Source organism: Salvelinus namaycush, unplaced genomic scaffold (assembly GCF_016432855.1).
Source record: "Salvelinus namaycush isolate Seneca unplaced genomic scaffold, SaNama_1.0 Scaffold42, whole genome shotgun sequence".
In the NCBI taxonomy this organism is placed as follows: domain Eukaryota; kingdom Metazoa; phylum Chordata; class Actinopteri; order Salmoniformes; family Salmonidae; genus Salvelinus; species Salvelinus namaycush.
This window is the reverse complement of record NW_024061109.1, coordinates 463,375-607,553: the sequence shown is the minus strand read 5'-3', so window position 1 is coordinate 607,553 and position 144,179 is coordinate 463,375. Positions and strand designations below refer to the sequence as shown.

Sequence of the window (144,179 nt, the reverse complement as noted above, 5' to 3'; positions counted from 1 at the left end):
CCAATCCCAAACGTGGTGTGTGTGTGTGTGTGTGTGTGTGTGTGTGTGTGTGTGTGTGTGTGTGTGTGTGTGTGTGTGTGTGTGTGTGTGTGTGTGTGTGTGTGTGTGTGTGTGTGTGTGTGTGTGTGTGTGTGTGTGCCCAGCAATGTAACTGAAGCCATTAGCCATTTGTTTAACGGGCAATCTGCATTACCAACCCCAACGACCCTCAGCAGAGAGGGGGTGGGGGGGGAGAGGAGGGGAGAAGGTAGAGGGAGAATAAAAGAGGAAGGGAAGGAGGAGAGGTTGTTAACAAGGAAAGAGAAGCAGCCAGCTTACCTTGGGACAGAAGGCTACCCATAATGAGTCTGTTTGTTTATCTAAGGTTAGGTGACGATTTGACATTGTAAAAAGGTCTGCTGTTGTCCTTGAGACTGATTATACTATATAACTTGTCAAGGTTTTAACAATAACAAGCCTTGTAGTTGGGAGAATAGAGTGAAGGACAATAACATACTATGTAGACTCACAAGGTCATAAGGGATCTGTACTGGGATCTGTACTGGGATCTGTTCTGGGATCTGTACTGGGATCTGTACTGGGATCTGTACTGGGATCTGTTCTGGGATCTGTACTGGGATCTGTACTGGGATCTGTTCTGGGATCTGTACTGGGATCTGTACTGGGATCTGTACTGAAATCTGTACTGAGATCTGTTCTGGGAGCTGGTGAGTGCATAAGGGCATTATCTAATGTGACGTGAGCTACAGCCACAGATCACAGCAACACCAAAGCAAGCAGGTAACTCTGGGTCATGTAACTCTGCAGGTTCCTGGGATCATTTTACCTTTCCTTTCTCTATCATTGGGATTTAGTGAATAGCCTCACAAAGTGCCAATGTACTCTATTATTATTATACTTTTATTTCAACAAGGAACACAGACTGAGACCAAGGTCTCTTTTACAGCTGGGCCCTGCGTATACATGTTTACACATACAGTAAAGGTACAATGATTAAGAAACTACACAAGAAAAACAAAACCATCACAGATAACACAAAAAAATACAGTAGCAGATTATTACTGTTACAACATGAGCGAGAAAGAGAGAGACAGGGAGAGAGAGAATACCAGAACCCACTGGATTCTCCAATTACCTTGAATGAACTACAGGACAAAATAAAAACCCTCCAACCCAAAAAGGCCTGTGGTGTTGATGGTATCCTCAATGAAATTATAAAATATACAGACAACAAATTCCAACTGGCTATACTTAAACTCTTTAACATCATCCTTAGCTCTGGCATCTTCCCCAATATTTGGAACCAAGGACTGATCAAAGGCGGAGACAAATTTGACCCCAATAACTACCGTGGGATATGTGTCAACAGCAACCTTGGGAAAATCCTCTGCATTATCATTAACAGCAGACTTGTACATTTCCTCAGTGAAAACAATGTACTGATCAAATGTCAAATTGGCTTTTTACCAAATTATCGTACGTCAGACCATGTATTCACCCTGCACACCCTAATTGACTAACAAACAAACCAAAACGAAGGCAAAGTCTTCTCATGCTTTGTTGATTTCAAAAAAGCCTTCGACTCAATTTGGCATGAGGGTCTGCTATACAAATTGATGGAAAGTGGTGTTGGGGGAAAAAACATACGACATTATAAAATCCATGTACACAAACAACAAGTGTGCGGTTAAAATAGGCAAAAAACACACACATTTCTTCCCACAGGGCCGTGGGGTGAAACAGGGATGCAGCTTAAGCCCCACCCTCTTCAACATACATATCAACAAATTGGCGAGGGCACTAGAACAGTCTGCAGCACCTCCCTCTCACCCTACTAGAATCTGAAGTCAAATGTCTACTGTTTGCTAATGATCTGGTGCTTCTGTCACCAACCAAGGAGGGTCTACAGCAGCACCTAGATCTTCTGCACAGATTCTGACAGACCTGGGCCCTGACAGTAAATCTCAGTAAGACCAAAATAATGGTGTTCCAAAAAAGGTACAGTCGCCAGGACCACAAATACAAATTCCATCTAGACACCGTTTCCCTTGAACACACAAAAAACTATACATACCTTGGCCTAAACATCAGCGCCACAGGTAACTTCCACAAAGCTGTGAACGATCTGAGAGACAAGGCAAGAAGGGCATTCTATGCTATCAAAAGGAACATAAAATTCGACATCCCAATTAGGATCTTGCTAAAAATACTTGAATCAGTTTTAGAACCCATTGCCCTTTATGGTTGTGAGGTCTGGGGTCCGCTCACCAACCAAGAATTCACAAGATGGGACAAACACCAAATTGAGACTCTGCATGCAGAATTCTGCTAAAATATCCTCCGTGTACAACATAAAACACCAAATAATGCAACCAGAGCAGAATTAGGCCGACACCCGCTAATGATCAAAATCCAGAAAAGAGCCGTTAAATTCTACAACCACTTAAAGGAAACGATTCCCAAACCTTCCATAACAAAGCCATCACCTACAGAGAGATGGACCTGGAGAAGAGTCCCCTAAGCAAGCTGGTCCTGGGGCTCTGTTCACAAACCCAAACAGACCCCACAGAGCCCCAGGACAGCAACACAATTAAACCCAACCAAATCATGAGAAAACAAAAAGTTAATTACTTGACACATTGGAAAGAATTAACAAAAAAACTGCGCGTACACAGTGGCAGAAGACCTGACCACTGTGACTGACCCAAACTTAAGGAAAGCTTTGACTATGTACAGACTCAGTGAGCATAGCCTTGCTACTGAGAAAGGCCGCCGAGGTGGAAACTGAGCTGCACTTCCTAACCACCTGCCAAATGTATGACCATATTAGAGATACATATTTCCCTCAGATTTCACAGATCCACAAAGATTTCAAAAACAAATCCAGTTCTGATACACTCCCATATCTACTGGGTGAAATACCACAGTGTGCCATCACAGCAGCAAGATTTGTGAACTGTCTCCACAAGAAAAGGGCAACCAGTGAAGAACATTGTAAATACAACCCATATTTATGTTTATTTATTTTCCCTTTTGTACTTTAACAATTTGCACATCGTTACAACACTGTATATATACTACATGATATGACATTTGTAATGTCTTTGTCCTTTTGGATCTTCTGTGAGTGTCATGTTTACTGTTAATTTTTATTGTTAATATCACTTTCGTATATTATCTACCTCACTTGCTTTGGCAATGTTAACATATGTTTCCCATGCCAATAAAGCCCCTTGAATTGAACTGAATTGAAACTGAATAGAGAGAGAGAGAGAGAGAGAGAGAGAGAGAGAGAGAGAGAGAGAGAGAGAGAGAGAGAGAGAGAGAGAGAGAGAGAGAGAGAGAGAGAGAGAGAGAGAGAGAGAAAGAGAGAGAGAGAGAGAGAAAGAAAGAGAGAGAGAGAGAGAGAGAGAGAGAGAGAGAGAGAGAGAGAGAGAGAGAGAGAGAGAGAGAAAGAGAGAGAGAGAGAGAGAGAGAGAGAGAGAGAGAGAGAGAGAGAGAGAGAGAGAAAGAGAGAGAGGATAGGGGTAGCAACAGACAAAGGGTATAATAACTTAGCTGTACTGTAAATTGGTCCATAACAATCCAACGCACATCCAGTAAGTCAATTATGATCTTGCATATCAATTGGTGCACATTCACCCCATCTTCAGCAGAGGGTGGAAGGCACTGATTGCCTACTGCGTGTAAGTGTGTGCATGTATGTGCACGAGTGTGTGTATGTTCGTGTGTGTGTAGGTTCGTGTGAGTTTATGTTTGTGTGTGTTTAAGACCACAGACTTCCATTAGGTCGGTAACTAAAGTAGTGTGGTATGTGAGGGAAGGAATCCCTGTATAAAATTATAGCAAATTAGTTTAACCCTTTCAGAAAATTAAATCTCTAGTTTAAATCTCTCTCTACACCTCCATCCCATCCTCACTCTCTCCCTCTCTACCCCCCCCTCTCTCTCTCCCTCTCTCTCCCTCCCTCTCTATCTCTCTCCCCCCTCTCTCCCTCTCTCTCTCTCTCTCCCATATTTCTAACTCTCTGTCCCTCTCTATTTCTACACACCTTTCGCTCTCTCTCACTCTCTCTCTCTCTCTCTCTCTCTCTTTCTTTCCCTCTATATCTCTCCCTCTCTATCACCCCCCTCTCTCTCTATCTCTCTCCCCCTGTCTCTCTCACTCTCTATCTCCCCCCTCTCTCTCGCTCCCTCTCTATCATCCTCTCTCTCCCTCTCTATCTCTCCCCTCTCTCTCGCTCTCTCTCTCGCTCTTTCCCTTCATTTCTCTCCCTCTCTCTCTCTCCTTCACTCTTTCTCCCTCACTCTCTCTCCCTCACTCTCCCGCCCTCACTTTCCTGCCCTCACTCTCCCTCTCTATCTCTTTCCCCCTTCTCTCTCTCCCTCCCTCTCTATCTCTCTCCCCCCCTCTCTCTTCCTTTCTATCTCTCTTTTCCTCTCGCTCCCTCCCTCTCCCTCTCTCTCTTTATAGAACACTAATTAAAGGAGAGATATTGGATACGGCCTGTGCATTCTCTAATTCTAGAGAAGCAGAGGAGGGGGGGTGAGTGGGACACAGAACAAAACCACTGGACCGGAACAGAGAGAGGCCTCGTTACTTCAGAAAAAATGAATGAAACGGGAAGGTGGGGATGAGATGAAGAAGACAGCCTGATAGGAGCGTCTAGAAGCGCTCCCTCATCTCAGACAATTTTCCGAATCCCAACAAAGCTAATGTTTTACCACAAGACTGCCTGCACCGCTCAGAACACACATCAGTCCTAACACACACACAGGTGCACGGATACACGCACGCACGCACGCACGCACGCACGCACGCACGCACGCACACACACACACACACACACACACACACATACACACACACACACACACACACACACACACACACACACACACACACACACACACACACACACACACACACCAGTGTTGATTTATTGTGAATTGAGCTCCCTATACCCCCAGTCCCTTCCCCTCGCTCTGGTTTCTCTCTCAATTCAATTCAAGAGGCTTTATTGGCATGGGAAACATACGTTTACATTGCCAAAGCAAGTGAAATAGATAATAAACTAAAGTAAAATAAACAATACAAAAATAACACTAAAGACATTTCAAACTGCATATTATGTCTATATACAGTGTTGTAACGATATTACAGTACAAAAGGGAAAATAAATAAACATAAATATGGGCTTGGGTGACATTTGTTTAGTGGGAGTGGGGATGGTGTCTCACATGGAGAAGCCGTCCCTGTCTCTCTGCCATGGGATCAGATGTCTGCCGAGCTGAATGTGACGGTGGAGGATGTTCTACTCGCTGTGGGAGAACAGCTTGGCCATGAAAATCTTTCAACCGCTTCGCTAATGAATAAAGCAGTGGTTGTGCTTCTGAAAGATGAATGCCTTGTCAACCGGCTGGTTGAGACAGGTGTTACTCTCGACCTCCACCCTGAGTCCAGACTCAACCCCAACCATCAGAATTGCAAGGTTCCGTCTCCCGTACTTTGAAGGTTAATGTTCCCAAGGTTGCCGTGGTGGTGAGCTCAGGGGCGGGCGTGATAGTGACTGAGCTCCCGGCAGTGGTTACCGAGGGCAGTGGCTTTGAGGCTGTTACGCCTGTCTCACAGACAATGGAGAATGATGTGCCCAGTGTAATTACAGACACGCAGGGTGATGTGCCCAGTGAAATTATAGACACTCAGGGTGATATTGGGGAGGGGTTGGGGGCAGTGGAGGGGATCCGTCGGGCTCTGGTTTCCGTGGAGCTGCTCAATGAGGACTGAGGAATGGCAGAAGAGATTGACAAGCTGTCAGATATCCCCATAAATGAAGATGTAGCATCTCAGTCCCAGTCCGGTTCACTCGTACATATTACAGCAGGTTGACCATTTTTTGCAGGATTCATTTGGTAAGAAGATTGACATACAGGATGTTTTTCCTGATGTAGAGAAGTTTATCAGGACAGTCAGTCATATTAAGACATCAGTGGGTTTTGGATAAAGTCAGTCAGAGGGGTGTGGCGTCTGAATGGCCATGCTGCAGGTGTAAGGAAAGGAAAAGTCCAGCAAAAAGATAGAAAGTGGTAGAAAAGAAAACTTAACAAAGAATGATGGGTCTGATCGTGATGGGTCTGATCGTGATGGGTCTGATCGTGATGGGTCTGATCGTGATGGGTGTGATCGTGATGGGTCTGATCGTGATGAGTCTGATCGTGATGGGTCTGATCGTGATGGGTCTGATCATGATGGGTCTGATCGTGATGGGTCTGATTGTGATGGGTCTGATCGTGATGGGTCTGATCGTGATGGGTCTGATCGTGATGGGTCTGATCGTGATGGGTCTGATCGTGATGGGTCTGATCGTGATGAGTCTGATCGTGATGGGTCTGTTCGTGATGGGTCTGATCGTGATGGGTCTGATTGTGATGGGTCTGATCGTGATGGGTCTGATCGTGATGGGTCTGATCGTGATGGGTCTGATCGTGATGGGTCTGATCATGATGGGTCTGATCGTGATGGGTCTGATTGTGATGGGTCTAAATGTGATGGGTCTGATCGTGATGGGTCTGATCGTGATGGGTCTGATCGTGATGGTCTAATCGTGATGGGTCTGATCGTGATGGGTCTTATCGTGATGGGTCTGATCGTGATGGGTCTGATTGTGATGGGTCTGATCGTGATGGGTCTGATCGTGATGGGTCTGATTGTGATGGGTCTGATTGTGATGGGTCTTATCGTGATGGGTCTGATTGTGATGGGTCTTATCGTGATGGGTCTGATCGTGATGGGTCTGATCGGGATGGGTCTGATTGTGATGGGTCTTATCGTGATGGGTCTGATCGTGATGGGTCTGATCGTGATGGGTCTGATTGTGATGGGTCTTATCGTGATGGGTCTGATCATTGTAATTTCGTTCCCTTGTCTGTTATCTCTGTTGGTTTTCTTGCTTTCCTTTTTGTACCTTTTCATGGAGGCTTGAAGAGTGGGCTCTTTAAACATAACTGGGGGAAGAGACAGGAATAGGAGGGCTGTAGTGTATGAGTTTAGTAAGAGACAGAAGTAGGAGGGCTGTAGTGTATGAGTTTAGTAAGAGACAGGAATAGGAGGGCTGTAGTGTATGAGTTTAGTAAGAGACAGGAGTAGGAGGGCTGTAGTGTATGAGTTTAGTAAGAGACAGAAGTAGGAGGGCTGTAGTGTATGAGTTTAGTAAGAGACAGGAATAGGAGGGCTGTAGTGTATGAATTTAGTAAGAGACAGAAGTAGTAGGGCTGTAGTGTATGAGTTTAGTAAGAGACAGAAGTAGGAGGACTGTAGGTTATGAGTTTAGTACGAGACAGAAGTAGGAGGACTGTAGTGTATGAGTTTAGTAAGAGACAAAAGTAGGAGGACTGTAGTGTATGAGTTTAGTAAGATACAGAAGTGGGAGGACTGTAGTGTATGAGTTTAGTAAGAGACAGAAGTGGAAGGACTGTAGTGTATGAGTTTAGTAAGAGACAGAAGTGGGAGGACTGTATTGTATGAGTTTAGGAAGAGACAGAAGTGGGAGGACTGTAGTGTATGAGTTTAGTAAGAGACAGAAGTAGGAGGACTGTAGTGTATGAGTTTAGTAAGAGACAGAAGTAGGAGGACTGTAGTGTATGAGTTTAGTAAGAGACAGAAGTAGGAGGACTGTAGTGTATGAGTTTAGTAAGAGACAGAAGTAGGAGGACTGTAGTGTATGAGTTTAGTAAGAGACAGAAGTGGGAGGACTGTATTGTATGAGTTTAGTAAGAGACAGAAGTGGGAGGACTGTAGTGTATGAGTTTAGTAAGAGACAGAAGTAGGAGGACTGTAGTGTATGAGTTTAGTAGACCTGTGTTCTTACGGGAGACCCACAGTGATAGTGGTAATGAGGTAGTGTGTGGCATGGAGTGGGAGTATTTCCTCAGTCATGGGTCTAGTATAAGTACAGGTGTAGCAGTTCTGTTCTCATCAAACAAATATGTTGAAACAGTACAGAGAGGCTGCTGCCTATATACAGAGACTTGAAATCATTGGCCACTTTAATTGATGGAACACTAGTCACTGCTGCTCGTCCATATATTTATATATTCTTCATTCCTTTCCTTTACATAGATTTGTGTGTATTGGGTATGTGTTGTGAAATTGTTAGATTTTACTTGTTAGATATTGGTGCACTGTCGGAACTAGAAGCACAAGCATTTCGCTACACCCGCAATAACATCTTCTAAACACGTGAATGTGACAAATACAATTTGATTTGATTTGAGTATGTGTAACCGATGTGAAATGGCTAGCTAGGCAGCGGTGGTGCGCGCTAGCAGCCTTTCAGTCGGTGACGTCACTTGCTCTGAAACCTTGAAGTAGTGGTTCCCCTTGCTCTGCAAGGGCCGCGGCCTTTGTGGAGCGATGGGTAAAGAAGCTTCGTGGGTGTCAGTTGTTGATGTGTGCAGAGGGTCCCTGGTTTGCGCCCGGGTCTGGGCGAGGGGACGGACTAAAGTTAAACTGTTACATTGATGCTGTTGACCCGGATCACTGGTTGCTGCGGAAAAGGAGGAGGTCGAAAGGGGGGTGAGTGTAACGGATGTGAAATGGCTAGCTAGGTAGCGGTGGTGCGCGCTAGCAGCCTTTCAGTCGGTGACGTCACTTGCTCTGAAACCTTGAAGTAGTGGTTCCCCTTGCTCTGCAAGGGCCGCAGCCTTTGTGGAGCGATGGGTAAAGAAGCTTCGTGGGTGTCAGTTGTTGATGTGTGCAGAGGGTCCCTGGTTTGCGCCCGGGTCGGGGCGAGGGGACGGACTAAAGTTAAACTGTTACATTGATGCTGTTGACCCGGATCACTGGTTGCTGCGGAAAAGGAGGAGGTAGAAAGGGGGGTGAGTGTAACGGATGTGAAATGGCTAGCTAGGTAGCGGTGGTGCGCGCCAGCAGCCTTTCAGTCGGTGACGTCACTTGCTCTGAAACCTTGAAGTAGTGGTTCCCCTTGCTCTGCAAGGGCTGCGGCCTTTGTGGAGCGATGGGTAACGGTGCTTCTTGGGTGCCAGTTGTTGATGTGTGCAGAGGGTCCCTGGTTCGCGTCGGGGCGAGGGGACGGACTAAAGTTAAACTGTTACATATGGATTAGGAGATGTGTGGAGGGACAGACATCAAGGAGGGAGGACCTATACACGGGAAAAGGTAGTGGAGGGGAGGATTAGAGTAGCAAGGCTAGATAGGATCCATGTCAGTAAGGGGATCTGTAACAGGGTTCTGGGCTCCTAGTGGTTTATCAGGATCTATGTCAGTAAGGGGATCTGTAACAGGGTTCTGGGCTCCTAGTGGTTTATCAGGATCCATGTCAGTAAGGAGATCTGTAACAGGGTTCTGGGCTCCTAGTGGTTTATCAGGATCTATGTCAGTAAGGGGATCTGTAACAGGGTTCTGGGCTCCTAGTGGTTTATCAGGATCTATGTCAGTAAGGGGATCTGTAACAGGGTTCTGGGCTCCTAGTGGTTTATCAGGATCTATGTCAGTAAGGAGATCTGTAACAGGGTTCTGGGCTCCTAGTGGTTTATCAGGATCTATGTCAGTAAGGGGATCTGTAACAGGGTTCTGGGCTCCTAGTGGTTTATCAGGATCTATGTCAGTAAGGGGATCTGTAACAGGGTTCTGGGCTCCTAGTGGTTTATCAGGATCTATGTCAGTAAGGGGATCTGTAACAGGGTTCTGGGCTCCTAGTGGTTTATCAGGATCTATGTCAGTAAGGGGATCTGTAACAGGGTTCTGGGCCCCTAGTGGTTTATCAGGATCTATGTCAGTAAGGGGATCTGTAACAGGGTTCTGGGCTCCTAGTGGTTTATCAGGATCTATGTCAGTAAGGGGATCTGTAACAGGGTTCTGGGCTCCTAGTGGTTTATCAGGATCTATGTCAGTAAGGAGATCTGTAACAGGGTTCTGGGCTCCTAGTGGTTTATCAGGATCTATGTCAGTAAGGGGATCTGTAACAGGGTTCTGGGCTCCTAGTGGTTTATCAGGATCTATGTCAGTAAGGGGATCTGTAACAGGGTTCTGGGCTCCTAGTGGTTTATCAGGATCTATGTCAGTAAGGAGAGCTGTAACATGGTTCTGGGCTCCCGGATCTGGCCTAGTGGTTTTTCCGACCATGTGCTAACAGTTGAGTGTAGCTTGGCAGTTGTACCTCACCAGAGGTCTTACTGGCACTTTATTTCTAAATTATTGCATGATGCCTCATTTTGTGAGGGGTTTGGTGTCTTTTAGGAGAGTTGGAAAGCGAGGAAAGCTGAGTTTGAGAACCTAAAATAATGGTGGGGAAAACACAAGTAAGGTTGTTTTGCCAGCAGTACTCTGCCCATGGGACAGCCAAGATAAGGTCTACTATTCAGAAGTTGGAGTAGTATATTAGAGGCATTGAGGATAGCCATTTTAGGCAGCAGGATTTAGGGCTAGAGAGTTGAGGGCTAAGCAGATGCAGTGAGGGTCTTTTCTACAGGATCAAGTAAATTGTGTGCTATTAGAGCACGGATGAATACCCTGACAGAAGTGGATGCTCTGAGTGTGTTCTTCTTCAACCTGGAGAGGAAGTCGGCACAGCAGAAGCAGATGTTCCATCTGTGGTGTCCTTCAGGGTCTGACTTTGGATCCAGCAGAGATGAGGAGGATGACTATGAACTTCTACGCACACCACTACGGTGACAGCAACACTGATCCACAGTGTGCTCAGGAGATTCTACAGAGGTTGCCTAAGCTCGGGTCTGAGCAGAGTGCTGGACTGGAGGGAGAACTAACAGTGGCTCTGCAGCAGCTCTCCCCAGGCTATGCGCCGGGGGTCAATGAACTGACAGCTGAGTTTTATATTGGTTTCTGGGGTGTACTGGCGAAGGACTTCTTAGAGGTCTTTTGGGAGTCCTTTGAGAGTTCTGAACTACCAGTCAGCTGCCAGCGGACAGTGCTGTCACTACTGCCGAAAAACTGGAGGCCAGTATCGTTGCTCTGCTTGTATTACAAATACAATAATGGACAACTTGTTTCTTTTGAGAGATGTGAAAGACATCACTAGGATGTATGATCAGGATCTAGGACTCATTTCGATAGATCAAGAAAAGGCTTTTGATAGAGTGTGTCATGCCTATCTGTTTCAGACCATGGAAGCGTTTGGCCTGGGTAGTGAGTTTAGATCATGGGTCAATTTATTGCATTGTTGGGCCTCTGTTATGGTAAAAGTGGGGGGTGGGCTGAGCCGGCCAGTCCCAGTAAGGAGAGGGATTAGGCAGGGGTGTCCACTCTCAGGTCAGCTCTACTGTTTAGCCATATAATCACTGCTGTGTAAGCTGATGGAGATGCTGCAGGGGTAGTAGGCTGAGGGAGAGGCTGCAGGGGTAGTAGGCTGAGGGAAAGGCTGCAGGGGTTGTAGGCTGAGGGAGAGGCTGAGGGAGAGGCTGCAGGGATAGTAGGCTGAGGGAGAGGCTGCAGGGGTAGTAGGCTGAGGGAGAAGCTGAGGGAGAGGCTGCAGGGATAGTAGGCTGAGGGAGAGGCTGCAGGGTTGTAGGTTGAGGGAGAGGCTGCAGGGTTGTAGGTTGAGGGAGAGGCTGCAGGGTTGTAGGTTGAGGGAGAGGCTGCAGGGGTAGTAGGATGAGGGAGAGGCTGCAGGAGTTGTAGGCTGAGGGAGAGGCTGCAGGGGTAGTAGGCTGAGGGATATGCTGAGGGAGAGGCTGCAGGAGTTGTAGGCTGAGGGAGAGGCTGCAGGGGTAGTAGGCTGAGGGAGAGGCTGCAGGGGTTGTAGGCTGAGGGAGAGGCTGCAGGGGTAGTAGGCTGAGTGAGAGGCTGAATGGGGTTGTAGGCTGAGGGAGAGGCTGCAGGGAGAGGCTGCAGGAGTTGTAGGCTGAGGGAGAGGCTGCAGGGGTTGTAGGCTGAGGGAGAGGCTGAGGGAGAGCCTGCAGGAGTTGTAGGCTGAGGGAGAGGCTGCAGGGGTTTTAGGCTGAGGGAGAGGCTGAGGGAGAGGCTGCAGGAGTTGTCAGTTCAGGGGTAGTAGGTGGGGAGACGGTTTCATTGTCAGCTTACGCTGATGATGTAACAGTGTTTGTTAGAGTGGAGGGAAATGTAGAAGAGGTTAGCAGGGCTTTAGTGTTGTTTGAGGGGGCGGCATCAGCTAAGGTGAACTAGGAGAAGAGTGAGGGTCTGATTATGGGGAGATGGGTCAGAGCAGGATCTCGTAGTCTTCCTGGGGGGTTACAGTGGGTCAGAGCAGGATCTCCTAGTCTTCCTGGGGGGTTACAGTGGGTCAGAACAGGGTCTCCTAGTCTTCCTGGGGGGTTACAGTGGGTCAGAGCAGGATCTCCTAGTCTTCCTGGGGGGTTACAGTGGGTCAGAGCAGGATCTCCTAGTCTTCCTGGGGGGCTACAGTGGGGCAGAGGATCTCCTAGTCTTCCTGGGGGGCTACAGTGAGTCAGAGAAGGATCGCCTAGTCTTCCTGTGGGCTACAGTGGGGCAGAGCAGGATCTTCTAGTCTTCCTGGGGGGTTACAGGGGGTCAGAGCAGGATCTCCTAGTCTTCCTGGGGGGATACAGTGGGTCAGAGCAGGATCTCCTAGTCTTCCTGGGGGGTTACAGTGGGTCAGAGCAGGATCTCCAAGTCTTCCTGGGGGACTACAGTGGGTCAGAGCAGGATCTCCTAGTCTTCCTGGGGGGCTACAGTGGGTCAGAGCAGGATCTCCAAGTCTTCCTGGGGGTCTACAGTGGGTCAGAGCAGGATCTCCTAGTCTTCCTGGGGGGCTACAGTGGGGTAGAGTAGGATCTCCTAGTCTTCCTGGGGGGCTACAGTGGGGTAGAGTAGGATCTCCTAGTCTTCCTGGGGGTCTACAGTGGGTCAGAGCAGGATCTCCTAGTCTTCCTGGGGGGCTACAGTGGGGTAGAGTAGGATCTCCTAGTCTTCCTGGGGGGCTACAGTGGGGTAGAGTAGGATCTCCTAGTCTTCCTGGGGGGCTACAGTGGGGTAGAGTAGGATCTCCTAGTCTTCCTGGGGGGCTACAGTGGGTCAGAGTAGGGATGAAGTTCTTAGGGGTGTTCTTGGGGACCTCCGAGTTTCAGGAGAATAACTGGGAGAGGCTGGTGGATAAAATATGCGTTTAAGTTGTCTAAATGGCGGAGGTTGTTGCCACTGATGTCGTTCAGGGGAAAAATCCTGGTCGCTAACAACTTGGCCGCTTCAATTCTCTGGCACAGGCTGATGGTGTTGGATACACCACAGAGTTTCGTCAAGCAACTACGGAGGTGACTGGTGGATTTATTTTGGTCTGGTCAACACTGGACACGTGCAGCAGTGTTACACCTCCCTTTCCATGGGGGGCCAAGGGCTGGTGGACATTGGGTCCAGAGTGACAGCTTTCCATTTACAAGGAGCACAGAGACTTCTGTACCAGTAGGGGGTGTGCTGGAGAGACAATGCTTGGGCTGTTCTGAGGAGATCAGGGGACCTTGGGAATGATAGGCACTTGTTCCTGTTGGATATGTCAGCCATTACTCTGTTCTACCACACTGTGATTTGAATGTGGGAAAAAACGATCTGTTCACAGAGACGTTTCATAGCCAGGAGCATGGATAATAGAAGAGCCGCTGTTTCACAATCCACTCATCCAGACCAGATTGCTGACCTCTGACATTTTGCGGGCCATTCTTGCGAGAGCGGGGTTCACTAACTTGGATGACCTGCAAGAAGAGTCAGGGTGGAAATCTGGCAGTGACATGGAAGAGTTTTCCTCCATAAAGTCAACCAGGCTGCTATAGCAGGTGGTGGAGGGATCTGAGCTGCACTACCGGGCTCATTCAGAGAGCTGCTGGGGACTAGGCAGAGACTGGACAGTCAAACTACGAATGACACTGACATACTTCCTTTCACCATTGCTGCCGCTGCAGGGGAATACCAGGAAGGTGAGGGAATTATATTATTGTTCAAGACTCCTGAGCTGGGGCCTTTTCCACAGTCAATAAAAAGACTCTGTATGCAGTGGCTGTGAAGGTGGCTCAGAAGGACCAGCTGCGTGGGCAGAGGGCAACGGGGTGGCCGGGGAGTTTGGGACCGGGCTCTTCTCTGAGAGGATGTTGGCGCTCCCTGTATAAGCCTCCCATAGAGAAGCGTATTGCTGGTCTCCATGGAGGATTATTCATGGGGCTATCGCGACCAATAGATATGTGTCGCCTGTTGATCCATCAGTGGGGAGGGGGTGTCTTTTCTGAGGGGAGGAGGAAACAGTGCAGCATTTGTCTTTTTCTTGTGCCAGGTTGGTAGGAGTGTTTTCTGTCCTAGGAGAGTGGTGCACAGGCCTAAGGTTGGGGTTGACTAATAACCTACATGTTGGAAGGCCTCGGGATACTGTAGCCAATAGGCATCGGGATTGCCTGGTAAACTACATGGTGGGGCAGGCAAAAATGTAAATATGTAAGACGAGGAAACACGAAACGAGGGGGGCGGATGTAGGGACCCCAGAGCTGTGTTGCTGGGGCTGGTGCAGGCTCGGCTAAAACTATATGGGGGTTAGCGGGACTTTGTAGGGGTATATATATATATAAAGTATTCTCTCTCTTCATCCCGCTCACTCTCTCTCTTTAGTCTGGAACCAGAAACTGCCCCAGCTGTTCTCCCTGTCCCCGTCCCACTCTCTCTCTTGCTTTCTTCCTCCATCTAATCTGGAACCAGATACTGTCCCAGCCGTATTCCCTATCCCCGTCCCACTCTCTCTCTTGCTTTCTTCCTCCATCTAATCTGGAACCAGATACTGTCCCAGCCGTTCTCACTGTCCCTGTCCCTATCAATTCAATTCAATTCAATTCAAGGGGCTTTATTGGCATGGGAAACATGTGTTAACATTGCCAAAGCAAGTGAGGTAGACAATACACAAAAGTGAAACAAACAATACAAATTAACAGTAAACATTACACATACAGAAGTTTCAAAACAATAAAGACATTACAAATGTCATATTATATATATACAGTGTTGTAACAATGTACAAATGGTTAAAGCACACAAGTTAAAATAAATAAGCATAAATATGGGTTGTATTTACAATGGTAAATGGCTATCTCTCTCTATCTCTCTCTCTCCCTCTCTTTCTCGATCTTTGCTCTTCCTCTAGTCTGGAATCAGATACTGCCACAGCTGTTCTCCCTGTCCCCACCTCTCTCTCTCTCTCTAGTCTGGAACCAGATACTGCCCCAGCTGTTCTCCCTGTCCCCCCCCCCCTCTCTCTCACTCCCTCCCTCCCTCCAGTCATTTCATTGCCATATGAGAAGCCATCATCCACCAGCTCATGCCCAGAAAATACAGCTTTAGGGTGAGACTGTGTGTGTGTGTGCGTGCGTGCGTGCGTGCGTGCGTGCGTGCGTGCGTGCGTGCGTGCGTGCGTGCGTGCGTGCGTGCGTGCGTGCGTGTGTTTAGCAAAGAGCGAATTTACACTCAATCAAGATATTTTGTTTTATTTTACTATTTTTACATTGTAGAATAATAGTGAAGACATAAAAACTATGAAATAACAAATATGGAATCATGTAGTAACCAAAAAAGTGTTAAACAAATCAATATATATTTTAGATTCTTCAAAGTAGCCACCCTTTGCCTTGATGACAGCTTTGCACACTCTTGGCATTCTCTCAACCAGCTTCACCTGGAATGATTTTCCAACAGTCTTGAAGGAGTTCCCACATATGATGTGGAGGCCAGGTCATCTGATACAGTACTCCATCACTCTCCTTCTTGGTCAAATAGCCCTTACACAGCCTGGAGGTGTGTTAGGTCATTGTTCTGTAAAACAAATGATAGTCTCACCAAGCGCAAACCAGATGGGATGGAGTATCGCTGCAGAATGCTGTGGTAGCCATGCTGGTTAAGTGCACCTTGAATTCCAAATAAATCACTGACAGTGTCACCAGCAAAGCACCACCACACCATCACACCTCCATGCTTCACGTTGGGAACCACACATGCAGAGATCATCCGTTTATCTACTCTGCGTCTCACAAAGACACGGCGGTTGGAACCAAAAATCTCAAATTTGGACTAATCAGACTTAAGGACATATTTACACCGGTCTCATGTCCATTGCTCGTGTTTCTTGGACCAATCAAGTCTCTTATTCTTATTGGTGTCCTTTAGTAGTGGTTTATTTTCAGCAATTTGACCATGAAGGCCTGATTCACACAGTCTCCTCTGAACAGTTGATGTTGAGATGTGTCTGTTTCTTGAACTCTGTGAAGCATTTATTTGGGCAGCAATCAGAGGTTGGTAACTCTAATGAACTTATCCTCTGTAGCAGAGGTAATTCAGGGTCTTCATTTCCTGTGGCAGTCCTCATGAGAGCCAGTTTCATCACAGCGCTTGATGGGTTTTGCAACTGCACTTAAAGAAACGTTCAAAGTTCTTGAAACTTTACGGCTTGACTGAACATCATGTCTTTAAGTAAAGATGGACTGTCTTTGTGGATGGATTTCTCTTTGTTTATTTGAGCTGTTCTTGCCATAATATGGATTTGGTATTTTACCAAATAGGGCTATCTTCTGTATACCACCCTTACCTTGTCACAACACAACTGACTGGCTCAAACGCATTAAGAAGGAAAGAAATTCTACAAATTAACTTTTAACAAGGCACACCTGTAATTGAAATGCATTCTAGCTGACTACCTCATGAAGCTGGTTGAGAGAATTCCAAGAGTGTTTAAAGCTGTCATCAAGGCAAAGGGTGGCTACTTTGAAGAATCTCAAATATAAAATACATTTTGATTTGTTTAACACTTTTTTGGTTACTAATTGATCCCATATGGGTTATTTCATAGTTTTGCTGTCTTCACTAATATTCTACAATATAGAAAATAGTAAAAATAAATAAAAACCCTTGAATGAGTAGGTGTGTCCAAACTTTTGACTGGTACTCTGTCTGTCTGTCTGTCTGTCTGTCTGTCTGTCTGTCTGTCTGTCTGTCTGTCTGTCTGTCTGTCTGTCTGTCTGTCTGTCTGTCTGTCTGTCTGTCTGTCTGTCTGTCTGTCTGTCTGTCTGTCTGTCTGTCTGTCTGTCTGTCTGTCTGTCTGTCTGTCTGTCTGTCTGTCTGTCTGTGTGTGTGCGTGTGTGTGTTTGCATGTGTGTCTGTAAGTAAGAGGATGAGCCAGACGGACTGGATAACCAGTCTAAACACAGATAAGACACCCTGCTGAGAGAGTGGAAAGGAGGGATGGAGAGGGGGAAGAAATGTTACAGATGCTGTCAAAAAATACACAAGCATGCAGACACACACACGAACACACGCACAAATGGCTGTGTCTGTGTCAGAGGGCTGATGCCAGAGAGATGGAGAGGGAATCTGTGACATCTGTGACAGAAACTGTGGCATTTGGTCACTAACACTAAAGACATTTAACACATCCATACATATACAGACAGGAGACAGCAATACACACACACACACACACACACACACACACACACACACACACACACACACACACACACACACACACACACACACACACACACACACACACACACACACACACACACACACACACACACACACACACACACACACACACCCTTGCAGTCTCCTGTATCACCCTCTAAAGCCACCAAATGGCCAGCCTCCTGCTGGCAACGTCAACAAAAGGGAGAAAACAACAAAGAAAGTGTTTGTCTTAGCAAAGCTAACACTAGCTCACCCTTTGAACCCTTTGGCTCTGCCAAACACACACACACAATACAGTTGAAGTCGGAGGTTTACATACACTTAGGTTGGAGTCATTAAAACTCGTTTTTCAATCACTCCACACATTTCTTGTTAAAACAAACTATAGTTTTGGCAAGTCGGTAGGACATCTACTTTGTGCATGAAACAAGTAATTTTTCCAACAATTGTTTACAGACAGATTATTTCACTTATAATTCACTGTATCACAATTCCAGTGGGTCAGAAGTTTACATACACTAAGTTGACTGTGCCTTAAACTCTACTTCATCACCCTCCCGGATCCGGGATCCTCCTCATCAAAAAAGCTGACTAGCATAGCCTAGCCTAACGGGACAGGGATATCATATAATATAATTTTCATGAAATCACAAGTCCAATACAGCAAATGAAAGATAAACATCTTGTGAATCCAGCCATCATTTCCGATTTTTAAAATGTTTTACAGCGAAAACACATTATGTATTTCTATTAGCTAACCACAATAGCCAAACACACAACCGCATATTTTCACCATGTTTCCACCGCATAGGTAGCTTTCACAAAACCGACAAAATAGAGATAAAATTAGTCACTAACCAAGAAACAACTTCATCAGATGACAGTCTTATAACATGTTATACAATACATTTATGTTTTGTTCGAAAATGTGCATATTTGAGGTATAAATCATAGTTTTACATTGCAGCCACCATCAAAAATAGCACCAAAGCAGCCAGAATAATTACAGAGAGCAACGTGAAATACCTAAATACTCATCATAAAACATTTATGAAAAATACATGGTGTACAGCAAATGAAATATAAACATCTTGTGAATCCAGCCAATATTTCCGATTTTTTAAGTGTTTTACAGCGAAAACACAATATAGAATTATATTAGCTTACCACAATAGCCAAACACACAAACGCATTTATTCACCGCAAAGGTAGCTTTCGCAAAAAACAGCAATAGATATAAAATTAATCACTAACCTTTGGACAACTTCATCAGATGACAGTCTTATAACATCATGTTATACAATACATTTATGTTTTGTTCGAAAATGTGCATATTTAGAGCTGCAAATCGTAGTTATACATTGTGAATACGTAGCAACATTTCCCCAGAATGTCCGGAGTTATTTTGGACACTCACCTAATCTGACCAAAGAACTCATCATAAACTTTACATAAAAATACTTGTTGTATGGCAAATAAAAGATACACTGGTTGTTAATGCAACCGCTGTGTTAGATTTAAAAAAATAACTTTACCACAACATACAGCTTGGGTTATTGTGAGACAGCGCTCACCAACACGACGGAGAATAGACATCAACATATTACACAGAAATACGAAATAACATCATAAATGTTGTCTTACTTTTGCTGAGCTTCCATCAGAATGTTGTACAAGGAGTCCTATTTCCAGAATAAATCGTTGTTTGGTTTTAGAATGTCCATTTCTTCTGTCGAATTCGCGCCACAATGCTAGCCAAGGTTGCTAACATTCCCATCCTCTCTTGGCGCAAAGAACGGAAAACTCCAAAAGTCCCAATAAACGTTGAATAAACTGATACAACTCGGTTGAAAAAACCTACTTTATGATGTTATTATCATATGTATCAAATAAAATCAGAGCCGGAGATATTCGCCGTGTATACCGAACGCTTTTCAGAAGACAATGTCGAGGTCCCTCGCGCGCCGTCGAAGACAAAGAAAATACCGGACCTGTCACTCCAAAAGCTCTTGTTCGGCCTCAGATCAAGCTAGACACCCCATTCCACCTTCCACTGCCTGTTGACATCTAGTGGAAGGTGTATGAAGTGCATGCATATCGATAAATAAAAGCCAGTTGAATAGGCAGGCCCTGAAACAGAGCCTCGTTTTCAGATTTTTCACTTCCTGTATGGAAGTTTGCTGCCAAATGAGTTCTGTTTTACTCACAGATATAATTCAAACAGTTTTAGAAACTTGAGAGTGTTTTCTATCCAATAGTAATAATAATATGCATATTGTATGATCTAGAACAGAGTACGAGGCCGTTTCATTTGGGCACGATTTTTTCCAAAGTGAAAACAGCGCCCCCGTATTGACAAGAAGTTTCAAACAGCTTGGAAAATTCCAGGAAGTTATATCATGGCTTTAGAAGCTTCTGATAGGCTAATTGACATCCTTTGAGTCAATTGGACGTGTATCTGTGGATGTATTTCAAGGCCTACCTTCAAACTCATTGCCTCTGCTGGACATCATGGGAAAATCAAAAGAAATCCGCCAAGACCTCAGGAAACAAATTGTAGACCTGGTTCATCCAAACGCCTGAAGGTACCACGTTCATCTGTACAAACAATAGTACGCAAGTATAAACACCATGGGAACACGCAGCCGTCATACCGCTCAGGAAGGAGACGCGTTCTGTCTCCTAGAGATTAACATATTTGGTGTGAAAAGCGCAAATCAATCCCAGAACAACAGCAAAGGACCCTGTGAAGATGCTGGAGGAAACAGGTACAACATTATCTATATCCACAGTAAAACGAGTCCTATATCGACATAACCTGAAACGCTGCTCAGCAAGGAAGAAGCCACTGCTCCAAAACCGCCATAAAAAAGCCAGACTACGGTTTGCAACTGCACATGGGGACAAAGATCGTACTTTTTGGAGAAATATGCTCTGGTCTGATGAAACAAAAGTGTAACTGTTTGGCCATAATGACCATCGTTATGTTTGGAAGAAAAATGGGGAGGCTTGCAAGCCGAAAAACACCATCCCAAACGTGAAGCACGGGAGTGGAAGCATCATGTTGTGGGGTGCTTTGCTGCAGGAGGGACTGGTGCACTTCACAAAATAGATGGCATCAAGAGGAAGTGAAAATTATGTGGATATATTGAAGCAACATCTCAAGACATCAGTCGGGAAGTTAAAGCTTGGTTGCAAATGTCTTCCAAATGGACAATGACCCCAAGCATACTTCCAAAGTTGCGTGTGCGAGCAAGGAGGCCTACAAACCTGACTCAGTTACACCAGCTCTGTCAGGAGGAATGGGCCAAAATTCAAACAACTTATTGTGGGAAGCTTGTGGAAGGCTACCCGAAATGTTTGACCCAAGTTAAACAATTTAAAGGCAATGCTACCAAATACTAATTGAGTGTATGTAAACTTCTGACCCACTGGGAATGTGATGAAAGAAATAAAAGCTGAAATAAATCATTCTCTCTACTATTATTCTGACATTTCACATTCTTAAAATAAAGTGGTGATCCTAACTGACCAAAGACAGGGAATTTTTACTCTGATTAAATGTCAGGAATTGTGAAAATGTGAGTTTAAATGTATTTGGCTAAGGTGTATGTAAACTTCCGACTTCAACTGTACCCTCCCTCACACACACATATATACACACACACACCCCTGTTCTGTGGATGACAGGATTAGTGTGCGTTACATGGTTGAGTGGGCAGATGATTGTGTGATATGATCTGCCCTGTGGAGAGTGTGTTAAAGACATGAGAAGCCTTGAGGAAAGGGTCACGCCTTTAGCTCCATTCTGGATACCGAACAACAGTGTCTCACACAGACAGTACCGTAGCTCTATTTTAACAAAACCAACACAATGGTAAATCTAAGTGCAGGCGGGAGCGCTATAGATTCAGGGGTGTGTCAGAAATATTTGACTATTTTCACTACCACAATTATTGACGCACTTGCTGGCGTTGGCACGAAAGAGCTGGGTTTTGATGAATAAACAAGTTGTGGGTGTGCTCCATCAGAACGTGCTCCATGGCCAAATATGTAGTTGATTTAGGTTGTGTATTTACTGTCTGTTGTGTTGCCTTGGAGTCAACTCCAATTCCAATGTTAGTCCGTTTTAGTTTGTTAAATTGCTTACAGAAACAAAATAACAAAATGTAGACCTATCCCATCTTTGATAAATAGGTTAACTTGAACCTATCTGCAGTCTACATTGTTCTAAGTAATTGCATGTCTTCAATAGCATTCACACTGATATAGAGGCTAGGCCTACTGTAAATTACATTATGGCTGAACAAGCACATGCCAAACATTATCAATGAGCAAGATTACATTTATTATTGATAAGTCCTAAAAAGAGAATGAATAATTAAATTCAAATTTCAAATTCTAAACAAGACAAAAAACAAAAAACACAAAAAAACTTGTTTTAAATAGGCTATGACACTTACAAGCACCATCATTTCTTCCGGTGGGCATTTAATATTAAAACAACGCAGACTAGCCATGTATGTAAGACCATCCATTAAGTCATGTGGGCCTGCCTACAATGCACAGGCAAAAAGGGAACGTCAGCTCACTGTTTTACTCCTCTCAAACTTTATATTTTAATAAAGCTTTGGTGATTAAGTAGTCTCAGGAGCCAAACCCGTTATCGACAGACTTGACTTCTTCGCGATTGTATTGGGCAGACAAAAAAATGCCTTAATTGAGAGGAGGGGAGGCTATGCTTGGTTTTTAATCAAATAAAATAAAATAGGAAAAACATTCGTTTTTTTTATGTTTCTAAAGTAAACAGGCACCAAAAGCACATTAGCCTATTCTTGTTCCATGTCATATGGGCAGTGTGCGTCACGGCTGGATAGGCTGCGTTGCTGCCGTCAAAATTCATGACATTACCAACTGTGTTTCCACTAAAACCAGTTTTTGGTTGGTCTTAAATATCACAATCAGCGCTGCCTGAAATTAGCACTTTGGATCATATTTTTCCGGCCACACCTTAAAATATTTCCGCCCGCCCATCTGAGTAGCAACCGAGATGATATAAAACAGGTTATTTTTTAATTTTCTTTCTTGAACCTTTATTTTACTAGGAAAGTCAGTTAAGAACAAATTCTTATTTACAATGACGGCCTACCAAAAGGTAAAAGGCCTCCTGCAGGGACGGGGGCTGGGATTAAAAATAAATGTAATAAAAATATAGGACAAATCACACATCACGACAAGAAAGACAACACAACACTACATAAAGAGAGACCTAAGACAACAACATAGCATGGCAGAAGCACATGACAACACAGCATGGTAGCAACACAACATGACAACAACATGGTAGCAACACAACACGGCAGCAGAACAACATGGTAGCAGCACAAAACAGGGTACAAACATTATTGGGCACAGACAACAGCACAAAGGTCAAGAAGGTAGAGACAACAATACATCACGCAAAGCAGCCACAACTGTCAGTAAGAGTGTCCACGATTGAGTCTTTGAATGAAGAGATTGAGATTAAAACTGTCCAGTTTGAGTGTTTGTTGCAGCTCGTTCCAGTCGCTAGCAGCAGCGAACTGAAAAGACGAGGGACCCGGGGATGTGTGTGCTTTGGGGACCTTTAACAGAATGTGACTGGCAGAACAGGTGTTGTATGTGGTGGATGAGTGCTGTAGTAGATATCTCAGATAGGGGGGAGTGAGGCCTAAGAGGGTTTTATAAATAAGCAACAACCAGTGGGTCTTGCGACGGGTATACAGAGATGACCAGTTTACAGAAGAGTATAGAGTGCAGTGATGTGTCTTATAAGGAGCATTGGTGGCAAATCTGATGGCCGAATGGTAAAGAACATCTAGGCTCTCGAGAGCACCCTTACCTGCTGATCTATAAATTACAACTCCATAATCTAGCATGGGTAGGACGGTCATATGAATCAGGGTTAGTTTGGCAGCTGGGGTGAAAGAGGAGCGATTACGATAGAGGAAATCAAGTCTAGATTTAACTTTAGCCTGCAGCTTTGATATGTGCTGAGAGAAGGACAGTGTACCGTCTAGCCATACTCCCAAGTACTTGTATGAGGTGACTACCTCAAGCTCTAAACCCTCAGAGGTAGTAATCACACCCGTGGGAAGAGGGCATTCTTCTTACCAAACCACATGACCTTTGTTTTGGAGGTGAGCTATATTGTTGATGTAAATTGAGAAAAGCGTGGGGCCTAGGATCGAGCCTTGGGGTACACCCTCGGTGACATGCAGTGGCTGAGACAGCAGATGTTCTGACTTTATACACTGCACTCTTTGAGAGAGGTAGTTAGCAAACCAGGCCAAAGACCCCTCAGAGACACCAATACTCCTTATCCGGCCCACAAGAATGGAATGGTCTACCGTATCAAAAGCTTTGGCCAAGTCATAACAATAGCAGCACAACATTGCTTAGAATCAAGGGCAATGGGGACATCATTGAAGACCTTAAAGGTTGCAGTGACACATCCATAACCTGAGCGGAAACCAGATTGCATACCAGAGAGAATACTATAGACATCAAGAAAGCCAGTCAGTTGATTATTGACAAGTTTTTCCAACACATTTGATAAACAGGGCAAAATAGAAATAGGCCTATAACAGTTAGGATTATAAGTGATATAAGATGGCGCAGAAGAGGATGGCTGACATTTTACATGCTCCTAACCAACTGTGCTATTTTGTTCGTTTTTTTGCGTTGTTTGTAACTTATTTTTTAACTTAATTGGTACATAATGTTGCTTCTACCGTCTCTTATGACCGAAAATAACTTCTGGACATCAGAACAGCGATTACTCACTTTGAACTGGAAGAAGCATTTTCCATACCTTGATTGGTAAAAATCTGGATTGGTAATATTCCCATTGCTTTAGGCATTGGTCAGGTGGTACAGGCCGGTGCTGATGGAGGACGATAACACCCCGCAACAGTCAACGAAGAGCTATTTGAAAGTTTAATGCTTAAAACCAGCAAATCAAATTGTTTGGGGACAGACTTGGTAGAGACAACCGAGCACTGAAGGTGATCCTTGGTAAAGATTGCCACTCCCTCACCTTTGGTTATAGCCAGAAAGGTTAACATCAGTATTTAAAACACTCTTTCTTAACCACGTCTCGGTGATGACCAACACATCTGGATTGGAGCTGTGAACCCACACTTTCAATTGATCCATTTTAGGTAATAAGCTTCTAGTGTTAATGTGCATAAAAACCCAGGCTTTTACAAGAGCAGAAATCAGTGAAGCAGATATCAGAACACAAGTCAGAATTGTCCGCATTTGTAATGTTGCGCCTACGAGACGTGACAATACAATCAGATGTCTTTGGAGATTCAACCAGACATCTCACCAACCTGATAACTTCAACTCTCCTATAAGACGTGACAATACAATCAGATGTCTTTGGACGTGACGATACGGCCAGATGTCTTTGGAGATTCAACCAGACATCTCACCAACCTGATAACTTCAACTCTCCTATAAGACGTGACAATACAATCAGATGTCTTTGGAAATTCAACCAGACATCTCACCAACCTGATAACTTCAACTCTCCTATAAGACGTGACGATACGGCCAGATGTCTTTGGAGATTCAACCATCTCTCAGGGCGGATATCAAATAAATACACAAAAGGAAGACAACAGTGTTTAATTCTAATTCAGACATGGTAACTAGGTGAGCCTTCTGTGAGCTAATCAGTGACACGGATCAATGAAGTGACACCCAGAGACAACCAAGAGACACTGTGGATCCTGAGTCTGCAGGACTAGAGTTGCCAACCCCTGGTTTGGCAAAGCCTTCATATACCAAGACTACCCAAACTCATTAAAGATACAGTTGCACACACACACACACACACACACACACACACACACACACACACACACACACACACACACACACACACACACACACACACACACACACACACACAGTAATGCCATCGTGCAGGGTAGGCAGTGCAAAACTAATGATGCTTAAGTAAACTTCAGATTAATTATAGATAGGACAATATGTCTCTGTGCTGCAGCCTACCTCTACCTGCAGCCATGTTAATGAGGTGCTAACCTGCTCCAGCAGAGAAAGGGAGAGACTGACCTGACACTGCACTGGCCTGAAGGGAAGAAGGATCACTGACTAACTGATTATTCCTCTAATTACTCATTTAGCTAGTGGCTAGTATGATACTGTCCTACAGACAGTATAGTGAAGAGAGAAAAATCACAATCTCAATGTCTAATGTCGGCTAGAATTAAATCAAACCAAATGAAGAGTGCTAGATATGCTACCTATTTCAATGAATCCCAAAGAAACCTAAAGTTATAATCAAGTAATGATGTATTAGGATAGGCTATATGCTACCATTGGCTGTAAAATTAAGCAGAAAATATGCTGCCAAATTATTAACCAAAACTTTAGGAATGGAACAAATTCATTTATCCACTACGCATCCATTCCGTTTGAGGACCACTGTGAACAGTTCAACCGCTGCGAAATCCCCTCTGCTTTCCTTTCAGAACCACAATGAAACCCGCCCTATGGACAAGGGTCATGCGCTTCTCACGAAGACGGATGGACGGACATGGAGTATCTTGAGTGGGCTGTGGGCTAACGAATCAATTACTCAAACCATTAACATGTGCTTTCTCTATGTGCTCAATAGAGAAATGCCACATCTCCTAAATACGATTCTGGATATGCTATTCCGGAACACCATGACAGCGATATGAAGTTCACCCATGAAAACCCAATAGGACACAGTCAAGCTCCTTATGAAAGAGAACTTAATGGACTGAGAGTACTGACACAAACCTCACCAAGCGGACATACCGTGACCAACTACTGATATACCAGGTCAAACTTCCTAGAAATGTTAACATGAGAAATCAGAACATTGCTCTGAGGGGAACTGTGAAAGACAATGTACTACGTTATTTCTCCTATATGGATTTTGACCTTTACGCAAAATTGACAAAGAACTGAGGATATCTCACAAGTCCCCCAGTTTATTGACATCGTAATGCATCCACCCTAATAAGCTGAGCAAACATGCTGTTATTGATGTTGAAAATATACCCCCCACAACCGATCTGTGGAAAAAAAGAAGCCCCTATTGATTTAACCTAACGCTTAATACAAATATACACAGCCAATTACACATATCCTTATCTCTGTTTTAGAAAAGGTAGACCAATGATTTAAATGAGTAGTTTCATGAATGAAACAGCGCTCTTACCGTCCACAGCCATAGTCGGTCTCAGTGTGTATCTCTCCGTGGTTGCCTCAGTAATTGTCTCCCATTGCTTCTGTATCTGTCTGGCTAGCAGAGAGTATGCGCGTGAGACCGCACGATTTGGCAGTAGGCTACTGCGCGTGTTTGTGTGTGTGTAGCTGTGTGTGAGGACCGGTGAAGACTACACGGACAGATAGTCAGAGCACACCGTCTCATCCGACCGTTTGTTTTCGGTAGTCCGCTGCCAACCGACTCCGTTGTTCTTAACTCCTCACCTTTTTTGTACATGACTGCGCCGAGAAACAAAAGGTCACCATTGAACACGCGCGAGTGCGCTGACATTGCGCACGCGCCCACTCTAGGCAATGAGATGGTTTATGCAGGCTACAAGATGAAGCCTTAGATATAATAATACATTCTGTAAAAATGAAACGTCCATTCAAATAGAAGAGAAAAGATGTATCCATTGGGGTAAAGCCTAGAGTAGGCTAGACCATAATATTACACAACAGTATTTTATTCAACCCCCATATTCCTTTCTTGTGTAATCTTCCTCAATGGCTGCAATTACCAAGATAGCAATAGATAAAACAGTTAAATAGCCTATGCTATTGGGAGTTCATTTAAAAAAAATCTATATCTAACGAGACAAGTCAGTTAAGAACAAATTCTTATTTTACAATGATGGCTTACCCCTGCCGTACCTTAACCCGGACGACGCTGGGCCAATTGTGCGCCACCCTATGGGACATTTGGTTAGATTCAAGAATAATCAAATGAATTGGACAAAGATAATTCATTCCAGGCATTGTGTTGTTACAGTAAATAGATTTGTCTGATCACAGAGGATGTCTGGACCTAGTTGTTCATCAACAAGATCCGTGTCTCCTGAACGAAAGAATCGGGATGAGAGGAGAGAAAAACATGAGTTGAGAACGCCGGATGTCAAAGTAAGACCTGAAGCCCTCAGCTTGACTTCTGCAGCTGCATTGACATTGGGGGACCTGCATTTCAACTACTTATCTAAATATAATAATAATACCAACAACAATAATATAATAATAACAATATATGCCATTTAATATTGGCATATATTAATATATGCCAAACACCATGTGCACCAGAAAACCACTATCTCTGTCTCTGCATGACTAGAACACCACTGGCCTGTCACGCCCTGACCTTAGAGAGTTTTTTATGTCTCTATTTTGGTTTTGGTCAGGGTGTGATTTGGGTGGGCATTCTATGTTCATTTTTCTATGTGTTGTATTTCTTTGTTTTGGCCGGGTATGGTTCTCAATCAGGGACAGCTGTCTATTGTTGTCTCTGATTGGGAACCATACTTAGGTAGCATTTTCCCACCTGTGTTTTGTGGGTAGTTCTTTTCTGTTTAGTGTTCTGCACCTGACAGGACTGTTTCGGTTTCATTTATTCACTTTGTTATTTTGTTCTAGTGTTCAGTTTAATAAAATCATGAACACTTACCACGCTGCGCTTTGGTCCGATTTTTCATCAGACGACGACGACCGTTACATGGCCATCATCTCTGTTGGATGAAAAACAACAGGATACACTGCACTACAAAGGCCAAAGAAAGAAGAGAAAGAAAGAAGAGAAAGAAAGTGGAGAAAGTGTCTGTTTTATTGTAATCTGTCAACTCAGTGTGCTAATTGAGGGTGTGGGTTTTCAGATGTAAGATGCCAGCTATGGAGCGTTAGTGGTTTTTGTTGTACAGCACAGAGATCTAAGTTTTAAAGACTTCAAGGAATGTGAGTGCCTGTAGAAGATAATCTCCTGGGTGAAGACAAACAACACAGGACAAAGTACTGGTTCTCCCATCAAGGCTTCATCACAATATATATGCATAGAGTCGGTTCACGCACCGGTGCGTCAATCTAAGTAACATAATAAATAAATCCCAATTGAAATCAGTACTTTTAAGCTAGACATATCTTCCTCTTTTTTTGCATTGGATGTGTCTCCATCCACCGCATCCTCTGATGTCGTACATCCGCATCTGCGGTGAAAGGTGGAAGAGCTAGATAGGTGTTTGTCAGACCATGAGATACCGCAGAAAATGGGTCTTTTCACGAAAACGTCTGTAGAGTCCGAATGGTTTGACCTACAAACTATTGACCACTCTATCAAAATGTGAGACTGTCACAAACACAATGGTATTCTCTGTTTTGCTCTAAGACCCTCACAAGTGTCACAGGACTAGTCTGGAGGTTATAAAAAATTAATGGAAGTATGAAGGTACTGTTGTGCCTACCCAAAAAGGGGTAAGTATGTGTTACTCATTCCAGGGTTTTTCTTTATTTTTTACTATTTTGTACATTGCAGAATAATAGTGAAGACATAATAAAATATATTAAAAACACATGAAATCATGCAGTAACAAAAAAGGTGTTAAACAAATGAAAATATATTTTATATTTGAGATTCTTCAAAGTAGCCACCCTTTGCCTTGATGACAGCTTTGCACACTCTTGGAATTCTCTCAACCAGCTTCATGAGGTAGTTAGCTAGAATGCATTTCAATTACAGGTGTGCCTTGTTAAAAGTTAATTTGTGGAATTTACAGACACATTTACATTTACATTTAAGTCATTTAGCAGACGCTCTTATCCAGAGCGACTTACAAGTACATACATTCATACTTTTTTGTACTGTGCAGAGGACACAGAGGAGACTGCGTGAATCAGGCCTTTATGGTTGACTTTCTGCAAAGAAACCATTACTAAAGAACACCAATAATAAGAAGAGACTTGCTTGGTTCAAGAAACACAAGCAATGGACATTAGACTGGTAATCTGTCCTATGGTCTGATGAGTCCAAATTTGAGATTTTTGGTTCCAACTGCTGTGTCTTTGAGTAGATGAATGAGTAGATGAATGGATGATTGCCGCATGTGTGGTTCCCACCATGAAGCATGGAGGAGGAGGTGTGATGGTGTGTGGGTGCTTTGCTGACGACACAGTCAGTGATTTATTTAAAATTCAAGGCTGCATCAGATGACGTGGCCTCCACAATCACCCGACCTCAACCCAATTGAGATGGTTTGGGATGAGTTGGACTGCAGAGTGAAGGAAAAGCAGTCAACAAGTGCTCAGCATATGTGGGAACTCCTTCAAGCCTGTTGGAAAAGCATTCATGAAGCTGGTTGAGAGAATGCCAAGAGTGTGCAAAGTTTCCATCAAGGCAAAGGGTGGCTACTTTGAAGAATCTCAAATATGAAATATATTTTGATTTGATTAACACTTTTTTGGTTATAGGACAAACACTTCAAAACCTTGTTTCTTATGTCACGAACCGGCTCTTAGCCCATAATCAAAAGGGAGGCAAGGCAGAGATAAAGGAAAAACAAAACATTTGATATATTAATTAAAGTAAACTGTATACAATTAACAATCGTGTGTGTAGTCAGTAATCAGTAGTGTAAGTGAGTGGTTGTGTGCATAGATTGTGATGATGAGGGGTGTTGAGAGGTGCCAAAACAAACAAGCCACAAAATGCCACAACCAAAAACAACAGTGTGTCTACATGGAGAGAGTCTCCTCAATATATGGGGGAAAGGTGTATTTATCCTCGGGACACACCCAAGCCCAGGTGTGTCCCATTTGGCTGACAACCCTCTCGGCTCCACTAACATCCTATTAAGAAAAACAAAAGCAAAGAGAAAGAATTTGGCAGACAGAGTGGGAGGGTCGTTTTTGCCATCACTCATGCACTGGACTCGTGTGAACAAGAACACACATGAACGAACATGCATTACTGTAACGTGCACACACACACACACACACAGACACACGCACGCACGCACGCACGCACGCACGCACGCACGCACGCACGCACACACACACACACACACACACACACACACACACACGCACGCACGCACACACGCACAACGCACGCACGCACACACACACGCACATACACACACAGAGGACCTGTTTCAAGAGGTGACAGCTAGTTTGGACATCCTGTCCTGTAAAGAGTTCAACCAATCTATCTTTAACTGTCCAGTAAATAATGAATCAGATGGAACATAATGTGCTGAGATCATCAGTGTCTGGTCCAAACTGTTATCCCAGTGTGTCTCTCCACAAGATGGTGAACTGCATCCTGTAACTAGTTTAGTTTCCAGACCGGTAGCTTGGCAGGCAGGGCTATCCTGTGAGCTAACTAACAGACGACAGATTAAACTTTCATCATGTCATGTTCTGTCATATGGCCGGCCATCGTCACGCCAACACATCTCTGCTCCGTTACCCTGACAACGTCAAACCCTACCAAGGGAGAGAGTGGGGATCACCCGCGGCGAGGCCAAGCATAGTGAGGTCATTGATTAGACAGTTGTGTCTCTCTGCCAACGATGGTGGCAAGTAGCCTGGTCCCTGTTCTTTTTGTGCTTTAGCCAATTCCTCTGTTGTGCTTTTTTTCATACATATCTGGCGACCAGGCTAAGTGGAACGGTGAATTAGAGGAGAGGAGAGAGAGGAGATACTTGTCTTGCCTGATCTCAGATTCAGGAAAGACTGTGTTTTCCTTAATTCCACACACAGAGCCCAAACCCTCTCCTTAAAGAGTTGTGTTCTCAGTCTCTATGTATTCAGGAAGTGCAGCGGAAGATGACAGAACACATTTGAGAGATATATTCCTATACCCCACACTCTCCTAGTGTGTGTGTGTGTGTGTGTGTGTGTGTGTGTGTGTGTGTGTGTGTGTGTGTGTGTGTGTGTGTGTGTGTGTGTGTGTGTGTGTGTGTGTGTGTGTGTGTGTGTGTGTGTGTGTGTGTACGTGTGTACGTGTGTACGTGTGTACGTGTGTACGTGTGTACGTGCGTGTGTGTCATTCACATTCCACTCACACCCCGGTCCTAAGCCTTACTCTTATGCAAATTCTTAGGCTTAACAGGCGGCAAATTCGCTCTTTGCTCCACACACGCACACACACACACACACACACACACACACACACACACACACACACACACACACACACACACACACACACACACACACACACACACACACACACACACACACACACTATCTCTCTGTATCTGTCATGATTCATTTCAGTGGACAAAGCCGAGTTGTGCTCCCCCTATAGCGAAAGCTCCTCTCCTTCACGGTAAAGGCCTGTCTAGCCATGGAGAGAGAAGCAGGCATTCTGACAACACTACCTCTGATTCCGCCGATAACATGAAGAGTGATGCAATATTTCAGACATAGTGTAGCAGGAATACCACATATCTCTCTCTGTAAGGTCTCAGTGATAATAAACAGTAACTCGTGCAGCAGAACAGAACAGTTCAAACACCACATAAAGACTACAATAGATACGCACATACAGTGCATTCGCAAAGTATTCAAACCCCTTGACTTTTTCCACATTTTGTTACATTACAACCTTATTCTAAAATAGTTTTTTCCCTCATCAATCTACGCACAATACCCCCTAATGACAAAGCAAACACCGGATTTGAGAAATTTTTGCAAGAAAAGGAATATTAAAAAACGGAAATATCACATTTACATAAGCATTCTGATCAGTACTTTGATAAAGCACCTTTGGCAGAGATTACAGAAGTATTCTTGGATGGGGAGTGTCGCTGCAGAGCTATTTTCAGGCCTCTCCAGAGATGTTTGATCGGGTTCAAGTCCGGGCTCTGGCTGGGCTACTACAGGACATTCAGAGACTTGTCCCGAAGCCACTCCTGCATTGTCTTGGCTGTGTGCTTAGGGTTGTTGTGCTGTTGGAAGGTAAACCCCTTTCGCCCCAGTCTGAGGTCCTGAGCACTCTGGAGCAGGTTTTCATCAAGGATCTCTCTGTACTTTGCTTCGTTCATCTTTCCCTTGATCCTGACTAGTCTCCCAGTCCCTGCCGCTGAAAAACATCTCCACAGCATGATGCTGCCACCACCATGCTTCACCGTAGGGATGGTGCCAGGTTTCATCCAGTCGTGACACTTGGCATTCAGGCCAGAGAGTTCAATCTTGGTTTCATCAAACCAGAGAATCTTGTTTCTCATGGTCTGAGAGTCTTTAGGTATCTTTTGGCAAACTCCAAGTGGGCTGTCATGTGCCTTTTACTGAGGAGTGGCTTCCGTCTGGCCCCTCTACCATAAAGTCCTGATTGGTGGAGTGCTGCAGAGATGGTTGTCCTTCTGGAAGGTTCTCCCATCTCCATAGAGGAATTCTGGAGCTCTGTCAGAGTGACCATCGGGTTCTTGGTCACCTCCCTGACCAAGGCCCTTGTCCCCCGATTTCTCAGTTTGGCCCGGGCGGCCAGCACTAGGAAGAGTCTTGGTGGTTCCTAACTTCTTCCATTTAAGAATGATGAAGGCCACTGTGTTCTTGGGGACCTTCAAAGCTGCAGACATTTTTTGGTACCCTTCCCTAGATCTGTGCCTTGACACAATTCTTTCTCGCAGCTCTACGGACAATTCCTTTGACCCCACGGCTTGGATGTTGCTCTGATATGCACTGTCAACTGTGTGCCTTTGCAAATCATGTCCAATCAATTGAATTTACCACAGGTGGACTTCAATCAAGTTGTAGAAACATCTCAAGGATGATCAATGGAAACAGGATGCACCTGAACTCAATTTTGAGTCTCATAGCAAACGGTCTCAATGCTTATGTAAATAAAGTATTTATGTTTCTTATTTTAAATATATGTGCAAAAATGTAGAAAAATCTGTTTTCGCTTTGTTGTTATGGGGTATTGTGTGTAGATTGATGAGTATTTATTTTTATTTAATCAATTTAGGGAATAAGGCTGTAACATAACAAAAATGGAAAAAGTCCAGGGGCCTTAATACTTTGCAAATGCACTGTCTACTCTAAAATACAATTTCATTGGATAATTCTGTTTCGTTGTTTTCATTCAAATACTTTAATCTGTCTGTTTTCATGTTAATCTTATGGACAGCAGAGATAGCCATCCCATTCTCACATTCTGGTCTCTGTGATTTATTTCTGTTAAATGGCTGCAATCCCGGTAACGGTATCGATATGACAACAGCCAGTGAAAGTGCAGGGCGCCAAATTCAAACAACAGAAATCTCATAATTAAAATTCCTCAAACATACATGTGTCTTATACCATTTTAAAGGTAATCTTGTTGTTAATCCCACCAACGTGTCCGATTTCAAATAGGCTTTTCAGCAAAATCACCACAAACGATTATGTTAGGTCACCACCAACTCAAAGAAAAATTCAGCCATTTTTCCAGTCAAAGAGAGGAGCCACAAATAGCACAAATAGAGATAAAATTAATCACTAACCTTTGATGATCTTCATCAGATGACACTCATAGGACTTCATATTACACAATACATATATGTCTTGTTCGATTAAGTTCATATTTATATCCATAAACCTCCGTTTACATTGGCGCCATGTTCAGAAATGCCTCCAAAATATCCGGAGAAATTGCAGAGAGCCACGTCAAATAACAGAAATACTCATCAGAAACTTTGATGAAAGATACATGTTTTACATAGAATTAAAGATACACTTGTTCTTAATGCAACCGCTGTGTCAGATTTCAAAAAGCTTTACGGCAAAACACAATATTCAATCATCTGAAAACCGCGTTCAGCCACTAAAGCAAGCCATACAGTTACCCGCCCAAATTGTGCAGTCAACAAAACTCATAAAAAGCATTATAAATCTTCACTTACCTTTGCTGATCTTCGTCGGAATATACTCCCAGGACTCCCACTTCCACAAGAAATGTTCGTTGTTTTCGGTAATGTCCATCATCTATGTCCATAATAGCTATTTTTGTCACGTGTTTGGTATACAAATCCAACGTCAGGAAAGCGCGTTCACTAAAACCTGACGAAATGTCCAAAAGTTCTGTAACAGTCCGTAGAAACATGTCGATGTATTGAATCAATCTTTAGAATGTTGTTAACATACATCTTGAATAACGTTCCAACCGGAAAATTACATTGACTTCAGTTGAGCGATGGAACGGACGTCCCTCTCACGTGAACGCACGTGGTCAAAGCATGGTCACCTCATGGCAGTGCTTACTCATTCCTGTCTCCTTCGGCCCCCCTTCACATTAGAGTCATCAGACATAGTTCTATTGACTGTTGACATCTCGTGGAAGCCGTAGGAAGTGAAAACTAATCCATATCTCGCTGTAATTTCAATGGGAGCTTGGTTGAAAATCTACCAGCCTCAGAAATAATCCAAACAGGAAGTGGAACTTCTCAGGTTTTTGCCTGCCATATGAGTTCTGTTATACTCACAGACATAATTCAAACAGTTTTAGAAACTTCAGAGTGTTTTCTATCCAATACTAATAATAATATGCATATATTAGCAACTATGACTGAGGAGCAGGCCGTTTACTTTGGGCACCTCTGTGCACCTTTCATCCAAGCTACTCAATACTGTCCCCTGCAGCCATAAGAAGTTTTAAGTCCTCCAAGTCTCCATTCTCCCCGTGACATCTAACAAAGATACGGCTGTAAATCAAATTCTACACATCTACAGTATAATTGAAACTGGGATGGGGGTACTAATCAGAGAGAGAGAGGGAGAGAGAAAATGAGAGCGCGCGAGAGAGAGAGAGAGAGAGAGAGGGGGAGGGAGGGAGGGAGGGAGGGAGGGAGGGAGGGAGGGAGGGAGATGGCAGACAACTGCAGTGTCTTATTCATCCCTCTTTTAAAGTAGGAAATTATCTATTTCATTGTGTCCCGTTCCTCCCCAGGGATGAAGTCTGCTTGCTCAGTACAGAAGGATGACAGTTCTATCTTTCTATCTCTTTCACTCTCTCAGAATCTCTCCATCTTGCCAACTCTCACATCCTCTCATTCTCCCTCTCATTCTCCCTCCCTCTCATTCTCCCTCCCTCTCGCTCTTTTTCCTCCTCTCTCTCTTCCTCCTTCTCTCTCCCGTCTGTCCAGTTAGAGCCAGTGTTGTGCCGTACCTGTCACAATTCATCAGAAGCAGGAAGTATTCTCCTCTTCACTCTCCACTTCTCCCCACTGAGGAAATTAAAAATACAGACTCCATCTCAGCCAGATCCATCCCGTCAAAATAATTCTGGCCAGCACTGGGCTCCTGCAGACTGCTCAGTACAAGAGAACCACTTCCAGTCAATAAACTCTTATCTGCTTGGTTCTCTCCCTGAATAAAAAGCAGAGGAGGAAAAATAAACTTAATCTTGGAAGTAAATTAGCTTTGAAACTTAGAATCCATAATATAACCTTTATATAACCTTATGTAAGTGTTACAAAGTCCAATGGTTGAATATACTGAGGAGAGGCTGTGTAAATTATTACACATCTTACATTCCACCTCAAGTTAACAGTAAAGTATGTTCAGTGTCATGATGTAGGAAAGTCATATTTGTCCAAACAGTCAAGGTGACCTAGTACCCACAGAGACACAAAGAGAAAAAGAGAGAGTCGGACAGAGAGAAGGAGAGAGAGAGAGACGGACAGAGAGAAGGAGAGAGAGAGACGGACAGAGAGAAGGAGAGAGAGAGAGGGACAGAGAGAAGGAGAGAGAGAGACGGACAGAGAGAAGGAGAGAGAGAGAGACGGACAGAGAGAAGGAGAGAGAGAGACAGACAGAGAGAAGGAGAGAGAGAGACGGACAGAGAGAAGGAGAGAGAGAGACAGACAGAGAGAAGGAGAGAGAGAGACGGACAGAGAGAAGGAGAGAGAGAGACAGACAGAGAGAAGGAGAGAGAGAGACGGACAGAGAGAAGGAGAGAGAGAGACGGACAGAGAGAAGGAGAGAGAGAGAGAGACGGACAGAGAGAAGGAGAGAGAGAGAGACGGACAGAGAGAAGGAGAGGGAGACGGACAGAGAGAAGGAGAGAGAGACGGACAGAGAGAAGGAGAGAGAGAGAGATGGACAGAGAGAAGGAGAGAGAGAGACGGACAGAGAGAAGGAGAGAGAGAGATGGACAGAGAGAAGGAGAGAGAGAGAGAAAGAGACGTGCTTGGAGTAAAGTCCTAGTGTAGGCAGGCACTGCAATTAGCAATATGAATGATGTTCAATATTGACCCTTTTATATCCCTGTCATGTAAGATAACATATTGGCATTGAAAACAGAAGATCGATTACCCCTTTCTCCTCTGTCGTGTTTCAATGTCATACAGACAAATTATTAGTGTGTCCTTACTGAAAGCTTTGTTATCGCACCAAGCTCAGTGGATCAATGAAGCTGACTTTCCCTGGCTATTTGTTACCTTAGAAGACTCTCCCTGACTATCCTAATTAGGAAGATGCTAACAGAAGAGAGAAGTGTTATGTCTTCCAAGGACACTGCTCATTGTTTCAGAATTACACTCGCTAATCATTGCTAAATAAATCATTTATCCTCACAGGACTCCCTTTATGTGTGTGTTTGCGTGTGTGTGTGAGAGAGTGTGTGTGTGCACGTGTGCGTGTGAGCGTGCATGTGTGCATGAGTGCGTGTGTCTGTAATCTTTACGGAAAGGCACGCACAGAGACCACGTTGAACTGAGAGACCATAATTGAGTTTAGCATGTGTGGATAAAATAAAAAAATGATGATGTCCATGGCCTATTTTGAGACTTTTTCTTTCCTTGCACTGTTACGTCACTAACTTCAATCATTTATTTGTACATGAAATGAAATTGACTAAATGAGTTCACAATAAGTTTCACGCTGAAGCATGAAAACACACATGGAGGAAAGTATTAACTCTGTAAATGTCTCTACAGTACATCCTGTACCAATATGTGTATACAGTATGTTTGTGAATTCTTGTGTTTGAGTACAGATGTAGGATCTTAATTTGATCACCTTGTTTCAGGAGAACTTTCCCTCAATGCAGGACCTTTCTTACTTTTAGTGTATTTGAGGTTTAAAAATGCGTCTGAAGTTTGTAATATCCACTTTGAAATGTCAGACTTGATTTTCCCTGATGAAAAATGTATCAACCCCTACAAAAATGACAATTAATTATACTCCACATTATAATTCATATTTCCTGTTGCTGCAGGATAATTAAGACCCGATAACTGTATGTGGGTGTGCATTCATGTATGTACTTGTGAGGGTGCGTGCGTGTATGTGTGTGTTTGTGTGATCCATCAATGGGTCTGATTTGTGTGACCCATTTGTAATGCGGAACATTGCATTGACCGTTTCTCTCTCTCATGCCCTCTGCTTGTGTATAGACTATAGAGTGTACCGACAGCACTCTCAATCAATAAATCTTAAATTGAATACGTGATTGGTTTGGGACTGAGTGGCCATCTTTGTTCTTAACCTTCCACAGTGAGTCCCACTCACCACATTCACCCAACAACAGACACAGTGTGCATCTCAAATGAAGCGAACCCTATTCCCTATCTAGTGCCCTACGTCTCAGCAGGGCCCTATGTAGCTGGAGCCCAAGACACTCCATACCCACCTGGTAATAGGTTTTTACATTGTGATCTTCTCTGACCTTGTGAAAAAGTGTCTAGTGCGGGTTTGATTGAATTGCACTCCTCAGTCCATTGTGACAGTAGAGAGTGCAGATTGTGTGGTGAACCAGAGGACTGTGGGACTTTTCATTCCTTAACATACTGTATGTGTTGCTTGATAAATAGGTCAAAGGCACTCATGCACTGGACTCGTGAGAACAAGAACACACATGAACGAACATGCATTACTGTAACATGCAGACACACACACACTAACACACACATACATACACTATAACGCTGTCCATTGTTATCATTCTTCATTTTTCTACACTATCATTTCCTACTATGTTTTCTAATAAGTAAGTAATCGGAAACGTCAGACAGATACTCCTGAAAGTTATAGCAGGATTTGTTGTCATCTGAAATAAGTACAAATCAACATAATGCCTCATGAAGATTACCTAGAAGATGACACTCCTCCTCGAGTGTGTTTACATATACTCTCTGTGTTCTGACGCTCAAGTCATTCCAGGTTAAAGGTTTACATAATCTATGAGACTACAAACTACTGTCTCTCTCTCTCTCTCTCTCTCTCTCTCTCTCTCTCTCTCTCTCTCTCTCTCTCTCTCTCTCTCTCTCTCTTTCTCTTTCTCTCTCTCTCTCTCTCTCTCTCTCTCTCCCTCTCTCTCTGTGTCGCCCTCTCTCTCTCTCTCTCTGCCTCTCTCTCTCTCTTTCTCTGTCTCTCTGTCTCTCTCTCTCTATCTATCTCCCTCATTCTTTATCTTTTCTTCTCTCAAGGCAGTTTTGCTGCATTCAGAGGAAACGTTGCCAACTGTTCCACGGCATTAGCAACACATCAAATCAAATCAAATGTTATTTGTCACATGCGCCGAATACAATGAGTGTAGACTTTACCGTGAAATGCTTGCTTTACGAGCCCTTCCCAACGATGCAGAGTTCAAAATGAATAATAAAAATAAACATTTTAACACAAGAGGAATAAAATACACAAGAATGGAGCTATATACAGGGAGTACCAGTACCAGATCAATGTGGAGCTATATACAGAGAGTACCAGTACCAGATCAATGTGGAACTATATTACAGATATGTACATAAAGGCAGGGCAAGGTGAATAGTCATCTGGATAGATAATAATAGTAGTAAAAAACAAAAAAACAGTATAGAAGCAGCATGTGTGTGTGTGTGTGTGTGTGTGTGTGTGTGTGTGTGTGTGTGTGTGTGTGTGTGTGTGTGTGTGTGTGTGTGTGTGTGTGTGTGTGTGTGTGTGTGTGTGTGTGTGTGTGTGTGTGTGTGTGTGTGTACGTAAGTGTATGTGGGCGTGTGTCGGTTTGCGTGTCTGTGTGAAAAAAGGGTTCCGAAAGGGTTCTTCGGTTGTCCCATTGGAGAACTCTTTTTGGTTACCGGTAGAACCATTTTTGTTCCAGGTAGAACTCTTTTGGGTTCCATGTAGAACCCTCAGTGGAAATGGTTTTACATAGAACTCAAAGGGTTTTACCTGGAACCAAAAAGGGTTCTTCAAAAGGTTCTCCATTGGTGACAGCAGAAGAACCGTTTAAGAATGTAGTGTATGTGAATGTGTGTGGGTTTTGTATGAGAGTATCAGTGTAGTGCATGTGAGTGAGCGTGTATATGGTATGCATACATAGTCTTGTGAGTGTGTATAGAGTTAGTGCAAGATAGTCTGTGGAACCATTGAATTATTTAACTATTTTGCGGTCTTATGACTATTTAGCAGTCTTATGGCTTGGGGATGAAGCTGTCTCAGAGCCTGATAGTCCGAGAGCCAATGCTCTGGTACCGTTTGCCAGATGGTAGCAGAGTGAACAGTCTATGGCTTGGTCGGCTGGAGTCCTTGGCAATTTTTTGTGCATTCCTCTGACACTAACTGATATAGAGGTCCTGGATGGCAGGGAGCTCGGGCCCCAGTAATGTACTGGTCTGTCCGCGCTACCCTCTGTAACGGTTTGCATTTTGCCATACCAAGCGGTGATGCAGCCAGCCAAGATGCTTTCAATGGTACAGCTGTAGAACTTTTTGAGGATCCAAGGGCCCATGTCAAATCTTTTCAGCCTCCTGAGGGGTAAGAGGCTCTGTTGTGCCCTCTTCACGACTGTGCGGGTGTGTGTGGACCATGTTAAGCCCTTAGTGATGTAGACGCCAAGGCACTTGAAATTCTCGACCCGCTCAACTACAGCTCTGTCAATGTGGATGGGGGCGTGCTCTCCCCTCTTTCTCCTGTAGTCCATGATCAGCTCCTTGATCTTACTGAAGTTGAGAGAGAGGTTGTTGTCCTGGCGCCACACTGGTAAGTCTCTGACCCCCTCCTTTTGTTTTTATATTGCTGCTACTCACTGTTTATTAACTATGCATAGTCACTTTACAAATGACCTGGACTAACCGGTGCCCCCGCACATTGACTTGGTACCGGTACCCCCTGTATACAGCCTTCACATTGACTTGGTACCGGTACCCCCTGTATGTAGCCTCCACATTGACTTGGTACCTGTACCCCCTGGCTACAAGCTCCACATTGACTCGGTACCGGTACCCCCTCTATATAGACTCCACATTGACTCGGTACCGGTACCCCCTCTATATAGACTCCACATTGACTCAGTTCCGGTACCCCCTGTATACAGCCTCCACATTGACTCAGTACCGGTACCCCCTGTATACAGCCTCCACATTGACTCCGTACCGGTACCCCCTGTATATAGCCTCCATATTGACTCTATACCGGTACCCCCTGTATATAGCCTCCACATTGACTCGGTACCGGTAACCTCTGTATATAGACTCCACATTGACTCGGTACCGGTACCCCCTCTATATAGACTCCACATTGACTTGGTACCGGTACCCCCTCTATATAGACTCCACGTTGACTCGGTACCAGTACCCTCTGTATATAGCCTCCACATTGACTCGGTACCAGTACCCCCTGTATATAGCCTCCACATTGACTCGGTACCGGTACCCCCTGTATACAGCCTCCACATTGACTCGGTACCAGTCCCCTCTGTATATAGCCTCCACATTGACTTGGTACCGGTACCCCCTGTATATAGCCTCCAAATTGACTCGGTACCGGTACACCCTGTATATAGCCTCCACATTGACTCGGTACCGGTACCCCCTGTATATAACCTCCACATTGACTCTGTACCGGTACCCCCTGTATATAGCCTCCACATTGACTCTGTACCGGTACCCCCTGTATATAGACTCCACATTGACTCTGTACCGGTACCCCCTGTATATAGACTCCACATTGACTCTTTACCGGTACCCCCTGTATATAGCCTCCACATTGACTCGGTACCAGTCCCCTCTGTATATAGCCTCCACATTGACTTGGTACCGGTACCCCCTGTATATAGCCTCCAAATTGACTCGGTACCGGTACCCTCTGTATATAGACTCCACATTGACTCGGTACCGGTATCCCCTCTATATAGACTCCACATTGACTCGGTACCGGTACCCCCTCTATATAGACTTCACATTGACTCAGTACCGGTACCCTCTGTATATAGCCTCCACATTGACTCGGTACCGGTACACCCTGTATATAGACTCCACATTGACTCGGTACCGGTACCCCCTGTATATAGCCTCCAAATTCACTCGGTACCGGTACACCCTGTATATAGACTCCACATTGACTCGGTACCGGTACCCCCTGTATATAACCTCCACATTGACTCTGTACCGGTACCCCCTGTATATAGCCTCCACATTGACTCGGTACCGGTACCCCCTGTATAAAGCCTCCACATTGACTTAGTACCGGTACCCCCTGTATACAGCCTCCACATTGACTCGGTACCGGTCCCCTCTGTATATAGCCTCCACATTGACTCAGTACCGGTACCCCCTGTATATAGCCTCCATATTGACTCGGTACCGGTCCCCTCTGTATATAGCCTCCACATTGACTCTGTACCGATACCACCTGTATAGAGCCTCCACATTGACTCTGTACCGGTACCCCCTGTATATAGCCTCCACATTGACTCTGTACAGGTACACCCTGTATGTAGCCTCCACATTGACTCTGTACCGGTACCCCCTGTATATAGCCTCCACATTGACTCTTTACCGGTACCCCCTCTATATAGACTCCACATTGACTCGGTACCGGTACCCCCTCTATATAGCCTCCACATTGACTCTGTACCGGAACCCCCTGTATATAGACTCCACATTGACTCTGCACCGGTACTTCCTGTATATAGATTCCACATTGACTCTGTACCGGTACCCCCTGTATATAGCCTCCACATTGACTCTGTACCGGTACCCCCTGTATATAGACTCCACATTGACTCTGTACCAGGACCCCTGTATATAGCCTCCACATTGACTCTGTACCGGTACCCCCTGTATATAGCCTCCACATTGACTCTGTACCGTAACACCCTGTATATAGCCTCCACATTGACTCTGTACCGTAACACCCTGTATATAGCCTCCACATTGACTCTGTACCGTAACACCCTGTATATAGCCTCCACATTGACTCGGTACCAGTACCCCCTGTATATAGCCTCCACATTGACTCTGTACCGTAACACCCTGTATATAGCCTCCACATTGACTCTGTACCAGTAACCCCTGTATATAGCCTCCACATTGACTCAGTACCAGTACCCCCTGTATATAGCCTCCACATTGACTCTGTACCGTAACACCCTGTATATAGCCTCCACATTGACTCTGTACCGGTACCCCCTGTATATAGCCTCCACATTGACTCTGTACCGTAACACCCTGTATATAGCCTCCACATTGACTCTGTACCAGTACCCCCTGTATATAGCCTCCACATTGACTCAGTACCAGTACCCCCTGTATATAGCCTCCACATTGACTCTGTACCGTAACACCCTGTATATAGCTTCCACATTGACTCTGTACCGGTACCCCCTGTATATAGCCTCCACATTGACTCTGTACCGTAACACCCTGTATATAGCCTCCACATTGACTCGGTACCAGTACCCCCTGTATATAGCCTCCACATTGACTCGTACCAGTACCCCCTGTATATAGCCTCCACATTGACTCTGTACCGGTACCACCTGTATATAGCCTCCACATTGACTCGGTACCGGTACCCCCTCTATATAGCCTCCACATTGACTCTGTACCGGTACCCCCTGTATATAGCCTCCACATTGACTCTGTACCGATACCCCCTGTATAAAGCCTCCACATTGACTTAGTACCGGTACCCCCTGTATATAGCCTCCACATTGACTCGGTACCGGTCCCCTCTGTATATAGCCTCCACATTGACTCAGTACCGGTACCCCCTGTATATAGCCTCCATATTGACTCTGTACCGGTACCCTCTGTATATAGACTCCACATTGACTCGGTACCGGTACCCCCTCTATATAGACTCCACATTGACTCGATACCGGTACCCTCTGTATATAGCCTCCACATTGACTCGGTACCGGTACCCCCTGTATATAGCCTCCACATTGACTCTGTACCGGTACCCCCTGTATATAGCCTCCACATTGACTCGGTACCGGTACCCCCTGTATATAGCCTCCACATTGACTCGGTACCGGTACCCCCTGTATACAGCCTCCACATTGATTCGGTACCGGTCCCTTCTGTACATAGCCTCCACATTGACTCTTTACCGGTACCCCCTGTATATAGCCTCCACATTGACTCGGTACCGGTACCCCCTGTATACAGCCTCCACATTGATTCGGTACCGGTCCCTTCTGTACATAGCCTCCACATTGACTCTTTACCGGTACCCCCTGTATATAGCCTCCACATTGACTCGGTACCGGTACCCCCTGTATATAGCCTCCAAATTGACTCGGTACCGGTACCCTCTGTATATAGCCTCCACATTGACTCGGTACCGGTACCCCCTCTATATAGACTCCACATTGACTCGGTACCGGTACCCCCTCTATATAGCCTCCACATTGACTCTGTACCGGTACTTCCTGTATATAGCCTCCACATTGACTCTGTACCGGTAAACCCAGTATATAGCCTCCACATTTACTCGGTACCGGTACCCCCTGTATATAGCCTCCACATTGACTCGGTACCGGTACCCTCTGTATATAGACTCCACATTGACTCTGTACCGGTACCTCCTGTATATAGACTCCACATTGACTCGGTACCGGTACCTCCTGTATATAGCCTTGTTATTTATTGTGTTACTTTCTGATTGATTAGATTATAATTTTTTAAACTTTATTTTATTTAGTAAATATTTTATTAACTCTATTTCTTGAACTGCATTGTTGGTTAAGGACTTGTAAGTAAGCATTTCACCGTATTCGGCGCAAGTGACAAATAACATTTTATTTTATTTTATTATATTTGTAGGCTGTCTCATCGCTGTGGTGATCAGGCCGACCACCGTTGTGTCTTCAGCAAACTTGATGATGGTGTTGGAGTCCTGCGTGGCCACGCAGTTGTGGGTGAAGAGGGAGTACAGTCAGGGACTAACCCCTTTGGGGCCCCTGTGTTGATGGTCAGCAAGCAGGTGTTGTTGCTTACCCTCACTACCTGGGGCCGGCCCGCCAGGAAGTCGCAGAGGGAGGTGTTCAGTCCTAGGGTCCCCAGCTTGGTGATGAGCTTGGAGGAGACTATTATGTTGAACGCTGAGCTGTAGTCTATGAACAGCATTCTCACATAGTTATCTCCCCTCCTGTCCAGGTGGGAGAGGGCAGTGTGAAGTGCAATTGAGATTACAGCATCTGTGGATCTGTTGGGATAGTATGTGAATTGGAGTGGGTCCAGAATGTCTGGGATGATGGTGTTGATGTGCGTCATGACCAGCCTTTCACTTCATAATTACAGGTGTGAATGCTACAGGGCAATAGTCATTTAGGCAGGTTGCCTTGGAGCTCTTGGGAACCGGGACAATGGTGGTCAGTTTGAAACATGTTGGGATTACAGACTGGGACAAGGAGAGATTGAAGATGTCCGTGAGGACACATGCCAGCTGGTCTGCACATATATTGAGAACGCATCCTGCTATTCCATCTGGCCAGGTGGCCTTGCGACTGTTAAACTGTGTGAGTGTTAAGACTGTGTGATCACTGAGATCACACAGTCATCTGGAACAAAGGGGCTTTCACGCAAGACTCAGTGTTGTATTCCTCGAAGCAAGCATAAAAGGCATTTAGTTCGTTTGGAAGATATGCATCACTGGGCATTTTATGGCTAGGTTTCCCTCTGTAATCCATTATCGTCTGCAAGCCCTGCCACATGCGACGAGCGTCAGAGCCGGTGTAATAGGATTCCACCTTTCTCCTACACTGAGTGTACAAAACATTAGGAACACCTGCTCTTTCCATGACATAGACTGACCAGGTGAATCCAGGTGAACTCTATGATCCCTTATTGATGTCACTTGTTAAATCCACTTCAATCGGTGTAGATTAAGGGGAGGAGATGGTTAAAGAAGGATTTTTAAGCCTTGAGACAATTGAGAAATGGATTGTGTATGTGTGTCATTCAGAGGGTGAACGGGCAAGACAAAAGATTTAAGTGCCTTTGAACGGGTATGGTAGTAGGTACCAGGCGCACCGGTTTGTGTCAAGAATTGCACCGCTGCTGGGTTTTTCACGCTCAACAGTTTCCTGTGTGTATCAAGAATGGTTCACCACCCAAACATTGTAGTCAACATGAGCCAGCATCCCTTTTGAACGCTTTCGACACCTTGAAGAGTCCGTGCCCTGGCAAATTGAGGCTGTTCTGAGGGCAAAAGGGGGTGCAACTCAATATTAGGAAGGTGTTCCTAATGTTTTGTCCACTCAGTGTATATTGTCATTTTGCGTGTTTGATGTCTTGTCAGAGGTCGTACGGGCTTTCTTTCGTCCATGTCACTGTCCTGTTCCTTGTAAGCGGTAGCTTTACCATTTAGCCCAGTGTGAATATTGCCTGTAATCCATCAAAGTGAGACAACATCCATTATCTCTGCTGGCTACCAGGACCCCCGCCATGCTAGACTCTCTGTGTGTGTGTGTGTGTGTGACAGACATGGTGTTCTCGTTTTCTCCTCCATGCATGTTTGTGTCTGTGCGTGTCAGCAGAGAGATGTAGCTTGTTTACCACAAATATCCTACAACACGAATAGAGAAGACAAGGTGATGCAAGTTCCAAAAATACCTTTTATTGCGACTCACTGCTCATCCACTGATTTCATCTGGCATTGAGTCATATCTGCATCTGCCAAGGCTGACCTCAAACAAAGGTGACTGAATGCATTCAGAACAGTAACCAGGGGATTAGATGTGGACATGGGTTTGACACGCAGGGTTTTCTTGATCATTAACCTCAATCAGCATTACTGACGGGTGGTTTCCCTCTAATGACAGGGACCTGGATCGCTGGATCACAGACAGACAGACAGACAGCAGTTAAACATATTCAGTTAGACAATCTATCATAATTTTGTATGAAGAATATACTATCAACTCAATATCAACTATCTCCGTACACCTCGGCAATGGTTAACTGAGGCTCTCAGCTCCTGGCTCCCGGCTTTCAGTAATGGGGCTCCCGAGTGGCGCAGTGGTCTAAGGCACTGCATCTCAGTGCTAGAAGTGTACTACGGACACCCTGGTACGAATCCAGGCTGTATCACAACCGACCATGATTGTGAGTCCCATAGAGCGGTGCACAATTGGCCTGGATTTGGCCGGTGTAGGCAGTAAGTAAGAATTTGCTCTTAACTGACTTTTCTATTTAAAACAAAGGTTAAATACAAAATGAAACCAGGTCTGTGAAGTTTTGCGGCTCTTTGGATCTATGAAATGGTTCTGGGCTGTTGAAGCCATACATCCTCTAATGCAGCTGACAGCGAATTTTCATCACAGAATCTTCTCCCAGAAGTGAAATAATGTCTGCCCTGGAGGCAAATTAAATGAAGAGAAATGAACATGCTGAGGCCTTGGCTGTAGATGGCTAAAGTTAAAGGTGATGGAATCAAATTGATGCATAGGCGGAGGTACTTCATCACAAGACAGACAGCACAGAAACGTCATATTAGGTTGTAATTACATTTATCGCAGTGAGCCTGTCCTGTGATTGACAATAGACCGCCCAAGAAGGCTTTAGTGTCCATGTTAGACTGGTTTGATATATATTAGATAGTGCATCTCTGTCAAAATGTATGCCAATTAATTTTAAAACACTGTTTAAAATGTGTCGGCCAATCAGCTGTGTTTTTAAATTGGTTCTCTCAAGAAATAGGACAGTGTCGACTTTCATTATGTCAATAATGGTGAAATGCAGACTCAAAATGACCTGGCTGTCAAACCAGATAGGCTGAGGTAGCCTAATGAGCTTCTGTTGATGAGGGCTAGCAGATTCACTCAACTATGTGCTGATCAAATACATGACCCGAAACCAATGCATATTTATTCCCTGTAGTTACAGGTAGACTTAATAAACCATTTAGACTCCAAATTCCAGTTGCCATGTCTGGGATGTGTGCAATGGGCCTAAAGTAGGCTATTCTCCTAGCCTGCACATTTTCCTGTAGTCTGCTGCACTCTGCTGGTAGAGCATGGCAGTAGTAGTTGTGGAGCGCCACAGAGGGCGCTGCTGCAGACCAATGTCATGATTGTAAAAGGAAGTGCGTATGTTATTGTTTCAAAAGTTCCAGTCTGCCGGAAGCTCATACGAAGAAGATTATTCCGGAAGTGAACCCGTTCTTATTATACCTTAGTGAGTGAACCGCGTTGTCTGTATAACTAGCCACGATGGCTAGCAGAGATGGAAACTATAATAACAGAAATCAAAATGATGGTAGAGGCTCTAGGGGCGGTGGACAGAATTTCGGTAGAGGCTCCGGTGGCCGCGGGCAGAATGATGGTAGAGGCTTTGGGGGTGGCGGGCAGAATTCTGGTAGAGGCTCTGGAGGTGGCCGGGGTGGCGGGCGTAATGCCGATCCCCCGCCAATGCCCATGTCCTCCCCGCTCATGGGCAAGAAGAAAAAGCCCTTCCTTGGGATGGCCGCGCCGCTAGGCTATGTGCCTGGACTCGGCAGAGGGTAAGCAGGCATGGTGTTAGTTAGCTTAGCCACATAGCTAGCTAGCTACAGTAACTAAGCCACCTTAAATCTTGAATTTGGCTGGCAATCAAGTACTTGTACCTAAATCTTGCTAATAGTGTTAAGATGCAATACGTCTAAAATTCCTTCTTTCTTGTTATTAAGTAACGTTAGTAACTACTATGTTTGGCTCGCAATCTACCTATGTAAACCCTCCAGAACCAGACTGAAACAAAAACTACAGAGGCTGTGGTCTCCAGAAGCAGGTTTGAAGATAGCCAGCAGATCTGACCAGCTTGCTTACAACTGCACTAGGGTCTGACAGACTTCCAGTGTAGATTAAGATACCGCTGAGCCAACCCGAGATATGGCTCGGAAAATGTATCTCGATACAGGGATGAGAAATGAGTTATACTCCGAATTGAATCTCTCCATCTAACTCTACCTCTTCTCTCTCCAGAGCCACAGGTTTCACCACCCGGTCTGATATCGGTCCCGCTCGAGATGCCAACGACCCGGTAGATGACCGCCATGCTCCCCCGGGGCAGAGGACGGTGGGGGACAAGATGAAGAAGAACCAGGAAGATGACGAAGAGGATCTGAATGACACCAACTATGATGAGGTGCTTGTTTATACATGACACCCAAGAACAAGTTCAGGCAAAGCTCAGCTCTCAACGTATTGTAACATCTGCCTCTGCCCACTTTGTCTCAGTTTAACGGCTATGCTGGCAGTCTGTTCTCCAGTGGACCCTATGAGAAAGACGACGAAGAGGCAGATGCTATCTACGCAGCTCTGGACAAGAGGATGGACGAACGACGCAAGGAGAGAAGGTGAGAGAAGAGACTTCCATGTGTTTATTAGTGTGGGTTACTGCTCCTGAGGGTGTGTGTGTTACTGCACTGTTGTGTTAACCCAGTCTGTCCTGTGTGGTCCCCAGGGAGCTGAGGGAGAAGGATGAGATAGAGAAGTACCGTATGGAGCGCCCCAAGATCCAGCAGCAGTTCTCTGACCTCAAGGTTGGTCACTGTGTTCCCATGGCAACAGAGTCAACTCTCCTGTACTGTCTCTGAGCAGTCCTACCTTTAAATCTGCCAAAGACACAATTTCCATCTCTTAATGGATAATGACATTGAAAGCAATACATCTATTCTACATTCTCTCTCCCTTTCTCTCTCTCTGGCTCTCGGTCTCTGTGTGTAGAGGAAGCTGTCAGGAATGTCAGATGAGGAGTGGCTGAGTATCCCGGAGGTTGGCGATGCCAGGAACAAGCGCCAGAGGAACCCGCGCTATGAGAAACTCACCCCTGTACCAGACAGCTTCTTCTCCAAACACCTGACCACAGGAGACAAGCACACCACCGTGGACCCACTGCAGGGGGTTAGTAACGTTACATGCACAGAAGCAGACACACACTCAAGCATACTCACCAACTTCTAAGGGTCATGCATCGCCGTACTCTCATACCACGCTCTCTCTGTTTTGTCACATGTTGCAGTTTCATTATGTGCCTGTAGGAGTCAACTTCTGCTGAAACATTCTCCAAATCCTACCTAGGGCTGTTGGGGAGACTGTATTACCGCCACACCGGCAGTCACGAGTCATGACCGCAGTAAAATTCCATGTGACTGTCGAGTCACAGTAATCTCCTCTTATGCACTCTGGACATGCTTCGGTAGTACCCAACTTGCTAACGATCATTGGGTCCTGATGGCCTGGTTCTCAGGGCTCTATTGTCCCTCCATCAGGTCCCGATGGCCTGGTACTCAGGGCTCTATTGTCCCTCCATCAGGTCCTAATGGCCTGGTACTCAGGGCTCTATTGTCCCTCCATCAGGTCCTAATGGCCTGGTACTCAGGGCTCTATTGTCCCTCCATCAGGTCCTAATGGCCTGGTACTCAGGGCTCTATTGTCCCTCCATCAGGTCCTAATGGCCTGGTACTCAGGGCTCTTGTCCCTCTAACCACTCTGACATCAATGTAAATGCTTTCTACGGTGATGATTAATTCAAAACACCCATACTATTAGAGCTTATGCATGGTCTTATGAGTCCAAGCCCCCCCTCCCCCCCCCAAAAAAACTACATTAAAATGATCGTGCCCTTATACAATACATATTATGCATGACAAAAAACATCAAACAAAACTGATTTAAGATGTCTTTGGTACATAGTTGGTCTGGCCTTTGAGTGTGGACTGTATTATTATGCATACTGGATCGACTGGTTACCTTATGCTCCAAAATGTCTATCCATGAGTCTGGGAGAGAACGTATAGCCCTAGGCGATACTGCTGGTTCATTGATTGTGCAGGGCGGCTTACAGTTAGCCTACAATTAGTAAATTTGTATTTGGTTTTGAATAGCCTAGTAATAGGGCTTTTTTTTCATAATTCAATTGTGACATTACTTTAAGCTATACAGAATATCTCACCACCATGCATTTCCATCTCCCCTCTCCTTTATTCCTTTCTCAAGCGCGCAGACGGGCTGTCAACAGTTTAGTGAAATTTGTTTAGTTGTGAAAACATGTTACTATCGATGTTCCCGAACAGATTCCACTTGGTTTTCCAAATTAAGCACTTGCTATCTGCAGGATCAAGGTTGAAGGGCCCATGGCATACAGAGTTTGGGCGGAAAATCCCGTCGGGCAGCAAGAGCATGCTCCTCAAACAGTGGTTGATGCGTGGAGTGAAATAAATGGAGTGAAAATTATGTTTATTTCTAAGCACGTGCTCTGCTATAAAACCGAAGTAGCCTACAAAACTGACTGGCGGAAAAGCACGCGGCCTACATTCACTATTCCAGTGCATACAGATGACATGTCTTTTGTCCCCTGTCCATTTGATAATGGGACATTCTAAATCGAAACAAATTTTACATATTAGTAAAGACATGATTATAATTGAGAATTGTCTGATGGGTGAAAATATGATCACTTGATGAGAGAACAGCTGTGCAGCCTGAGGCAAGGAAGAGAGCAAATCTTTTTTTGCTACTTTCTCAAATCATCAATAGCCTATAGTCCCACCATGCAGCCCATATCTGTTCTGATTTCTAACACATTCTAAGGTTTGTATCATTCACAACTAAGGTTGACAAATAACAAAATCTAGCATATAGGACCTGTTTCAAATGATCACTTTTACACTTACTATAAAATAATGGCACAGGATTTATAAGCATATCTTGCCAGCTAAATGAACAAGCCTACAGCCTATGGCATGGAGTATAGCCATATAACTAACATACAGTAGGCCAACTCATATTCTGTTCTTCTGAAATACATTTTCTTCATATCATGTTTCTTTAGACCTGACTAAAATAAAGAATGGATTTATTGTGAGGGTGTATATTCAGGGTTGGGTAGGTTACTTTCTAAATGTAATCCGTAACAGTTAGTAGTTGTCTAAAATTGTAATCTGTGAAGTAACTTTTGGATTACCCAAACTCAGTAATGTAATCTGATTACATTCGTTTACCTTGAGATTACTTTCCCTTAAGAGGCATTAGAAGAAGTCAAAAATGTATGTTACCAATTGAACGTCATCTATTGCAGGATAAATCAATGTTAAAGTTTACATATCTGGCCATATATGGATGTTACATTTTACTTTATGGGTTGTTTATGTAGGCTTCTTCTAACCCATCGCTTTCTACTACATATAATAATACTATTAAATTGTATCTTTTACATTAAAAACCAAAGTCTATCAGAATTCCATATTTCCAAGTCCTATTCTTGAAGATCAAGGGGTATAACATTTATTGGACTGACTGGCAGTATAGATTAGCCAAATTGTTTTACCTGCGCATGACCCCAAAACTAAGGATTTATTAGCCAGCCCTACTCTGTTGTTTATGATTTTGTTGTCATGGAGGACGGATTGGGCTCATTGATTCGAGTTGAAAAATAAATCCTGCGCTCATGGAATGGCATGCTTTGAGCACTACTGAAAAGTGCTATTTACATGTGGAAAAGAAATGCAATATGCTGCATTTGTTATAGGCCTATTGTTTACCTTTTTGTTGGACACTGATATCTTGATAATATGCCGCTGTTTAAAGGGCAAATCCTATGCTCGCTTCGAGCCAAGCAACACTAAAGCATGCACAAGAGCACCAGCTGTTCTGGATGACTGTGTGATAACACTCTAGGTAGCCGATGTCAACAAAACCTTTAAAGAGGTCAACATTCACAAAGCCGCTGGGCCAGATGGATTAACAGGACGTGTACTCAAAGTATGCGTGGAGGTAACCTGTCTAAATGATTACCGCCCAGTGGCACTCAAGTTGGTAGACATGAAGTGCTTTGAAATGCTGGTCATGGCTCACATCAACAGCATCCTCCCAGACACCCTAGACCCACTCCAATTCCCATACCGCCCCAACAGATCCTCAGATGACGCAATCTCAATCGCTCTCCACACTGCCCTTTCTCACCTGGACAAAAGGAACACCTATGTGAGAATGCTGTTCATTGACTACAGCTCAGCGTTCAACACCATAGTGCCCACAAAGCTCATCACTAAGCTAAGGACTCTGGGACTAAACACCACCCTCTGCAACTGGATCCTGGACTTCCTGATGGGCTGCCCCCAGGTGTTAAGTGTAGGAAACAACACGTCTGCCACGCTGATCCTTAACACTGGGTTCCCTCAGGGGTGTGTACTTAGTCCCCTCCTGTATTCCCTGTTTACCCACGACTGTGTGGCCAAACACGACTCCAACACCATCATTAAGTTTGCTGATGACACAGCAGTGGTAGGCCTGATCACCGACAACGATGAGACGGCCTATAGGGAGGAGGTCAGAGAACTGGCAGTGTGGTGCCAGGACCACAACCTCCCTCAATGTGAGAAAGATAAAGGAGCTGATCGTGGACTACAGGAAAATGTGGGCCGAACAGTAGGACCTGAGCCCTAGGACCATGCCTCAGGACTACCTGGCCTGATGACTCCTTGCTGTCCACCTGGTCGTGCTGCTGCTCCAGTTTCAACTGTTCTGCCTGCGGCTATGGAACCCTGACCTGTTCAGCGGATGTGCTACCTGTCCCAGACCTGCTGTTTTCAACTCTCTAGAGACAGCAGGAGCGGTAGAGATACTCTGAATGATCGGCTATGAAAAGCCAACTGACATTTACTCCTGAGGTGCTGACCTGTTGCACCCTCGACAACCACTGTGATTATTATTATTTGACCCTACTGGTCATCTATGAAGATTGGAACATCTTGGCCATGTTCTGTTATAGTCTCTGGCCACCCCTCATAGCCTGGTTCCTCTCTAGGTTTCTTCCTAGGTTCTAGCCTTTCTAGGGAGTTTTTCCAAGCCACCGTGCTTCTACACCTGCATTGCTTGCTGTATGGGGTCTTAGGCTGGGTTTCTGTACAGCACTTTGTGACATCAGTTGATGTAAGAAGGGCTTTATAAATACATTTGATTGATTGATTAACATCGACAGGGCTGTAGTGGAGTGGGTCGAGAGTTTCAAGTTCCTTGATGTCCACATCGCCAACTATCTATCATGGTCCAAACATACCAAGACAGTTGTGAAGAGGGCACAACAAAACCTTTTCCCCCTCAGGAGACTGAAAAGATTTGGCATGGGTCCCCAGATCCTCAAAAGGTTCTACAGCTGCACCATTGAAAGCATCCTGACGGGTTGCATCACCGCCTGGTATGGCAACTGTTCGGCATCTGACCGTAAGGCACTACAGAGGGTAGTGTGAACGGCCCAGTAGATCACTGGGGCCAAGCTTCCTGCCATCCAGGACCTATATAATGGGCGGTGTCAGAGGGAAGCCCATAAAATTGTCAGAGACTCCAGTCACCCAAGTTATAGACTGTTTTCTCTGTACCGGAGTGCCAATTTCTAGGACCAAAAGGCTCCTCAACAGCGTCAATTAATAAAATCGCCACCGGGCAATTTACATTGTCCCCCCACCCTATTGTACACTGCTGCTACTCTCTGTTTATTATCTATGCATAGTCACTTCACCCCCCCCCCCCCCCCCCCCTACATTTACAAATTACCTCAACTAACCTGTACCCCCGCACGCTGACTCGGTACCGGTGCCCCCTGTATATAGCCTCGGTATTGTGTTACTTTTTATTATTACTTTTTATTTTAGTCTACTTGGTAAATATTTTCTTAACTCTTCTTGAACTGCGCTGTTGATTCTTGAACTGCGCTGTTGGTTAAGGGCTTGTAAGTAAGTATTTCACTGTAAAGTCTACATGTGACAAATAAAGTTTGATTTGAAATCCACAGATGAAACAATAACAAAATGTTGCCCCGCCTCTGTTTTGGTAAACAGCTGAGGGATGGCCCTGTAAAAATGTAACCACTCTCAGATTAATAGACAGCTATGGATGCAAGGACTGACCATCCATGATATCAAAATGATAGTTTTAACCATGTTATGAGGCTATACAGTGTTTGTTTATTTCCAATGTTTGCAAACATTGGAGTAAAACACGCTTCTCTTTTGGGTTCTCATGGAGTGTGACAATTGAACTAAGCCCATGAGACATTTATAAGTTATTTTCTTCAGCAATCAATGGATAAGTCCCAAAATTGATATAGCAACTACAGATTGACCCTTTTAAGTCTATCAAAAGTGTGCAAGTTTGAGTATGTGTCCATTAGGCTTATGGACTTTTTATCAGCATGAATTAGATTTGAGCAATAAAAGCCCCACGCTTATTCCATAGGCTGGGATCTGCACTATGCAGCTCTTGCAAAAGGGCATTTTTCACTGGCTGTCCACTGGTTTCAAAAACAATGGTTGATAGGCAGCTTAAATTTCTTGAATTCAACCATTATTGAGTTCGAAAACACATTTAGATTTGTGAACGTTCATCCACAACAACCACAATCCGTGAGGTGCAAATAGTTGAATGAGAGAGCAGCAGTGTGAATCACAGAGGCTTTCGACTCTTATCACTGCATTCTTATCGGCAGACTCAACAGCCTTGGTTTCTCAAATGACTGCCTCGCCTGGTTCACCAACGACTTCTCAGATAGAGTTCAGTGTATCAAATCGGAGGGCCTGTTGTCCGGACCTCTGGCAGTCTCTATGGGGGTGCCGCAGGGTTCAATCCTCGGGCCGACTCTCTTCTCTGTATATATCAATGATGTTGCTCTTGCTGCTGGTGATTCTCTGATCCACCTCTACGCAGACGACACCATTCTGTATACATCTGGCCCTTCTTTGGACACTGTGTTAACAAACTTCCAGACGAGCTTCAATGCCATACAACACTCCTTCCGTGGCCTCCAACTGCTCTTAAATGCTAGTAAAACTAAATGCATGCTTTTCAACCGATCGCTGCCTGCACCTGCCCGATTAGCATCACTACTCTGGACGGTTCTGACTTAGAATATGTGGACAACTATAAATACCTAGGTGTCTGGTTAGACTGCAAACTCTCCTTCCAGACTCACATTAAGCATCTCCAAACCAAAATTAAATCTAGAATCAGCTTCCTATTTCGCAACAAAGCCTCTTTCACTCATGCTGCTAAACATACCCTCGTAAAACTGATTATCCTGCCGATCCTTGACTTCGGCGATGTCATTTACAAAATAGCCTCCAACACTCTACTCAGCAAATTAGATGTAGTCTATCACAGTGCCATTCGTTTTGACCCCAAAGCCCCATATATTACCCACCACTGTGACCTGTATGCTCTCGTTGGCTGGCCCTCGCTTCATATTTGTCTCCAAACCCACTGGCTCCAGGTCATCTATAAGTCTTTGCTAGGTAATGCCCGCTTTATCTCAGCTCACTGGTCACCATAGCAACACCCACACGTAGCACGCGTTCCAGCAGGTTTATTTCACTGGTCATCCCAAAGCCAACTTCTCCTTTGGCCGCCTTTCCTTCCAGTTCTCTGCTGCCAATGACTGGAACGAATTGCAAAAATCGCTGGAGACTTATCTCCCTCACTAACTTTAAGTATCAACTGTCAGAGCAGCTTACTGATCACTGCACCTGTACATAGCCCATCTGTAAATTCCCACCCAACTACCTCATCCCCATATTGTTATTTATTTTTACTCTTTTGCACCCCAGTATCTCTACTTGCACATCTATCACTCCAGTGTTAATGCTAAATTGTAATTATTTCGCCACTATGGCCATTTTATTGCCATACCTCCCTAATCTTACTACATTTGCATACACTGTATATACATTTTTCTATTGTGTTATTGACTACGTTTGTTAATCCCATGTGTAACTCTGTTGTTGTTTGTGTCGCACTGCTTTGCTTTATCTTGGCCAGGTCGCAGTTGTAAATGAGAACTTATTCTCAACTGGCCTACCTGGTTAAATAAAGGTGGAAAAAAATAATCTGTGCGCTATATGGCTATCAATAATAAGTGATATCCATATGTAACAGTATAACTTTAGACCGTCCCCTCGCCCCGACACGGGCGCGAACCAGGAACCCTCTGCACACATCAACAACAGTCACCCACGAAGCGTCGTTACCCATCGCTCCACAAAAGCCGCGGCCCTTGCAGAGCAAGGGGAAACACTACTTCTAGGTTTCAGAGCAAGTGACGTAACTGATTGAAACGCTATTAGCGTGTACCCGCTAACTAGCTAGCCATTTCACATCCGTTACACGTATCACCGTAGACTACACCACTGCTGTCATCCTTACCTCCAAGCATTTATTCAAGTTGTATAATCTTTGGATGCCGATAGCAGTCGCACCATTGGAAGACATAGCTTGGATTGTAGCCTACAAAAGCCTATTCCTGCTCTTTTCCCATGATCCATAAAACAGATTTGGTGTGTCATCATAGTGGTCACTGACTTGTGGTCAGACTCGCTCAGGTGGAACAAATTTAAACTTGATCCTTTTTTCAATGCTGATTTGAATGTCATTGAGAAAAAATCTTTGACACTTCTGTTTTCCCCCACACACTTCCTTTCTGAATTTAAAAGTAATCCTCAAAATAATCATCTGTTTTTTCTAAAGTATCTGTAATCTGATTACAATATGTTTTTTGCTGGTAAAGTAACAGATTACAGTTACCGTTTTTTGTGATCCCTTACTTGTAACCCAGTGTATATTAAATTGAATTATTAGACTATTTTACATGTAGAGGTTCCAAAGGTGCGCATCAGAGGCTTGTATGCGTAGAGGCCTGGAGATGCGAAACTTGTTTGTTAATTAACGGTCAATTACCTTGAGACCGGCAGTCTTCTGCATGACAATAACCAGCTGACAAAATATCATGACTGCCACAGCCCTAATCCTACCCATGCCAAAAAGTATTTCTAGGCTACTGGTTCTCATCCAGACACTTATTTGTTGTGTTGGTTCTGTCTCCAGTTGAACCTCCCTGGTGGTCTGGAAAGCCCGTACCCTGGGGGGATGACCCCTGGCCTGATGACCCCCGGGACAGGAGAGCTGGACATGAGGAAAATCGGCCAGGCCAGGAACACACTGATGGACATGAGGCTCAGCCAGGTAATGCACAACTTTAGTCCTACTGACTTAAAAGCTTGTGTTGACTGTTATTCCCCAACCTACAGTGTGCTCCAAAAGTATTAGGACATTTATTGTAATACTTTTCTTTTTGTCTCTGTACTCCAGCACTTTGGATTTGAAATGATACAATGATTATGAGGTTAAAGTGCAGACTGCCGTCTTTCATTTGAGGGTGTTTTCATCTATATCAGGTTTCAGGTAGCCGAGTGGTTAAGAGCGTTGGGCCAGTAACCGAAAGGTCGCTGGTTCGAATACCTGAAGACTAGGTGAAAAATCTGTCTTTGCCCTTGAGGAAGGCTCTTAACTCTAATTGCTCCTGTAAGTCTTTCTGGATTAGAGCGTCTGGTAAATGACTAAAATGTTCATGTAAAATATCATGTGAACATAGTACAAAAGTATTGGGTCAAATTCAAATATGTAGTAAACGTTTTTGGTAGTATTTGGTGCCATTTTCCTAGCACGCAATGATTACAAGATTGGATGCATTTGCTGTTTGTTTTGGTTGTGTTTGAGATGATTTTGTGCCTAATAGAAATCAATGGTAAATAATGTATCATACCCCACCAAAAATTCTACCCTCCCATGTTATTGTAATGACGAGAGGTTAACATGTTTTGGGGGTATGATATCAAATTCTACCCCCCCATGTTATTGTAATGGTGAGAGGTTAACATGTTTTGGGGGTATGATATCAAATTCTACCCTCCCATGTTATTGTAATGGTGAGAGGTTAACATGTTTTGGGGGTATGATATCAAATTCTACCCTCCCATGTTATTGTAATGGTGAGAGGTTAACATGTTTTGGGGGTATCATATAAAATGCTACCCTCCCATGTTATTGTAATGGTGAGAGGTTAACATGTTTTGGGGGTATGATATGAAATTCTACCCTCCCATGTTATTGTAATGGTGAGAGGTTAACATGTTTTGGGGGTATGATATCAAATTCTACCCCCCCATGTTATTGTAATGGTGAGAGGTTAACATGTTTTGGGGGTATGATATCAAATTCTACCCTCCCATGTTATTATAATGGTGAGAGGTTAACATGTTTTGGGGGTATCATATAAAATGCTACCCTCCCATGTTATTGTAATGGTGAGAGGTTAACATGTTTTGGGGGTATGATATGAAATTCTACCCTCCCATGTTATTGTAATGGTGAGAGGTTAACATGTTTTGGGGGTATGATATCAAATTCTACCCCCCCATGTTATTGTAATGGTGAGAGGTTAACATGTTTTGGGGGTATGATATCAAATTCTACCCTCCCATGTTATTATAATGGTGAGAGGTTAACATGTTTTGGGGGTATGATATCAAATTCTACCCTCCCATGTTATTGTAATGGTGAGAGGTTAACATGTTTTGGGGGTATGATATCAAATTCTACCCTCCCATGTTATTGTAATGGTGAGAGGTTAACATGTTTTGGGGGTATGATATCAAATTCTACCCTCCCATGTTATTGTAATGGTGAGAGATTAACATGTTTTGGGGGTATGATATCAAATTCTACCCTCCCATGTTATTGTAATGGTGAGAGATTAACATGTTTTGGGGGTATGATATCAAATTCTACCCTCCCATGTTATTGTAATGGTGAGAGATTAACATGTTTTGGGGGTATGATATTTGTGCATCTAACATTCTCACTGATCATTATTCATGATTCATTCAGGACTATCTGTAATCATGGTAGCATCCACATTAATGTAGAAGAGTTAAGAAACATATTATATTCTTATTTACAATAAGTGACTCTAAAATGTCACAATACATTATTTGCTATACATTTCTATTGGACACAATTATCTGAAACGCAAACAGCAAATGCATACAACAAATGTGTAGAGCCACAAGCTTGATGTAGTCATTGTGTGCTAGGAATATGGGACCAAATACAAAAATGTTGACTTCTTTAATACACATATCAGGGAATTTGTTGACTTCTTTAATACAGGTGAATTTGTCAGAATACTTTTGATCCCCCAAAATCGGGGGGGCTATTTATTTATTAATTTTACCTTTATTTACCTAGGCAAGTCAGTTAAGAACAAATTCTTATTTACAATCACCGCCTCGGAACAGTGGGTTAACTGCCTTGTTCAGGTGCAGAATGACAGATTTTTATCTTGTCAGCTCGGGGATTCGATCTAGCAACCTTTCGGTTACTGGCCCAACACTCTAACCACTAGGCTACCTGCCACCCCATGTACATAAAGTGCTGTAATTTCTAAACGGTTCACCCGATATGGATGAAAATACCCTGAAATTAAAGCTGACAGTCTGCACTAACCTCATACTAATTGTATCATTTCGAATCTAATGTGCTGGAGTACATAGCCAAAACAACAAAAAATGTGTCTCTGTCCCAATTTAGTTTTGAGCTCACTGTATATTTTATGGAAGGGACTGGTCAGGTGGTATCGAAAGTCTCCAGTAAGCATGTGATCCCCAGTATAACTTCCTGTTTTGTATATCTGTTCCGATCTCCATCTCTCTCTTGTCAGGTGTCTGACTCTGTGAGTGGACAGACGGTGGTGGACCCTAAAGGTTATCTCACTGACCTAAACTCTATGATCCCCACTCATGGAGGAGACATCAGGTGAGTGGCCCAGAGAATAAACTTAGCTACGAACACACATTTGTTGCTGATCTATATCTCTGTCTGTGTTGTTGACTGTCTTCTTGTGAATGTGCAGTGACATTAAGAAGGCCCGTCTGCTGCTGAAGTCAGTGAGGGAGACCAACCCCCACCACCCCCCCGCCTGGATTGCTTCGGCCAGGCTAGAGGAGGTGACAGGGAAACTACAGGTGGCCCGGAACCTCATCATGAAGGGCACTGAGATGTGTCCCAAGGTAACATACTTTACAGTTTGTGTATCTTTTCAAAGTGCACTTCTTGCTTCCCATGATGCTTATCTGTATATTTGTGTGTTCACTTTTTAGGTTTTAAATGCGGCATTCAATTTCTCCACCAGTCAGTGTCTGTGCTGGCCTGGTTAGATTTCCAGACATTAAAAATGGGCTGGCCTAATTACCCTGTATTAGATAATAGATAGGTCTAGTCTAGATGTGTCTCTGGCTGTAATCTGCACATTACTGCAGACTAATGATAGTGCTCAAAAACTTCACCTCATTGGTGATAATGATTGATGGGTGTGACTGCTAGTCTACAGCCTGGTGACTCAGCCAAGGCAGTGGTGACCCAGGCAATGTGTATGATGAATGGGTGTGTTTTGTCCCCAGAGTGAGGATGTGTGGCTGGAGGCTGCCAGGCTGCAGCCAGGGGACACAGCCAAGGCAGTGGTGGCCCAGGCGGTGCGTCACCTCCCCGGGTCTGTCCGCATCTACATCAGAGCAGCCGAGCTGGAAACTGACGTCAGGGCCAAGAAACGCGTCCTCAGGAAGGGTGAGATGTTTGTGCCCTGTCAAAGCTACAATGGTGCAAACCAGTTCTTGTTGAGACCTGTAAAGCCTTGTTCGCATTGACAGTTTGAAGTGACTCAAATCAAGTTTTTTTTGCATATCCAATTCGAATCTGTTATTTTTCTTGGAGTCTGAACAGCCAATGGTAGGCATTGTTGTCACCTTAGCTTGCTACCTAACTGTTGAATGATAGGAAGTTATCTGTCTACACCACTGTGCCAAGTCATTACTATGACAACTAGTGTGGTATTGTCAGCAGATGACTTCTGCCTGAACACACACACATCCGATTTGTTCACTTGTAACCTGTTCTTTGGACAGTAGAGCCCGACCGATTTATCGGTTCACCAATATTATTGGCCGATATTTCGTACCGTTTAATCCATTGAAAAGGACCAATATAAGATGCAAAGAAAACGCTCGTCATAAAAGCCGTTCTTGATAGAATTTGACTTTTTGTACATTTCGCGCTACACTAAGACTGGACACTACCACCGGGCCAGCGCATCCACACCAGTCAGAGAGGAGAGTGAACTAACTCTTAGTCTTACTGCTTCTACTGTGAGTGCTGAGTGGACAGAAGCTTGCCAGCTCAATAAAATGCGCACAGGCCATTTACTGTTACGTAAAGTGTCATGGTAGGGTGTCGTGACAAACAATGGATGCAATGCCCAAATCTAAAGTAAGTGCTGTGCTAAGAAGTTCAAAGTTGTGGTAATGTTATAGCTTTTTAGTGAAGCCAGCGAAATCTGTTGTGTTATTTTTGCTCTTTAGTAAGGGTATTCCTCAAGCTCTAACATTCAAATGTTTTCAGAGACACAAAAAAACATGTCACTGTCACTTGGTAGGGACTGGTCCTTATTCACATTTCGCCAATTGCCATTTCCGTGACGAGTGCAACCTATCCAGTTAACTAGCTGTGTGTGAGGACTTGACGATGTCCTCTGAGGGATGGTGCTATCATGGATCCTTGGGATGTCCCTACGCTAAATCCCAACCACAGATAGAACAATGAGCAAGATATTTCACCGGATGTATAAATGTGAAGCATCCGGTAGGCGTTGCCACGCACTACCAAATATGGGGATGAGAGGAAACCCAGTGGCTGGCAGTAGGAGAAGATGGGGCGAGATGGATTTTTGCCAACATTCTGCTAATTTTCTCATTGATTAAACATTTGATCTCAATACAGTTTTCTGTTTCCAAAACTAGAATCTGTTACAAAGAGAGTAGACTAAGTTTGTAGACTTAAAAATTGCATTATTTAGGAGTGCAAGGGTAAATTTAGTTATTGCACACGCACACTTCACCGGGTAGTGTTCCCTAACAGAAATATCCAAATACATGATACAATGCGGCAATACGACCTCGATTGCTCAGTTTAGCTGAGCGGCCAGCTCTAGGAAGAGTCTTGGTGGTTCCAAACTTCTTCCATTTTAGAATGATGGAGGCCACTGTGTTCTTGGGGACCTTCAATGCTGCAGAATTTTTTGGGTACCCTTCCCCAGATCTGTGCCTCGACACAATCCTGTCTCGGAGTTCTACGGTAAATTCCTTCGACCTCATGGCTCTGTTATGCACTGACGAGTGTGTTCCTTTCCAAATCATGTCTGATAAATTTAATTTACCACAGGTGGACTCCAGTCAAGTTGTAGAAATGTCTCAATGATGTTCAATGGAAACAGGATGCACCTGAGCTCAATTTCGAGTCTCGTAACAAAGGGTCTGAATACTTATGAAAATAAGGTATTTCTGTTTTTTGTTTTTTATACATTTGCTAAAAATTAAAAAAAATCTGTGTTCACTTTGTCTTTATGGGGTATTGTGTGTAGATTGATGAGGAAACAGTTTTATGTAATACATTTTAGAATGAGGCTGTAACGTAACAAAGTGGAAAAAGTCAAGGGGTCTGAATACTTTCCAAATGCACTCTATATCAGTTATCGGTGAATATTTCCACTCTAAAATTGGAATTGGATCCAAAAATCCCATATCGGCCTGGCTCTATTGGACAATCAGTTTTTAAAAACGAATTTGAAAAACAAAACTGATGTAATCATTAAGGCCTGCACTGTGAACAAGGCTTAAGTGTCTGCTATTTAGACTATTGAGCTTGGACTAGTGATGAAAGGAAAGACTGAGAGAAGAGGGAAATAAAAAGTTCAACAGGCCACCACTCCATTTGAACCCAACCTTGAACCTTGTTTCTTATCCCAGTTGACACTTCTAGCCATGTGAGAGCACTGCTCCATTACACACACACACACAGTGCTGTTCCCAGCAGCATACTTCTTTGAGAGACTGGATGTTTTGCTTCCTTTGAAAGTGTTCAGCCCCTACATATCTGGGCTGCCCCTGTCTGTATTTCGCCATAGAAATAAAAAGCCTTCTCTATTTATCCATCACAGTGTGCCTAGAAGATTGAGGCAATGTGTTGGTATTAAAATGATAATTGCCATGATTACATTATGACATTTTTTGCAGAAATGTTTGTGTTTTAGGGTTGGACAATATCCAGATTTTCATATCGTCATGTCATCGGGATTTACGGTATTACCGTCTTAGTACACAAGGGGGCACTAAAAATGCAACAAAAAAACAAATGGGTGTCTATTACCAGAATGCTAACAAAATTAGCACAGGTAATGGCGTATAGTGGCTGCTAGCTAAATATGCTAACGAGCACAAATGGAAAATAAACTAATTGCGAATACAGGCAATCCAGCTCATAAAGTTTGGACATTTATAAGTAAGTGAATGTTAATACGAGAAAGACGTTTTGACAGGCTTGTCTGAAGGAAGAAGAGCTCTGGCTCTGGAGCAGCAGGTGTACACGCTGTGTCTGTGTGGAGTCGCTCGGAGAAGCCTCAGGAGCCGACAACGGAGTGGAGAAAAAAACACAAGGAAACGGAGATGGCAGCACTGACATCTGTACAGATAATTCATCCAAAGTGCTTTGACTTCTCAAACACGGCAGAAAGCTAACATTATTTGATGCCCCGCCTCCTTATTAATTCAGCCACTTCACTAACTAGCAAGTGAAACCAAATACACACCTGGACTCTTTCTCCCATTGTGCCATGGTGGAACTAAGGTGGTTCATAATGTCAAATCGTGACAGACCAAATGAAGAACTCGATCTGCCTCATCTCCTAATGTTTTGCACAAGTTGACTACAGGTATTTACTTAAGTAACTACAAAAATTACAGTTTGTTGAGAAATGAAGGCTGTAACTTACTTAACAGAAATCCCATGTGGGATCGCCGCATTTGAAAATGACGGGGGAAGAACATAATCTGTAGTTAGGTTTCCATCCAACTGGCAACAAATTTTTATGCGAATCTTTAAAAATCTGCTTCAAGAAAATGTGTATTTTCCCACCAGTGCTGTTTCCACCAAACGGACTTGTTGCAGATAAAAGTCACGTTATGACAATCCACACAAAATGTACTTTTTCACTTATGTTTTCATGTACCAAATGAAAATCGAATGTTCAATGTGTATCCATCGCATTTTCAACTCTACCGATAGTTTTGTCACAAACTGTTGCGTTAAATGGCCTTTGTGCCTACTCTGGTCATACCGTGGGCTTTCACCACCCTGTGAAGAGTCGTAGTGGGAGGACCTAATGCACCATGTCATCCCATGACTCCCAACTTTACTTCCATATGATGGTTATTCTATCAATATTTGCACATAAAGGCGTTGCCACTGTCGTTTCACGCATAAGTAATTTTACAGACAAAAAGATCCCACCATGTCGAACGAACAAACAATCGGTCATTTATACAATTCGGTCACGGGCCAAAAAAGTTTGGGAACCCCAGGTGTAACTCCTCTCTATGTGTGTCCCACAGCGCTGGAGAATGTGTCGAAGTCAGTTCGTCTGTGGAAAACTGCTGTAGAACTGGAGGAGCCAGAGGATGCCAGGATCATGCTGAGCAGAGCTGTGGAGTGCTGTCCCACTAGCGTGGAGGTACACACATTGATATTGTGCAATGTTCTCATAAGGACCCAGTCTCATACAACTCTACCTTCTGCATTCTGACCCTGACTGCTCATCCCAAAATATCTTCTTTTTTTTTTACACCCCCTTCCCTCACCTTCCTGCCCCCTCTACCTGTGTAGTTGTGGCTGGCACTGGCGCGGTTGGAGACCTATGAGAATGCCAGGCGTGTCCTGAACAAGGCCCGTGAGAACATCCCTACGGACCGCCACATCTGGATCACCGCCGCCAAGCTGGAGGAGGCCAACGGGAATACGCAAATGGTGGAGAAGATTGTTGACAGAGCCATCACATCACTCGGGGCCAATGGGGTCGAGATCAACAGAGAACAGTGGATACAGGTGAGAGGGAGAAAGTGTATGAGAGAGAGAGGTGAGAATTTAGAGCAGGAAACACCAGTGTGCTACAAAGTGATGTGAGCCACTTCCAGCTCCTGTTATTTTCATGTGACCCACTGAATAAACAACAGTCTCCTGCAGCCATTATCCAAAAGCCTTCCGCTTCACCCCAGCATATTCAAAACGTCTAATGTTGACAAGTTCCTTCACCCTTTACTCAAATCATGCCTATGTTGCCCTTGACTCCACTGTGTAAAAGGATACTGTAGTCACTTCCTCTCTTCAGAGGTGCTGGTGTGCCAGAGTCATTTGGAACAACTCTCTTGTCCATCTTATTTAATCACTGCAGCACAAAACAAGTGGAGAACTCAAACACTTTGCACGGTGTGTGTGTGTCACTTCCTGCAGGTAGGTGACTGATGTCTTTCTGACCTCTGTGCATTTCACCTCTGTTCAACTTGCAATTATTGTTGTGCAACCAAGCTTTGGATTGCAATTATCTGTCGGATTTATTTTTTTGTTTTCTTTTCCCTTGTTTTTACTATTTTCTTGGCTCTAAAGTGAAGTGGTCCATCAACAGTTCTCTGGAACAGGCATGTGAGGTATATTGGAGTACACAGGGGTAATATTAAGCATATGGGTTTGGCACTGCAGAGCCAGATCAAACACTGGCTTGATTCAACTCAAAAGAAAGAGATCATGTCATGTTTTTTCCCCAGTACAGTTGGAAGCCCTAGCCGCCCATAAATCCGACTATAAATGGTTGAGGATCCCTGGTTGTGTTTTTTTAGAGGACGTGGGGACATGTTTTCACATAAATCGCTCTGTAGTTGCTCCAGCATTCCACTGGCTTGCCTGTGGTTCTCTCTCGCTCTCCTCCCCCTCCCTCCTGTCCTTCCTTTCAACTCCCCCTCTCCCTTTCAAACTTTTCTCAAGATTCGTCTTCTCTTCCCTCCCTCATCTTTTCATTTTCCCTCCCGTCCGTACCCCTCTCTGTCCTCTCCTCGCTCAACCTATTCTTTCTGCCTCTCCCCCCTCGTCTCCAGGATGCAGAGGAATGTGATAAAGCTGGCAGTGTGGCAACGTGCCAGGCGGTGATCCGGGCGGTTATTGGCATCGGCATCGAGGAGGAGGACTGTAAACACACCTGGATGGAGGATGCAGAGAGTGTAAGCATGATGACCTTTCACCCATTCCTTATCCTCTAATATCTCGATCCCCCGGATCTAATATCGCGATCCCCCTGGATCTATTATCGAGATACTCAGTTTATATTAGACACATATGGCATGTCCTTAGTTTGATACATTATCTGTAATTATTTTTTATTTCAGTGTGTGTCCCATGGGGCTCTGGAGTGTGCCCGTGCCATCTATGCCCACGCCCTGCAGATGTTCCCTAGCAAGAAGAGTGTGTGGCTCCGCGCAGCCTACTTCGAGAAGAACCACGGCACCAGGTGTGTGTTGAAAGTTGAATTAAATACCTGTACCTATTGATTGTAATTGTATCAAAGTAGATATCATCACTGTGGCACGATGTCATTGGCAAATGATTCAATAGAAGCCAATCAATTTCATTAGTTGCTTTTCATTCATTTAATGTATGTAAAATAGTAATTATTTATGTAAGGAATCAACGAGGGGCTATGGGTTCTCTGGAAAATGAGGGACGTGGAAGGTGTGTTCCACAACGCATTAGCGAAGTGGAACTGACCTTCCACGAGAACGCATAGCCCCAAGTTGATTATCCGATTTATACCATGGCAGTAATTTAACAAATTTACTGCTAGAAATGTGTTCATTTGCAGGGAGAAATGTGTTTAACATCCACTGAAGTAGCTAGCAAGTTTACTAGATAGCGACAATAGTTGCCTTGGTAACAAACAGACCTGCTAGTTTAGCTAACCAAACCCATACGGTTAGTTATGATCAATCACTGTTTCAAAGCCTGCCTGTCCTCACACTTTCTCACCATTACTTATTCAATCTCTTTCCTTTCTCCTCCCTCTGTCTTTACCCACATCTCTCTCTCACTCCCTCATTTTCTTCTCATCTGACCCCCTTTCTATCTCTCCATGATGCACCCTTTTACTTCTCACTGTCCACTATCCACCCCCCCTCCCCCTCAGGGAGTCTCTGGAGGCGCTGCTGCAGAGGGCAGTGGCTCACTGTCCCAAGGCTGAGGTGCTATGGCTGATGGGGGCCAAGTCTAAGTGGCTGGCTGAGGACGTGCCTGCTGCCCGCAGCATCCTGGCTCTGGCCTTCCAGGTGAGAGAGGAACAATGATCTTGCTAGCTGGAGTAAACATGCTTATTCCAACAGTATCTTTCTTTATAACAACAGGGTACACAGCAAAGTGCAAACCAACATTTGGTGGAAGTAAAACACCCTTCCTCCTATCTGTCTGTGTCCAGGCTAACCCTAACAGTGAGGAGATCTGGCTGGCTGCTGTGAAGTTGGAGTCGGAGAATAATGAATACGAGAGAGCACGTCGACTACTGGCCAAGGCCCGCAGCAGTGCTCCTACTGCCAGGGTGAGTGTGGGGGGGTGTGTCGGGGTTTCCGTTAGCCGGCAATTGCCTGCTTTCGGCCAATAAATCGAAATGAAAAGCCGATAAAATTGTTGTCGGCCAAAAAAAATCCCATATCCCATTTATTAATTGATGGAAATACCAGTCGATGGAAATACATTTGACCGTCATGCTTATCGGTATATAGGTTAATGTGCATAATTTGGTGGAATGAAATTGGCCTATTTTCGTTAGTCATTATGTATCTTATTCATCCAACACAACTATCATACACACCCAGCATACAGAGCCTATTTTGAGTGGGATTTCTCCTGATGGAGGAAAACATGCACTTTTATATAAGCCCATTCATTGCGCAACAATTCTAAATGCAATCGCATGTTAAACCATTTGGTGCCAGGTAAGATTATCATTATGTGCATTTTCATGGATCAGTTTTATTTCAATAATAACTTTTTAGTTTCTATGTGTGCTTAGATGTTTTTCACTGACAGCCGCAGCTCAATAATCAGCTAGGCCTATTGCCACGCAGGCTTCCCAAATAGACATATAAAATAAATTTGAAAATAAAATAATGATCCTGATTTCTCTGGCCAAGTCATGCTTTCTGGTGAAGTATTTTCACTGATTTTATTTTATGTATGAACAGGAGTAATTATATAATTTTGGAAAATGTATTTCCATTTACTTCTTTATTGGACCCACTGCTATGCCATTTCTCTCCTGTTCTATTGGACCCACCACTATGCCATTTCTCTCCTGTTCTATTGGACCCACTGCTATGCCATTTCTCTCCTGTTCTATTGGACCCACCACTATGTCATTTCTCTTTTGTTCTATTGGACCCACCACTATGTCATTTCTCTCCTGTTCTATTGGACCCACCGCTATGCCATTTCTCTCCTGTTCTATTGGACCCACCACTATGCCATTTCTCTCCTGTTCTATTGGACCCACCGCTATGTCATTTCTCTCCTGTTCTATTGGACCCACCGCTATGTCATTTCTCTCCTGTTCTATTGGACCCACCGCTATGTCATTTCTCTCCTGTTCTATTGGACCCACCGCTATGTCATTTCTCTCCTGTTCTATTGGACCCACCACTATGTCATTTCTCTTTTGTTCTATTGGACCCACCACTATGTCATTTCTCTCCTGTTCTATTGGACCCACCACTATGTCATTTCTCTTTTGTTCTATTGGACCCACCACTATGTCATTTCTCTTTTGTTCTATTGGACCCACCACTATGTCATTTCTCTTTTGTTCTATTGGACCCACCACTATGTCATTTCTCTCCTGTTCTATTGGACCCACCGCTATGCCATTTCTCTCCTGTTCTATTGGACCCACCGCTATGCCATTTCTCTCCTGTTCTATTGGACCCACCGCTATGCCATTTCTCTCCTGTTCTATTGGACCCACCGCTATGCCATTTCTCTCCTGTTCTATTGGACCCACCACTATGCCATTTCTCTCCTGTTCTATTGGACCCACCACTATGCCATTTCTCTCCTGTTCTATTGGACCCACCACTATGTCATTTCTCTCCTGTTCTATTGGACCCACCACTATGCCATTTCTCTCCTGTTCTATTGGACCCACCACTATGTCATTTCTCTCCTGTTCTATTGGACCCACCACTATGTCATTTCTCTCCTGTTCTATTGGTTTTCATATCAACTTTCTTTAATTGTCCTCAAGCCAAAGGCACAATACTGGTCATATTAGCAACCCATCGTAGCTGTTGCATCTTTCGATTCCAGAGATTTTCATTTTCATGAAATTACAAGCTTTTGAAATTACACTACAAGTTTATATTTCCTGCGGCGCAGGACAATTCTCTGGGAAAACAGAGTGATCAAATTTAGCCATAACCTTTAACTGTTAGCCTCAGCCAAGACTCCTCTATGGATACAAAGAGCTGAATCAGAGCGAGTCCTACAGTCAGCCAAGACTCCTCTATGGATACAAAGAGCTGAATCAGAGCGAGTCCTACAGTCAGCCAAGACTCCTCTATGGATACAAAGAGCTGAATCAGAGTGAGTCCTACAGTCAGCCAAGACTCCTCTATGGATACAAAGAGCTGAATCAGAGCGAGTCCTACAGTCAGCCAAGACTCCTCTATGGATACAAAGAGCTGAATCAGAGCGAGTCCTACAGTCAGCCAAGACTCCTCTATGGATACAAAGAGCTGAATCAGAGCGAGTCCTACAGTCAGCCAAGACTCCTCTATGGATACAAAGAGCTGAATCAGAGCGAGTCCTTAGTCAGCCAAGACTCCTCTATGGATACAAAGAGCTGAATCAGAGCGAGTCCTACAGTCAGCCAAGACTCCTCTATGGATACAAAGAGCTGAATCAGAGCGAGTCCTACAGTCAGCCAAGACTCCTCTATGGATACAAAGAGCTGAATCAGAGCGAGTCCTACAGTCAGCCAAGACTCCTCTATGGATACAAAGAGCTGAATCAGAGCGAGTCCTACAGTCAGCCAAGACTCCTCTATGGATACAAAGAGCTGAATCAGAGCGAGTCCTACAGTCAGCCAAGACTCCTCTATGGATACAAAGAGCTGAATCAGAGCGAGTCCTACAGTCAGCCAAGACTCCTCTATGGATACAAAGAGCTGAATCAGAGCGAGTCCTACAGTCAGCCAAGACTCCTCTATGGATACAAAGAGCTGAATCAGAGCGAGTCCTACAGTCAGCCAAGACTCCTCTATGGATACAAAGAGCTGAATCAGAGCGAGTCCTACAGTCAGCCAAGACTCCTCTATGGATACAAAGAGCTGAATCAGAGCGAGTCCTACAGTCAGCCAAGACTCCTCTATGGATACAAAGAGCTGAATCAGAGCGAGTCCTACAGTCAGCCAAGACTCCTCTATGGATACAAAGAGCTGAATCAGAGCGAGTCCTACAGTCAGCCAAGACTCCTCTATGGATACAAAGAGCTGAATCAGAGCGAGTCCTACAGTCAGGCAAGACTCCTCTATGGATACAAAGAGCTGAATCAGAGCGAGTCCTACAGTCAGCCAAGACTCCTCTATGGATACAAAGAGCTGAATCAGAGCGAGTCCTACAGTCAGGCAAGACTCCTCTATGGATACAAAGAGCTGAATCAGAGCGAGTCCTTACAGTCAGCCAAGACTCCTCTATGGATACAAAGAGCTGAATCAGAGCGAGTCCTACAGTCAGCCAAGACTCCTCTATGGATACAAAGAGCTGAATCAGAGTGAGTCCTACAGTCAGCCAAGACTCCTCTATGGATACAAAGAGCTGAATCAGAGTGAGTCCTACAGTCAGCCAAGACTCCTCTATGGATACAAAGAGCTGAATCAGAGCGAGTCCTACAGTCAGCCAAGACTCCTCTATGGATACAAAGAGCTGAATCAGAGCGAGTCCTACAGTCATCCATCCTCCAGTTTGCCCAACCTCAACATCAGTGTCGGGTGAAAGAGAATGAAAGCCCCAGGGGATATTTCAAAACTCATTTGTCTTGTCAGAATGGCCCAGTGGGATATATAGATCACATGGTGTGCACACACACAGTTCCCTCAGTCATTTACTATCAGGGGAAATGTGAATGTGGAAGCTGCTGGCTGTGCTAGGTGTGTAGGGGTTGCTTCTCGGTCACGTAGAACACCAGCAGTTGGTGAGGTGGAGATGGACCTGACCTCAGACTTGTTTTGGGAGGAAGTATTATATGAATTTAATGGTGTGTTATCCATGCGTCCATGCCCAGGCTTGCTAGATTCACAACTGGATGGGAAACTGCCAAAGTGCTGTCTGTCTCCAGGAGATCATAGCATTGCCTTGCCAGATAAAGTAACAATGTGGTGTTGTTGAAGGTAGAAACACTCAGGCTAGGCTTGAGGATGTTGCACCTGGCAGCATTAACATGATATTAGTTACATTTGAAATGGTTGTCTGATGTCTTGCCACCAAAAATGTATTTGTTCAATGCTATTTCTTCTGCAAGATTTTATTCAGAATGGAATGCTGCTGAGAATAAGTGTTCTAATGTCAAATCAAATGTTATTTGTCACATACACATGGTTATCAGATGTTAATGCCAGTGTAGCAAAATGCTTGTGCTTCTAGTTACGACAATGCAGTAATAACCAACGAGTAATCTAACCTAACAATTTCACAACAACCACCTTATACACACAAGTGTAAAGGGATGAAGAATATGTACATAAAGATATATGAATGAGTGATGGAGGCCTCCATGTAATGACTAAGATGAAACATGTATATACAGAGTGTGTGTTTGTCCCATTGCAGGTGTTTATGAAGTCAGTAAAGCTGGAGTGGGTTTTGGGGAACATCGAAGCGGCCCACGAGCTGTGTACCGAGGCTCTTAAACACTATGAGGACTTCCCCAAGCTCTGGATGATGAGGGGACAGATAGAGGAGCAGTCTGAGCACAACGAGAAGGCCAGGGAGGCCTACAACCAGGGGGTGAGGAAGGGGAGAGAGGGAGAGAGAGAGAGAGAATGCCAAGGAGGCCTACAACCAGGGGGTGAGAGAGGTGGAAGGGAGATTGGACGTGAAGACAGGAGCGAGCCTTCTGGATGATGAGCGATCTGAATACATTCATATAGCTAGAGAGACAGTAGGCTATCTGAAGTTCAATGTGGCCCAGTTATTGATCCGGTCTTAAAAAACAGATGTGTGTTTAACACTGATTCATCTTAACTGTGTGTGTGTGTGTGTGTGTGTGTGTGTGTGTGTGTGTGTGTGTGTGTGTGTGTGTGTGTGTGTGTAGCTGAAGAAGTGTCCCCACTCCATGTCCCTGTGGCTGCTGCTGTCTCGTCTGGAGGAGAGGGTTGGCCAGCTGACCAGGGCCAGATCCATTCTGGAGAAATCACGCCTCAAGAACCCACAGAGCCCAGACCTATGGTGAGATATACAGACGCATTACGCTTACACACAGACACACACACACACTTAAAACACACAAACTGGTTGATGCATACACATTACCTTGTGTGTGTTGTCAGGTTGGAGTCGGTGAGATTGGAGTTCAGGGCAGGGCTGAAGAACATCGCCAACACACTGATGGCTAAAGCCCTACAAGAGTGCCCCAACTCAGGTAAGACAGTCAGTCACAATGTGTGTGTGATGGAAAGCAATTCTCAGTCTTTTTAGTCTGCTAGATCCAGGTAGTGATTGTCCCAGTTAGCTAGGTCTCACTGTTGAGAATATGAGATGTATTTACTCACATAAACCAGGTTTCCATCTAACATTTTTATGCGAGTAAAGTACACGTCGGATAGATAATGTCACGACAGACCTGATGGAAACAGCAAATGTGTCGGTAAACTTTGCAAATGTCGACAAAACAATACTCTAGCCAAGGTGGGATCTTTTTGTGAAATGGAGGCGGAAATGCCTTTATGCACAAATATGGATATAATAACCATTTTGACGTAAACTTGGAGTCACGCGATGATATGGTGTGTGGTCTTTCCACTAGGACTCGTCAGGAAAGCATGCAGTTTATTAGGCTGCAGATGAAATAAGTTCTGAACTTCACAGGGTGGTGAAAGTGCTAGATGAGCTTGATGATCCTTTCCAATACATTTTGAGGGTCTTTTTCTGGTGACATGATGATTGATGCTTGACTGCCGTTTGACAAAACAAAATAATAATGATCTCATCATGTAGTATGCTGTTTCTTCGAGCTGCTGGGCACATTTGCTCTTTCACGCAACAATATTTTTTAACAAACCCATCAGTAGAGTTGAAAATGCGATGGAAACCCATTTACATTAGATTTTTTTATTCAGTACATAGGAATTTAACTGCACAAGTCATTTGTGTGTGCATTACGTCATCACGCACAGCCTTTTATCTGCAACAAGTCCATTTGATGATGGAAACATCTCCGCTGGGAAATGTTGTCTTTTTGTATTTATGTGGATTTTAGAATATTGGCATGGAAATCTGTCGCCAACTGGTTGGAAACCTAGCTAGTGAAGTGTAAATACAACAGAATTGTAATGCGTTTACTCAAGTGACATGGTTTAGTCCTCAGAATCAGAAGGTTAAAGTTGTTTGTGTTTTAACTATGTCTATTTTAACTATGTCTATATTTAATCATGATCATCAGTTCAACGTGAAACAGTTCAGGGTGGAGAAAATACTCTTACATATTGTATTTACATATATCTCTGTCTTTCTGTAGGTATCCTGTGGGCTGAGGCAGTGTTTCTGGAGGCACGGCCCCAGAGGAAGACTAAGAGTGTTGATGCTCTGAAGAAGTGTGAACACGACCCACACGTCCTGCTAGCCGTGGCCAAGTACGACACACTACCAACCTACAGAACATGAATCTTTCACTCTTTCTCTCTCAACCTCCCCCCTCTTATCTTTGCTATGACCACCTTCCCCTTTGTACTGTCTCAGTAGGACAACCTCCCCCCTCCTCTTATCTTTGCTATGACCACCTTCCCCTTTGTACTGTCTCAGTAGGACAACCTCCCCCCTCCTCTTATCTTTGCTATGACCACCTTCCCCTTTGTACTGTCTCAGTAGGACAACCTCCCCCCTCCTCTTATCTTTGCTATGACCACCTTCCCCTTTGTACTGTCTCAGTAGGACAAACTCTCCCTTGCTCTGCTTTCATTCCTTCAGTAGGTTAAACTCTCCCTCTCTGCTTTCATTCCTTCAGTAGGTTAAACTCTCCCTTGCTCTGCTTTCATTCCTTCAGTAGGTTAAACTCTCCCTTGCTCTGCTTTCATTCCTTCAGTAGGTTAAACTCTCCCTTGCTCTGCTTTCATTCCTTCAGTAGGTTAAACTCTCCCTTGCTCTGCTTTCATTCCTTCAGTAGGTTAAACTCTCCCTTGCTCTGCTTTCATTCCTTCAGTAGGTTAAACTCTCCCTTGCTCTGCTCTCGAAACTGCAATATTGTTTCATTTTCTGAAACATGGCTCTCTGACAAGACACCCCCCATGACTATCCAACTCAATGGATTCTCCATTCACCAGGCGGACAGGACAGTGGAGTCAGGGAAATCAAGGGGGGGGGTTTTGCCTCTAACTCCAGCACGATGGAAGTGTCGACCCACTGTTCACCCGTCTTGGAATTCCTGATGGTCAAATGCTGACCCTTCTATCTCCCGAGGGAGTTTTCAGCTGTTATCGTGAATGTTGTAAACATTCCACCTCAGGATAAGAAAAAGCCGGCCCTTAACGAACTGTACAAGGCTTTACACCAGCAAGGAAACCTATATCCAGAGGGTGCTTTTCTGGTTGTCGGCGATATTAATTCCTGTCACAAAAACACGTGATGCCCAACTTCCATCAACACGTCTCCAACGACACTAGGGGTGATAAAGTCCTAGACCACTGTTATTCTACCCACAAGCAAGCATGTAAGGCCCTTCCTCATCCGCCATTCGACAAATCAGATCATGACTCTGTTCTCCTGCTTCCTGTTTACAAGCAGAAACTCAAACAGGAAGTACCCGTGACACGCTCAGTTAAGAAATGGTCACCAGAATCACAGATGATGCTACAGGTCTGCTTTGCTAGCAGACTAGGGTTCGCTGCTTCCCCAATCAAAAGACCTGGATTAACACTGAGGTTGGCGCTAAAATAAAGGCCAAGGCTACCGCACACAGCGCTATCGTAGACAACCCTGAGTCTACGGCAAAGGACAGGAACGACTAAGAAGTCCCGCTATGACCTCTTCAGTCATCAAACGAGCCAAAGGACAATCATACTACACAGGCTCCGCCGCCTGCCGCATGTGACAGGGGCTACAGTCCATTACGGACTGCAAAGGATGACCTTACCGTGATCTGCCCAGCGAGGCCTCTCTACCAGACCAACTCAATGCATTTTCTGCACGCTTTGACAACAACAACATAGCGTCGGGTGTGAGGGCCGTCACCGATCTAGAGGACTGGGTGATCTCACACATTGACTACTGCACTGTAGCACTCACTCGTGTAATCATGAAGTGCTTTGAGAGGCTGGTTATTGCACACATTAACTCAACCATCCCAGACACCCTAGACGCACTCCAATTTGCATACCGCCCCCAACAGATCCATATATAACACAATCTCAATTTCTCTCCACACTGCCCTCACCCACCTAGATAAGAGGAAAACCTATGTTAGTATTCTGTTCATTGACTAAAGCTCAGCGTTCAACACCATTGTCCCCTCCAAGCTCGTCACCAAGCTTAGAACTCTGGGTCTGAACGCCTCCCTCTGCAACTGGTTCCTGGACTTCCTTATGGGCCGAGCCCAGGTGGTGAGGGTAGGCAACATAACCTCTGCCAAGCTGACCCTCAACACGGGGCCTCCTCAGGGGTGTGTGCTTAGTCCCCTCCTGTACTCCCTGTTCACCCACGACTGCATGGCCCCAAACGACTCCAACACCATCATCAAGTTTGCTGATGACATGATGGTGGTAGGCCTGATCACCGGTGACGACGAGTCAGCCTACAGGGAGGAGGTCAGTAACCTGGCAGTGTGGTGCCAGAACAACCTCTCCCTCAACGTCAGTAAGACCAAGGAGCTGATTGGGTACAACGGGAAAGGCTGTAGGAAGGCTGTAGGAGGTTGAAATAGTTTGGCATGGGCCCTCGTATCCTCAAATTTCTACAGCTGTACTATTGAGAGTATTTTAACTGGCTGCATCAATGCCTGGTGTGCCAATCGCACCGCCCTCGATCGCATGGTGCTACAGAGCGTGGTGCGGACAACTCAGTACATCACTGGGGCCGAGATCCCTGCCATCCGTGACATCTGTATCAGACGGTGTTAGGAATATCCTGAAAGTCGTTAGACTCCAACCACCCAAGCCATAGACTATCCTCTATGCTTCCACACGGCAAGTGGTACCGGTGCAGTGTTCAAAGCTGTCATCAAAACAAAGGGAGGCTACTTTGAAGAATCTCAAATATAAAATATATTTTGATTTGTTTAACACTTTTTACATTTTTTAAAACACTTTTTTTGGTTACTGCATGATTCGATATGTGTTATTTCATAGTTTTGATGTCTTCACTATTATTCTATAATGTAGAAAAAACAAATGTAAATACTTGAATGAGTAGGTGTGTCCAAACTTTTGACTGGGACTGTACATATTGACCGCCATCACTCCAGTATCCCAGCACATTGTAAATATGGTATTGGAACTGAGCCTGTATATGGAATGCTTGCTTGTTTACTTATTGTGTTCTTCATATTTCTTATTTCTCGTGTTTTTTTTCTAGTACGTTATTAATTATTGCATTGTTGGGTTTTGAGTTTGCAAGAAAGGCTTGTGCATGTGACATTACAACTTGAAACTTAAAACTTTCATTCCTTCAGTAGGTTAAACTCTCCCTCGCTCTCTCTTGCTTTCACTCTGTCAACATATTGGTCGTGATCTGGCGGTAACCAGCTCGTGTGTGTGTGTGTGTGTGTGTTGCAGGCTGTTCTGGAGCGAGCGTAAGATCACTAAGGCCAGAGAGTGGTTCCTGAGGACAGTGAAGATTGAGCCAGACCTGGGAGATGCCTGGGCCCTCTTCTACAAGTTTGAGATGCAACACGGCACTGAGGTCTGTGTGAATGAGCTTGTATGTGTGTGGGAGGCTCTGTATTGTTCTATGGTGTCTCACATCCTCTCTCTCTCTGTCTCTCTCTGTGTCCCCTGTAGGAGCAGCAGGAAGAGGTGCGTAAGCGCTGTGAGAACGCTGAGCCGCGTCACGGGGAGCTGTGGTGTGCCGAGTCCAAACATGTCCTCTACTGGCAGAAGAAGATAGGAGAGATCCTAACACAGGTCGCCTCCAAGATAAAAAACACCTTCTAAAGTTGGACAGACAGACTGTGTGTGTTATGGATCTGTTTCTATGACTCCATGCCCCTCTGTCCACTAACCAGTGACACACACCTCAAGTTCTCTCCTTTCAAAGTCTGTGGTAGGGAGTAGCAGCATAATTGCAGTCTTCGGACACACTTGCCTGGGCTGAGGAGTGGACTATGGTTCACTATTAGTACAGAATATTTGCATATTTACAGTGTTATACAATGTATGCAGAGTTCTTTTTTTTTAAAGCACATTGCTGTTGGGAAAATGAAAACAGGATATTTTGTTGAACTTCATTTTTTATGGAATTGTGAAATATAATGTCCTTCAATTGAATCTGCAAGTGTATTCTTGGAGCAGACTAAGTTACCTGATACCAGCTCTGTAAAGAAGTTAATGTGACCGTAAATAGTTAGTCATGATTCACTGTTTGTGTATGTCTTACAACTGTTTAAAACCGCTCCGGACGATTCCTCAATAAACAACAAACTGAAAATCGACCATTTAATTGCCTTGAATATGAGATGTTTTCTTAAGAAAACAAGCATCTTCCAAGATCTGTATGTGGCATGACACTGATGGTGAGATGGGTCGGCTCAAGATCACTGCCAAAGTAAAGGAAATCGAAGCCCATTTTATTTGTCACATACTTCGTAAACAGCAGGTGTAGACTAACGATGAAATGCTTACTTACGGGTCCTTTTCCAACAATGCAGAGTTAATTTAAGAGTCTATTGACGCACCTGTGCGTCAATCTAAGTAACATAATAAAAAAATCGCTATCATAATCCATTAGTTTAAACTAGAGAAGAGTTTTTGCATGTGCTGTGTCTCAGTCCACCGCGTCCGAGTGACAGCCTTTTGCATCTGCAGTGGAAAGTGGCCGAGCTACAGCAGTGTTTGTCAGACCATGAGACATCCCAAAAATTGGTCTTCTTACGAACTATTATGACCACTCTATTGAAAGGGGAGACACCCATGAACACAGTGGCCTTCTCTGTTTTAGTCTACAACCCCCACAAGTGTCACAGGACTTGTGTGAAGGGAACGCATACAAACCACCTAGTTTGGAGGTAGTTTTGTGGCAACAAAAGTAAGGGGTTAAATGTGTCATATTTCCTAGATATGACACTCTTCAAAACCCTATTCCTTATGATACATTTTTGGCTGTTTTTGCCATTTCTGAATGTGTTATTCAATATTTTATTTACAATTATTTTGATACCCAAAGGGGTCCTAAACTTCAAAATCAAATAGCTTAATGATCCATGGTATGGCCATCTTAAAACTATTTCATGTGTTAGCTTAGTAACCCCCCCCCCCCCCCCCCCCCACCACCTTAAAGCATGGGTATGAGGTAATTGAGGTAGCTATGTACAAATAGACTCCCTTGCTCTGCTTTCATTCCTTCAGTAGGTTAAACTCTCCCTTGCTCTGCTTTCATTCCTTCAGTAGGTTAAACTCTCTAAATAGAAAGTAGCAGCAGCATATTTGAGTGTGTGTGTCATCCATATTCATGTGTGTGTGTGGGTAGAGTTAGTACAAAAAAGGGTAATTTAGCAATCTTATGGCTTGGGGGTAGAAGCTGTTCAGGCTCCGGTTGGTTCCAAACTAGGTGCACTGGAACTTTGCTGTGCGGTAGCAGAGAGAATGGTCTATGGCTTGGTTGGCTGGAGTCTTTGACCATTTTTGGGGCCTCCCTCTGACACCGCATCCCTCCAATAGAAACATCCACATAAAGTCTGTAAATAGGGCGTTGGGACACCACGAGCAAGAACAGCTTCAATGCACCTTGGCATAGATTCTACAACTGTCTGGAACTCTATTGGAGGGATGCAACACTATTCTTCCAAGAGAAACTATCCAGGCGAATGCCTGCCTCAGACCACTTGGAGAACATAAAGTCCTCCCAAGTCACTTTATACACACAAGATCTCTGCTAAACATAGAATCACATGGTGGTCCATCTCTCTGGGACCTCCAATAACTTCAGAACAAAGTTGACAACAAATACAAAGTTGCCATTGTCTTTGCAATTGATACAAACAAGCGACATACCGAGATGACTGCATCAATCTAATTAACATAATACAAACATCCCCATCAAAATCCGCCTGTTGAAGCTAGAGATATGTTTTTTGTATGGACTGCGTCTCAATCTACCGCATTCGCCTATGTCGGTCTTTCGCATCTGCGGTGGAAAGTGGTAGAGCTACAGTAGTAATGTTTGTCAGAGCAGGAGACGAAGACCTCTGTAGCGTCCGAACGGTTTGGGCTACAATGTAATATGACCCCAAACGGAATGGGAGACTCACAAACACCATGATATTCTCCATTTTACTCTATGATCCCACAAGTGTTACAGGACTCATGCGAAGGTAACCCCGTACCGGTTAAAAGTTTTGTGCCAACAAAAATAAGGGGTTAAATATGTGTTTAAGATTTACTGACCTTTCTTATATCTCCTATAAGACAGACACTTCAAACACGTATGATTTCTTTTTTGACTGTCTGTTTTGACATTTCTGAATAGAACCCTCCCAAAGGTTTAGACAGTTTAAAATATAAACAGTAGGCTATAGGCCTATTTCAATCATATTTAAATACATTTCATGTTCAATCAATCAAGTTCTATTGTCTGTCATTTGTCTCAATATATGGTTTGGAGATGACACAGCATAATACAGACAGAAGCATGTCTGTTCTACAAAATATATTCACAAATATTTTATTTTCTCTGTTACGCTGTGTGCACTGAAGTGACATGCATGATTGTTGCTGACACTGATGTTCAGATGAAGGGAATTAAATAGTCTGTAATGTGCATCACTGCAGCTCTCAACTCACACAGCTGTCGCTTCTGGTCATTCAAAGCGTATATTTGATCACTCAGGATGGGACTTTCCAGTGCTAATATTTTTGCCATGTAATGTTGTTAGTATAACAAAAACAAGATAACCTCACAGTAGAATAGTTGACCTATTTACCTATATGGCTTGTGGTTGTGTGTTTCATGCGAAATCAATATTCCTCTCAAGGCACATTCAAGTTGCTAGAGTCATAGAAGGGAAACATTCTGACCCTGCAGTTAATGCACTACAATTCTTAATGCAATCATGTATTTTGAAAGCAGGGGGATGCCAGTTTTCCATTGCTACCACGTTTATTTCTCTACTCCTTCAATTGTGCATGTGGCATTGTTTACAAATGCATTTTTACATCCAGTGTTTCCAGCATTGTTTAGGCACAGCTGCTCACCAGAACTCTTAAAGGGGCAATGTTTTCTTAAAAGGGCAATGACATACTTTGTAATAAAAAAAATATTCAAATTTATAATAAATAATAATAACAAATCAGGATGTTGTGTCCAATGGTGTAAATGCATATGGACATACCCCATGCTTAAGCCTATGTACATTTTAGTGGTGTGCTGTTTGTTCATCCACCCGCATTTGCTAATAACCTATCTGCAACCACCTGACATCGGACAGTGAAAATCTGAGGCCCGCCCCAACCCTAATCCTGCTTATATAGAAAATGCGCTGTAGGCTGCATTTTTTTTTTTTTACATTTTGATAGGCTATTTGTTAGTCAACTTGTCTATAAGTAGACACACATAGCTTAACTTCTGTCATTAGATGTTGCCCTAGACTGGGGAGAAAATGCAAAAAAAAATAATTTGGGGGATCAAATGTCCAAATGACATCAATAGAAAGCTGTGAAAACGACCCAACAGGTTTCTGGCAAGATTTCAGCTTGGATGCATATTTTATGTGGTTGAAATACTATCCACTTGTATGATGCTGATAAAGATAGCACCTCTACAGACGGTAGGCCTATCTAACTGCTCATTCTTATAAGATGCTGAATGAAAGGAATTACATTTCTCCACTCCTGTTCCTGAGTCAAAATTTGGCCTACATTTGGTGTATCATTTAACTACAAGAAATACTTAATTCTTCAGTGGTCATTGGTAGCTCAGCTAGTAGAGCATGGTGCTTGCAATGCCAGGGTAGTGGATTTAATTGCCGGGACCACCCATCTGTAAAATGTATGCACACATGACTAAGTCCTTTTTGTCTGCTAAATGGCATTGAAATAGAGTTTGATGCCTCTGGAATTTATACACTGATTGAGTAGGTGACGTTATGGAGAATGTACTCTTGTTAGAGAGATGGTGAGAGAGACAGTTCCTCAGGGCTCTATAATGTTGATTAAAGATTAACAATGTTTGCAATTCTGTGCCATGTCACTCAGCTGTGAATATCCAATTAACTGTCCATTTATCCATACAAGATGTGGTCTTACAGTTCTGGTAGTCACCCACATTGATGAATCCATCTGGTTAGAATGTTGTGGCAGACATTTGGGCAGCTATGTAAGAAAGCCTGTCTCTTTAATAACTCAGTGATGTCGTTACATCTATCACAAGCAGGCAGAGTGTTTAGTTCATTACCAAGTGCAGCTTGCCACCTACAAATCTCAGTTTTGGACATTATTTCCTTTCTGACCAATTTAAAGTCTGTTCTAGGTGACAGGTTCTTCTGCATCATCATCAAGGATGGCTGGGAGCTGCACCAGCTGGGCCACGGGTCGTAGGTAACTCCGACCCTTGACCAGGATAGCAGCAGTCCTAATACGTCCATCAGGTAAGTATGAGTCATCTTCCCAACAGGCCGTGCAATGAAGCGTCTTAGAGTCATCAGGAAGGCATTGGCATCCAGGCTCTCCTGGAGGTCCAGGTGGGTGCAGTGGCTGGTCATGCATTTGTAGATGATGCCCCATCACATTTCGCCCAATTTTTTTGTTGAATAGTCCAAAATAATCCACTCCGGGAGAGTAGAAGGATGGCTTGTACAGACGCAGAAGAGCAGGAGGTAGTTCTGCCATCTTTGGAACATCAGGTTTGATGCGCCATCTTTGGGATTGCAAACAGGTGTGCTGAAGCTTCCGGCTAGCTTCCCTTCCCCGCAGAATCCAGTATCTACGACCCTGTTCCGCCACAACCCTCTCTGGGCCGGGATGGAGGAGAGTCTAGTTGAAATCTTGAATGAGTCACTTGATCAGCAGATGATGCGGATCCAAGATGATGGGGTGCATAGCATCCATCTCCAGGTGCTCTTCTCTTCGCAATCTACCGCCAACTCTAAGGAGTCCTGAATCCTTATCATACTCAGGAGACAAGAGACCCAGACGGCTTTTAGAAGGAATAGACCGGTTTGACATGACGGCCTTGACCTCTTCACGAAATGATTCCATCTGAGCTTGCTACAGGAGGAGGATCTCTGCGGCTATGTAGTCTGCTGCTTTGCTGGTTGAACTGGAGAGTGGATCGGCCTCCACGTGTAGGGATCTAGTTGTTAGGAGCTGAAGACTGGAACTGACAGACACATGTCCGCAGAAGGCTGATTTCTTCAGTTCACTGTCATCAGGCTCCGGGTCAGCAGAAGGCATTGAAGGCCACCTATCTTCTAAGTGCTGGAGGAACTCAGGGCCTTGGTGCATCGATGTGGTTGGGCCAGCTCTTTCAAGGTATTGCCCCAAGTGATGTCATCCGCATTGTTGTTCGCGGTATCTACATGCCTTCAGTTGACTACATCCGTAAGGTTCTAAATCTCTGCAACACAAGTTCCTATGAAGACCTTGTATTTACAAGATTCTGACTTGAGCCAATTAAGGACTGTAGTTGAATCGGACCAGAGGATGACTTGTCCGATGGGCAGGGTGAGTTCTGCTTGGAGGACACTGGCCAGCTGAGCCCCAGTAAGTGCAGCACTCAGCCCCAAGCGTGGAATTGACAGCTGCTTCTTTGGTGCAACGCGAGACCTGGCCAGAATGAAAGAAATGTGCATCTGCTTCTGGTCATCCACAGTCTGCATGTAGGCAACAGAGCCATATGCTCTCTATGACGTATCACAGAATATGTGGAGGTCTCTGGTTGACTTTGGATTGTCAGCATATGGTGGTGTGTAAATTCTGGTGAGCTCCATCTGGACAAGGTCAGGAATCTCTTGTTCCCAGAAAAGCCATCTGTCCAGCAGGCTCCGAAGGTGAATGGGCTTGTCCCAAACTATCCCTTCTTTCCACAGGTCCTCGGCGAGTACCTTGGCTCGGGTTGTGAAAGGCATGATGTAGCCTAGTGGGTGGTATTGACAGGCAAGCATGCTGTAGATATTCCTCAATGTAGGTTTGGAGAGCTACACAATGTGGTGCTTATATCTCAAGGAGTCTCTGAGGCAGTTTCAACGTTGCCAAAGGGGTTTGTTCCCTGGAGGTCCGTGCTACTTTGGGAAAGCCACAGTTCACTGCTTTCTGATCTAGCCTCGGGCAGTAGTTGCTCGATGACAGCCGGTACATTGCTGGCCCAACGGTGTATCTAAAAGCCTACAGTATGGAGCAACTGCCGCAGTACATTAACAAGGTTTCTTGCTTCGTCGGCAGAGGGGATGTCACCACTTACAGCTACGGCATGTTGACAGAATCTGAGGAGGACAGGGATGGTCCCAAGGTTGGTCCAGGGAGGAGAAGGTCATTGAGTGACTGTCCTTTATGCTGGAACGAACAGTTAAACACAATCCTATCCTTTCCATTGTGATGCACAATATGGTGGGGTAAAAACCAGGACTCAGTAGATCGTTCAGCTACCTCAGGTGACACCAGTGACACGTAACCTACCGTCTGAAGCTTCTTTATCTCCTGGCAGTACACCTCTGCGCGTCTTGGGTCTCTGGCGAGTATGGAGAAAGCTGCTTGTTGAGCATCTCATTCCAAAATCATGGGCATTAATATGGAGTTGGTCCCCCCTCCACTCTTCTGGGAAGGCTTTTGACTAGATGTTGGAACATTGCTGCGGGGACTTGCTTCCATTCAGCCACTAGAGCATTAGTGAGGTCGGGCACTGATGTTGGATGATTAGGCCTGGCTCACAGTCGGCGTTCTAATTAATCCCAAAGGTGTTTGATGGGGTTGAGGTCAGGGCTCTGTGTAGGCCAGTCAAGATCTTCCACACCGATCTCAACAAACCATTTCTGTATGGACCTCGCTTTGAGCACAGGGGCAGTGTCATGCTGAAACGGGAAAGGGCCTTCCCCAAACTGTTGCCACAAAGTTGGAAACACAGAATCGTCTAGAATGTCATTGTATGCTGTAGTGTTAATATTTCCCTTCACTGGATAGGGGGGCGCTGTTTTCACTTTGGAAAAAATCGTGCCCAAATGAAACGGCCTCGTACTCTGTTCTAGATCATACAATATGCATATTATTATTACTATTGGATAGAAAACACTCAGAAGTTTCTAAAACTGTTTGAATTATATATGTGAGTAAAACAGAACTCATTTGGCAGCAAACTTCCATATAGGAAGTGAAAAATCTGAAAACGAGGCTCTGTTTCAGGGCCTGCCTATTCAACTGGCTTTTATTTATCGATATGTATGCACTTCATACGCCTTCCACTAGATGTTAACAGGCAGTAGAAGGTTGAATGGGGTGTCTAGCTTGATCTGAGGCCGAATAAGAGCTTTTGGAGTGGCAGGTCCGGTATTTTGTTTGTTGTCGACGGCGCGCGGGGGACCTCGACATTGTCTTCTGAAGAGCGTTCGTTATACACGGCGAATTGCTCCGTCTCTGATTTTATTTGATACATATGAGAAAAACATCATAAAGTAGGATTTTTCAACCGAGTTGTATCAGTTTATTCAACGTTTATTGGGACTTTTGGAATTTTCCGTTCTTTGCGCCAAGAGAAGATGGGCATGTTCGCGCCACATGGCTAGCCAAGGTTGCTAATTCGACAGAAGAAATGGACATTCTAAAACCAAACAACGATTTATTCTGGACCAAGGACTCCTTGCACAACATTCTGATGGAAGCTCAGCAAAAGTAAGACACAATTTATGATGTTATTTCGTATTTCTGTGGAATATGTAGAATCCAACAGGGCGGAGAATATGTGAGCGCTGTCTCACAATAATGCATTTTGTATGTTGTAGTAAAGTTATTTTAAAAAATCTAACACAGCGGTTGCATTAAGAACCAGTGTATCTTTCATTTGCTGTCCAAGATTTTGGTGAATTGTTGCTACATATTCACAATGTATAACCACGATTTGCAGCTCTAAATATGCACATTTTCGAACAAAACATAAATGTATTGTATAACATGATGTTATAAGACTGTCATCTGATGCAGTTGTCCATAGGTTAGTGATTAATTTTATCTATATTGCTGTTTTTGTGAAATCTATGCTGGCGGTGGATAAATAGCTTTGTGTGTTTGGCTATTGTGATGAGCTAATATAATTCTATATTGTGTTTTCGCTGTAAAACACTTAAAAAAATCGGAAATATTGGCTGGATTCACAAGATGTTTATCTTTCATTTGCTGTACACCATGTATTTTTCATAAATGTTTTATGATGAGTATTTATGTATTTCACGTTGCTCTCTGTAATTATTCTGGCTGCTTTGGTGCTATTTGTGATGGTGGCTACAATGTAAAACCAGGATTTGTAGCTATAAATATGCACATTTTCAAACAAAACATAAATGTATTGTATAACATGATGTTATAAGACTGTCATCTGATGAAGTTGTTCAAGGTTAGTGATTCATTTTATCTCTATTTGTGGGTTTTGTGAAGGCTACCTATGCGGTGGAAACATGGTGAAAATATGCCGTTGTGTGTTTGGCTATTGTGGTTAGCTAATATAAATACATATTGTGTTTTCGCTGTAAAACATTTTAAAAATCGGAAATGATGGCTGGATTAACAAGATGTTTATCTTTCATTTGCTGTATTGGACTTGTGATTTCATGAAATTATATTATATGAAATCCCTGTCCCGTTAGGCTAGGCTATGCTAGTCAGCTTTTTTGATGAGGATGCTCCCGGATCCGGGATGGGTATGAAGTAAAGGCTAAGGGACCTAGCCTGAACCATGAAAAACCGCCCCAGACCATTATTCCTCCTCCACCAAACTTTATAGTTGGCACTGTACATTGGGGCAGATAGCGTCCTCCTGGCATCCACCAAACCCAAATACGTCTGTTGGACTGCCAGATGCTGAAGCATGATTCATCACTCCAGAGAACATGTTTCCACTGCTCCAGAGTCCAATGGTGGCGAGCTTTACACCACTCCAGCCGATGCTTGGCAATGCACATGGTGATCTTAGGCTTGTGTGCGGCTGCTCGGCCATGTAAACCCATTTCATGAAGCTCCCGATGAACAACTCTTGTGCTGACGTTGCTTCCAGAGGTAGTTTGGAACTCGATAGTGAGTGCTGCAACTGAGGACAGACCATTTTTATGTGCTACGTGCTTCAGCACTCGGTGGTCCTATTCTGTGATCTTATGTGGCCTACCACTTCACGGCTGAGCCGTTGGTGCTCCTAGACGTTTCCACTCCACTATACCAGCACTTACAGTTGACCGGGGTGGCTCAAGCAGGGCTGAAATTTGATGTACTGACTTGTTGGAAAGGTGGCATCCTATGACGGCCATTCTACCACCAATGTTTGTCTATGGAGACTCGGCTGTGACCTCGATTTTAACACGGGTGTGGCTGAAATAGCCGAATCCACTAATTCGAAGGGGTGTCGACATACTTGTGTATATATAGTGTCTTCTTTTTCCTCCAAATGAAAATGTGGATTTAAAAAAATTGAAAAAAATTGAAAAATACTCATCATTATCCTCGAGCTTGCAAGGTGAGGGTACTTTTAAAAATATATATTTTTTCTTACTTACAAAATCTATTTCTCTGATTGTGTGTTAGTATAAAATAACATAATTTGTCCGTTTTTTTAGCATACAATATAGCTCAGTACTTGTATTATTTATTTATTGTATTTTTTGCTAATCTTTATCAAGGGATCAAATCATTTGGGACCCCACTGTATATATAATAATAATAATATAAGCCATTTAGTAGACGCTTTTTTGCATTAATTTGACATTCCTTTGTATATAGACTTACATGTAACAGTTTGAATGCAACAGTTTGAATGCAACGGTTAGTAATGTAACAGTTTGAAAGCAACAGTTTCAGCATTATTCTACTATTACGCACGACAGTTTTCCCGAACTATTTTGAGGTCTCCAAAGTGTACATAGCCTAGCCCACTGATTGGGGCGCATCTAACCTAAACCTGTCCACGTTGCTCCCCTGCACCTATAATCTCTCCAACGAAACCGAAAGAAAACAACAAGTTGATTGATTGATCGTGGAAATTGTCCTCGACTTGATGGGACTGGAGTTTGCTGAAATCCCAAGCCCACCGCTAGCAACCCATGACAGAGAGGGAAACTAGAGACGCCAATAGGATTTCGGCGATGTTGGGTAACCACGGAACTTCGGGAAAATCACTGCACATCCTGGGTCCGCTTGCCAACACGTTGACTTTACCCATGAAAGCGTTTTTAAACACCCAAATAGGCTACTAACCTTTTGGATACAATGTACACAGCCCGATCACGAATAACTCCCGCAGATCCTGCTGGCTCCCGAGGACACGGATTTGCTTGTCTGAAGATCATCCTATAGAAAATGATAAATGGTAGGTGGCCATTCCCTTCTGACATGTGATGCATACTTGCGTAACGATGGGTGCTGTCCTAGATCAATGGAAAGCACACTTGGAGATGGGGTCCATTCATGTAGATAAAACCAACTAATGTTATAGTGTTTTCTCTCTGTTCTGAACTGTTGCATGTTGAATAGTTTGATCATGATTAAATATAGACATATACGTACCGTTTACGCACTCTGTCGTGCGCCCAAGAATAACCTTTCAATTACGCGCATTGCGCGTAGGACGCATTCCATATTAAATCTACAAATAATGAATCTGAATTAAAACAAGCTGACTGGCAGGTATGTGTTAACTCACACATTACTTGATTTTTCAGCATGTGAACGGGCCTGTGCTCCGTAGCGTCGTGGTGTTTCTGCTGTTGGGTGTCTCCTACAGTAAGCGCAGGTGCAACTACACGGATATACTCAGCACGTACAGAGAACTAATCTTCGTTGAACTTCAGTATTTGGTATGTGGGCCTTCAGATCGTTGAAAGTGTGTTACTGTTGTTCACAAGATCCAAGTGGCTTTATCTCAAATATAACTATTAGTTTTGTCTTTATTAATTTATTCTACCTGTTATATTGACACCCTCGAAAATGGCAGATGCAAAATTCACACTTTAGAAAAACGTATTCCATAAGTCTGGCACTAGCTTGAGCCTACACAAATATTATGCAGGGCAAGTCTGTACAGTGGAATACATGTTTTTGACTGCCTTCACTGGTTTGTTATGAATTTATAAACATGTGTAACCCTTTATTGTCTAACATACATGTATGTTTTCTTGGAACAGAATCTGACAGGCACTTTTGACACACCCAAAGAGAGGGACCATTGTCCCTCAGGAAAGGTAGTGTGTGTGTGTGTGTGTTTGGTTTCACTATCCTTATGGGGACTAGGAGTCCTCACAAGGATAGTAAAACAATGAAAACTGTCATTGTCATTTTGCAGGTCCCCACAAGGAACATTTTTATTTTAGGCTTAAATTAGTTTCAGATTTGGGGTTATGGTTAAGGTTAGGGTTAGTTTAAGGGTTAGGGAAAATAGGATGTTGAATGGAAATCAATTGTTTGCTCCCCACAAGGATAGTAAAACAAATGTGTGTGTGTGTTTGTTTGTGTGTCAGTTTCAGCACCATGGACAGGGGATGTAGCTAATATGCACCTCTGTGAAAACAATTACACCTTGCCTTATACTCCAATTACAACTTTGTTTGTTTGTTTGAGTGATTGATTGAATGATTGATTGCTTGAATGTATGAAATAAAAATGTGAATTGCAGATGACAACACAATCATTATACAAAATGTATTTCCAACGTGTATCTCTTATTTGACAGTATGCCTAATAATTCACTGTTTTCCCATGCTTCATTATGGCAGCTGCAGCACGTGTTGCGCTCCATCCATGGTATGACGGAGCAGTTCCTGTGCCAGGGCTGGGACCAGGAACACGGGCGGGGCAGCAGGCAGCAGAGGGGCATGAAGAAGCCAGTGGAGATGATGGCAGTGCTGATCAGACAGAACTGCAGGCAAACTGACCTGGTGAGGCTGCTTTAAAGACAGGGCTAGGTTTCACTATGGTTCTGGCGAATGCTTTTTGTCACTTACAATTCATTTTTTAATAATGATAGTAAATGTGTATAAATGATGTATATCAGTCAACGACGATGTAATGAGATGAGACGGATCCTCAATGTTTTGCCTTTGCTTTCTTTAAGGCGAGGAGACAGAAGAGAACAGCGCTGTGTGTGACTACCCAGAGGACGAAGGGAAAGAACAGGAAGAGGATGAGACTCATCAGGGCACTGATAAACTGTTGGCAGAAGCTGCAGAGTTTGTACACACCCACAAAATAATTTGGGAAAATTGTTTCAAAAAAGCATTTATGGATTCTGTTTGGTTCTTATTTTGTAGAGTAGAATGACAGTTTGTATGTCAGGCATAGGCCTCTGTTTATGACCTTTTACTTCCTGTCTGTACAGTCCCACATGTATAAGCTATAGGTCACCATAGATCAGGGATGGGCCACTTTGATGTGGGCGGGGGCCACAAAAAAAAACGAACTGACCATGCTTACTATAAGTTTTGATAACTAGCCGCTAGACTAACTTGCCAATCTAAAAATGTTTAACTGACTTGGGCTAATTAAGTGACTGCTGATGCACAAAACACATGTTGAAATTGCACTTTGTGTAATCTATTATTCTAACTCTCAACAGTAAGTTGAGACCCGACTGAGTTCCCCCCATTAATTATGGTTGTTAGAGGATGGTTTTACAATGCAGGGAAGATATTTACCTGTAATACCTTGGTGCACACACATTTTATAACTCTTAGCTATCTCACAATCCAGATATGAAATGTCTTCAAGATGCCCACTGATAAAGGTTTCTTAAACTGCACCATTGGTTGTTTATTCCTGTAATGATCGAAAAATGGGCTATTACTAGATACCTATTGTTTAGTTCTCTTGTTATAAGAAATTGTTATCAAAATGGACAAAAAACAAGAAACTTCCCAAGTTGCATAACTTCCAGAACGTTTCTCATTTTAGGGTTTTGTTTCTGTGGGGAAAGATATTCCACATGCACAGTCATGTTTACATGAACTCTGTAGCACTGTTAGTGCTATCCTGGATCCTTGGGACGTCCATTCCATAAACTTAACCCTAACCATTTTAAATGTCTACTTCAATATGGCCATACCAAGGATCATTTAGCTATTTGATTTACAATTTTAGAACCCCTTAAGGTATCAAAACATTTTTGTTTGATGAAACATTGAATTTGGCCTTACTGCTATTAGCCCATAGAAACACATTGACTAACAGCTTCATACAGATTAACAGTAAGAAAATACATTCTAAAGGAATTTTATTCTGAAGTGTCTGTCCTATATCTGAGACATATAGGAATGATCAGGACACGAATATATATATATATATATATATTTACATGTATTTAACCTCTTGTTTTAGGCACTAAACGATCTCCATATATTTCCATTCATTCTGTTCACTGGTACCCAAACAAAAAACTGATATCGCTAGTTTAACGGGCCACAGATTTTGATGGGGATTTTACTATTACGCTAAATCGACTCTAGGGCGTTTTGAGCACTGGATACAAATCAGTATTTTACTTCCATCCGTCAGTTCACATACATGAAAGCCGGTCACTAGGGGGCAATAGTGACCGTTTTTACCTTCAATTAGGTTTTGATTTTGCTAGAGCTGTGTGGACAGGGATGGCAGGTGTGCATAGGTATCTGCGTCTTAGTTCAAAGGTTGCAAGTACGAATCCAGCAATAGAAGGTTACTTTTGAGAGTTTTGTTTTAAGCCTATCACAAACCTTTACCCTTATGTGGATCATTCGGAGTTACTGCCTAACATAATCATCTGCCTTTGATTCCAAAGGTTGTAAATTCGAATCCAGCAATATAAAGTTGTTTTTGAGATTTTTGTTTAAAGCCTATCCCAAACCTTAACCCTTACCTTAACCATTCAGAGTTAATGTCTAAACTTAACCCTAACCTTAAAATTTCAAAGATAATGGCTAAACCTAACCTTGAACATTTAGAAATTTGATATTTGCAACAACTTCTAAATTTGACGTTTGAGAAACATGGATGAATGATAAATCCTGAGGTGGCATGGGGGTTGTTTGAGGAGGGGGCAACCCTGGTTGTTATGGAGCGTTCCCGAGGGCACAGAGCTCGGTATCAACTACAAGAGCTGGCAGGTCGGGTCTTGTTTCCAGGGGGTGAAGATGATCCCACCAGGCCTCCACTTCCTCCACTACTGTTCCTCCAATGCACCAGACCGTGGGGGTGAAACAGGCCCTAAAACAGGCCTCCACTTCCTCCACTACTGTTCCTCCAATGCACCAGACCGTGGGGGTGAAACAGGCCTCTGAAGCAGCGAGATCTGTCTGGCCAACTGGGAAGCCAAAGAGGAGGATCTGGATATCTCTGCCTCCCAGAATGAAGAGGTGGGCCGGGTCTGGGTGGGCCTACAAGACCTGGACCCTTTCCTGGGCCCCTACCCGTACGAGCTGATGTAGAAATGTGTCTCCCTAACTGCCTGGGTGAACCAAGAGCTGGCCACAAGGTTGCAGCTTCTCCTGGGTTGTATGTGTGCCGTCAACAACCTAATCTCATAACTTTAGCTCAAACACCAAGAACCGCGAGGAACAGAACCTGCCTAGGAACAATAAAGTGTCAGACCATGAAGGAGGGGCTGGACAGGATGAAGCTGAGAGATGGGACTGAGCTGAGGTTCTCCCTCATCCCCAGGCAGACCTACCCTCCTGGAGCCACCCCAGCCCAGATCACCCAGTGTAGCCCAGACCTGAGCTGCAGTGGCAAGAATAAGTATGTGAACCCTTTGGAATTACCTGGATTTCTGCATACATTGGTCATCAAATTTGATCTGATCTTCATGTAAGTCACAATAATAGGCAAACATAGTGTGCTTAAACTAATAACACACAAATTATTGTATTTTTCTTGTCTATATTGAATACATCATTTAAACATTCACAGTGTAAGTTGGAAAAAGTATGTGAACCCCTAGGCTAATGACTTCTCCAAAAGCTACAGTGCCTTGCAAAAGTATTCATCCCTGTCAGAGTGTGAGCAACTGGTTGAAGGAAGTCAGGTGCAGGAGAGCAGAGATGAGTGAACAGGCACACTTTATTCAGGCAGAGGAAAACAGCCGGACGCAAACTGCGTCACAACACTCCGGCCCAAGGGAAAAAGCGATAGCGCACAAATACACAAATAGGTACAAATAACAAAACCACGGGTTACAATACCCGGCACAAAACCAGCCTGAAGCGTCACACACGTAACGAATGAACAATACCACACACAGACATGTGGGGAACAGATGATAATATACACGTAGAGTAATGAGGGGATGTAAACCAGGTGTGCGGGAAAACAAGACAAAACAAATGCAAAAAGAAAGGTGGAGCGGCGATGGCTAGAAGACCGGTGACGTCAACCGCCGAACGCCGCCCGAACAAGGAGAGGGACCGACTTCGGCGGGAGTCGTTACAATCCCCTTTGGCATTTTTCCTATTCTGTTGCATTACAACCTGTAATTTAAATGGATTTTTATTTGGATTTCATGTAATGGACATACACAAAATAGTCCAAATTGGTGAAGTGAAATGAAAAAAATAACTTGTTTAAAAAAAAACACGGACAAGTGGTGCGTGCATATGTATTCACACCCTTTGCTATGAAGCCCCTAAATAAGATCTGGTGCAACCAAATACCTTCAGAAGTCACATAATTAGTTAAATAAAGTCCACCTGTGTGCAATCTAATTGTCACATGATCTCAGTATATATAAACCTGTTCTGAAAGGCCCCAGAGTCTGCAACACCACTAACAAGGGGCACCCCCAAGCAAGCGGAACCATGAAGACCAAGGAGCTCTCCAAACAGGTCAGGCACAAAGTTGTGGAAAAGTACAGATCAGGGTTGGGTTATAAAAAAATATGCAAAACTTTGAACATCCCACGGAGCACCATTAAATCCATTATTTAAAAATGGAAAGAATATGGCACCACAACAAACCTGTCAAGAGAGGGTCGTCCACCAAAACTCACAGACCAGGTAAGGAGGGCATTCATCAGAGAGGCAACAAAGAGACTTAAGATAACCCTGAAGGAGCTGCAATGCACCATAGCTGTCACATATACTCCCTCTCCAGCCTCTAGGTCATCAGGCTGCTGATTATCCCGCACACCTGTCACCATCGTCTCGCGCACCTGCGCCTCATGACACTCACCTGGACTCCATCACCTCCTTGATTATCGTCCCTATATCTGTCACTCCCTTTGGTTCTTTCCTCAGGTGTTATTGACTCTGTTTCCACGTCGGTGCGTTGTTTGTGTTTCGTATTTATTGTTTTGTTTATTTATTAAGACACTCACTTCCTGTACTTGCTTCCCGACTCTCAGCTCACTCGTTATAGAATAACACCTCACCTAAGGGAAACATCAGGGAGTGTTTATTTTTTTTGTGTCAGTGTAAATGACATTGGGTCCGGGAGCCGCTACAGGCTCTCATGCCTCAGCCAGGTCATCAGGCTCTCATCCCTCAGCTGGATCGCCAGGCACCCCTGCCTCAGCCGGCTCATCGGGCATTCATGCCTCCGCCGGATCGCCAGGCTCCGCTGCCTCAGCCGGCTCGTCAGGCTTTCATGCCTCAGCCCGGATCGCCAGGCTCCGCTGCCTCAGCCGGCTCGTCGGGCTTTCATGCCTCCGCCGGATCACCAGGCTCCCCTGCTTCTACGGCTCGTCAGGCTCTCATGCTTCAGCCGAATCGCCAGGCTCCCCTGCCTTAGCCGGTCTGTCAGGTTCCCGAGCCCCAGCCAGCTCGACAGTTTCCCTCACCTCAGCCGGCATGTCAGGTTCCCGCGCTTCAGTATGGGTAACCGGTCTGCTCCTGATCCCCAGGTTCATGCCCTTTACCGGTGTCCTGTGGCTGGAACTGCGCGTCGGGTAGGGGGTACTGTCACGTATACTCCCTCTCCGGCCTCTAAGTCATCAGGCTGCTGATTATCCCGCACACCTGTCACCATCGTCTCGTGCACCAGGGCCTCATGACATTCACCTGGACTCCATCACCTCCTTGATTATCTCCCCTATATCTGTCACTCCCCTTGGTTCTTTCCTCGGGTGTTATTGACTCTGTTTCATGTCGGTGCATTGTTTGTGTTTCGTGTTTATTGTTTTGTTTATTTATTAAAGCACTCACTCCCTGTACTTGCTTCCCGACTCTCAGCGCACTCGTTATAACAGCGGAGATTGGAGTATCTGTCCATAGGACCACTTTAAGCCGTACACTCCACAGAGCTGGGCTTTACGGAAGAGTGGCCAAAAAAAAGCCATTGCTTAAAGAAAACAAATAAGCAAACACGTTTGGTGTTTGCCAAAAGGCATGTGGGAGACTCCCCAAACATATGGAAGAAGGTACTCTGGTCAGATGAGACTAAAATTTAGCTTTTTGGCCATCAAGGAAAACGCTATTCCTGGTTCAAACCCAACACCTCTTATCACCACGAGAACACCAATATGGTGGTGGCAGCATCATGCTGTGGGGAAGTTTTCATCGGCAGGGACTGGGAAACTGGTCAGAATTGAAGGAATGATGGATGGCGCTAAATACAGGGAAATTCTTGAGGGAAACCTGTTTCAGTCTTCCAGAGATTTGAGACTGGGACGGAGGTTCACCTTCCAACAGGACAATACTGCTAAGCATACTGCTAAAGCAACACTGGAGTGGTTTAAAGGGAAACATTTAAATGTCTTGGAATGGCCTAGTCAAAGCCCAGACCTCAATCCAATTGAGAATCTGTGGTATTAATTAAAGATTGCTGTACACCAGAGGAACCCATCCAACTTGAAGGAGCTGGAGCAGTTTTGCCTTGAAGAATGGGCAAAACTCCCAGTGGCTAGATGTGCCAAGCTTATAGAGACATACCCCAAGTGACTTGCAGCTGTAATTGCTACAAAAGGTGACTCTACAATCTATTGACTGTTTTGGGGGGAGGGGGGTGAATAGTTATGCATGCTCAAGTTTTCAGTTTTTTTGTATTATTTCTTGTTTGTTTCACAATAAAACATATTTTCCATCTTCAATGTGGTAGGCAAAATCAATTTTAATTCCAGGTTGTAAGGCAACAAAATAGGAAAAATGCCAAGGGGGGTGAATACTTTCGCAAGCCACTGTAATTGGAGTCAGTAGTCAGCTAACCTGGAGTCCAATCAATGAGACGAGATTGGCGATGTTGGTTAGAGCTGCCCTACCCTATTAAAAAAAAAAGTTTGAGTTTTTTTGAGTTTGCTATTCACAAGAAGCATTGCCTGATGTGAACCATGCCTTGAACAAAATAGATCTCAGAAGACCTAAGATTAACAATTGTTGACTTGCATGAATCTGGAAAGGGTTACAAAAGTATCTCTAAAAGCCTTGATGTTCATCAGTCCACGATAAGACAAATTGTCTATAAATGGAGAAAGTTCAGCACTGTTGCTACTCTCCCTAGGAGTGGCCATCCTGCAAAGATGACTGCAAAAGCACAGTGTAGAATGCTCAATGAGGTTAAGAAGAATGCTGGAGTGTCAGCTAAAGACTTACAGAAATCTCTGGAACATGCTAACATCTCTGTTGACGTGTCTACGATACGTAAAACACTAATCAAGAATGGTGTTCATGGGAGATGCCACTGCTGTCCAAAACAAACCATTGCTACATGTCTGACGTTTGCAAATGTGCACATGGATGTTCCACAGCGCTACTGGCAAAATATTCAGTGGACAGATAAAACTACAGTTGAGTTGTTTGGAAGGAACACACACTATGTGTGGAGAAAAAAAGGCAAAGCACACCAACATCAAAACCTCCTTCCAACTGTAAAGTATGGTGGAGGGAGCATCAAACATGGTTTGAGGCTGCTTTGCTGCCTCAGGGCCTGGACAGCTTGCTATCATTGACGGAAAAATGAATTCCCAAATTTATCAACAATAAAAAAGTAAAAGAAAAATACCTTTATTTAAGCAGGAGAATGTTAGGCTATCTGTCCAACAATTGAAGCTCAACAGAAGTTTGGTGATGCAACAGGACAACGACCCCAAACACAGAAGTAAATCAACAACAGAATGGCTTCAACAGAAGAAAATATGTCTTCTGGAGTAGCCCAGTCAGAGTGCTGACCTCAACCCGATTGAGATGCTGTGGCATGACCTCAAGAGAGCAGTTCACACCAGACATCCCAAGAATATTGCTGAACTGAAACAGTTTTGTAAAGAGGAATATTCCAAAATTCCTCCTGACCGCTGTGCAGATCTGATCCGCAACAACAGAAAACGTTTGGTTGAGGTTATTGCTCCAAAGGAGGGTCAACCAGTTATTAAATCTAAGGGTTCACATACTTTTCCCACCCTGCACTGTGAATGTTTACACGGTGTGTTCAATAAAGACATGAAAAATTATAATTGTTTGTGTGATATTAGTTTAAGCAGACTGTGTTTGTCTATTGTTGTGACCTAGATGAAGTTCAGATCAAATTGTATTACCAATTTATGCAGAAATCTTATATTTATTTCCAAAGGGTTCACATACTATTTCTTGCCACTGTATGCCCTGGACATTCTGCTGGAGAAACACCACCAGCAGCAACCACTCAATGAGCTAGGTGAAGCGGAAGTAAGATCTATGTGATATATTTGACTGATTTATGTGAATTTATGGAGAAGATAAAGTGAATAGGAACTTAGACTAGACGTTATAGATAGCGAAACATCAAAGGAGATTGGGGCTTAGACATTTGAATTGACATGATTGCAACCATGCTGTAGTCATACGTCTTTCTGCCTCAGGTGCCTATCCTCAACCACTATAAACCGCATTTAATAGGAAAACTGACAACTACAGCCTTTGCTCTAAGAGCTGTAAAATAACCTGGATATGTCACATTACTGTTTTGTGTTCGTTCATCGGCAGTTGAAAATTAACTGTCTTTCTGATTGCCTCTCTCTGTTTCTCTCCTATGCCTTTCCCTCTCCCTCCCTCCCTCTCCCCAGGTGAGCTGCAGTTTGCATTTGTGTGTTTTCTCATTGGGACAGTGTACGTACGAGGGCTTTGAGCACAGGAAGCGTCTGCTGGCCCTGCTGTGTCGTAGTGATAGCCCGGATCTATACCTGGGCCTCATCGCAGCAGCTGGGAGAGATACCTACAGACTTCTCTGTGGACATTGTGTCTCAGGACAACTACCTCACCACGCTACAGGTGAGCTGGCATCAATGAAACCCCATCATTACTGATGTCTGTATTATAGAATATCTCCCCCAGTTCTAGAAGACAAAACAGACCGCACCGAAAATTGGTTAAAAGCAGCAGGTGGCCATCCTATCGCATCTGACCACAGAACACAGTCCATAATTTTCTATTAATTTCCTGATAATTCTACATGTTGAATCTGCTGCACACGGCCAGCGTTTGTTACGGTGTGACTCGTGTCTAACTTGCTCTCCATTTCCCTTCTCTCCATCAGGACTTCTTCCAGTTTGCCAGTGGGCCTGGGGTGGACGGCACCCTGCGGAAGAGGGCAGAGAAGTTCAAGGCCCACCTGACCACTGAGGTAGATCCTGACGATTGTGACCCTGTCGTAGTGTTACTGCCTGAGAGGATCACACTGGACTGAGCATGCTCTGAAGAACATCCAGGGTCATAGGTACGTGGGGGTCAGGAAATAGGACTGCAACCTTGTCTTAAAGAAGAGACATACATTTTTTTTAAATTTGTATTATTTATATTTTTATTTATTATACTTTTAGCCTTTTTTCACCCCAATTGGTAGTGATAGTCTTGTCCCATCCCTGCAACTCGCATACAGACTCGGGAGAGGCGAAGGTCAAGAGCCATGCATCCTCCGAAATTGTTGTGGGAAGAAACACCATAAGCGACCGAGGTCAGCTTGCATGCGCCTGGCCCGCCACAAGGAGTCGCTAGAGTGCGATGGGACAACGACATCCCGGCTGGCCAAACCCTCCCCTAATCCGGATGTCGCTGGGCAAATTGTGCGTCATCTCCCGGTCACGGCCAGCTGTGACACAGCGTAGGATCAAACCCAGGTCTGTAGTGACGCCTCTGTTTTCTTTGTCTTTCATTTCCTTCAAGTGTGTTGCCTTGAGTTTGACCATTCTTAGGAAAACAACTGACCTCCAAGGCTCTTGATGCTGGGGTGTCATTCTAGTTCTGGGCATGCTTCACCCTCCCTGGCTCTCTGTCTTTAACTTCTTTAACAGTTAACTTCTTTAACAGTCTACTCATAAACAGGCACATGTCCATCTAAAATGAACGGTCCAATTGGAATCAGGAATAAGGTCAATATGGCACTTTCTACGGGGATCATTCTAAGGTTCTAGAGGAGAATGGGGAAGTGTGGAAAACCTCAATGATACCCTCTAGTGGTCCTTCTGTGTTCATGTTAGCACCTATCATCAATAATTAGTTATTTTTTGGAATTGCCTATCTTACAGTATATCAGAAAAAGCCCAAATAAGCTACCGTGCTTTATTTAACACCATATCTGAAACTCTCATGTATTTTTTACAAGGTGTTTATAAGAAATGCTAGTGGGAAATGACCCTAGAACAGTTAATTCTGAACATTATGAACTCTCTGCCTTGATCTAACCGTGGCCACTGAAGACTTGTTGTTCAAATCACAAACCAAATCAAATGTTATTGGTCGTATACACATATTTAGCAGATTTTATTGAGGGTGTAGAGAAATGCTTGTGCTCCTAGCTCCAACACTGCAGTAGTATCTAACAGTACACAAGAATCTAAAAGTAAAAGAATGGAATTCAAAATTATAGATGTGTTTATGTGTGATGAGATGTATATGTGGATGTATATGTATATATGTATTATGGACAGTATGTGGATTGAATATGTAGTATATCTGAATACATAGGATAGAATAGTGTATGTACAACAATAGTTTAATAGGTTGGGCTAGACTAGTGTCACGATCGTGGAAATAACATTCGGAACAAGGCGCAGCATGATATGGGTTCCACATCCTTTTATTTGTGAAATGCACAAAACAAGAAAAAAGCAAACGATACGTGAAGCTATAGAGTGCTCACAGGCAACTACACATAAACAAGATCCCACAAACACAGTGGGGAAATGACTACCTAAATATGATCTCCAATCAGAGACAACGATAAACAGCTGCCTCTGATTGGGAACCATACCAGGCCAACATAGAAATAAAACAACCTAGATTACCCACCCTAGTCACACCCCGACCTAACCAAAATAGAGAATAAAAAGGCTCTCTATGGTCAGGGCGTGACAACTAGAATACAGTATATACAGTTAAAGTCAGAAGTTTACATACACTTAAGTTGGAGTCATTAAAACTCGTTTTTCAACCACTCCACAAAATTCTTGTGAACAAACTATAGTTTTTGCAAGTCGGTTAGGGCATCTACTTTGTGCATGCCACAAGTCATTTTCCCAACAATTGTTTACAGACAGATTATTTCACTTACAATTCTCTGTATCACAATTCCATTGGGTCAGAAGTTTACATACACTAAGTTGACTGTGCTTTCAAACAGCATGGGAAATTCCAGTAAATTATGTCATGACTTGAGAAGCTTCTGACAGGCTAATTGACATCATTTGAGTCAATTGGAGTTGTGGATGTATTTCAAGGTCTACCATCAAACTCAGTGCCTCTTTGCTTGACATCATGGAGAAATCAGCCAAGACCTCAGAAAAAAATTGTATACCTCCACAAGTCTGGTTTATCGTTGGAAGCAAATCCCAAGCGCCTGAAGGTACCACGTTCATCTGTACAAACAATAGTACGCAAGTATAAACACCATGGGACCACGCAGCCATCATACCGCTCAGGAAGGAGACGCCTTCTGTCTCCTAGAGATGAATGCACTTTGGTGCGAAAAGTGCAAATCAATCCCAGAACAACAGCAAAGGACCTTGTGAAGATGCTGGAGGAAACAGGTACAAAAGTATCTATATCCACAGTTAAACGAGTCCTATATAGACATAACCTGAAAGGCCGCTCAGCAAGGAAGAAGCCACTGCTCCAAAACCACCATAAAAAAGCCAGACTACGGTTTGCAACTGCACATGGGGACAAAGATTGTACTTTTTGGAGAAATGTCCTCTGGTCTGATGAAACAAAAATAGAACTATTTGGCCATAATGACCATCGTTATGTTTGGAGCAAAAACAGGGAGGCTTGTAAGCCCAGGAACACCATCCCAACCGTGAAGCACGGGGGTGGCAGCATCATGTTGTGGGGGTACTTTGCTGCAGGAGGGACTGGTTCACTTCACAAAATAGATTATATCATGAGGATATATTGTGGTTATATTGAAGCAACATCTCAAGACATCAGTCAGGAAGTTAAAGCTTGGTCGCAAATGGGTCTTCCAAATGGACTATGACCCCAAGCATACTTCCAAAGTTGTGGCAAAATGGCTTAAGGACAACAAAGTCAAGGTATTGGAGTGACCATCACAAAGCCCTGACCTCAATCCTATAGAAAATCTGTGGGCAGAACTGAAAAAGCATGTGCAAGCAAGGAGGCCTACAAACCTGACTCAGTTACACCAGCTCTGTCAGGAGCAATGGGCCAAAATTCACCCAACTTATTGTGGGAAGCTTGTGGAAGGCTACCCGAAACATTTGACACAAGTTGAACAATTAGATGCTACCAAATACTAATTGAGTGTAAACTTCTGACCCACTGGGAATGTGATGAAAGAAATAAAAGCTGAAATAAAACATTCTGTCTACTATTATTCTGACATTTCACGTTTTTAAAATGAAGTGGTGATCCTAACTGACCTAAGACAGGGACTTTTTACTAGGATTAAATGTGAGGTATTGTGAAAACTGAATTTAAATGTATTTGGCTAAGGTGTGTGTAAACTTCCGACTTCAGCTGTACATATGAAATCAAATCAAATTGTTTTTGTCTCATGTGCCGAATACAACAGGTGTAAGTAGACCTTACAGTGAAATACTTACTTATGAGCCCTTAACCAACAATGCAGTTAAAAAAAATCCAGATAAGAATAAGAGATAAAAGTAACAAGTAATTAAACAGAAGCAGTAAAGTACCAATAGCGAGACTGTATACAGGGGGGTACCGGTACACAGTCAATGTGCTGGGGCACCGGTTAGTTGAGGTAATATGTACATGTAGGTAGAGTTATTAAAGTGACTATGCATAGACGATAATAACAGAGAGTAGCAGCGGTGTATAAGAGGGCGGGGGTGGGGGGGGGGGGGGCAATTCAAATAGTCTGGGTAGCCATTTGATTAGGTGTTCAGGAGTCTTATGGCTTGGGGATAGAAGCTGTTTAGAAGCCTCTTGGACCTAGACTTGGCTCTCCGGTACCGCTTGCCGTGCGGTAGCAGAGGGAACAGTCTATGACTAGGGTGGCTGGAGTCTTTGACAATTCTTTGGGCCTTCCTCTGACACCGCCTGGTGTCAGTGATGTACTGGGCCATTCGCACTCCCCTCTGTAGTGCCTTGCGTTGGAGGCCGAGCAGTTGCCATACCAGGCAGTGATGCAACCAGTCAGGATGCTCTCAATGGTGCAGCTGTAGAACCATTTGAGGATCTGAGGACCCATGCCAAATATTTTCAGTCTCCTGACGGGGAATAGGTTTTGTCGTGCCCTCTTCACGACTGTCTTGGTGTGCTTGGACCATGTTAGTTTGTTGGTGATGTGGACACCAAGGAACTTGAAGCTCTCAACCTGCTCCACTGCAGCCCCGTCAAGGAGAATGGGGGTGTGCTCGGTCCTCTTTTTCCTGTAGTCCACAATCATCTCCTTTGTCTTGATCACGTTGAGGGAGAGGTTGTTGTCCTGGCACCACACGGCCAGTTCTCTGACCTCCTCCCTATAGGCTGTCTCGTTGTTGTCGGTGATCAGGCCTACCACTGTTGTGTCATCGGCAAACTTAATGATGGTGTTGGAGTCGTACCTGACCATGCAGTCATGAGTGAACAGGGAGTACAGGAGGGGACTGAGCACACACTCCTGAGGGGCCCCTGTGTGAGGATCAGCGTGGCGGATGTGTTGGTACCTACCCTTACCACCTGGGGGTGGCCCGTTAGGAAGTCCAGGAGCTTTGAGGGCACTATGGTGTTGAACGCTGAGCTGTAGTCAATGAATAGCATTCTCACATAGGTGTTCCTTTTGTCCAGGTGGGAAAGGGCAGTGTGGAGTGCAATAGAGATTGCATCATATGTGGATCTGTTGGGGCGGTATGCAAATTGGAGTGGGTCTCGGGTTTCTGGGATAATAGTGTTGATCTGAGCCAGGACCAGCCTTTCGAAGCACTTCATGGGTAAAACAGTATGTAAACATTATTAAAGTGACCAGTTTTCCATTATTAAAGTGACCAGTGTTCCATGCCTATGTACATAGGGCAGCAGCCGTTAAGGTCCAGGCTTGAGTAACTGGATGGTAGCCAGCTAGTGACAGTGACTAAGTTCAGGGCAGGGTACTGAGCGGAAGCCGGCTAGTGATGGCTATTTAACAGTCTAATATGTCTAATATAGCATGCAGTATCATTACTATTGACTGTAACCTTGGGTAATTGGTCATTCTCTTTGATTACACAACTTTAAATCTGTGTGTGCTTTTTGGTTACTCTGTTCTATAAATGTTACTTACAGATTACGTCCACTAGATGGTGGAGTTGATCTTCACTGTAGATCTGTTACTTTGGCTAGAGATCAATCTGGAGGAAAACATGTTTGGTCTCTGATAGTATCAATGGATTAATAAAACCATTGCATATTCTAGAATGAGGATGTCAGTTATACCTTCAAAATACATTTCCCCTATCAATCTGTGACACCAGTGCATCACTGTTCATAAGGTGCCGTATGGTACATGTTTCTGTTACATTTTGAACAGTGTTGAGGAGGCTGGTGTGTTTCAGGTTTGCTCTATGAGAGGAAAGATCCGCCAGCAAGACGTTGTCTTGGAGATGCTGCCACTGCCTTTTTGTGCATTCACAGCTGAGAATAGATCTGTCCCTCCAGGATTCCACGATTACAATTTGTTGTTGCAAAATCAGAAATTCCCCGCTTATTATACGAGTGCTTGCAAATTTCCACATAAAACAGTCAAATGATCGCCATTTTGTCGCATGGTTCAAAAAAGACACACATCAACAAACTTTTTCCCTCATCGGTGCATTTTCCCAACAAATTGGACAAAATCATTGCATATTGCCATGTGTAGCAGTGTGATGTTGTTCCCCTAGATTATGCACCAAATTGCACACAAGGACCAATTCAAATAGGCCAGGTCAAGAGGGGATGTTAATAATTTGATAATAATAATAATAATTCAGTGTGTTTTTTTATTTAATTACAGCTGCATAGCTAATGTTATTTTTTGGTGTACAAACACTTTTTCATATCAATATTGATATGTGATTGTAAAAGTTGAGTAAATTTTGGTTTGGCCCATCGCGGATTATCTGTATTTCCGTGCCCCTTATTGTTCTCTTTTGCCTGACCTTCGGCTAGCAAGGTGCCTGAGAGCTGTGACTGCGCCAAAGGATAAAATATTGTGTGTTGTCTCTTCATGTGCAGGGCAAATAAAAATAATCCAACCAGCAGACCTACAGTTGTGGCAGTGTTCTAATTAAAAGTACACAACGCAGAATGAACCACGCTACACATGCAACATTTCAGAATTGCCGCAGCAGAATCAAACATTTTGCCTGCAAATATCACAAAGAATTTCCTCTTAATCTTTAAGGGACTGAATAAATTACCAACACTTTTCAGATTGAGGAAGAATCAGAAACTCCCTACTGTTTAGTGTTGGCAGGGGGTGGTATGTGTGTGTGTGTGTGTGTGTGTGTGTCCCTCCATTTAGTCTGCCTTTAGTCTACTTTGTCAAGTGGTAGTTAATGTGAGACAGTGATGCAGTGAGCTCCATTGTGAGAGTAGTCAAAGCCATCCTAAAAACATTTGGGAGTTGATGGAGCTGATTTCACGATGTTCATGAGGCCTGAAATGGTGTGTGTGTGCGTGTGTGTGTGCGTGCTTGTTCTTGCGGATGTGTAAAGAATACCCTCTCATTGACTCTGAGGGGTTTGGAACAGGCCTTATGTTTGCCTGTTGATCCATCCAGTTCATCCATTCATCCATTTGTCTTTCATTCCTTCACTTCTGGTAGGTTTCTGTCCCTTAGCTCCAGTGATTCCCTTTGATGAGGCCCTGCTCTGTGAAACAGTCTGTGGAACCAATCAGAAGCTGGAAAGAGGAGAGCCTCCTAATGTAATTGCCTCAGCCAATGGAATCTCTACTATTGATGATGATTCACCTATAATTCTAATTCTATGGAAATGTTTTTGCATATAAAGATATTCTGGAACTCATTTCCCACCTATCTGATGAATGTTCTGAGCTGGTGGTCCATCAGATGACCCAAGTCCTGCTCTGTGGTTTGAGTGTCATGTATAGAGAGGAGGCTAGACTGGTATGGGCTTTCAGTGAAGAATAGAGAAGAGGTCTTCATTAAGGAGTTGAAAATGCATTGAAACTCAAGTGAACTCAGTTGTTCCTACACTATGTAAGTGGTCAGTGGTGGTCCATTCCCAAGCCTGCAGAACAGGACCATACACATGGACCGTGGTCCGTCACTCTCCCTCAGGGCGAGACATGTGTCAGCTGACCACTGGGGTTTCAACAACTATGGCTGGAATGAATAACTGACTAATTACTACCACATTTTCTCCACAGCAACGGAAGGAATCTCAACCAGACATTCAAATACATAGGAATCAGTGGAGGCTGGTGGGAGAAACTATTGGAGGATGGGCTCATTGTAATAGCTGGAATGGAATTAATGGAGTGGTATCAAACACCAAACATATGAAAATCACGTTTGACTCTGTTCCATTAATTCCATTCCAGCCATAACATGAGTCCGTCCTCCAATGGCTCCTCCCACCAGCTTCCGCTGATAGGAATATATTGGTGTAGGACCTAAAGCTTTAAAGCTAGAATCCTTAGTTGCTACAACATGTTTTGACTTAATGAATTAATGATATATACCCAATGATTCTTGAAGAATATAACTTATATTATGCCTCATGAGCTTAGTTCAAATGTCGTACCCCATAAGAACCCAAAATGGAAGCTTGTTTTACTCCAATGTTTGTAAACAATGTAAATATATTCAAACATTAGAAATGGTCTCATATCCTCAAACAAATGGATAAAACTATACTTCATCCAGCTTTTTACCAAAACAGAGGTGGGGTGCCGCTTTGTTATTGTTTCAATTAATGACAACTTTAATGGAAATGCTATTTCATATATTTAACAGACATGTGAACACCCTACTGTGGATGTGTTAGGGAATTTGACATCAGGAGTACAGCTCCTCAACATGCTCTCCAATTAGTTTGGACATTCAGTCAGACGGACCATCACTGTGTCCCATTTCATTCCAATAACCCCCCCACCCCTTCTAAAACTATCCTAATTGCGTCCGGAATTGCAACCATTTCCTTTTAATATCCCTGATTTGTTTCATTTGGGGAGCCCAGCCTGTGCTGCCTGTCACACACACACAGACACAGACACAGAGAACACAAAGACGGTCTAGAAAGCTGGAAGCGGAGGTTGATTTTGTGGAACCTGAAAACATACCCTCCCAGCCCCTGTCAGTCAATGTGGGTTTTTTACTCCATTAGATGTGGAATGGTCATTTCCATGGAGCTCACAGGTTGGTCAGGCTGCCAGTAAAAACACTGATCTCTCTGTCTCTCACTGTACCCCCTCAGAGCAGGAGCTAATGCATGGAAGGAGTGTGTGTGTATGTGTGTGTGTGTGTGTGTGTGTGTGTGTGTGTGTGTGTGTGTGTGTGTGTGTGTGTGTGTGTGTGTGTGTGTGTGTGTGTGTGTGTGTGTGTGTGTGTGTGTGTGTGTGCATGAGTGTGTGTGTGCATATGTGTGTGAATGAGAGAGAGTTATGGGTCAATCTGCATAGCCATATTTCTCAGGTTTCATGGAAGACTTGGCATTGTCTCTCTTTCTCACATTGACAGTCAATCTGTTTAAATTCATCACCACTTTGTGGTAAAGCGAGGTACATAATTGTAATGAATAGCTTGTCAGTGTGGGCTTTTAGTAATTGACCATGTCCCCATGATTACATGTGGGAAGGACTGGTACGGGATATGTGTGTGTGTGTGTGTGTGTGTGTGTGTGTGTGTGTGTGTGTGTGTGTGTGTGTGTGTGTGTTGCCTATAGGACTAGCTGCTTTTTACAGCGCTATATGGACCACTTTGGTTCTGAAGCCAAATGTGTGTTTATAAACCTGCACCAAGGTTTTTTTTCTCAGACTGTGAATTCTAAATGGCTCGGTCCAGCGAAGTACATCATTGTCATGAATAGCTCGTCAGAGTGTGGGCTTTTAGTAATTGACCATGTCCCCATGATTACATGTGGGAAGGACTGGTATTAGCCTAGTGGTTAAGAATGTTGGGCCAGTAAGCAAAAGGTCACTGGTTCAAATCCACGAGCCAGCTTGAGCAAGGAACTTAATACTGATTGCTCCTCTAAGTTGCTCAGGATAAGTGAATCAACTAAAATGTGAATGTTTAAAGCAAATTGGGATCATTCATGTTTAGAAAAAATGTAATTCACAGTACAGTTATTACGTATAGGAGGAGATATGCATCTGTAGGTCCAGGCTGTTTTCTATGCTGAGTATTCCCAACCCAGACAGTCTTTCCTGAGACATTGTGCATTACATGTCCACTGCGCTGCACACAATTTAAGCTTAGTCTTAAATGATGCAAGCCAATATATACCAGAGATAATGGACTGTTAATGTTACCAGCACCGTACCAGGCTGCATACTACTGCTGGCTTGCCTCGGTAGCTAAGCAGGGTGGGTCCTGGATGAGAGACCAGATGCTGCTGGAAGTGGTGTTGGATGGCCAGTAGGAGACACTCTTTCCTCTGGTCCCCAAAAGATATACCAAGGCAGTGATTGGTGACATGCCCCTGTATAGGGTGGTGTATTTTAGCTTGGATGTTAAACAGGTGTCCTAACTCTCTGGGTCACGAAAGATCCCATGGCACTTATCGTAAGAGTAAGGTTATAAACCCTGGTGAACTGGCTAAATTCCTAATCTGGCCCTCATACCATCATGGCCACCTAATCATCCCCAGCTTCCAATTGGCTCATTCCCCCTCTCCCTTGTAACTATTCCCCAGGCTGTTACTGTAAATGAGAATGTGTTCTCAGTAAATTTAGCTGGTAAAATAAGTTTATTTTATTTTATTGCAACCACACAACTCAACGGCCGGTTCACCAGTTGATCTATAAATTCTACATTTTTTCAAAGCCCTCAAGCACTATTGTCCGCTAAAGATGAACATCTGTTAATATCTGCAAATTTGTTGGCTGTCCAGAATCAAGACGACCTGTCCCCAGAGTTTCCTATACAGTTAATCTCTTTCCGTAACGTGCAGAACAGGCAGGGAAAAGGCTAGTAACGTCGTCCAGGAGATCAGGCAATAGGTAGATAACAGGAAATCCGATAGGCTAAAGTACAGGCAGGGAATAGGCGTCGTTAGTGAGGCAGGCAAAAACTATGATACACGGGAGGAATAACTCACAGGAAAAACAGAGCTCTGAAAGACGTGTGTCACAAAACAAACAATACCTCACAGTGATGGGGTGCAAAGAACTGAACTAAATAGTATTCAGGTGATTGGGATCTGGAGAGTGAGCTGCGTTTAGGGGATCTAGGTGTTTGAGATGGTGAGCTGGAGAGTGGGGTGGAAAGTGAGCTGCTTTCAGGGGATCTAGGTGTTTGAGAGGGTGAGCTGGAAAGTGGGGTGGAAAGTGAGCTGCTTTCAGGGGATCTAGGTGTTTGAGAGTGTGAGCTGGAAAGTGAGCTGGAAAGTGAGCTGCTTTCAGGGGATCTAGGTGTTTGAGAGTGTGAGCTGGAAAGTGAGCTGGAAAGTGAGCTGCTTTCATGGGATCTAGGTGTTTGAGAGTGTGAGCTGGAAAGTGAGCTGGAAAGTGAGCTGCTTTCATGGGATCTAGGTGTTTGAGAGTGTGAGCTGGAAAGTGAGCTGCTTTCAGGGGATCTAGGTGTTTGAGAGTGTGAGCTGGAATGTGAGCTGCTTTCAGGGGATCTAGGTGTTTGAGAGTGTGAGCTGGAATGTGAGCTGCTTTCAGGGGATCTAGGTGTTTGAGGGTGTGAGTTGAACGCAGACGTTACAGCCGTTGTAGCCTACTCCACGGCATTTATTCACTGATATCCTCTTATACTTTCAATCAGTTGAAAAGCGCAGCATCATATGAGGCAAAATGCATCTTACCATCTGTATTTCTATATGTTGAAAACATGATTGCTGGCATGCAAAACATTTTGGGACTACACTGTATAAACAATGGGCCAATGATACAAATACCAAAAGATTGTTTCTGGGTGGAGTTTTCCTTTAACTGCTGAGTGGGTGGGGGACAGAAGTAAGGGGAGCGCAGTCTGGTAGCCATGACTCTAGTCGATGGACTGCATTAGATTGGTCTATAGAGCTCATTCCCAGGACCATATCTGAATTGTGAATTCACATGTCATTTTATGACTTTTTCTTCTCGTTTAAACTATAGATAAATTGCAGTTTAAACGTTAGGCGCTATATGGACCACTTTGGTTCTGAAACCAGATGTGTGTTTATAAACCTTCACCAATGTATATTTTCTCTGATGGTGAATGGTAAACAGCTCGGTCCATCCTTCATGTAATGCACAATCAATCAGTGTTAACTACACTGTAAATATTATATGATTGACGCCATGTGAATGTGCAGTGAAGAATTGTGTGTATGTGCAGTAGGGATGTGACAAATGTAAAACCTTAATGTTTAAACTGCAAAGTTGAGTTTTTTTACAACAGAAAAATCCTAAAGTTACATGTGAATTCATAATGCAGATATGGTCCTGCTAATGACCTCTAGAAGGCAATGCAGTTAGTTCCATCTACTACAGGCTACCAGATGGCGCTCACCTTACTGCTGTCCCCCACCCACTTTGCAACAATGGTAGTTCATGCCATTTTTAGGTATTCTGCTGTGTGCCTCTCCTCCGTCTTCTCAGTGGTCAGTACATGGGACTTCATGTCCCACTTCTCATTAATGTGATGGCTCACTGCAGTGATGTATGACAGTGTTTTCATATACGTCCAATAATCTGTTGTTAATGCCACATATGGGGTGTTTGAAAGCTCTTGCTTTGTACTTACAGCGCAATTATTGAACAATTTCTCCATCCGGACCATCACAGTTTTTCGACATTGCATCTTGCAGCCTGGTTCTAGATATACCATATGGGTATTGAAGCAGACATCCTCTACCATTGACAATGTCTGCATAACAACTGGAATCATTTCTGGAATCAGCGCTGTGATTTTCTCACTCCGTCCCTTATTGTCTTCTGTGGGGTCTCACAATTAGGGGATTTGTTTCTAAAAGTTAACGATCCCAATTTCGTTTAAACGTTCACACCTCTGATGTGCCGTGAGAGTCAGTGAAAGATATGACCATGTGTGTAACTGTAGATTGTGTGTGTGCAGTGTGCATGCAAGTGTGTGTGTATGTGGTAGTCAAGCCTTTACCAATGTGAGCCCACTGGGCAGTCCCAGCACTCAGCTCCCCCACGCGGCTCAGGCTGCCCCTCTATCTCCCTCCATCAGTCCTGGTCCCCGAGGGTCAGTTTTGGAGCCCCCTCCCTCTGGTTTTACCTGGTTATTCCTTTCCCCCCTCAGAAGTTTTAAGTATGTTCATGAGGCAGGCACGTGCACTCTCCCAAGGAGTGTTTGAATGTGTGTGTGCGAGTGTGTGAGGAACAGTGGTTGAGAGAGCGTGTGTGTGTGTGTTTGAAGCTCAGAGTGTGTTAGTAACTATGCTCAGAGGAGAGCTATGCGTGTGAACAATGTGTTCTGTTATAGTAATCTGCAGAAGTAATTAATGGCAAGAGCTGAAAACAAGGCCATGGCCCTTTGAAGCCTGGTCAACAGCCGGCATGTGTGTCTTTGTGTGAGAGAGAGAAAGAGAGAGGGAGAGAGAGTGTGTGTGTGTGTGTGTGTGTGTTTCTTACTTGGTATGAAAGCCTGCTGTATTGGCCTGCTAACTTTAATGAAGTAATGCTTCAACAACTACTACCTAAGTGAACCTACTGAAGTGGTCAAAATATTGCTAGTTATGAATGAAACCTCTATGAGCATCTTACAAGGTGCAGTTATTTTCCATTCTTTTCATATTTGTCATGACACAAGGCGAGACCCAGATGTAGACACAAGAGGCAGATGGTTGGAGTCTTAAAATGTTTATTAATCCAAAAGGGTAGGCAAGAGAATGGTCGTGGACAGTTCAGAGTCCAGGAGGTACAGAGTGGCAGACAGGCTCGTGGTCAAGGCAGGCAGAATGGTCAGGTAGGCGGGTACAAAGTCCAGAAACAGGCAAGGGACAAAACCGGGAGGACAAGAAAAAGGAGAACGCAAAAACCAGGAGAACGGGGAAAACGCTGGTTGACTTGGAAACATACAGTACAAGACGAACTGGCACAGAGAGACAGGAAACACAGGGATAAATACACTGGGGAAAATAAGCGACACCTGGAGGGGGTGGAGACAATCACAGGAACAGGTGAAACAGATCAGGGCGTGACAATATTGTAATGTAATGTACACCCTGCAGCTGTAGGCAAGGATAAGGGCGCAAGAAAGCATATCCTTGAGTTTAGCCATGAGATTCTAACTCTTGGGATGGAGGCTGACTGGGGACACACAGTACCAGCCAAAAGTGTGGACACACCTACTCATTCAAGGGTTTTTCTTTATTTGTACTATTTTATACTTTATAGAATAATAGTGAAGACTTCAAAACTATGAAATAACACATATCGAATCATGCGGTTACCAAAAAAGCTTTAAACAAATCAAAATATATTTTATATTTGAGATACAAAGTAGTCACCCTTTGCCTTGATGACAGCTTTGCACACTCTTGGCATTCTCTCAACCAGCTTCATGAGGTACTCACCTGGAATGCATTTCAATTAACATGTGTTTCATGTTAAATAGTTAATTTGTGGAATTTCATTCCTTATTAATGCGATTGAGCCAATCAGTTGTGTTGTGACAAGGTAGGGGTGGTATACAGAAGATATCCCTATTTGGTAAAAGACCAAGTCCATATTATGGCAAGAACAGCTCAAATAAGCAAAGAGAAACGACAGTCCATCATTACTTTAAGACATGAAGGTTAGTCAATCCGGAACATTTCAACCACTTTGAAAGTTTCTTCAAGTACAGTCGCAAAAACCATCATGCGCTATGATGAAACTGGCTCTCATAAGGATCGCCACAGGAAAGGAAGACCCAGAGTTACCTCTGCTGCAAAGGATAAGTTCATTAGAGTTACCAGTCTCAGAAATTGCAGCCCAAATAAATGTAGATGTATGACACACGCACGCACACGAACACACATACACTGTCACTGCCTTTGTGTTTGTCTTTGCATTCACAGCTAAGAATAGATTACCAACACTTTTCATACTGAGGACTCAGAGACGCCCCGTTGTTTAGTGTTGGCAAGGGGTGGTATGTGTGTGTGTGTGTGTGTGTGTGTGTCTGTGTGTGTCTCCCTCCCTTTAGTCTGTGCCTTTAGTCTCTTTTGTCAAGTGGTAGTTAATGTGAGACAGTGATGCAGTGAGCTCCATTGTGAGAGTAGTCAAAGCCATCTTAACAACATTTGGGGGTTGATGGAGCTGACTTCACAACATTCATGAGGGCAGAAATTGTGTGTGTGTGTGTGTATGTATGTGCGTGCATGTGTGTTCTTGCACATGTGTAAAGAATACCCTCTCATTGACTCTGAGGGGTTTGGAACAGGCCTTATGTTTGCCTGTTGATCCATCCAGTTCATCCATTCAACCATTTGTCTTTCATCCGCCACTTCTGGTAGGTTTCTGTCCCTTAGCTCCAGTGATTCCCTTTGATGAGGCCCTGCTATGTGAAACAGTCTGTGGAATCAACCAGATGCTGGAAAGAGGAGAGCCTCATAATATAATTACCTCAGCCAATGGAATCTCTACTATTGGTGTTGAGTCACCTATAATTCTAATTATATGGAAATGTGTTCCGCAGTCTCAGGCTTCGCTTGTTATGCTCCATAGAATGTTTTTTATTATTATTATAATTGTTTTTGCATGTAAATAAATTCTGGAACTCATGTCCCACCTATCTGATGAATGTTCTGAGCTGGTGGTCCATCAGATGACCCAAGTCCTGCTCTGTGGTTTGAGTGTTTTGTATAGAGAGGAGGCTAGACTGGTATGGGCTTTCAGTGAAGAATAGAGAAGAGGTCTTCATTAAGGAGTTGAAAATGCATTGAAACTCAAGTGAACTCAGTTGTTCCTACACTATGTAAGTGGTCAGTGGTGGTCCATTCCCAAGCCTGCAGAACAGGACCATACACATGGACCGTGGTCCGTCACTCTCCCTCAGGGCGAGACACGTGTCAGCTGACCACTGGGGTTTCAACAACTATGGCTGGAATGAATAACTGACTAATTACTACCACATTTCCTCCACAGCAACGGAAGGAATCTCAGCCAGACATTCAAATACATAGGAATCAGTGGAGGCTGGTGGGAGAAACTATTGGAGGATGGGCTCATTGTAATAGCTGGAATGGAATTAATGGAGTGGTATCAAACACCAAACATATGAAAATCACGTTTGACTATATTCCAGCTATTACAATGAGTCAGTCCTCCAATAGCTCCTCCCACCAGCCTCCACTGAAAGGAATACACTAAATGGACAAAAGTAGATGGACACCCCTTCAAATTAGTGGATTTGTCTCTTTCAGCCACACCCGTTGCTGACAGGTGTATAAAATCGAGCACACAGCCATGCAATCTCCATTGACAAACATTGGCAGTAGAATGACCCATAATGAAGAGCTCAGTGACTTTCAACTTGGCACCATCATAGGGTGTCACAATTCCAACAAGTCAGTTTGTCAAATTTCAGCCCTGCTAGAGCTGTCCAGTAAACTGTAGGGGATGTTATTGTGAAGCGGAAACATCTAGAAGCAACAACGGCTCAGCCGCGAAGTGATAGGCCACACAAGCTCACAGAACGGGAACGGCGAATGCTGAAACGCGAGTCGCGTATAAAATATTCTGTCCTCAGATGCAACACTTACTACTGAGTTCCAATCAAATCAAATGTATTTATATAGCCCTTCGTACATCAGCTGATATCTCAAAGTGCTGTACAGAAACCCAGCCTAAAACCCCAAACAGCAAGCAATGCAGGTGTAGAAGCACGGTGGCTAGGAAAAACTCCCTAGGAAGGCCAAAACCTAGGAAGAAACCTAGAGAGGAACCAGGCTATGAGGGGTGGCCAGTCCTCTTCTGGCTGTGCCGGGTGGAGATTATAACCGAACATGGCCAAGATGTTCAAATGTTCATAAATGACCAGCATGGTCAAATAATAATAATCACAGTAGTTATCGAGGGTGCAGCAAGTCAGCACCTCAGGAGTAAATGTCAGTTGGCTTTTTTAGCAGGTCCGGTGAACAGGTCAGGGTTCCATAGCCGCAGGCAGAACAGTTGAAACTGGAGCAGCAGCAAGGCCAGGTGGACTGGGGACAGCAAGGAGTCATCATGCCAGGTAGTCCTGACGCATGTTCCTCCAATCTGCTTCTGGAAGCAAAGTCAGCACAAGAACTGTGTCGGGAGCTTCCTGAAATGGATTTCCATGGCCGAGCAGCCTCACACAAGCCTAAGATTACCTTGCGCAATGCCAAGCGTTAGCTGGAGCAGTGGAAACACATTCTCTGGAGTGATGAATCACGCTTCACCATCTGGCAGTCACACAGATTAATCTGGGTTTGACAGATGCCAGGAGAACGCTACCTGCCCCAGAGGGCCAACTGTAAAGTTTGGTGGAGGAGGAATAATGGTCTTGGGCTGTTTCATGGTTCGGGCTATGTCCCTTAGTTCCGGTGAAGGGAAATCTTAACGGTACACCATACAATAACATTTTTGACGATTCTGTGTTTGTCACACCCTGGCCTTAGTTATCTTTGTTTTCATTATTATTTTAGTTAGGTCAGGGTGTGACATGGTGAAGTATGTGTTTTTGTATTGTCTAGGGTGTTGTATGGTTTAGGGGGTTAAGTAGAGTAGATGGTTTAGTGTTCAGTGTAGGTGTCTAGGAAAGTCTATGGTTGCCTGAATTGGTTCTCAATTAGAGACAGCTGGTTATTGTTGTCTCTGTTTGGGAGCCATATTTAAGGCAGCCATAGGCTTTAGCTGGTTGTGGGTAATTGTCTATGTGTAGTGTTTGTGTCAGCACTATTTATATGTATAGCTTCACGGTCGTCAGTTTGTTATTTTGTTAGTTTGTGTATTGTTGTTCGTTTCTTGTTTTTTCTCTCTTCTTTAATAAAAGAAGATGTATTTTGCACACGCTGCGCCTTGGTCCTCTCTCTCACCCAAAGACGATCGTGACAGAATTACCCACCAATCTAGGACCAAGCGGCGTGTCAAGCGGCAACAGGACCCACCTACACAGGATTCATGGACATGGGAGGAGATACTGGATGGAAAGGGACCTTGGGCACAACCGGGAGAATATCGCCTCCCTCGTGAAGAGCTGGAGGCAGCTAAAGCCGAGAGGAGGCGATATGAGGAGGCAGCACGGAAGCAAGGCTGGAAGCCCGTGAGTACAACCCAAAAATTTCTTGGGGGGGGCCTTAAAGGGAGTGTGGCGAAGTCAGGTAGGAGACCTGTGCCTACTCCCTGTACTTACCGTGGAGAGCGAGAGTACGGGCAGACACCGTGTTACGCAGTAGAGCGCATGGTGTCTCCTGTACGCGTGCATAGCCCGGTTCGGTACATTCCAGCTCCACGTATCGGCCGGGCTAGATTGAGCGTTGAGCCGGATGTCATGAAGCCGGCCCAACGCATCTGGTCACCAGTGCGTCTCCTCGGGCCGGCTTACATGGCACCAGCCTTACGCATGGTGTCCCCGGTTCGCCTACATAGCCCGGTGCGGGTTATTCCACCTCCCCGCACTGGTCGGGCGACGGGGAGCATACAACCAGGTAAGGTTGGGCAGGCTCAGTGCTCAAGGGAGCCAGTACGCCTGCACGGTCCGGTATTTCCGGCGCCACCTCCCCGCCCCAACCCAGTACCACCAGTGCCTCCTCCACGCACTAGCCCTATAGTGCGTGTCTCCAGCCCTTTACCACCAGTGCCTACACCACGCACCAAGCCTCCTGTGTGTCCCCAGAGTCCTGTGCGTCCTGTTGCTGCTCCCCGCACTAGCCCTGAGATGCGTGTCCTCAGCCCGGTACCACCAGTTCCGGCACCACGCACTAGGCCTAATGTGCGTCCCCAGGGTCCAGCATGCCCTGTTCCTTCTCCCCGCACTAGCCCTGAGATGCGTGTCCTCAGCCTGGTACCTCCAGTTCCGGCACCACGCACCAGGCCTACAGTGCGTCTCAGCCGGCCAGAGTCTGCCGTCTGCCCAACGGCGCCTGAACTGCCCGTCTGCCCAACGGCGCCTGAACTGCCCGTCTGCCCAACGGCGCCTGAACTGCCCGTCTGCCCAACGGCGCCTGAACTGCCCGTCTGCCCAACGGCGCCTGAACTGCCCGTCTGCCCAACGCCGTCTGAACTGTCCGTCTGCCAAGCGCCGCATGAACTGCCCGTCTGTACTGAGTATTCAAAGCCGCCCGTCTGTACTGAGCCTGCAAAGCCGCCCGTCTGTACTGAGCCTGCAAAGCCGCCCGTCTGCCATGAGCCTTCAGAGCCGTCCGCCAGACAGGAGCCGCTAGAGCCTTCCGCCAGACAGGGGCAGCCAAAGCCTTCCGCCAGACAGGATCAGCCAGAGCCTTCCGCCAGACAGGATCAGCCAGAGCCTTCCGCCAGACAGGATCAGCCAGAGCCTTCCGCCAGACAGGATCAGCCAGAGCCTTCCGCCAGACAGGATCAGCCAGAGCCTTCCGCCAGACAGGATCAGCCAGAGCCTTCCGCCAGCCATGAGCAGCCAGATCCGTCAGCCAGCCATGAGCAGCCAGATCCGTCAGCCAGCCATGAGCAGCCAGATCCGTCAGCCAGCCATGAGCAGCCAGATCCGTCAGCCAGCCATGAGCAGCCAGATCCGTCAGCCAGCCATGAGCAGCCAGATCCGTCAGCCAGCCATGAGCAGCCAGATCCGTCAGCCAGCCATGAGCCGTCCAGCCAGGATCCGCCAGATCCGTCCAGCCAGGATCCGCCAGAGCCGTCCAGCCAGGATCCGCCAGAGCCGTCCAGCCAGGATCCGCCAGAGCCGTCCAGCCAGGATCCGCCAGAGCCGTCCAGCCAGGATCCGCCAGCCAGCCAGGATCCGCCAGAGCCAGCCAGCCAGGATCCGCCATTCAGTCCGGTGCTGCCCCTTAGTCCGGTGCTGCCCCTTAGTCCGGTGCTGCCCCTTAGTCCGGTGCTGCCCCTTAGTCCGGTGCTGCCCCTTATCCCGGTGCTGCCCCTTATCCCGGTGCTGCCCCTTATCCCCGTGCTGCCCCTTATCCCGGTGCTGCCCCTTATCCTGGTGCTGCCCCTTAGTCCGGTACTGCCCCTTAGTCCGGTGCTGCCACTTAGTCCGGTGCTGCCCCTTAATCCAGTGGGGTTAAGTTGGAGGGTGGTCATTTGGAGGAGGCTACGAAAGCGGGTAGTGACTATGGTGGGGTGGGGACCACGACCAGTACCAGAGCCGCCACCGTGGACAGACGCCCACCCAAACCCTCCCCTAGACTTTATGCTGGTGCGCCCGGAGTTCGCACCTTAAGGGGGGGGTTATGTCACACCCTGGCCTTAGTTATCTTTGTTTTCATTATTATTTTAGTTAGGTCAGGGTGTGACATGGTGAAGTATGTGTTTTTGTATTGTCTAGGGTGTTGTATGGTTTAGGGGGTTAAGTAGAGTAGATGTTTTAGTGTTCAGTGTAGGTGTCTAGGAAAGTCTATGGTTGCCTGAATTGGTTCTCAATTAGAGACAGCTGGTTATTGTTGTCTCTGATTGGGAGCCATATTTAAGGCAGTGTAGTGTTTGTGTCAGCACTATTTATATGTATAGCTTCACGGTCGTCAGTTTGTTATTTTGTTAGTTTGTGTATTGTTGTTCGTTTCTTGTTTTTTCTCTCTTCTTTAATAAAAGAAGATGTATTTTGCACACGCTGCGCCTTGGTCCTCTCTCTCACCCAAAGACGATCGTGACAGTGTTTCCAACTTTGTGGCAACAGTTTGGGGAAGGCTCTTTCCAGTTTTAGCATGACAATGCCCCTGTGCACAAAGAGAGGTCCATACAGAAATGTTTTTTCCAGATCGGTGTGGGAGAACATGACTGGCCTGCACAGAGCCCTGACCTCAACCCCATCGAAGACCTTTGGGATGAATTGGAATGCAGACTGCGAGCCAGGCCTAATTGCCCAACATCAGTGCCCGACCTAACTAATGCTCTAGTGGCTGAATGGAAGCAAGTCCCTGCAGCAACGTTCCAACATCTAGTTGAAAGACTTCCCAGAAGAGTGGAGGCTGTTATAGCAGCAAAGGGGGGACAAACTCCATATTAATGCCCATGATTTTGGAATGAGATGTTCGACGAGCAGGTGTACACATACTTTTTGTCCTGTAGTGTATATTGGTGTAGTTGCTACATACAATTTTTTTGTAAATGAATTAATGATATATACCCATTGATTCTTGAATAATATAACTTATAAATGCCTCATGGGCTTAGTTCAACTGTCGTACCCCATCAGAACTGAAAATGTAAGCTTGTTGTACTCCAATGTTAGTAAACAACGTATATGTACCCAAACACTATATATCCTCAAAACATGGTTAAAACTAGAATTTTGATATTATGGATGGTCGTTCCTTATTTCCATAGCTCTGTCTATGAATTTGAGAACGGTTATATTCCTCCAGGCTTATCCCTCAGCTTTTTACCAAAACAGATGCGGGGTGACCGTTTTGTTATTGTTTAAATTAAGGACTCTTGTTTTAATGGTTAAACTATTTCAGATCATTAACAGACGTGTCAACACCCTACTGTGGACAGGCATTTGACTTCAGGAGTACAGCTACTCGCCAAGCTCTCCAATCACACTGAAAAAAAATATAAACACAACATGTACAGGGTTGGTCCCATGTTTCATGAGCTGAAATAAAATATCCTGGAACTTTTTCATATGCACAAAAAGCTTATTTCTCTCAAATTTTGTTCACAAATTAGTTTACATCCCTGTTAGTGAGCATTTCTCTTTTGCCAAGATAATCCATCCACCTGGCAGGTGTGGTATATCAAGAAGCTGATAAAACAGCATGATCCTTACACAGGTGCACCTTGTGCTTGGCGACAATAAAAGGTGACTCTATAATGTGCATATTTGTTACACAACACAATGCCACAAGTTTAAAGGGAGTGTGGAATTGACAGGTTGACTGCAGCAATGTCCACCAGAGATTTGAATGTTCATTTTTCGTCCATAAGCCACCTCCAATAATTTTGGGTATCATCTTTCCAAGGTCTCCGACTGAATTCACCAACCGACGTTCCTCTGCACTGCCACGCGCAACTTTTTCTCAGCTGGCACAATTTGATTGGCTGCTGTCCAATTCAAACTGTAATCCGTTAAATGAAGAGATGATGCGCTGCACACTTTTTTTAAGAGCATCATTTTTTATATTTGGGCTTGGGGAGGGTATCAAGTCAGGTCGGGTCAAAAGGCTCAAGTCCAAGTTAAGTCACAAGTCATTGGTGTTAAAGTCAAAGTCGAGTTGCAAGTCATCATATTTGTGACTCGAGTCTGGCTCGAGTCCATGTCATGTGACTCGAGTCCACACCTCTGGTTATCTGTGACCATCAGATGCTTATCTGTATTCCGAGTCATGTGAAATCAATAGATTAGGGCCTAATGAATTCATTTCAATTGACTGATTTCCTTATATGAACTGTAACTCAGTAAAATCTTTTAAATTGTTGCATGTTGCATTTATATTTTTGTTCAGTGTTATTTGGAGTTCCAGTCAGACGGACCATCACTGTGTCCAATTCCAACAACCCCCCAGCACTTGTAAAACCATCCTGCTTGGGTCAGGAATTGCAACTATTTTCCTTTTAATATCCCTGATATGTTTGATTTGCACACACACACACACGCACGCACGCACACACACACACACACACACACACACACACACACACACACACACACACACACACACACACACACACACACACACACACACACACACACACACACACACACACACACACACACACACACACACACACACACATACGGTCTAGAAAGCAGGGTGCGGAGGTTTATTTTGTGGAACCTGAAAACATACCCTCCCAGCCCCTGTCAGTCAATGTGGGTTTTTCACTCCAGGTTGGTCAGGCTGCCAGTAAAAACACTGATCTCTCTGTCTCTCACTGTACCCCCTCAGCAGAGCAGGAGCTAATGCATTGAGGGAGTGTGTGTATGCGTGTGAGTGTGTTTGCGTGTGCGTACGTGTTTGCATGCGTGAGTGTGTGTGCGCACAAGTCTGTGTGTGAATGAGAGAGAGTTATGGGTCAATCTGCATAGCCATATTTCTCAGGTTTCATGGAAGAATTGGCATTGTCTCTCTTTCTCACATTGACAGTCAATCTGTTTAAATTCATCACCACTTTGTGGTAAAGCGAGGTACATAATTGTAATGAATAGCTTGTCAGTGTGGGCTTTTAGTAATTGACCATGTCCCCATGATTACATGTGGGAAGGACTGGTACGGGATATGTGTGTGTGTGTTTGTGTGTGTGTTGCCTATAGGACTAGCTGCTTTTTACAGCGCTATATGGACCACTTTGGTTCTGAAGCCAAATGTGTGTTTATAAACCTGCACCAAGGTTTTTTTTCTCAGACTGTGAATTCTACATGGCTCGGTCCAGTTCTTCATGTAATACACAGTCAATCAGCATTAACTACACTGTAAATATTATAGGAAATTGAGTTACGCCATGTGAATGTGCAGTCAAGAATTGTGCGTATGTGCAGTGAGAGTCAGTGAAAGATATGACCATGTGTGTAACTGTAGATTGTGTGTGTGCAGTGTGCATGCAAGTGTGTGTGTGGTAGTCAAGCCATTACCAATGTGAGCCCACTGGGGCAGTCCCAGCACTCAGCTCTCCAACGCGGCTCAGGCTGTAGGAGGCTCTATCTCCCTCCCTCTCATACAGTCCTGGTCCCCGAGGGAGGGAGGGAGGGAGGGGGGGGGGGAGGAGAGAGAGAGAGAGAGAGAGAGAGAGAGAGAGAGAGAGAGAGAGAGAGAGAGAGAGAGAGAGAGAGAGAGAGAGAGAGAGAGAGAGAGAGAGAGAGAGAGAGAGAGAGAGAGAGAGAGAGAGAGAGAGAGAGAGAGAGAGAGAGAGAGAGAGAGAGAGAGAGAGAGAGAGAGAGAGAGAGAGAGAGAGAGAGAGAGAGAGAGAGAGAGAGAGAGAGAGAGAGAGAGAGAGACTTACTGGTATGAAGTAATGCTTCAACAACTACTACCTAAGTGAACCTACTGAAGTGGTCAAAACATTGCTAGTTATGAATGAAACCTCTTTCAAGGCAAAGTTATTTTCCTTTCTTTTCACCTTTGTCATGACACAAGGCGAGACCCAGATGTAGACACAGGAGTCAGATGGTTGGAGTCTTAAAATGTTTATTCATCCAAAAGGGTAGGCAAGAGAATGGTCGTGGACAGTTCAGAGTCCAGGAGTGGCAGACAGGCTCGTGGTCAAGGCAGGCAGGTACAAAGTCCAGAAACAGGCAAGGGACAAAACCGGGAGGACTAGAAAAAGGAGAATGCAAAAACCAGGAGATTGGGAAAAACGCTGGTTGACTTGGAAACATACAAGACGAACTGGCACAGAGAGACAGAAAACACAGGGATAAATACACTGGGGAAAATAAGCAACACCTGGAGGGGGTGGAGACAATCACAGGAACAGGTGAAACAGATCAGGGCATGACAATATTGTAATGTAATGTACACCCTGCAGCTGTAGGCAAGGATAAGGGCGCAAGAAAGCATATCCTTGAGTTTAGCCATGAGATTCTAACTCTTGGGATGGAGGCTGACTGGGGACACACAGTACCAGCACACGCACACACACCAGCACACACACACACACACTGACAGAGGAGGTACTATTATCGGGTGCCAGAAGGAATGTCAAAGTTTTCTCACTAAAAACAGACAGTATTACATTTGTCTGACACAGGGCTCAAAACAACCTCTCTCAACATATCACCACCTCCATTTCAATAACGAACGATTAGAGGTTGCATTTTATATAGTCCTTTTTAAACACTATATTGAAACATCTTTCTAACCACAACGATTGGATTTCCTTGTGACCCACCAAGTAACCAACACCAAAGTTTATTTTCAGGACCCTGTTTTAAGCCACACACTTCCTGATCCTGCACCATCTCCACTTCTACTCTACCTGAGGCCTCTCGTCCTCTCTCCTCTCCTCCTCCCTCCCCTCCTGCCGTCTTTCCTCTGTGCATGTGTATTTTCCTCCTGCTGTGTGAAGTGTGGAGCAGCAGTGAACTCTCATTGATCTCACTGCTGAGTCTGTCTGCCATGCTCGCCTTCTCCTGTGGATCATGTAGTATTGGATATCCCACTTGGCACAAACTTAATTTCAATGTCTAGTTTTGATTTACCTTTGAATTCACATTAGATGACAACTCAACCAATGTGAAATAATAATAACAAAAAAAGTTGGGTGAAAAAAACACAAAATTCCCTGATATTGATGACTTTTTGGAAATCCAATCAGTTGTCCACCTTGATTACATTTTACATTTTAGTCATTTAGCAGATGCTCTTATCCAGAGCGACTTACAGTAGAGTGCATACATTTTATTACATTTTTTACATACTGAGACAAGGATATCCCTACCGGCCAAACCCTCCCTAACCCAGACGACGCTATGCCAATTGTGCGTCGCCCCACGGACCTCCCGGTTGCGGCCGGCTGCGACAGAGCCTGGGCGCGAACCCAGCCCAGCCTGGGCGCGAACCCAGAGACTCTGGTGGCGCAGCTAGCACTGCGATGCAGTGCCCTAGACCACTGCGCCACCCGGGAGGCTATTGTGATTCAATGTCAGTCATCACATAGATATTTGATTTTTAAATGATGTGGAAACAACGTTGATTCAACCAGTTGTTGCCCAGTGGTATACAACTGTAACTATCTTTCTCAGGTTTCTGTCTTTCTCGCTGTTTGTAAGAGTTTTTTTTTTTATCCCAGTCAGAGGAGAGCTTTTTTTGTGTGTGTGTGTGTGTGTGTGTGTGTGTGTGTGTGTGTGTGTGTGTGTGTGTGTGTGTGTGTGTGTGTGTGTGTGTGTGTGTGTGTGTGTGTGTGTGTGTGTGTGTGTGTGTGTGAGAGAGTGTGTGTAGCCTTTGGCATGCGGTGCTACACCCTAGCAGACCCTATCACAGCAGAGAGGATCTGAGCCCTGGAATACATCCTCCCTCCCTGCATCCCCCCATTTCTCTCTATCCATTTTATGAAAGAATGTCTTTAAAAAGTAAACAATAAAACGGCCCAGCTTGCTGTGGGTGGGGCTGAGCCCAGATCTTCATGGCCTCTCTGTTTTCTTAGTGTCCGTGTGTTGGAGTGAGCGCTATGAAGTGAAAGTTGACCTCTCCCAGCAGTTCTTGGCCCTGGCGACATCCCTGTCAAAGGCTTCGGGAGGGAGAGGAAGGGCAAAAGGGAAAGTCAGAGCTCAATATGACTTTCAGCTGTATATATGGGGATGGCTATACAGTCATCAGCAGCCATGTTTCTTATTCTTTATTACTGAGAGTTAGGCTATCCACCCAAAAACCTCCCTGCTCACTTCTGGGGAGGGGGAGAGAATGGTAAAGTCCAATGACTTAAACAGCCATTTAACAGTCTTTAGTGTGTTTACATAGTGCCTGCTCCATGCATGTCTAAATCCCATTTATGTTGTAACAGCATTTTGGAGGAGGCAACATGGAGCGTACCATCCTCAGGAGTTAATGGGAGGAGGATAAATGGACCATACCATCCTCAGGAGTTAATTGTCATTGGGGGTGGCAGGTAGCCTAGCGGTTAAGAGCGTTGAGCCAATAACTGAAAGGTTACTGGTTCGAATCCCTGTGCTGACTAGATGAAAAATCTGCCGGTCTGCACTTGAGCAAGGCACTTAACCCTAATTGCTCCTGTAAGTCGCTCTGGGTAAGAGCGTCTGTAAAATCTTAAGGAGAGGGGGATAAATGGACCATACCATCCTCGGGAGTTAAGGGGAGGAGGATAAATGGAGAGTACCATCCTCAGGAATTAAGGGGAGGAGGATAAATGGAGAGTACCATCCTCAGGAATTTAGGGGAGGAGGATAAATGGAGTGTACCATTCTCAGCAGGAGGTTAGGAGCAATGAGGCAGTACCTGGTTTGGGCACAGGCAGTATTGGAGTGATCACAAATTCGAAAGTCCCAGTGGTCTGTGTGTCCGTGCCTATGTATCTTTTAAAGAGTATGGGTCATCTGGGTAAATTGTAATCCATATATTTGTATACAGTCTACTGAGCAGAATTTCAAATCACTCTCTCTCTTTGTCTTCCTCAGCAGGTGTGTGAAGTGCTAGCCCGTTAATCACAGTCTAAGTCTCATGGTACAGTAGGACCTGTGATTTATTCACAGACCTTTTAAAAGTCCAGAAAAATAAATTTTCCTCTCTTTTCTTCCTTCAAGTCTTTAATATAACGGTAAATCTTTCTCCCCACTCCTCTTTCTCTTCCCCCACCTCTCTTCTTTTCTCTTTCTCTCACTGTCTTTCTCTCTCTGTCTTTCACTCCCCCCCCCTCCCCCTATCACCCTCTCCTATTTCTGTGGTCTAGTGCCCGAACAGATTTTACAGACAGGCGGGGGAACCAGGTTTCTGGAGGGGGAACCAGGTTTCATGGGACAGACAGCCAGGACAGTGGGGCCCAGATGGTTGGTTGGAGGACTGGATTGGGCTGGTGGGATAACAGGCTCTCTGTCTTCCCTTTATCCTCCCACCATCCTCTCTCTCTCTCCCTGGCCAGACTCCCACCCTCCTCTCTCTCTCTCTCTCTCTCCCTGGCCAGACCCCCACCCTCCTCTCTCTCTCTCCCTGGCCAGAATCCCATCTCACCTCAGTTACTCAGCTCTAATCCGAGCCCTGTCTCGTGCTGCTGTCACCACTGCAACTAAAATAGTTTAATTTGACAAGCCTCTGTCAGTGTGTGTGTGTGTGTGTGTGTCTGTCAAAGTTTGCATGTGTCTCTTTCTGTGGGAGTGTGTGTGTCTGTCAATGTGTGTGTGTGTGTGTGTGTGTGTCTGTGTGTGTGTGTGTGTCTCTCTCTCTCTGTGTACTGTGTGTCTCTGTCAGTGTGTACGTCAGGGCCAGGCATACTGGAGCAAGGTGGCCACGAGCTTGACCTATGAGAGACCTTTCATACCAATGGTAAACCACAGGCAATAAACACAGCCCTGATATACACACAATACAGGGCTTGATCCGGCCAAATGGTTATAGATATGGCTGAGTACTGAGACATGGCCAGAGGTTTGAGATGGGGCCTAATGGTTGGATTTATGGCCAATTTGTTATAGATATGACCAAGAGTTTGAGATCATGCCAAAGGCTTTTAGATTTAGCAACCCAAGCACCTTCAACTCAACCAAGGCAATACAGACAAATGCTTGCACACGCACACACTCACACACACACCCATACGCACACAAACACACACAAATGCAGGCGCACACACACACACAATGTAATTCTCCCTCTAAGGAGTAGGCGAGGCCCTAACAGTGGGAGTGGGCTGGGTGGTCCCCTATGGCTATTTTCACTGGCGTCACTATTTAATGTAAACAAGATTGAAATATGCAGATAATTGGTATTGTTTATATCTGAAAAAGGTTTTGTTTAATTTGTATCACAATACAAATGGGACTGCAGATTTGAAGGAAATCTATGGGCAAAATATTGATGAAACCTTTGAGATGGGCTTAGAAAAGCATCTGCCATATTGCTTAATCCTATACATGATGATTTAAATCTGCCAACACTGAAGTTGTAGGAGCTAGGGAAGAGGGCTAAGGGTTGTTGCTGTTTATATACTCTGTTCTCTTTTGTTGCTCTCACATGTGAGTGGCACACATGGCATTTATCATAGTGATGTCACACAAAGCAATGTTGCGTAATAGGAAGCCCATGTGAGAAGGGTTTTACTAGACGGGTCTCAGATGGACTCACCCAAAAGATTTACTGTCTTTGTTGTTTACCCAGAAGGAGCATTACTCAGATGATTCAATCATTATGGACCGACTCACAATCCAAGAAACTGCCCTCTCTCTCTCTCTCTCTCTCTCTCTCCTTCTTCGTCCTCCTCCTCCTCTTCTTGGCTCTGTCTCCTGTCTGTTTGGTGTGTGTTGATGCAGTTTCGTTTAGTCCTGACCCAGGTTACCTGGGAAGTAAACACACACTGGGCCCTGCTCCATCCTCTCATTACTGCTGAACTTCGGCTCTGTAATGAAAGCAATCCCCACGGTCCAGAACAGACTGCTGTGTAGAAGACTAGCCCATAGACTGCTGTGTAGAAGACTAGCCCATAGACTGCTGTGAAGAAGACTAGTACGTGGACTGCTGTGTAGAAGACTAGATCATAGACTGCTGTGTAGAAGACTAGCCCATAGACTTATGTGTAGAAGACTAGCCCATAGACTGCTGTGTAGAAGACTAGCCCATAGACTGCTGTGTAGAAGACTAGCCCATAGACTGCTGTGTAGAAGACTAGCCCATTTTAGATCAATGGTTCCCAAACTGTGGGTCTGCAGAGGAGGTGTGGGGGTGTAAAACTGCAAATTCTTCTCTCCGCCAACAAGAGGGGCGTGAACACTGTGTGTCATGAAAAGTGCTGGTGCCCATAGAAATACACTATATATACAAAAGTATGTGGACACCCGTTCAAAATGAATGGATTTGGCTATTTCAGCCACATCAGTTGCTGACAGGTGTATAACATCAAGCACACACCCATGCAATCTCCATAGAAAAACATTGGCAGTAGAAACGTCTAGGAGCAACAACGGCTCAGCCGCGGAGTGGTAGGCCACGCAAGCTCACAGAACGGGAGTGCCGAGTGCTGAAGCGTGTGGCGCGTAAAAACATCTGTCTTCGGTTGCAACACTCACTACTGAGTTCTAAACTGCCTCTGGAAGCAATGTCAGCACAAGAACTGTTCGGCGGAAGCTTCATGAAATGGGTTTCCATGCTCGAGCAGCCGCACACAAGCCAATGCTGGAAGGGGGGCCTGAATGAAAAAGTTTGGGAACCCCTGCTTTAGATAATGGGCTTTGTGCTGAGCTGCTGCATTTTAAACATCAAGCCAGTGCATTGGGTTACCATTAAGGATGCATGATAGTGTGTGTGTGTGTGTGTGTGTGTGTGTGTGTGTGTGTGTGTGTGTGTGTGTGTGTGTGTGTGTGTGTGTGTGTGTGTGTGTGTGTGTGTGTGTGTGTGTGTGTGTGTGTGTGTGTGTGTGTGTGTGTGTACGTACGTCTTTGTGCGTCTATGTGTCTGTTTTGTCAGTCGGGGATATGTCAAAATCTGTCACGGCAAATCACTTGACTGTATTTTATATCCGGCTCTAATAATTTCTGAAGGGAAGACGTTGTGTCCAATCTAAACAGTGCATCCGAAAGCTCCATTGGTCAGACAGACAGCTGGGTCTCTCCGAAAATGTCCTGGGGACATTATATGTTGGAGTTGCCGTTGATGGAGACCAAAGAGCGAAGATCTGCCCTGTACCATAATGATATTCTGCTCTCACAGCTTCCCGTCTGCAGCTCTTCCTGCACACACAGCACCGAGCTCGCCAGACACCATGGGTAGACAAACAAAGACAGGCTGCTCGGATGGAAGAGCGTGCAGAGTAGTGTGGTTTTATTGAATGCTCTGTGCGTTGGATGTTTTGATTCTATCCATCAGATTGATGCCCCAATCTGTGCTGGTGTACTTTCAGCCAGAGATGGAGTCTAGTTTACAGTGGATTTGCAGTGAGGCAAACTCAGTTTGAGGTGTAGAAGTTGAATGGGCCGTGCGCCATCCCAGGTAGCACATTTGGTTCCTTGGAAGTTGTGGGAACGTATGTTTTTGGTTTCACATTGGTTGTGGGAACAAAGCTATACATTTCCTGACCAGTAAAACTAAATGTTTTTTAAACTTCTGAGAACAGAAGTGAAAATGTTGCCTGTTCTGGGAATGTTTATTTTTAGGTTGCAAGGGGGTTCTTTGAATGTTTTGCATAGGTTCCTTGAAAGTTTTCAAGGGAGGTTTCATTAACGCTGTGAGAATGGACATTATAGGTTATTTTGAGGTTTTTGAATGACTTCCTTAAAACTTTCACTGAAGTGATTTGCGGTTTCGGAAAGCTAAAGCATCGGTCCATGTGTACAAGTTGTCTGCTCTTGTATGAAGCAATCAGTCCCGCATTGCTGACCAAAATTAGATTTGACCGGGCTAGTAACTCACTAACTAGCAAAGAATATCAGCAAATGTGCACACGGCTACAAGAGGCTCTGCTCTGTGATCTTAAATGCACATATACGTAGACTACTCTCAGTCCGGGTGATGTAAGAACCGCTCATGCCTGTGAAATAGAACAAGGCTACTCCTATGAGCTCCTCAGCCGACAACAAAATCACCAAATCAGTCTTGCAGTTAGATTAGAATTTTTGCATTGAAAGCGACTATTATTATTCTGGCAATTCTGTGTGGGACTGCTCCAAGAGCTGCTCAGCATACGCACGCAGTTTAGAGGGAACATTTCTGAAGGGTATTTACTGCCTGTGTGAGAGACAGGTTTCTGTGCTACTGCCGAGAGAGAGGAAACAAGGATTATTCTCCTCTCCCATAAAAGCAAGGGAGGAGAAATGGACAAACGCATGCCTTTGATATCCACCCAAATGGCTAAATGCTTGGCTTTGAAACCCCACTGGCAGTGACACAAACTATTTACAGGCTCTTATCAAAAGAAAGATGGCACACCATGCAGATTAATCTATCACTTCATATTGTACTCTTATCTTTATTTATCTCTCTCTCTCTCACTCTCTCTTTCTCCCTTTCTCTCTTTTTCCTGTGTTCTACAATGTTTCCTAGTTTGCACAGTAGATGGTCAAACATACACAAACACCACACACACACACACACACACACACACACACACACACACACACACACACACACACACACACACACACACACACACACACACACACACACACACACACACACACACACACACACACACACACACACACACACACACACACCTGAGCCTGTCTGGGGTATTTGAGAAGTGGAATTTTAAAAGAAAGAGTGGAAAGTAAATACATGTTTTATTATAGCCTGCAGATTCAGGATAAGGCTATTTTTCTGACCCACAGTCAGTCTTGTGCCCTCGCTCATTATCTGTCTCTCTGCTATACTTTTATTCTCTCACTTCTGCCCTCCATCATTCTGACTCTGTCTAATTCATTGAAATGTCTTTGTTTCTCCCGCTTTCCCCCCCCCCCCCTCTGTCCTTCTATATTCTCTCCCCCCCTCTGTCCTTCTATATTCTCTTGCCCCCTCTATCCTTCTATATTCTCCCCCCCCTGTCCTTCTATATTCTCTTCCCCCCTCTGTCCTTCTATATCCCCCCCCCCCATCTGTCCTTCTATATTCTCTCCCCCCCTCTGTCCTTCTATATTCTCTTCCCCCCTCTGTCCTTCTATATTCTCTTCCCCCCTCTGTCCTTCTATATTCCCTTCCCCATTTCTTCCCCCATTCTTTTTATCTCCCCTGGCAGACCCATAAAAGCCATGGAATTTGTGTCAAATTAGTGATCGTCACACCCTCCCAATTTAGAGACCAGCTTTTCAAACGCTCGAGAGACAACTCTATCATGTGTGTGTACGTGCATGCATGTGCGCGTGTGCACGTGTCTCTCTGTGTTGTTAGGCGGGTCACAGGGGTGGAGACAGAAAAGTAATTTCTCATAAACAGGCATACATACCCTTTGAATCAAATAAAAAAATGTATTGGTTGCATACACACATTTAGCAGATGATATTGTGGGTATAGCGAAATGCTTGTGTTCCTAGCTCCAATAGTGCAGTAATATCTAACAATTCACAACAATACACACTAATCTAAAAGTAAATAATGGAATTAAGAAATATATAAATATTAGGATGAGCAATGTCGGAGTCCGGAGTATGTGTATGTGTGTGTATACGGTGCCTTCGGTATTGTATTCAGACCCCTTGACTTTTTACACATTTTCTTACGTTACAGCCTACACACAATACCCCACAATGACAAAGCAAAAACAGGTTTTTAAACATTTTTGCTAATTTATTAAAATAAAATAAAAAAAGTATTCTGACCCTTTACTCAGTACTTTGTTGAAGCACCTTTGGCAGCGATTACAGCATTGATTGTTCTTAGGTATGATACTACAAGCTTGGCACACCTATATATGGGATGTTTCTCCCATTCTTCTCTGCAGATCCTCTCAAGCTCTGTCAGGTTGGATGGGGAGCGTTGCTGCATAGCTATTTTCAGGTCTCTCCAGAGATGTTCGATTGGGTTCAAGTCCGGGCTCTGTTTGGGCCACTCAAGGACATTCAGAGACTTGTCCCGAAGCCACTCCTGCGTTGTCTTGGCTGTGTGCTTAGGGTCATTGTTCTGTTGGAAGGTGAACCTTTGCCCCAGTCTGAGGACCTGAGCACTCTGGAGCAGGTTTTCATCAAGGATCTCTCTGTACTTTGCTCCGTTCATCTTTGCCTCGATCCTGACTGGTCTCCCAGTCCCTACCGCTGAAAACAACCCCACTGCATGATGCTGCCACCACCAGGCTTCACCATAGGAATGGTGCCATGTTTCCTCCAGACGTAACGCTTGGCATTCAGGCCAAGGAGTTCAATCTTGGTTTCATCAGACCAGAGAATCTTGTTTCTCATGGTCTGAGAGTCTTTAGGTGCCTTTTGGCAAACTCCAAGAGGGCTGTCATGTGACATTTACTGAAGAGTGGCTTCCGTCTGGCCCCTCTACCGTAAAGTCCTGATTGGTGGAATGCTGCAGAGATGGTTGTCCTTCTGGAAGGTTCTCCCATCTCCACAGAGGAACTCTAGAGCTCTGTCAGAGTGACCATCAGGTTCTTGGTCACCTCCTTGACCAAGGCCCTTCTCCCCCGAATGCTCAGTTTGGCAGGGTGGCCAGCTCTAGGAAGAGTCTTGGGGATTCCAAACATCTTCCATTTAAGAATGATGAAGGCCACTGTGTTATTGGGGACCTTCTATGCTGCAGAAATGTTTTGGTACCTTTCCCTAGATCTGTGCCTCGACACAATGCTGTCTACGAACAATTCCTTCAACCTCATGGCTTGGTTTTTGCTCTGATGTGCACTGTCAATTGAATTTACCACAGGTGGACTCCAATCAGGTTGTAGAAACATCTCAAAGATGATCTATGGAAACAGGATGCACCTGAGCTCAATTTAGAATCTCATAGCATAGGGTCTGAATACTTATACAGTATTTCTATTTTTCTATTTAATACATTTGCAAAACTTTCTAAAACCTGTTTTTGCTTTGCTTTGGCCAGCTAGTGGTGACTATTTAATAGTCTAATGTCCTTGAGATAGAATCCATCAATCAATCAAATGTATTTATCAAGCCCTTTTTACATCAGCCGATGTCACAAAGTGCTATACAGAAACCCATCCTAGAACCCCAAACAGCAAGCAATGAAGGTGTAGAAGCACGGTGGCTAGGAAAAAATCCCTAGAAAGGCAGGAACCTAGGACGAAACCTAGAGAGGAACCAGGCTCTGAGGGGTAGCCAGTCCTCTTCTGGCTGTGCTGGGTTGAGATTATAACAGTACATGGCCAAGATTTTCAAAAGAAGATAGAAGCTTTCAGTCTCTCGGTTCCAGCTTTGATGGACCTGTACTGACATCGCATTTTGGATGGTAGCAGGGTGAACAGGCCGTGGCTCGGGTGGCTGAGGTCCTTGATGAACTTTTTGGCCTTCCTGGGATACCGGGTGCTGTAGATGTCCTGGAGGGCCCCCGGTGATGCGTTGGGCAGACAACTCCTGACATCCAGAAGCTTTTGAGAGATTCAGGAAAAAGAAAAGAGGGTCGGGGAATTCCAAACAGGTCAGACTAGAAATCCCAATATTCCATGCCCTAGTCCCACACGTGCTAGGATGGCACATGTTGCATCGTCGCTATGTCAGACATCCCTCATGTCTTGCCATTTACTTAACTGAGATGTGTAATGTTTTCAGCGGGCTGAGCTAGCTGAGGTTGATCAGAGTAAATCCTTACGGTTGCTGTTTTGTTTTCATTCTTTATTAAAAGAAAACATCTCTGGGGCAGACCCAGTAACTCTCCCCAAAGCCTGCTCTTATTGAAACAACCTCTCACTCCCTGTCAAACCATCATACGTGTGTTCGTCCGTGTGTCTGTGTGTGTGTGTGTCCGTGTGTCCATGTGTCTGTGTGTGTGTGTGTGCACGTATGCATATTCTCCAAACCGGAGTCTTCTCTCCACCCCAGATCATTGCTCTCCATGCCAATATCTCATACCACTCTATACAGGTTAGGAGCCTGGGATTTTCTCTAGAATCAGAGTGATGGCCATAGTGGATCCTTGAGAAAACTCTCATCACTCTTTCCACATGCCCTTTCCCATCTCTGGAAAAAGACACAGTAAGCTGTACATCTAATGGTCAGTCTTCCCAATCATGGGCTCCTGTGGAAACAGAGACAGTCTACTAATGTAACTGTCTGTGGCTCACTGACAGACAGATGCTAATCATCCTGCTGCTCTGTGAACAGACTGGAACACACACAGCTCTGAGACACACAGAGAGTTGCCAGATGGTCCCTGTTTCACAGCTCATAGTCAGTCCACTGCCACTCAGACATAGAGTGCCAGGCCTCTCAATCTGGTATCCACAGCCACTTACACAAGCTTCCCAATTCTGTGTATAGAGAAACTGTCGGAACGCAAAGGGGAAGTGTGTGTGTGTGCTCGTGTGTGTGTGTGCACGTGTGTGTGTGTGCTCGTGTGTGTGTATGTGTGCTCGTGCGCACGTGTGTGTGTGTGATTATTGGTCACAAGTGTAAATCAAGCAGACATGAGCAGAACCTGGAAACCATTGTGTCAAAATCACAGTTTTCATTTCATTACTGTGGTATATAATTGTGTGGGGGGAAAGCGTTTGGAACGGACCGGCACCTCAAAACTTACGTAGGGAGTAATACACATCTGGTTATAAGCTCTAAGTGTGTGTGTGTGTGTGTGTGTCCAAGAGCTCATCAGTGATCCAAACCTCTTTCCAGATTCTTAAGCAGAGATGTGTGTTTAACTGGGAACAGAAATCACGGAGTAGAAACCTCGTCAGATTTGGACAGAGTAAAGTCATACTACATTTCTCTGGTATAGAGCTAGAAGGAAGATAGGAAACAGGGATGGGTAGTTAGCACATCCTAGGAGGACGGATAGACTGTGGTGAAGGAGCTATGGACAAAGGGGTGGCTGGTTTGGGGATAGAGAAAGGGGCTACGGCAATGGTTTTCCATGCTTTTCAACTCCCAAGGCCTTTCCTATATTGGAAAACCACCAGCCAGATCGCTCAAGATTGACTTCGAAAATGGACGTCTGTCCATGTCCTGAGGAAGTCAGGAAATGCCTTCAAAACTGGCCACTTGGGGCAACAAATAGCACTATTACAATCAAGTAGGCCTGGGTTTTGCTAGGGTGTTCTGGACAGGGGTGGCGGATGGGCGTAATCCCATACGGAGCAGGAGGAACAACCCAGGGTGTCAAAAACACTTTGAAATTTGACATTTGGAGCAACTTCTAAATTTGGAGTAATGTGGATAAACTTCAGAATCTGAAGTGAAATTGTTAAAACCGTGAGATCTTTTTGAAGCCACATGGCTATGGCTATCACTGACTGTAAGTAAGTAATCTGTGTGTGTGTGTGTGTGTGTGTGTGTGTGTGTGGGTGGTTGTGTGTGGTTGTGTGTTACTGTTTTCCAAAGTGCCTCAATTCCCACCCCGGATCACATGAAATCCAGGATTGGTTTCGGTCCGCTCCGGTCCTGGGAACTCATGTCTTTATTAATCTGAGATTTGTTTTAACAGCACCACTTTATATGAGAGATTATCCTGCTAGACAGAGTAAATCCACACGCGCACGGGGACACAAGCACACACAAGCACAAGCACACACACACACACACACCTGTCCTGCTCCTCAACACATAGGCGAAACCAAAGACCCCTTTCTCTCACATCAGCTTTGACACCCCTCCATGCAATCTTTTCAATACTGACCTATTTCCACTGATCCATCTCATATTTACATTCAATACAGTCCTGGGATGACTGTTTCCTGTTTCCCTACGGAAGTGGCTGAGAGACGCCATGGAAAACTGAGTGTGCGTGTGAGTGTGTGAGTGTATCGAAGTGTGTGAGTGTGTGCGTACGTACATATGCGTGTTTGTGAGAGATGTGTGTGTGTACGTACATGTGTTTGTGAGAGAGAGTGTTCTGCCAGCGTATGCTACACATTGCCTACCTAGCAACCGACTTACCTAGTTACCTACATCGTTTTCAGTAGAGACGGTAACGCTAATGCTATGTCTGTGTAGCTGTGCAGCGAGGGGTGTACTGCCCGTAGGTCATTGGCTCCAGTGTTAGCCAGAGTAGCAGCTATTGTGTGCTGGTATGTGACCAGTACACTGACAGGGGCACGACAAACCGGACAGATTTAAGGGGATAGAGGTCACTTTGTCTTGCCTAACTTGTGTTTGTGTGTGTGTGTGAATACTTCTGTGTGAATACCTCTGTCTATGTGAAGACCGCTCACAAATGCCTCTGGGAAACCTGGTTGAGAAAAAGCATCTGGTATCGTCTGCATTCTGGGAGCTAACACGTGTCTTCAAGTCTCAGGCAAGGTTATTATTCATCACGCACATGTACTTGACTTCCCTCAACGCCATCATGTGCTAGAGGTACAGTATTTGACCACTCTGGTGTGGTTCAAACGATTAGAGTGAGTGCCCCTCAGTCTAGAGAAAAGCTTAATCCTGGAGAGAAATGTTTTGGAGAGAAATGTTTTGACATTATAAAGAAACACTCAGATGTGCAGCTACACTGCCCCGGGGTCCCTCAGCTGACAAGTGTGTGTGTGTGTGTGTGTGTGTGTGTGTGTGTGTGTGTGTGTGTGTGTGTGTGTGTGTGTGTGTGTGTGTGTGTGTGCGTGTGTGCGTGTGTGCGTGTGTGCGTGTGTGCGTGCGTGCGTGCGTGCGTGCGTGCGTGCGTGCGTGCGTGCGTGCGTGCGTGCGTGCGTGCGTCCAAGAGCTCATCAGTGAACCAAACGTCTTAGGCAGAGACGTTTAATGTCGTTAATGTTATTATCTGTCTCACTTTGCTTAAGCATCAGTCACCTTGCCATTCATGCTAATGAATCTGATCTAAATCTGAGAAAGAGCATGAGAGTGTCCCAGCAGATGCTCCCCTGACCTGTCCCTGCTGCAGTTGACCCCATGAACCCTTCCAACCCCAGGCCATCCTCCTCCAGCTTCAAATACTGTAATTCCAGTGTGGGGTTTCACTTGTTGGATTCCCCCCTCTAACCTTCCCCACACCCACTCCAAAAAACTGAAACCAGGGAAAGCAGACACCACTGCCCTAGGTTGGGGTGCCCCATATACTATCAAGATAATGACTTTAGTATCATTGTGGGACCTCTAGAAACATACTACTCCACCCTCCATGGCTCCTCCCCAGCCCACCCTCCATGGCTCCCCCCAGCCCACCCTCCATGGCTCCCCCCAACCTACCCTCCATGGCTCCCCCCAGCCCACCCTCCATGGCTCCCCCCCAGCCCACCCTCCATGGCTCCCCCCAGCCTACCCTCCATTGCTCCCCCCAGCCCACCCTCCATGGCTCCCCCCCAGCCCACCCTCCATGGCTCCCCCCAGCCCACCCTCCATGGCTCCTCCCAGCCACCCTCCATGGCTCCTCCAGCCCACCCTCCATGGCTCCCCCCAGCCCACCCTACATGACTCCCCCAGCCTAACCTCCATGGCTCCCCCTAGCCCACCCTACATGGCTCCCCCAGCCTAACCTCCATGGCTCCCCCAGCCTAACCTCCATGGCTCCCCCCAGCCCACCCTCCATGGCTCCCCCCAGCCCACCCTCCATGGCTCCACCAGCCTAACCTCCATGGCTCCCCCCAGCCCACCCTCCCTTGACCCTAGGGTGGGGGCTGTGAAATACCCCTGATCCAGGCACAGGCAGCACAAATTGGGTGGATGGACACATAAATGGAAAGAGATATCCAGTGGAAAGAATAAGGGGGGGAGAGAGCAAACAAGAGAGTGAGACAGACCAAAGTGTGCGCTTGTTTAATCTGTTCCCCCAACTTCCTGGCGTTAATCCTTGGGAAGAAGCATCGGAGTCTGGCATCCTCTTGCCACGTGATTAGCTTAAACAATAAGAGCCAAGTGGTCAATATGTTACAGCTGAATCGAGAGGCGAAGAAGACAGCTTGTCTGTCGAAACGTTGGATATTAGGTTAATACATTTTTGCATCTGAGCTCCCAGAGTATGCGGCTCTCCTTTCATTTTACAGCTGAATCGCCCAGAACTCATCTAACAAGGCAACAAGTGGCTCAGTGAAGCGCAGGCATTTGGGGAATGATACGCCTTCTTTGATGTTTTAATGAAAGGCATTCTCTCTCTCTCCACTTCTTTCCCTTCTAGACCTCCTCCTCTCCTGTTGTTTGATGCTCTGACCGCCGTATGCACTGAGGCTGATGAGAGCTATCGAGTTACTGAAATAATGGCAAATTATTCAACACAACAGCAGTAAATGGACTGTGAATGAGTGACTAAAGATGAGAGCTAGTTCTCTGTATATTTATCCCTCTCCATCCTCATCTCCCTTCTCTACTTCCTCCCTAATGCACCTTCTCTTCCTCTATATCCATCTATCCTTCTACCCCTCCATCCTTTCCTCACCTCTTCTTTCCCTCTACACTCTCCACTCCCATACTAAGTTATTCCCTCGGTCAGCCATAGTAAAGGCAGAGCCAGTCTTAGTGGGTCTCCATTATATTGTATACACAGAGCAACCCTTCATCGGGCTCCAGTGATTGTTGGGTCTGTTTACTGACTCTGGCGGTGATTGATAACAGCTTCCACATTGTTTACTGTGTGGAACGGACTGCTGGCATCCACAAGCAGTGTGTAGCAATCTCCAGGCCTCTTCAGACAGCCTGGTCCCTGTGGTTACATAAGGCCACATAAGGCCACATGTGCAGGACCATGTCCTCATCCCCTGACCAAAGTCTAGCTGACTGGACTACTGCCTCCTTCCTTCCCTCCCTCCCTCCCTACCCCTGGGAATAACTGAACTAAATGCACTCAATTCCAATGTTTCTCATTTGCTCTCTCTCTCTCTCTCTCAGCAGCTCAGCATAGTTCCGTTTTGACAAACGTCTACATTTACAAGGTTAGGGTTTTGGATAGGGTTAACATCTTATGTTTAGGGACTCATTCTGAATGGTGAAGGTAAGGGTTAAGGTTTGTTTACAAACAAGTGTCCATCCACAGAGTAATAGGATTATGCCCATCCACCACCCCCGCCCACAACGACCTAGCAAAACCCAAGCCTACTTGATGGTAATAGTGCTCGCTGTTGCCCCTAGTGGGCAGTTTTGAAGGCATTTCCCGACGTGCTCAGGACATGGATAGATGTCCAAATGTCGAAGTCACCGCTTAAGAGATCTAGTTAGAGAAGCGTACACCTGTCAGGTTCTCCCCAAGGAGAGGTGGGCGTGGAGTCAGGCGCAGGAGAGAGCGAATGTAAAGAAAGGGCGTTATTTTTATAGTCCAAAGAACAGGACCAGGACCACAACAGTAGCCTCAACAAAACAACGGTACACAGTCCAGAAAAACACCTGTTCAGCAGAACACACCAAAACGCAACCCAAACAAATGACAGTAAACGAAACAATCCCGCACAAAACCAAGAGGGTAGGGCGAGATTAAAATACCCCACTAATTAACCAATGGGACACAGGTGAACGACAAGACAGACAAAACCAAATGAAAAGGAAAAAGGATCGGTGGCAGCTAGTAGACCGGCGACGACGACCGCCGAGCGCCGCCCGAACAGGGAGAGGAGCCACCTTTGGTGGAAGTCGTGACAACACCTCACAAGGACATAAAAAAAGTTCAGTTATTTTTTTCATAGCTTTCTTCATGGCTCTCCATCCGGTTTGTCCTGACGTCAGGGAAACAGGCAGCACCAGATCTTTGTTCGACCCCTCTCCTGGAGATATCCTTATAATTCTCTCTCTCTGGCTTGATACTCATTTTGTTTTAAGGACGAAACAGACAAGAGTTTAACGTCAGTTTTGTGTTTACCCCAGCTAATGATTAAGATAGGATTTAGAGAGTAACCTGATCCTAGATCTGTGCCCAAAGGCAACAACTACTCAAACTAAATAACAAGGAACATAACAGGGGATGTTCAGTGTTAGAGCTCCAGCAGCTGGTCAGTGCCAGCGGGCAGAGGGAGCGTGTCACGCCCAGCCAGGGCCACCCTTCTCTGGCAAAACGAGTGTGCCTGTTCCCCCTCTGGCTGTTTGTCTGGATGGAGTGTCACCAGCTCCACATGCTGTGTGATCTCACACACGGTCTACTGTGTCCTCACCTGACGTCACCACCAGAATCTTCTAATGATGCGTTTACACAGGCAGTCCAATTCTGACCTTTTTTCTTGGTTTTTGACTAATCAGATGTGAAAAGTTCTGATGTGATTGGTCAAAAGACCAATTAGTGGAAAAAATATCAGAATTGGGCTGCCTGTGTAAACGCAGCCTTATTGTGATACCATATGATCATGCACTTGATGTAACTGTGTGAGAAGCATGTTATATGTCTTTATTCCTAGCGCTGTGTAATTTCAATAAAATTATATTGTCAAAAAAGTCCAATACAAAGCAGTAGTCTGCTATTTATAACTTTAATGAAAACAGTTGAGCCAGAGGAAAGAGAGAAAGTTTTGTATAGAAAGAGAAAGAGGAACAAAAAAGGAGAGAGGGGGCGGAAAAGAAAGTAGAGGCCCAATTTTTCCATAAACAATGAACCTAAGAGATCTGTAGATATGAATGTACATAGATTTGACCAGGCCAGAGAACCCTTTCCCCTAATACCACAGCACGCAATTATACAACTGCACTTATAGTGGTACAAGGGACGATGCAGGAAATTTTGACTGGATGAAGTCAATCAGTCTGGGGCCCTCATTTAGGAAGTCATGGGGTATAGGCCGTATCATTCACTCAGCAAGGGGGTGTCAGGAGAGCGCTAGCCCTCATTACCTTTGATTGGAGGGGGAGAAACGAATGCCATTCCCCCATCAATTAAATGCAATGGAGTCCAGTGGAGGCTGGTGACTTGAAAAATTGAGGAGGATTGGAAAAGGCGCGGACTGCACGGAGACGACAAAGCGTCTGTCACGAACGTCGTAGTGAGGAGACCAAAGCGTCTGTCACGAACGTCGTAGTGAGGAGACCAAAGCGTCTGTCACGTCCGTCGTAGTGAGGAGACCAAAGCGTCTGTCACGAACGTCGTAGTGAGGAGACCAAAGCGTCTGTCACGAACGTCGTAGTGAGGAGACCAAAGCGTCTGTCACGAACGTCGTAGTGAGGAGACCAAAGCGTCTGTCACGAACGTCGTAGTGAGGAGACCAAAGCGTCTGTCACGTCCGTCGTAGTGAGGAGACCAAAGCGTCTGTCACGTCCGTCGTAGTGAGGAGACCAAAGCGTCTGTCACGTCCGTCATAGTGAGGAGACCAAAGCGTCTGTCACGAACGTCGTAGTGAGGAGACCAAAGCGTCTGTCACGAACGTCGTAGTGAGGAGACCAAAGCGTCTTTTACGAACGTCGTAGTGAGGAGACCAAAGCGTCTGTCACGAACGTCGTAGTGAGGAGACCAAAGCGTCTGTCACGAACGTCGTAATGAGGAGACCAAAGCGTCTGTCACGAACGTCGTAGTGAGGAGACCAAAGCGTCTGTCACGAACGTCGTAGTGAGGAGACCAAAGCGTCTGTCACGAACGTCGTAGTGAGGAGACCAAAGCGTCTGTCACGAACGTCGTAGTGAGGAGACCAAAGCGTCTGTCACGAACGTCGTAGTGAGGAGACCAAAGCGTCTGTCACGTCCGTCGTAGTGAGGAGACCAAAGCGTCTGTCACGAACGTCGTGGTGAGGAGACCAAAGCGTCTGTCACGAACGTCGTAGTGAGGAGACCAAAGCGTCTGTCACGAACGTCGTAGTGAGGAGACCAAAGCGTCTGTCACGAACGTCGTAGTGAGGAGACCAAAGCGTCTGTCACGAACGTCGTAGTGAGGAGACCAAAGCGTCTGTCACGTCCGTCGTAGTGAGGAGACCAAAGCGTCTGTCACGAACGTCGTGGTGAGGAGACCAAAGCGTCTGTCACGAACGTCGTAGTGAGGAGACCAAAGCGTCTGTCACGAACGTCGTAGTGAGGATACCAAAGCGTCTGTCACGTCCGTCGTAGTGAGGAGACCAAAGCGTCTGTCACGTCCGTCGTAGTGAGGAGACCAAAGCGTCTGTCACGAACGTCGTAGTGAGGAGACCAAAGCGTCTGTCACGAACGTCGTAGTGAGGAGACCAAAGCGTCTGTCACGTCCGTCGTAGTGAGGAGACCAAAGCGTCTGTCACGTCCGTCGTAGTGAGGAGACCAAAGCGTCTGTCACGAACGTCGTAGTGAGGAGACCAAAGCGTCTGTCACGTCCGTCGTAGTGAGGAGACCAAAGCGTCTGTCACGAACGTCGTAGTGAGGAGACCAAAGCGCAGCATGATGTGAATACATATTTTTAATAGAAGACGAGTGAACACGAAGAACACTAAACAAACTATACAAAATAACAAAACGAACGTGAACGCTATAAACAATGAGTGCAGACATGCAACTTCACATAGACAATAACCCACAAACCAAACTGGAAAATGGCAACCTAAATAGGATCCCCAGAGACAATGATAAACAGCTGCCTCTGATTGGGAACCAATCCAGGCCACCATAGACCTACATATGTCTAGACTAGACACACACACCTAGACATACAAAACCCTAGACAAGACAAAAACAACACATACCACCCTCGTCACACCCTGACCTAACCAAAATAATAAAGGAAACAAAGAATACTAAGGTCAGGGCGTGACAGCGTCTTTAAAAAAAATCGTGAAAGACAAATTATTTTAACCCAAAGCACTTAATATAGACATTTAGAGTGCAGTAGGCTCATCATGGATGGATGGTGTTGGAGAAGAGCTCAACTCTTCCACTGAGGGCAGGACAGAATTTTACTGGGAAGACAAAAAACAATAACACAACACACTACACAGTTAGACAAAAGAGCTAAGAATGAGTTAGTCCAAGCAAGGAGTAAAATTATTGATGTGTAATAATATGATTGTGTTTGTGTATGTAATTTCCTCTACATAGAAAATTGACCGGTCTACTCACAGTGCTAGCTACTTGCTACTAAAGTTTGCAAGACAAATGTAAATAAATTGCACTCACGTGACACAAATATAGTTCTAAAACCAAGAAAACAATATATGATCTACCTCTTCCGCCTCCTGTAGTTTGAAGAAACTAATTTGAATTGAATAATATCCCCAAAATTCTCAACTATCACTCTTCACTCTCATTCTCTATCCAATATGTCACCAACTCACCAAGGTTATTAACACGTAGAACCCCCATAATGCTCTGTGGCACAACCAACACACCACACTAGGTTTGTTCTCTAATCCTAAACCTATTTTTGGAAAGACAACATGTCAGTTCATATTGCAAATGCTTTTATTGGTTGGAGGACGTCATCCGGAAGTGGTCATAATTACCATGTAGGTCTATGGAAGGGGGTAAGGCCCGTGAGGCTCCTAGGTTTTGTATTGAAGTCAATGTAGCCAGAGGAGGACGGGAAATAGCTGTCCTCTAGCTAAACCATGGTGCTAGCCTGGAGTGTGTTGTTGAGACTACTGTAGACCTTTATTGCAAAACAATGTGTTTTAATCAGATATTTTGTTACGTGAATATATTTAGTATCTTTTGAATGTTTCATTATTTATTCACTGAGTAGAATGGTCCTCCCCCTTCCTCCTCTGAGGAGCCTCCACTGATGGAGTTCATCTGTAAGTGGTTATACTGTAGAGCCTGGCTCTGAGATGGATTTGAGCTTGTTCAATTATAATTTTTTATAGAAAATGGGCACAATTAGGGTTTCCAGAATGTTGCATTCCGTGCTGAGGGATGTAGTGCCATTCTGTGTGTGTGCGCGCGCGTTTGTGTGAGTGAGCGAGCAAGAGAGAGAGAGCTCTATAGAAACTAAGCTCACAGTAGAGAAATTGGCTTGTCTAACAACACAGCCCGCTTTTCAGCAGTGATTATGTTGCTTGCCATGGTTTATTTTCACATCTATCACCCTGCACTTTGTTTCTGCCCTGAAGGATTGTTATCTGTACATGACACTGTTTAGTTCATTGGGTTTAGGGAAGCAATAACATCATATCAATAGGATAACGAAGCACCCTGGACCTCAGTGGATGGTGGATGTGGAGTGAAAGTGAAGGTTTTATGTTCAGAGCTTGTGATATGGATACTTGAGTGTGAAAAATAGAAAATATTGAGAGAGGGGGGAGCAGAAGGAGAAATAGGGTGAGAGAGAGAGAGGGTGAGAGAGGGAGAGAGAGAAAGAGTGTGAGAGAGAGAGAGAGAGAGAGAGAGAGAGAGAGAGAGAGAGAGAGAGAGAGAGAGAGAGAGAGAGAGAGAGAGAGAGAGAGAGAGAGAGAGAGAGAGAGAGAGAGAAAAAGGGTGTGAGAGAGAGGGGGAGAGGGAGAGAGAAAAAGGGTGTGAGAGAGAGGGAGAGAGAGGGGGAGAGAGAGGGAGAGCGAAAGAGGGTGAGAGAGAGAGAGGGAGAGAGAGGGGGAGAGAGGGAGGGTGAGAGGGAGAGAGGGGAGAGAGAGAGGGTGAGGGAGAGAGAGAGAGGGTGAGGGAGAGATAAAGAGGGTGAGAGAGGGAGAGAGGGGGAGAGAGGGGAAGAGAGGGAGAGAGAGGGAGAGAGAGAGAGGGTGAGGGAGAGAGAAAGAGGATGAGAGAGGGAGAGAGAGAGAATGAAAGAAAAAGTAGATAAGTGGAAATGTTTACTGGAGTGAGCATTGTGGGGTCCAGGATAAGCCCATCTTTCATTTGGACATGGGTGGAAGTGTATGTACTGTACTGTAGCTGAAGTTTTGCCTAGCAGGGATACGTAGTGGGTATTATGTTGCTTTTTGTGTTTCACCCCACTTTGTCGGAAACAGAACCATACAATGAACTTTGTTGTAGGAAAGAAAACCAGCACACTGCTTAAAACCTCTTGAGCCTATGGGGGCGCCATTTCGACTTTGTAAAAATGAGTTCCCAAATTAAACTGCCTCGTACTCAATTCTTGCTCGTACAATATGCATATTATTATTACTATTGGATAGAAAACACTCTCTAGTTTCTAAAACCGTTTGAATTATTTCTCTGAGTGAAACAGAACTCATTCTGCAGCACATTTCCTGTCAGGGAGTGAGATTTCAGAAATCGAGGTCCCTGTTCTGAGGTCAGTTTATAAGTCCCCATGTAAGCCATCGGGCTACATGCACTGCATACATCTTCCTCTAGATGTCAGTAAGCGGTGAGAATTTGAATGGAGTGGATTGCGCAATCTGGGACCCTATATAAGACCGTGGAACGGAAGTACCGTCTTTTTCAACGGTGCGCCTGGCGCAAGAAGACATCACAATGGCGTCCTGCAAACGCTTTCGTTTTAGTAGTTCTATATCTCCGGTCATGTTTTTATTCGTTATAGGTGTTAAAGACATCATAAGGTAGTTAATT

The 144,179-nt window shown here is 44.7% G+C and overlaps 2 protein-coding genes across 2 annotated transcripts; both read left to right on the top strand.

The window, feature by feature from the left end:
- Positions 1-47,831: 47,831 nt before the first annotated feature.
- prpf6 (PRP6 pre-mRNA processing factor 6 homolog (S. cerevisiae)) lies at positions 47,832-78,331 on the top strand. Its single transcript, XM_038986161.1, has 21 exons — positions 47,832-48,201; positions 48,662-48,824; positions 48,917-49,035; positions 49,143-49,221; positions 49,406-49,582; positions 57,551-57,688; positions 60,225-60,319; positions 60,417-60,573; positions 60,964-61,126; positions 65,002-65,120; positions 65,273-65,491; positions 66,535-66,657; positions 66,823-66,944; positions 67,617-67,755; positions 67,902-68,021; positions 72,304-72,480; positions 72,788-72,921; positions 73,023-73,114; positions 74,210-74,324; positions 77,457-77,583; positions 77,682-78,331. Exons 1-21 carry the CDS (start codon positions 47,912-47,914, stop codon positions 77,832-77,834), a joined length of 3,021 nt encoding a protein of 1,006 aa, XP_038842089.1. The 5' UTR covers positions 47,832-47,911; the 3' UTR covers positions 77,835-78,331.
- Positions 78,332-92,043: 13,712 nt separating this feature from the next.
- aar2 (AAR2 splicing factor) lies at positions 92,044-98,630 on the top strand. Its single transcript, XM_038986166.1, is given in 9 exon segments — positions 92,044-92,103; positions 92,105-92,586; positions 92,588-92,623; positions 92,625-92,766; positions 97,565-97,622; positions 98,011-98,057; positions 98,059-98,141; positions 98,143-98,215; positions 98,481-98,630. Coding segments are annotated over 9 exon segments (1,131 nt in total).
- The last annotated feature ends 45,549 nt before the right edge of the window (positions 98,631-144,179 follow it).

Coding starts and splice junctions, on each gene's coding strand:
- prpf6 (XM_038986161.1), top strand. CDS start 47,912: ATGGCTAGCAGAGATGGAAACTATAATAACAGAAATCAAAATGATGGT. Junction 66,658..66,822: donor GGATGGAGGATGCAGAGAGT/GTAAGCATGATG, acceptor TTTTTATTTCAG/TGTGTGTCCCATGGGGCTCT. Junction 67,756..67,901: donor TCCTGGCTCTGGCCTTCCAG/GTGAGAGAGGAA, acceptor GTCTGTGTCCAG/GCTAACCCTAACAGTGAGGA.